Raw genomic sequence first — 144,179 nt, forward strand, 5'->3', positions numbered from 1 at the left:
AATGAAAATGTTAAATATTATTGTATGTGTGTTCATGATTTGTGATTGGTCGATAATATGAAATATAATATATGGTATGCTTTTAAAAAAGTGAGAAAAAAATTTGCAACAAAATTAGCTCTAAGTTAATCTAAACATGTGCATACAATTTTAATTGTAAATATATGTTTTTTTTGTGAAAAAATGCTTATCATAATAATTACGAAGTAAACATAACCTAGTGCTCGACAATTTTTAATAGTTCAACTATTTTGGTTATCAATGTGGTCCATAAGGACTCCACATTTTTATTAATATTTCTGTTCATATGGTGAATCTTGTTAGCTCCCGTGGGCAGCTCGACATTTATAATCGTTACGAAACCGCTAAATGTCATCTGCCGAAGGGGACTTGGGTGCTCTTGACGCACTTGAGGAAAAGGAGCAAAAAGAATTTCTCGCTTTTAGTCAAAACAATTTGTTCAATCCACCATCACCACCAGCGGCTGGAAAGGTGTTACCCCAGACACAACAATTGAAACAGCAACAACTTCAACAAAAACTGGCCAATGCCCAGCTATATCCTCATATATTGAAACTACCCACCATCAGTGAATGCAATCTAATAGCAGCCGCTCGACGACGTCAATTGTTATTTCAACAACAACAGCAACAGAATGCTGGTAGTAATACCGAAAATAGACGTTTAAAGTTTACGCGCGCTCTCTCCCTTTCAGCTCATTCATTGTCTGGACGCGGCAATGTGAATGGAAAGAAAGCTTTGAATCCCAAACCTAGAACCAGTTCATCTCATGTGAGTATTTCGGGTTCCCCGTCGTTCCCCTACAGCTCGTCTCCGGTCTATACACCACCACCTGTTAGGAGATGCGCCACACTGCATCACACTCAACCAGTACGTAAGGCTTTTAAAACTCTTCAGCAACTAGAAAAACAAAAGCATGATCGGAAAAAGGAAGGAGTCCCAACACTAAGGCGTATAAGTGGTACCAATAAAACCTATTGGAAATATGGTGTCAACTCTACTGCAGCCTCTATTATTGGACAACGAAAAAAACTAAATTCTTCAATTGCAGAAATTGAGTCCAACACTTCTGATGAGCTCGGTTCGGAGGCTACAAACGATATAAGTGGTAATGGTAGCCATAGTAACTCTGAGCAGTGGCCGAAATCATATGTTGACTGTGACGACAGTGTAACTGATCCAGGATCGTGTTCCGTGCCATTAGCTTCGGATTCGGTCGAAATCATGCGCCTTATGTTATCAGCAGCTACGGCTGCAGTCACTACCCATCCTCTTACTACACAAACAGAGGCTAGAGCAGCAAAATATGTACCGAAAGATGTTGATTATCTACTGAATGGGCGACCTTTTGACGTAGCGCGGCCAATAAATAAAGCAGCAACTAGTGGCGCTGCTTGCAAGCCCATCAAAGCAGTAAATACTCCGAAACCAACGTCAACAAATAAATTAAATGGTGAAAAGAGTATCTTGCAAAGTTGTTACGGCAGCACTTTCCTTGGATTACCATCACGTTATCATTTGAAATTATCCACTGCATCATTCTCTCCTGAAAAGGAAACTGTTGCGTTCAAAGCTTTTTCCGAGCAGTGGAGAAGAAAAAGCTTTTCAAACAATAGTGGCCGAGTTGTAGCGAAACTTCGTCGTGGGTGCAGTTTAACAGACAACAATACTGCACATAACAGTAGCTGTAATAGTAACAGCTACTGGCGCTCTCCAAAAAAATCAAGGATATTCGCCGGTAAAATAAATAACTGTAAAATGCTGAAGACTAGTTCTTTAGACATGAATATAGAATTTGATACACGATTGAATATTGAAGGCGATACTTCAACCTCAAAGCAATCTACTTTTAAAAACAATCATATTTCCGAAGGTAACGAAACGACGACTTCAGCTGCGACAAAGAAAATAAACACAAATTTCGTGAAGGAACTTAAAAACTATCATCAATTAAATTTACATGGTACCGTCGCGGAAGCCCATTTCCCACCATTAATAAGTAGTAAAATGGAATTACCGAATAGCCATAAAAACTGCAGTGGTCTTTCAAAGTCAACTGAAAATATCAAAGGATTAGTGATATCATTGCATCATCAGCACATCGATGATGAGCTTGAACAGCATATCAAACATTGCTCGTGCTCATGTAATCACATGGGTTATGGAAATTCAATGGACTATCAGGTGAGTGTTAACAACATGGTGAAAGTTAGTGGGATGCTACGGTTTGGAATTTAATCCGCTTTCGAACTTATTTATTAGATAAAAGGTGCCTAGTGATAAGATGTTTCGCTCTTAACTTTTTGTATACAGTTTTTGGTTCACAGTGTGTCTTCATTTATTCTGCGATGAACTTTTTGACATCGCCTTTTTTAATTTTTTCTATCGTTTCTAAAATTTCTGAAAAAAAAAGTTTCAACTTGAAAACAAATTATGTATATTCTTCACGTGGGCCAATTTTTTATTTGTTTTTTCATTAGGTTTGGAGCTTCGGCCTATAAATATTAAGTTTTTCCTCTTTCATCCTACGCGTGCCCCGCTGCACTCAATGGTTGAGTATATAAAAACATCTGCCTTTTGACCAGTATGAATGTAGGAGATTTCACATTCAAAACTCAGCTCCCGAAAAGCTAGCTGATGAAGAAGTGAAATTCAGAAATATGTCCTAGTAACCAACGCCTTATGCAAATTTTGTTATTTTTCTCTAATATCAATAACCAAAAAATTGTATAAAGCAATATGAGCTAATTAAATACATACAAATAAAACGAAAAACTTTGTTAGAAAATTTTCGAAACCTATTAAATGTTCGTGTTGGTACACTGTTAACCTATTGAGCTCAATTCTGATACTTTTTTGTACTACATATATGACCAAATTTGGGTTGAAATCAAGATTATACTAGGTTTGGTCAAAATTAGTGCATAAAACTTGAATTCATTTTTAAACCAGAGACGTCTGCGCTTGTATTCATTTGAAAAACACAACCCGGTTCAAACACGAAGTTATGCAACACTTTGCCAAATGATTTGTCTACCTCTCTCTCTATTTCTTCATTTTATATGTTTTTCATCTATTTTAATTACTCCGTATATTATTTTTCTTCAAATATACTCTGGTTATAAACTTCAGCTTAGTTGTCTATTTAACTGGTTAAGGATTATTTTGTTCTTGAGTATTTGTATGTGTTGTGGAAAATTATAACTTATTAACCAGGTAACCTGAATAAAAGCCTACATGAATATCTTTCAATATTATAAGTTTTTATTTAAAATATTAGTTTGTAAGATATCATGCACTGTAAATATAACCATTGGTTGTTGTGTGTGATTAAAGAATAAAGAATAAAAAAAGAAAAGTAAGAAAAGATAAATTGTGCTGGTCGTCGACACGTTTCGAGTTGAAGTGCTTTGGATGAGATTCGTGCTGTTGTTGTTGTTGTTGTAGCTATAAGGTTGCTCCCCGAAGGCTTTGGGGAGTGTTATCGATGTAATGCTCCTTTGCCGGATACAGATCCGGTACGCTCCGGTACCACAGCACCATTAAGGTGCTAGCCCGACCATCTCGGGAACGATTTATGTGACCACATTGAACCTTCAGGCCAACCCCTCCCTCCCCACCCTCAAGTTCCATGAGGAGCTTGGGGTCGCCAGAGCCTCGTGAATGAAACAGGATTCGCCGCGGATAGGTGAGGTTGACAATTGGGTTTGGAGAAGCTATATATTGCGCTGGCAACCTGAAGGGTTGCGCTACACAGCCTCTTGAATCTGGTATTGTAGTCGCCTCTTACGACATGCATACCTACCGCGCGTATATTCTGACCCCCTAACCCGCTGGGGGTGAGATTCGTGCTCTCCACCCACTGTAAACAAAACTGAGCTTAACATTTCATATGCTTTAAAACCAGAAGTGTCTCAAGTTACTCTTTTAAAGTGTTCAAAAATCGATGTATGTATAAACATAGCCATCATTTTAATAAAATGAAACAAAAAGTGTGTTTAAATATGTTTTATAGGCATTCAAAGTACTCAACCTTCACGTGATTTTTTCGAATATTTACAATTTTGGTCCTCATGCTCAAGCAATATAAATTTCACTTTGCTATACGGTTAGAACTATGAGCCTATATTTTGAACCATTTATCTGTTAGAGCAAGATCTGAAACTTTTTATACTGAAATGGAAAATTCTAAATTTACTACTGGGCTTTTTAATTTTATTCGATTGAAACTTTAAACTTATTTGAAGAAAAAATATAAAATCCCAAAATTTAAAAAAAAAAAAAGCCCAAAATATTTCGAAACCTAAAAACGAGTTTACACTTGTTGCTGAAAATTAAAAAAAAAATCGCATTTGTGGAAAGTGATACAAGTAGTAGATTCTTTTCCACAACATTTTGCTATATCTATTATCTTTCTTTTTTTCTATTTAACCTTTAAAACTCGGTGCATCTTGATTCTTAACGGCATTTGCACTGACATAAAACATTGCGAGAATAAACAAATATATCTAACATACGTCATTCTAAAAAAAATTGTATATAGTACAAAAGCGTTTATGTGTTAACATCGAACTGAATACATAAAACTAATCAATAATACCGTTAATCCACTTGGACTTAGACTAAACGTGTCCATAGTGTTTATGGATATTTATTCCAACTTAATTTTGAGTTAGTAAGGTTGAATATGGGGCTCCACCATTGCATGCTTTCAATTTTCATTGCGACAATAGGCGTAAACACATCAAAACTAACAAAATAACAAACATCAAACTTGTACAAAATATTGATTTTTGGACACAAATTGTACAGTTTACTGAAATCGCAAATCAATCGATAAAAATATCAAAAAAATCAAAATTTTAAATCCCATTTTTATTTTAGATTATTTATTAACTAAAAAGTAAAAATAAGTAAAAAAATAAGCAAAAAAAAAAAGCAAAACAAATAAGCAAATCTTTTGTAACTTGTAATTTTTTGAATTTCCCCTTTCATTGTTTTTCCCTGTGTTTCATGTTAGTTTGGTCGGCTATAACGATGCAGCGGTATAGTGGGCGCCTAAAAGGATGCAAGCGGCTCTAGGCAAGCATCCACCGATAGAGTTTGTTACACAATTATGATAGCTCAGTGCGTAGAGCACCCTTTTGTGTTCCGGAACACGTCTGTACGAAACCATCATTCACTAAACTTTTTTTTTTTTAACCGGAAGTGTAGAATTCTCTGATTTAAAATTGGAACCAAGCTCTGCCTGCGCACTCATTCTTTAAAAGACAGTTCTTTCTATATTGAAAATCCAATTTGGTTTGGCCATATAGAAAACTTTAATTTTCTCATTAACTCAATGTAGATAAGCTTTTTAAAAGTTGGACAACTGCCTTGTTATTGGTTTTATCGCATTCAAATTTTTACTGGGAATATATTTTAATGCATATATCCTACCAAAATCTGTAAAATACGCAGTTCTAATCTGTGGTCAATCAATACAAGGAAATGTGAATAAAGCTATTGATATGTACCTTATATGTCAACCGCCCCTACTAGAAAAAGTTATAAATATAGGGGAGTGGGTGTGAAAGTGAGTCAACGAGATAGAGGGAATGGGAGAACAATGGGAATAGGAATGAAAAACTGAGATGTAGTGGAAAGGGTGGGGTGGGTAGAAAAAGGATAGTATTTCAAATGCAGGCAAGCCATTTATCGAGAAGAAAAACGTATGCCGGGTATGTTAGTATATACAAATTTTTTTGATATAATAGTTAAGCTACCGGAGCACAGTCTTTGAAGCGAAACTGTCGTACCAATGTCAATTTATTTCATATTTTTAAGTACAACCAAAGTATCAACAATTACGTAATAAAACCAACAAAAATCACAAATATTTTTTAAAAATATTTTTTTTTAGCACTTTTGACTTCTTTGGTGGTTTACAGCTCAGAATAAATCTCGCTTGAATTCCTGAATACCGAACTCCATAGCGCCCGACTATGAGGCTGAGCTGTTTAGGTTGGTCAGTGATAGCAGATGTAGGAAGTGCGGGTTGGAGGAGGAAACGATCGAGCACGTTCTGTGCTCGTACCCTGCACTTGCCAGGCTAAGACTCCAGCTATTAGGAGTGATAGAGCTGTCAGATCTAGCAACAGCAAGTGGCTTAAGTCATAGGAAGCTTCTAGTATTTGCCAAGAGGACGGAGTTATTTTATAACATAGGTCCTGGTTTTTGATAGGGTTTTTAAGTTTTTTTAAATGAGCATGGCACCGCCCACTTGTGATAAAATCAGTTTTACAAATATTATTAATCATAAATCAAAAATCGTTAAACATATCGTAACAAAATTCGGTGGAGAGGTTGCCTTTGCCATAAGGAATTCTTTGAAGAAAAATTAACGAAATCGGTTAAGGACCACGCCCACTTTTATATAAAAGATTTTCAAAAGTGTCGTGGACGAATAAAATAAGCTATATTTTTGCAAAAAAAGAGCTTTATATCAATGCTATTCTATTTCCCAAGTGGATTTATAACAATAAATAGGAAAAATTTCAAATTTTACAAATGGGCGTGGCACCGTCCCTTTTACGACTAAGCAAATTTCTATGTTTCGGGAGCCATAACTCGAAGAAAACGGATCGTAACAAAATTGGGTACACATATTTTCCTTATAGCAGGAAATATTTCTAGTAAAAATTGATAAGATTGGTTAAGGACCACGCCCACTTTTATATAAATGACTTTAAAAAGGGTCGTAGGCAAAAATAATAAGTTAAATCTTAGCGAAAAATAGTTTTGTACGAATCGTATTATTATTGTTCTGTTATATCTTTATTTTAAAATAAACAGTAGGGAAATCCCCATATCTGAAGGAAAACTGCATTATTACCCGCTCAAAGTCATTGGTGTTAGCCTCTGTGTCCTTATTTGCTTATTTTAAACGAAAATTAGTTCAGAATAGAACCATAGGGATTTGTATTATTGCGCAGCCTTGTAACACTATTAAGCACACAAAACAAACAACAACAGCATTTAAAGTGTACAGCTGGGTATGTACTGTTCGGTTTCACCCGAACTTAGATTTCCTTACTTGTTTTTAATCAGTTTAATGTACATACATACATATATTCAACACTTGGTTCATTGATAGATTTTGGTATTTCATTTATTATATTCAATTCTTATGTTTTAGCTTTCTGTATACGGTTCAGTTATCTAACTTTGTTTACCGTACGTTGGAACTTTGAAAACTTTGAGTAGTTTTGAGTCTTAGGACACACTTTGGATCCATTCCGATATCTGCATGCAAACGACACCAAATATACATTCAAAACATTGCACAAGAATTATAATTTTATGAAGTCAGCTCTCTAGCGTTATGTCCAATTCAGCTTTCATTTCAACCATAGCACCTTTGTATGTACAATGCTATCTACATAAGTTGGTCAAGCCGCTATGGAATATTTTCAGTTCATCCATTGAGTTTTTGTTATTATTTTATATTATTGTTATAACTGATATTGCTTTCCCCTTTGGTCTGCAACAATATGACCAAGGATTAATGCCGCACTGGTACTTTTTGTAATAAATTTTGCATATATTTTACATTTGACTTAATTTACATTTGGCTTAAAACGGTGGCTTGAAACAATCCTTTCGCGTATGAATGTATGTATGCCAATCATGCGCTTACATTTTTAATCGTCTTAAAATAATGATTTTCAATTGAAATGCAGCTGAGTTGAATTTAAATTCAACGGCTATCATTCAATTTTGTTGCGGTTAATTTAAAATACAAGTTGTTTTCTTTAACTACATACTCACTCGTACGCATCACTTAAGCCCAATTAAAAATAACGTCCATATAAGTATGTATATAAGAACATGTATTTGTATGTTCGTATATAAAACATATAAATCTTATGTTGGAATTAAAAAAACTGTTGTATTATAGCAATCTCAATGAAGCATTCTCATGCTAGAATTTTTCGTTTACGAATTTTCAATAATTTTGAGGATGATGTTGATCTGATGCTGTTGTTCACTTCACGAATGGTTTGTCAAGCATTTAATAAAATCCGTCTGTGCATGACCACGATTTAACCATGCATTTCCTGTTCAATGAAATATGTCAGCGTGCGTTATTGCATGGGCAAAAATTGAGGATTCGAAGAACAGTAGTGATAGTAGCAGTAAATGCTCTGCTTGGTACTGAAGCAGTTCGAATAACATCAACCGGAAGTCATGCGCCAACTGTCAAATAAAAGCGAATAGCGGCATCAGGCACAGCAGTATGTTTTAAATTACGAGTTTTTATATGTACGAGTATCGCATCAACCGTAAGAGTTCACGCACAGAAGTGTGGAATTTTTCGTTCGTTTTCGATGCAGGTCCATTGGGGGCTCCCTTTTTAACCAAGTTGGCTTTTTTTACGAGTGTGGTTACGGATAATACTTCCGCTTGAAAAACGCTGCAGTAATCTGGCAGCTTGTAGGATCTGTTTATTTCCCGATTAGGACAGAGTCACTTAGATCCGACTCCTTCTACTACTCTGGAACTATCTGTGTACACATGTATCGCCTCGTCCGCCATTTGATCACGCTTGCTACAACCATCCACCTCTATTGTGGCTTTAAGAGCCCCTCGAAGCGCAGATAGGGAATCGGCTAGTATGTTCGTCCTTTAATTGATGACGCTATACTTCTATGGTCCTATGCTCTGCGCTCAAGCTGCCCCGAGGCACTGAGCCGCGTTTCAATTGTTAACGCTATGTTCTTTGCTACCAGCTCTACATGTGGAATGTGCAGAATGGTATACAGTGCAGCCGTCGGGGTTGTTTTCAGAGCTCCCGTAATAATAAGCATTGATAGCCTGCACACCCCCTATAATTTTTTGAAGAGGGTTTTTTTTGTGCAGCCGTCCACCAAACAAGGACACCATAGTAAATACCCAATGAGAGAGAGGGCCGTAAGCCCCACGTACACCCCAGAATTATTTTACATGCATAGAGTATCATCGGGGCCTTCTTTACTCTTCCCTCCACGCTGAGCTTCCACGACAACTTACTTTCTAGGATGATTCCCAGATATTTTGTGCAAGGTTTCTCCTGTAGAGTAACCTCTATTTACTTAGGCGTGGTCCAATTTTGGACCTATACCCCTTAGTATACAAGACCGTCTGATATCCGTTTTCTCTACATTGGCAGTCAACCGGACATTAGATGCACAGGTGTGAATATCCTGAAGCGCCCGATCCATCAAAGAGCTAATCGTTGGAAGGCATTTTTTACTTATCATCTGAGTAAGGCGTAAATTTTACGGGTCCCTCATCCAACCGCCTGAGCAGTTGGTTGATGCCCAGCGTCCACAGCAGAGGTGATAACACCCCACCCTGCGGCGTGCCCCTGTCAACTGATTTCGTGGCCTTATACAATACCCATTGTGAAGTAATCTTCCTGCAATTTAACATGCAGCCGATCCATCTGGTTATGGCCGGATGTACTTTTATGTAGTAAAGACCATGATCGCCTATTTAGAAGCATTGTTGAAAGCCGCGGTAATGCCTAAGAAGTAATCCCAGAGTATATTCCTTATATTCCATTATATTTCAGGGCTTTCTCTATGCGCATTACCACCCTATGCAATGCGGTGCATGTTGTGTTGTGGATAGCAGTATTTCATCCACGTTAGACTTTATGCACACATCTATCAGCCCCTCAAAGGTTTTAAGCGGAATTGATGTTAAGCTAATGGGCCTGTAGACTATACATCTGGCATGCTTCAATTTCCACGGTCTTTGCCAATTTAAACATTTACCTGTCTTCTAAGAAGACGTAGCTCATTACTCCACCATGGCGGCTATGCTTTTTCTCTGAATATTTTTAGAGGTCAAGCTCTGTTATACGCAGTCATAAGCGTCTTTGTTAGGAAATCATTGGACTCCTCCAGTTTCTCCACATGGGCAACATCTTTGGGTTGTCCCAGTTTTGTTTCTACATTTTTCTGGAGCTTCGTCCAGTCGTTGACCTAGTGAGATAGCTCAAAAATTTGAAATTTCGAACCTATAAGTACTCTGCACTTCCCAATTCAATACCTACCAAGTGTACCGAAAAATCGAATACTCCAGTTCATCGTAACTGTACTCTAAAATATAGAAATATGACACAGAATTTTGGCAATAAGTGTTAGTAAGTATCATAGTAAATGCCGCTGGACAGAAAATGCTTAAAAAACTTGATTATAAAACCTGTTTTAAAAAAGATTACCCATAAGTGGCTACTGTACCAATTTGGGTACACTTCTTTAAAATGCCAAAAAACATTTTTTGTTTCCACTACTTTTATTTTTATCAATTAAAATACATACATTCAAATTAATTTTTCTAGTTTTGCCTTAACCATTCATTAACCCATTGGTTAAAATAAAAGTTTGAAGCTATTTTTGTTGTCATAACATCTTTTAGTCTTAAAATAAAAAGCTGAAGCCCTAATATACATAGCTAAACATGATGAACAAATTAATACCAACTGAATTTGTGTGTATGTTGAGGCTAAGGTACAAGACAGATAAAAATAACTGCAAAGCTCACAACTGTGTAGTCATCTGACTAAAGTACAAGAAAGAAATTATAGTTTACCCAAAGCCAGCGAGCAATATGATTCTGCCTTCGGTTGTTTTCTCTGGATTTTATTTTGTTTTAAGGACATTGTCTGTTAAGGTTAAATGGTAACTCTTGGCAGAAGTATCAACAAGTTGGGCCAAGTAGTCAAAGGTTGATAAACCTTCAGCATAAAGTTTTCTTACTTTGCCACCTTTTGCACGAACGCTATGGAAACTATTACAGATTTCCCATTTGATTTCTTTGCTTTTATAACCGCACAAATGCTTAGATATATAAAATATGTATAATCATAGATATGTAGGTACATATACAACCTGTAAAGTCATATACATATGTATGTACATGTACATGTGGGTGGTATTGCGTAGTAAATTCCACCTGTAAAGTTATGTAGCAACATCAACGAACCACAAAGCTTTGGCACAGATCGTGTATTGTGTACATATTTCATGTATGCCCCTCTGGTTCGCATGTAGTTGTTACCCCTTTAATATGAAGGGAAATAAAAAGTTATTGCAAATATGATTTGAAATTCAATTGAAAATGGTTCAAGCTTCAGCAAAGAATACATGCAGTGAGTTTTGATACTACTAGGTATAGATATTGGTTTGGTTTAACCTAGAATGAAAATTGTCAAGGGCTTCATTTTGTAAGAAATTACGAAATAATTTGCCAGTATGAGCAACAACATCTGCGCAACGCTCCACTTTGAGTGGTTTCTGCGCTCCTTCTGGAGAAGCGAGTTGGCAAGTTATTAAGCAAATGTGCTGTTCCTTCGAAAGCGGAAAGGGAATTTCTCAAAACTAAGCAATTTTAATGATATTGAAGCGAACACCTTCCGTGAGCTATTCCTCTGTCCCGAAATGGCATTACCAAAAAGCGCATTAACGAAAGAATCGACATTGTAAGGTCCTCTAGCCACTGAGGCCAGCTGTAGGGAAGGAGTATGATCCTTTTTCTACTGGGAAAATGATAACATGTGCATTCCTACACACATAGCTACACCTACATACAACTGTATGAAACATATCGTTTTACAAAGGTCTAGCAAGCTTTTGCACAGTTATAGAAAGAGACCAAACGTTTATTTACCTTAACAAAATCCGCTATCTTATTATACTCAGTTGAGCAGAGCTCACAGAGTATATTAAGTTTGATTGGATAACGGTTGGTTGTACATATATAAAGGAATCGAGATAGATATACACTTCCATATATCAAAATAATCAGGATCGAAAAAAAATTTGATTGAGCCATGTCCGTCCGTCCGTCCGTTTTGAGGTATCTTGATGAAATTTGGTATGTAGGTTCCTGAGCACTCATCTCAGATCGCTATTTAAAATGAACGATATCGGACTATAACCACGCCCACTTTTTCGATATCGAAAATTTCGAAAAACCGAAAAAGTGCGGTAATTCATTACAAAAGACCGATGAAGCGACGAAACTTGGTAGATGAGTTGAACTTATGACGCAAAATAGAAAATTAGTAAAATTTTGGACAATGGGCGTGGCACCGCCCACTTTTAAAAGAAGGTAATTTAAAACTTTTGCAAGCTGTAATTTGGCAGTCGTTGAAGATATCATGATGAAATTTAGCAGGAACGTTACTCTTATTACTATATGTACGCTTAATAAAAATTAGCAAAATCGGAGAAGGACCACGCCCACTTTTAAAAAAAAATTTTTTTTAAAGTAAAATTTTAACAAAAAATTTAATATCTTTACAGTATATAAGTAAATTATGTGATATGGTGCAACAAAATACAAAAAAAAAAGAAAATTTAAAAATGGGCGTGGCTCCGCCCTTTTTCATTTAATTTGTCTAGGATACTTTTAACGCCATAAGTCGAACAAAAATTAACCAATCCTTTTGAAATTTGGTAGGGGCATAGATTTTATGGCGTTAACTGTTTTCTGTGAAAATGGGCGAAATCGGTTGATGCCACGCCCAGTTTTTATACACAGTCGTCCGTCTGTCCTTCCGCATGGCCGTTAACACGATAACTTGAGCAAAAATCGATATATCTTTACTAAACTCAGTTCACGTACTTATCTGAACCCACTTTATCTTGGTATGAAAAATGAACGAAATCCGACTATAACCACGCCCACTTTTTCGATATCGAAAATTGCGAAAAATGAAAAAAATGCCATAATTCTATACCAAATACGAAAAAAGGGATGAAACATGGTAAGGTAAGGATTGTTTTATTGACGCGAAATATAACTTTAGAAAAAACTTTATAAAATGGTTGTGACACCTACCATATTAAGTAGAAGAAAATGAAAAAATTCTGCAGGGCGAAATAAAAAACCCTTAAAATCTTGGCAGGTATTACATATATAAATAAATTAGCGGTATCCAACAGATGATGTTCTGGGTCACCCTGGTCCACATTTTGTTTGATATCTGGAAAACGCCTTCACATATACAACTACCACCACTCCCTTTTAAAACTCTCATTAATACCTTTAATTTGATACCCATATCGTACAAACTCATTCTAGAGTCACCCCTGGTCCACCTTTATGGCGATATTTCGAAAAGGCGAACACCTATAGAACGAAGGCCCACTCCCTTTTAAAAATACTCATTAACACCTTTCATTTGATACCCATATCGTACAAACAAAGTCTAGAGTCACCCCTGGTCCAGAAAGGCCCACTCCCTCTTACAATACTCATTAACTCCTTTCATTTGATACCCATATTGCACACACGAATTCTAGAGTCACCCCTGGCCCACCTTTATGGCGATATCTCGAAACGGCGTCCACCTATGGAACTAAGGATTACTCCCTTTTAAAATACTCATTAACACCTTTCATTTGATACCCATATCGTACAAACGCATTCTAGAGTCACACCTGGTCCATCTTTATGGCGATATCTCGAAAAGGCGTCCACCTATAGAACTAAGGACCACTCCCTCTTAAAATACTCATTAACTCCTTTCGTTTGATACCCATATTGCACAAACGAATTCTGGAGTCACCCCTGGTCCCCACGCCCTTTTAAAATAATCATTAACACCTTTCATTTGATATCCATATCATACAAACAAATTCTAAAGTCACCCCTGGTCCACCTTTATGGCGATATCTCGAAAAGGCGAACACCTATAAAACGAAGGCCCACTCCCTTTTAAAAATACTCATTAACACCTTTCATTTGATACCCATATCGTACAAAAAAAGTCTAGAGTCACTCCTGGTCCACCTTTATTGCGATACCTCGAAAATGCGTCCACCTATAGAACTAAGGCCCACTCCCTCTTAAAATACTCATTAACCCCTTTCGTTTGATACCCATAATGCACAAACGAATTCTAGAGTCACCCCTGGCCCACCTTTATGGCGATATCTCGAAACGGCGTCCACCTATAGAACTAAGGCCCACTCCCTTTTAAAATACTCATTAACACCTTTCGTTTGATGCCCATATTGTGCAAACAAATTCTAGGGTCACCCCTGGGCCACCTTTATGGCGATATCTCGAAACGGCGTCCACCTATCGAACTAAGGATTACTCCCTTTTAAAATGCTCATTAACACCTTTCATTTGATACCCATATCGTACAAACGCATTCTAGAGTCACCCCTGGTCCATCTTTACGGCGATATCTCGAAAAGGCGTCCACCTATAGAACTAAGGCCCACTCCCTTTTAAAATACTCATTAATACCTTCCATTTGATACCCATATCGTACAAACGCATTCTAGAGTCAACCCTGATCCACCTTTATGGCTATATACCTAAATGGCGTCCACCTATAGAACTATGGCCCACTCCCTCATAAAATACTCTTTAATGCCTTTCATTTGATACACATGTCATACAAACACATTCCAGGGTTTCCCTCGGTTCATTTTCCTACATGGTTATTTTCCCTTATGTTGTCACCTTAGCTCTCAACTGAGTATGTAATGTTCGGTTACACCCGAACTTAACCTTCCTTACTTGTTTATTTATTAAATTCCTAATTCAAATAACTGAATGCCTTGAAAAGTTGCACTTCAACACTAATTGCTTTTTTCCAAAATTGAAATTGGTTTAACGCGGTTTAGTACTTAAAATGAAAATTCCTCTCAACCGATAACATTATCAAGATTAATGGCGGAGCAACAATAACATTTTTCATATAGATGCGTTTAACGCAATCTTAGGCAAAATGAGAAGATTGCACGTATTTTTATGGATAACGGCAGATTGAGCGACACTGGCGCCATCTGACATGAAAAAGTAGCCAACTCCCAACTTTTATTGTAAGCAAAGCATAAGAAGAATTTTACATTTGCTTTTTCTAAGGGTGCTTTCACACTTTGCAAGTTAAATTATTTTCCCACTCATTGGAAGTTATACAGAAAAGTCTACACGTATATGTATATCTGTATGTATATAATATGAATGTAAGACTATCCAAAAGTATGGGAGAAAACTTACTAAAATTAATAACAGAAATAGATTGAGGCATAACATCTGTGCGCGTGATTATGACAGAACTTGTTTATAAAGCCTGGAAATAGTTTTTTGATTATATATATATATATATGTGTGTGTGTGTGTATATGTGCACTGCAGGTATGATATCATGTTTAGAACGTGCTTTCAGAACTTCCACTCGCTTACACTTCTTTCAGATACGTTGATGAAACCCATGCAAGTGTTTTATTCCCATTATGGCTTCAAGAGATAGAAAACCAAATATGAATTACTTACACAACTACGTACATATTTCTGTAGATATGTGATTGAATGTTAACACAGGTGCAAACAAATTTTGGAGACAAGTTATTGACAGTAAGATAACTGATTAAAAGTTTTCAAAATTTGTTTTAATTTTTTTGCGTTTTTAATCAATTTTCTCAGTTTTTCATATTTACTCTCCAATGATTATGTTAACGTTTATTATTTTAAAATCATTTGGTTTATGAGTCTTTCGAATGAGCAAGCCAAACTGCAACAATTATATGCGTAAATTTTGTGTGTGTTTGAAGCACATCCCTTTAGGGATTTCTGTTATAAAGTCCATAGCCTTTCTAAGGCAACCAGTTCTATGTACCACAGCGACTCGGGATTTTTCTTGACCAAGGGTTGTCATATCAGTGTGACCCCACTTAATTTGTTGCGTCCATCCCACAAATTGTCATCCTCCCAGCAGATCCTTGCAGCGGGACTGCTCCACATTCCCCTTCTACGGGAAGGTATTGAACCTAAACCGGCGTCAGAACCCTTTCTCTGTCCAGAGAAAAGGTTTTGCTGCGTATTCCGGAAACGAATATTTTTAGGAGCACATACTTAAAAAATACTGCTACAACAAAAAGTCCACAAATTGCGGTTAACTTTTAAATTATTTTGACGTTATTCAGCATACAAGGGAAACGTTTTTTAAGCTGCTAAAATTCAGAGAAAACCATTTAGATATCAAGAAAAATCAATTCCAAGTATTATAAGATCCATTTGTTGTTCATTGAAATTGAAAATTGTTTTGAATAGTTAAACTTTTCCTAGCTGTTGGCCGTTTAAAAGATTCGGTGTATGCGCTACATTTATCTTTCCAACATTATTTCCGATGCAAGCTATACGCTAGCTGTTTACCAGTCTTTCTAAGTAAAATTGTGCACTATGGCAGCCGGATCAAGGAAGTATAATTTGAACATCTCTTCCAGTATAGTAAGGGGGTTTTTTAATTTTGTGACGCCGCAATATTACCTTTACTGTGGCTGTGAATTATCAGAATGCAAAGTGCACAATGATAATAACTCTTTTCTTTGCTAACAATTATTTCACTAATAGTTTCAAATAAGCTCGATGATAATAATTTATGTATTTGAGGTGGCTTTAATCTGTATAATACCACTTGGTCTCGAAGTCATTTCGGACTGTTTTTTTAGACAACCTGTTAAGTTTAAAATTACTGCATATCAATAACTTCACAAACAGGTACGATCGAATTTTTTAATGCTTCTAAGTGCCATTTGCTTCGCCGGATACGCGCATACCACAGTTGTTAAACGTGAGTATTATGAGTTTGCTGAACCCACTATAAAAAGTTTAAGCTGTTTAAGGATCTGTTCTTTTAGAATAAGTTTCAGCACTTTTTATATTTTACAGAAACTATACTCTGAGCTTTGAGACCAAGATAAAGTCAATTCTAAAGCGTTTTTGAAATGTATTAAGTCAAAGAGATCATGGTCCAAGGTCCCGTGATATCAACTGTTCTCTAGATTTTGATACAATATCGATTTCAATTGATGATATCACCTAAAACCTTAATTAAAATATTATGTTTAGGAAGATATTAATGGCATCTCAATTGAGTTGTTTAAAGGTCTTCCTCCCAAGATAGTTTTTCATATGCCAATTGGCTGCCAGAGGTTTACTGATGACTGGGAACTTGCTCCTATAACTGCTATTTACAAATCTGGAAATAAGAGTTATGTCCGCAACTACAGGCCAATATCAAAACTCGCTATTGTCTCGAATGTATGTGAAATGCTCTGTAGAAGGCTGTCAACAGTCTAGTGGAGTTTAGTAACTATTGTAACTCGAATTTTTCATTTGTATGTTATGTGAATTCTATATTTACTGACTTCTCCACATCCTTCTAAAAATTATTTTTTATTACTCAATATTTTTCAGTGTCTAAAATGGTGCTACATTAAGAGGCAGTGCATCGCTGCATTGATAGGGTATAGTCCAAATACTACCTAGCAAATTTTTTTTCTCGCATATATTGGATAAATAAATAAATAGTTGGCTTAGTTCCCTACCGGGATTTTTTACACTATAATTAGTAGGATTGACAGGCTAGGATGCGCTGACTAAAAGTGCGATCTGAAATGCCGATAATTGTTTGATGATGAAAAAAAAAATGAAATTGTGGTATTTATAATAATAAATGACAATCGGTATTCACAAAAAACATATAAAGAATTTGGTTTAAGGAGCTCACTTATGCAAATTGTGTGCTAATTTATTAAAACTGAAACTTTTGCGTCATTTGATGCGTTTTTATGCAAATGGTACCGAGTGGTGCATTGTTTTAATAAAAAACCATAAGGGGATGATGGAAAGTTAAGTATGGTGTAGAACTGAAACCATTGTAGAATTGGGAACATTGTTCCTCACAGCTATGCTAACCATATCCCAGATCATCTTGTGAAAGAGGATTAGTGGATTAGTAAAATAAAAGAAAAATACAAGGCGCGATATAACTCCGAAGAGATCTAGGCCGAGCTTCTCTTCCAATTTGCTTCGTACTCCTTTTAAGTGGGGGGGGGGGGGGGGGGGGGGGGGGCAGGACCTACAAGGACCTACCACCAAAATAATTGCCGAGGGGCGACCGCGCTTCTGATTGAAAAACCTTTTTCTAAATTTTTGATGTTGCTTTGTCCGGTAGTTGAACCCATGATCTTCGGTGTGGTAGGCGGAGCATGCTACCATACCACCACAGCGGCCGTCCGTGAATTAGTAGATAGAAAAAATCAAAATTAGTTGAAATCAAGATTTTATTTAGAGAAAAGGTCATAAACATGATTATCTTCTTATTTGAGTTTCGAAAAGAAATATGAACCAGAATCACATTACAATGCCGTTACATAAAATTATTTAGTTATAATAAATGAAATTTTAGTACCTTAATTTTCTCTGATTTCACTTTTTACAATTAAGACACCAAAGATAGTCGTCTCGTTCAGCTATGTCCCATCCCTAGAATCTAGATTATTCGCTGTCAAATTTGTCGGTGGGTCATCCTGTTTATATTTTTTTAATTTGATATTTCGTATTTACAACTAGATATAACTTAAAGGTGAAAGGAACAAGAATCGGTTCTTTCTATAAGTTGCTCATAATTACCTATAGTCGCAGGGGAAACTTTATACGGAAAATCAGGTTATTTAATTACCGATTAGGAGTTAAATCCGAAATTTAAGATAATCTCGTTATATAAAAACTTGGTCTTATTGTCATTTTGTTAAGTGTGGAAGTATAGCACAATGATATTTTACATTAGAGTGGTTTAAACAGTGCAGATTTGAATGTACCTACTATGTTACAAAACTGAATAGTTACAACGAAGCAGTGCTTACGATTTACTAACTTAGCCTTCTCAAATTTCAGTTAATACGATTTATGTTTATGTACATATATACTTTAACGAGGACGTAAATGCCTATAATAGCATAATTGTAATAATGGTTTAAGCTGGCACAGCTCATTCAGGAAAATGAAACTTATAAGCATTAGCTCTTTGGCTATGTATCTATATATGAAACATACTAAAATAGTTACCATTTAGCTTTTCAGTCAGTGACAATTACTTAACTAGAACTACATACATATACACTAATACTACCGTTTAGATTATCATTAATTAGCATGTTGGTAACTGTAATTAAGTATGTACTGTTTAGTTAACAACTGGGTATTTCCATTTGTACTTTGATAATCCCAAAAACTAACAATAAACAATGAAACATACGAAAGCAAGTTTGTATATTTGTGCATATGTATACGAGTATGTGCGCGTGGTGACTGTGTATATTAAGAACACAATTATGCGTATCTTTCTAGTTCAGGGTTTGTACAACATAAATAGCTTTAATAAATTTGCACATGCGACTTAATAAATCAAGTACATTGTCATTGCATTCACGTTTTTGTGAGTGGTCATAGATGGAAACTGGCGGCTGCCGTAGTGTTGTGGTAGCGTGCTCCGCCTACCACATCCGAAGGTACTGAGTTTAAATCCCGGACGAAGCAACATCGAAAATTTAGAAAAAGTTTTTTCAATGAGAAGAAAGTTTTTCGAGCTGCGTCGCCGCTCGGTAGTAATTTAGCAAGCTCTCCGAGAGTATTTCTGCTATTAAAAGCTTGTCAATGAAAATTCATCTGCCTCGCAGATGCCGTTCGGAGTCGGCGTAAAACGAGTAGGTCTCATCCCGCCAGTTTGTAGGAAAAATTAAAAAAAGGAGCATGACGCAAATTGGAAGATAAGCTGATCCAATTTTTTTTTTTTTTTTTTTTTAATGGAGGTACCTAAGAGTATTCCATGGGGAATGGTGCGCATTGCTTTTATTGATTAAAGTTTAGTAGGATATATTTATTATGCATCTTAATATACAAAAAAAGACATTTGACTCTACACAATAAATAATAAAAAATAAGTAAGTATTATAAAGCGCCTTTATATATTTATTAGAAAAAAAAAGAAATAGGAACAGCTTGCTTAGTTCCTTCAAGGGCCTTTTCCCATATTTACATATACAGAAATACACATATGTATGTGTTTATCAGATCACACATTGTAGTTTCGTACATTCTACTTGGCTAATATGTCAAAAACATTCAAGATTTAAACTCAATTAGTAATGATCACACAAATATACCTACAATATTTAAATTCCACCCCAATTTAATGTTGTGTTTTGTTTCGGACGAATTTCTGTTTTGCTTGTTGATTTTCTATCCCAAACTGTGTTTCATTCTCGTTGTTTTGGCTACAATACAATAGGTTTTACAGAATATGTAAGTATTTGTTAAGAGATTACTGATTAACGATTTAAAAGCCCTAAGAAAACATTATTCCATTATCTTTGATTTTTTCGCAAAGGAAATGGTGTTAGATGTGGTTTAAGTAACATTTCGAAGTTTCTGTCATACACAGATAAAATATATTGTGTTGTTACCCTTAAAAGCTAATTATCAGAAAACTGATTTCTTAAAGATGGGTTACATAGCAAAAATAATGATTTTAACAGTATACTCTCTTTAGATAAAACAGGTTACCGGTTAAACAGGTACATATAAGGGCTTATCATTGGTCGTCATATTTTACGGTCTCGCAATAGTATTAGTAAGTGCAGAGCACGGACATGCAGGGATTGCCGGACAATGTTAAGGCGTAATACAAAGTTTACTGCATAAAATTGAAGATACTTTCATGTACCTTGGTAAACTATTTGTGTAATTTCGATTAAAAACGAAAAGTGGGTTCTACAGATTAACGAAAAAGTGTGACCGAAAAAAAAATAAAAAAATAAAAATTTGCGAAAAACTGTGACCGAAAATTAAAAAATTTAGACAGCTAGGTTACAATAATAATGAAAATAACAATAAGCCAACGGATTAGTACCTTCCAGAGTCCACCAGCCGACACGAGGGGCGCATCCGCATGACACACGGATTTTGTTTTTGTCGAGTTGTTGATTGGCGGAGGTTTGTTAAGCGTCGAGATCTAAAACTACATATACTACATTTTTAAATAAGTTAACAATTTTAGTACGTAAATATTTTAATCTAAATTTTTCGTTTTATTACGAGTTAAGAGAATTCAAAAAAACTTGTCTCTTAAATTTTGATGTTGCTTTGCCCGGGGCGTTAACCCAGGATCTTCGGTGTGATAGGCGGAGCAGTTGCCACCACACAACGTCGGCTGCGTTGCCAGATTACGGATTCGAAAATGTCTTTGACTGCAAAAAGTGTGAGGAAGAACACATGGTATAAATATATAAAGATTTAGATGTATGCTTATATGTCGATCCATACTAACATACAAACCCATACGGATATGTGCATCTTCAAACTAACTAAGCAAGCACGAATTGAGCAAACTGACCAATGGTGCAATATATCACTGGCAACATTTTCCACATATCAAAGGATCGTTTGAAAGCGAATGAACGCAGACATGGAGAAAAAAAGTGATGGTTGATCGCCTGTGGTCACAATGGGATAAAACGTAAATTGAAATGGAACAACCTGTAGCACGAAATTTGTCTTAAAAAATTGACTATATGCTCGATAGAGTTGTCTTTTTTTGCTACCCATCTGGCACAGCGGTTGCTAAAGTTGCAAGCGCTGCAAGCCAAGGCAATCAATAACCTGTGAAAGCCAAAACTAAGCCGCCAACAATGACATCAATGAAATAAAAAAATGTATGTTTATCTATACGAGTGCTGTATCAGCTTTGCCTCTTGTTAGAATAAGCTTTTGCCACAATCTCAAATTCTTTGGCGTAAGTTGCTATATTCATTCCTACATTACATCTGTTCATTCGTGGTTTTGTTTTCATTAAAGAAAATGCCCTAATACTTGAGAAAAAATAAACGCACATATTCAGGCCAAAGTATACTTTGATTAAAATGGGAACTAAAAAAGTTATTAATTTATGCATATATGGATAAGAATACGTGAAACGAATCACGTATTACATGCCATAAGGCAAAGAAGAAATAATTTCAAATACAAAAACATTTCATCCTAACCAATTGTAAAAGGTTATATGAGCTTTGTAAGACAACCTTAGTATATACAAAAAATGCATTATATTTTGATAGTTTTACCAACTCATTTCATGTGATATAAATATTAGCGTAAAGTATGTAGCTGTGACATGCAGGTCCAACCTTTGGTCAATATCTCGAAAAGGAGGTTAGGTTAGGTTGCACTGGCCGGTCAATAAAGACCTCACATAGGCTGATTGTGATTATAGTGTTACCAAAATTTGTTTGACAGCTAAACACCGCTCGAAAAGGAGTGCTAATATTAAAAAATTATTAGTATCACTGATTTCACTGAATTTAAAGTAGTTGTTATTGTTACGGGTCCTAGTTGATTAAACAAAAAATACCACTTTAAAAATAGTGCTAACTATAAAGGATAGTGCATAAAGTATACAGGTCACGATACATATAAAAAGTTAAAAAGAATTAAATGGTGTCATATTTATGATTGAACTTTTGATATTCTTAAATCTAGACGTATGTAATGATTTAAATTTGCTGAATTTCTAGTTTTCATGTAATTGAACTTTTTTCCCTTTTCCTGTAACGGTCGCAACACCATATCTTTTAAAGTTAGCAAGTAAAAAAGTTGGGATTATGTCACTGCAGTAGAAGGGACATAATGTCAAAAAAAAAAAAAAACTTGGGGCATCACTAACCGATATTATCATCACTAAGCCGATACTAAGCAACCACTTTTATGTACGTAAACAAATCAATCATCATTTACACACATGTATACAAGGCAGCGAAGTGATACTCACAAACGCATGTCATCATCAGCCGACGTAGTGCTCACATATACACACGCATATAGCTACAAACTACAAATATACATGTATATGGTTGGTAACCAAGCATGAAGTTCACGAAATTACTAGACCTTAGTAGAAATGGGTGAACGAGGAAACCGAGAGTATAAAAGCAGCGCAATCTGAGGCATGACTAATCAGTTTGATTTAAATACGCTATCAGTTGCGAAGTGAAGTATAATAGTACTACTCCCAGAGTAATCTAATTTAGCGATACGAACGTTTGCAGAAGGTGTAAAATGAACGGAGTTTCCCTAAAATTCGTTACAATATTGTTGTTTATCATAGTTTAAGCGACCAAAGTGGGAGGATTAAACTCTTATCAGCTTTAACTGAAGCTTAAAGATGCACTGAAATACCAGGCCAAAATAGGTCGTAATACTTACCTTGTTATAAGATTTATCTATCTGCAGAGTAACCAGCGCTTTCTTAGTATTTGTTATTGTTTACAATTATGTAAGGCATTACCTTCTGGGTATGTATAAATGTTGTTTTTTTTTTGTTAATGAAAAAATTATGTTTAATTATTAAGGTATAACTTTCTATGTGAATTTACTTTGATAGTGGATGACAATTTAAAAACACTTCCTCTCATCGCGTTTGGGTTTTTAAATATTGCACATTTGTTGCTACGTTCTAAAATGTTAAGTTTGTACCAGCTAATAAGTTGATCCTTTGTTTCTTTTCACACGAACTTGTGCAGAAAAAAATGTTAGAAAATGGAAGAAGATTACACTCGCATTAATTTTGAAATTTCATTTTATAAATTACTAAAAACTTTTAACGGGCATATTACCGAAAGTGTGCTTGCACCAGCTGATCGAAATGTTGCTTTGTGGATTATATAAAACTTAGGTATGTAATTTACGCGAAAAATTACCATTTTTAATAGTGACGGGTGGGACTACGAAATCATCTTAGCTTCCCAATTGCAGACAAACTACAAAACCCCCTTCAAAATTGGCTGCGCCATAAGTACATATGAGTATTAGATATCTCAATACCTAACTTATATACTTTATAAAGAAAAAATATATATACATATGACTAGCTTATGAAGAGTGGGACAAGTTACATTTCAAATATTGTGTGAATAATTACTATATTCCAACTTTTCGCTAGACAGTTTCTTCTATAATATTAGCTGTTTTTTCTCATGTATATACATATGCACATAAACTTTATATAGACTGCTTTTTTCACACTTATGAAATTGATGCGCATAAAATTAGTAGTAAAAACTGGGTGCCTTCACTATTCTTTACTTAAAATTTTGGTATGCGTTATACGCTATGACTGAACAGAACAGTTTTTCTGGTGGCAATACTATAAAGGAAAAATTTTAAGATTAAAAATATATATGTATACATTAAGATTAACAAGATCACTAAAGCCCATCTGCATTGTTTGCAGTATCTCCAAATTTAGTTTTTTCATTTTCATTTCCCTAAGCGCTCATAAAACGTTCAACAAAATCAACAACGTTCCACTTTATGTAAGCAACAGAAAAATGTTAAAGAGAAAGCAGATAAAAACACTCAAAGGGGCATGAAAAGTGGTCAACATTTGTTCAAGCCAACCAATGACCTTCCAGGTCGCGATGTTGGTTGTATAGTCATGATCTCTCTTTTGCAAATTATTTGTGCAGATGAATGTTTCGCAACGTTAGCAGGCCATTGCCCGTTCAACTTTCATCGTCCTGTCCAGTAGCTCATTGAATAGAGAATTGTTGAAGGATGAACAACTTCTTCCTTCTTCATAAATTTATATATTTTTTAAAAAAGCATTGGCTGTAAAGTAGAAAACTTTATAGACCCCTCACTTCGTTCACGTTGCTGGCAACTTGCATCGACCATTTACAACTGAATAAAGCGTCAACCGGGCGTACTTGAGTGTTTTACTAAAAATGTGCGAATGTAGTAAACGCAAGAGTTATCCATTTTGGTTATTGCAATATTTTTGTATACAGTTTTATCTCTATTTTTTTACATGTAGGTATTTCTGTATATATTTTTCAATTGTCATCGCTTCAAAGCAGTGATACCGGATAAATTCCGTTAAATAACCCACAAAAACTAAAAAAAAATCCCAATTTCCCACATGTTAAATAAAATATCGCATAAAATTCCCAAGGGGTTCAAAGTATTCAGTCTTTTTCTTTTATTTGCTTTTCTTGGACCTTGTGGCAGCGCACTGCCTTCAAGTGGCCCATTAACACCAGTTCAATTCGAGTTGTTGAAAGGCAGCGGTTTGACAGGGGTCGAGATCTACATATAATACATTGATTATTAAGAGAGGTGAGAACAGTCTTTTTATAGAATAGAGGGAAACCGAGCTACTAAATGTATTTGAGCCTCCTCTCACCTTCTTTGGAAACGCTTTTTCTTTGCAGCCGAAGAATGTGGTGAAATATTCCAAATTATGTCTTCTGAATAAATTCTTAATTTTAAATACACAATCAGCGTTCCAAGACACTAAAGAAAGTCGCATAATTTGTAGGGTACTACATAAAGGAATTGTGCAAAATACGAATGACAGGGCTAGCATTCCAATAATTACAATTGTTTCTTTCTCATTTTACAGCATTGTTAAGTAAGAGTACGGATTATTGTTAGTTATATTAGGATCAACTTATCATACATATGTGGGTAGTTTTGCTAAAAGAAAATCCCTTTTTTATATGGGGGACAAAAATATGCCCTTTTTTCCCTTTTACTTAATTTTGTAGTGAAATATCCCTTAAAAAGGGTAATTTCACACAATCTGGCATCACCGCTTCAAGAACACTCAACAAAATAATTATTATTGGAAATACAGGGCTAAATGTTTTTTATAAAAAAACTAACATGTATAATAGTTGGTGGTGTAATTATTAAGAGATACATTATAAAATTATTTGTGCTGATATACCTCAAAGAAAGTCAGTTAGTCTTCACTTCGGCTTTGCAATGTGTTGCTTTATATTTTTCAAAAAACGGAGGGCTTTCCAAAATTCCTTAGCAAAGTGTGTTAGGAGTGTGTTAGTTTTTCCTCTAGAAAAGTATAAGGTAATTTCTGGGTCCAAAATTGGTCGGCTTGTGGTATCTTCTCCAGCATTAAGCTAACGAAGTCGCAAGAAATTGAGTCGCCTTCTGTGAAGCCTAGGTTGGTTTCGAATGGCTTGTAGAGGTTTCACATGATTCTCTTATAGTGAGTCTTCACAGCATCTGCGGTATCGTGAACATTGCCCGATAGTCGTTTTATCAGGTTGTCCATCACAATCTCTTTCGCCCAATATACTTTTCTTCTGCCAAAGTTTGAGGTCAACGGCTTACAATAATTGCATTACTTATGTATATATTAATATGATACATTTGTATGTATATGAGCATTAGAGATATACGCCGCCGCCGCCGCTATTTTGGTCGTTTTTCGCACGCCGCCGTTGAATGTTGCAAATATCGTCGCGGCGGCGGCGTCCGGCGCGTTATTATATTTTATACTCGTTTAAGACTGCTTAGGTCATTTATGGTTCATGTAAAAAATTTGTCCGATATGGGCGAAAGGGGTATCAACGGATGCGCATCACTGCCAGTTATAAGAAACTAATTGCGAAATTTAACTCTTTCTAACTGTTTAAAAGTTATTTAAAAAACAGGCGTTTTCGATGTCAGCTTAACCCGGACTTTGCATAACCCAATTCACCAAGTTATTAAAACAAAACACTAAAAGAAAAGTTATATAATAAATTTATATGCTCACTTTGCATTTTTCAAAAAATTAATAATGAACAATGAATTCAAATAAAACGATCCAAGGCGAACATGTTTTCAAATTGTCCTCAAGTTGCTAAAAAACCAAATACCCAAAAAAGATGTCGATTTTTTTTTTAAATTTTATATTGCGATTGGGTGAAAGAATAAGCGAATTCAGTGATGCAAAATCCTTTAGTAGGTTCTAGGGGCATAAACACTCCTTTGAAATGATTCTTACCTCATACTTAAGTTGAGGATATATGTACGTGTGAGAAGGGTTTGAAAAATCACTTGGGCTTACATTCAAACATCTGTTGTTTATTTGCGAAACTATGCAATAGCGGCTGAAATGTTAATTTTGATTTTCACACTTCATCCTTCAACACCCAAGTCTCCCGGTTTGACATTTCCTAAAGTTGGCGGCCTTATCCAAAACTAGTCCCTTGGAGTGCATCACATTGATTATAACCTATGAACCAAGCAGGGACGGAAAATAATAATTTTTTTTTTTCGGAGTCGAAAAAGTCCTGGTCAAAAAATTGTCCTAGGTGAAAATGTTTGAGTTCCCAGGTATCATCAATATCATGTCGAATCATGCATCCTTTTTATTTTTCGAACTTTTTCCATAAAAGTCCACATATAAAAGTAAAATCTGTATTTTTATTTTTTGAGTCCGATAGAACTAGTTAAACTCGGACTTTTAAAAATAAAAGTCCGGAAATAAAAGTTAAATCCGGACTTTTATTTTTTAAGGCCAAAATAAAAGTCCCGCTTGATAACAAAGAAACGGCTTATCCGAATTAAAAAATTGTTTTATTTCGGATAAGCCGTTTCTTAGTTATTAAGCGGGAGTTTTATTTTGGCCTTAAAAAAATAAAAGTCCGGATTTAACTTTTATTTCCGGACTTTTATTTTTAAAAGTTCGAGTTTAGCTAGTTCTATCGGACTCAAAAAATAAAAATACAGATTTTACTTTTATATGTGGACTTTTATGGAAAAAGTTCGAAAAATAAAAAGGATGCATGATTCGACATGATATTGATGATACCTGGGAACTCAAACATTTTCACCTAGGACAATTTTTTGACCAGGACTTTTTCGACTCCGAAAAAAAAAAATTATTATTTTCCGTCCCTGCTTGGTTCATAGGCTATAATCAATGTGATTCACTCCAAGGGACTAGTTTTGGATAGGGCCGCCAACTTTAGGAAATGTCAAACCAGGAGACTTGGGTGTTGAAGGATGAAGTGTGAAAATCAAAATTAACATTTCAGCCGCTATTGCATAGTTTCGTAAATAAACAACAGATGTTTGAATGTAAGCCCAAGTGATTTTTCAAACCCTTCTCATACGTACATATATCCTCAACTTAAGTATAAGGTAAGAATCATTTCAAAGGAATGTTTATGCCCCTAGAACCTTCTAAAGGATTTTGCATCACTGAATTCGCTTATTCTTTCACCCAATCGCAATATAAAATTTAAAAAAAAATCGACATCTTGTTTGGGTATTTTGCTTTTTTTAACAAGTTGAGAACAATTTGAAAACATGTTCGCCTTGGATCGTTTTATTTGAATTCATTGTTCATTATTAATTTTTTGAAAAATGCAAAGTGAGCATATAAATTTATTATATAACTTTTCTTTTAGTGTTTTGTTTTAATAACTTGGTGAATTGGGTGATGCAAAGTCCGGGTTAAGCTGACATCGAAAACGCCTGTTTTTTAAATAACTTTTAAACAGTTAGAAAGAGTTAAATTTCGCAATTAGTTTCTTATAACTGACAGTGATGCGCATCCGTTGATACCACTTTCGACCATATCCGACAAATTTTTTACATGAACCATAAATGGCCTAAGCAGTCTTAAACGAGTATAAAATATAATAACGCGCCGGACGCCGCCGCCGCTACGATATTTGCGACATTCGGCGGCGGCGTGCGAAAAACGACCAAAATAGCGGCGGCGGCGTATATCTCTAATGCACATATACATACAAATGTATCATATTAATATATACATAAGTAATGCAATTATTGTAAGCCGTTGACCTCAAACTTTGGCAGAAGAAAAGTATATTGGGCGAAAGAGATTGTGATGGACAACCTGATAAAACGACTATCGGCCAATGTTCACGATACCGCAGATGCTGTGAAGACTCACTATAAGAGAATCATGTGAAACCTCTACAAGCCATTTGAAACCAACCTAGGCTTCACAGAAGGCGACTCAATTTCTTCCGACTTCGTTAACTTAATGCTGGAGAAGATACCACAAGCCGACCAATTTTGGACCCAGAAATTACCTTATACTTTTCTAGAGGAAAAACTAACACACTCCTAACACACTTTGCTAAGGAATTTTGGAAAGCCCTCCGATTTTTGAAAAATATAAAGCAACACATTGCAAAGCCGAAGTGAAGACTAACTGACTTTCTTTTAGGTATATCAGCACAAATAATTTTATAATGTATCTCTTAATAATTACACCACCAACTATTATACATGTTAGTTTTTTTATAAAAAACATTTAGCCCGGTAGTTCCAATAATAATTATTTTGTTGAGTGTTCTTGAAGCGGTGATGCCAGATTGTGTGAAATTACCCTTTTTAAGGGATATTTCACTACAAAATTAAGTAAAAGGGAAAAAAGGGCATATTTTTGTCCCCCATATAAAAAAGGGATTTTCTTTTAGCAAAACTACCCACATATGTATGATAAGTTGATCCTAATATAACTAACAATAATCCGTACTCTTACTTAACAATGCTGTAAAATGAGAAAGAAACAATTGTAATTATTGGAGTGCTAGCACTGTCATTCGTATGTTGCACAATTCACAACACAATTCCTTTATGTAGTACCCTACAAATTATGCGACTTTCTTTAGTGTCTTGGAACGCTGATTGTGTATTTAAAATTAAGAATTTATTCAGAAGACATAATTTGGAATATTTCACCACATTCTTCGGCTGCAAAGAAAACGCGTTTCCAAAGAAGGTGAGAGGAGGCTCAAATACATTTAGTAGCTCGGTTTCCCTCTATTCTATAAAAAGACTGTTCTCACCTCTCTTAATAATCAATGTATTATATGTAGATCTCGACCCCTGTCAAACCGCTGCCTTTCAACAACTCGAATTGAACTGGTGTTAATGGGCCACTTGAAGGCAGTGCGCTGCCACAAGGTCCAAGAAAAGAAAATAAAAGAAAAAGAATGAATACTTTGAACCCCGTGGGAATTTTATGCGATATTTTATTTAACATGTGGGAAATTGGGAATTTTTTTTAGTTTTTGTAGGTTATTTAACGGAATTTATCCGGTATCACTGCTTTGAAGCGATGACAATTGAAAAATATATACAGAAATACCTACATGTAAAAAAATAGAGATAAAACTGTATACAAAAATATTGCAATAACCAAAATGGATAACTCTTGCATTTACTGCATTCGCACATTTTTAGTAAAACACTCAAGTACGCCCGGTTGACGCTTTATTCAGTTGTAAATGGTCGATGCAAGTTGCCAGCAACGTGAACGAAGTGAGGGGTCTATAAAGTTTTATACTTTACAGCCAATGCGTTTTTAAAAAATATATAAATTTATGAAGAAGGAAGATGTTGTTCATCCTTCAACAATTCTCTATTCAATGAGCTACTGGACAGGACGATGAAAGTTGAACGGGCAATGGCCTGCTAACGTTGCGAAACATTCATCTGCACAAATAATTTGCAAAAGAGAGATCATGACTATACAACCAACATCGCGACCTGGAAGGTCATTGGTTGGCTTAAACAAATGTTGACCACTTTTCATGCCCCTTTTGAGGGTTTTTATCTGCTTTCTCTTTAACATTTTTTCTGTTGCTTACATAATGTGGAACGTTGTTGATTTTGTTGAACGTTTTATGAGCGCTTAGGGAAATGAAAATGAAAAAACTAAATTTTGAGATACTGCAAACAATGCAGATGGGCTTTAGTGATCTTGTTAATCTTAATGTATACATATATATTTTTATACCTTTCATGAAAATGAAATGGTATATTAATTTCGTCACGAAACCGAAAATTGTATTCCTTAAAGGAAAATAGATAGACCCACCATTAAGTATACCGAAATAATCAGGTTGAAGAGCTGAGTTGTTTTAGCCATGTCCGTCTGTCCGTCTGTCCGTCTGTCTGTTTGTATGCAAACTAGTCCCTCAATTTTTGAGATATCTTGATAAAATTTGGTGAGCAGGTGTATTTGGGTATCCGATTAGACATTTGTCGGAACCGACCGGATCGGACCACTATAGCATATATCCTCCATACAACCGATTTTTCATAAAAAGAGGATTTTTGTAATATCTTACCCAATTTAACAGATTGAAGCTTCAAACTTCACCATATACTTTCGTATATTGAACATATTGTTGCCTGAAAAAATTTATGAGATCGGTCGTATATATAGTATATATCCCCCACAACCGATTGTTCAGATAAGGAACTTTTCGTAATTACTGCCCTATTTTAAGAGCTAGAGGCTTCAAATTTCAGCGAATGCTTACGTATATAGCATATATTGTTGTCTGAAAAAATCATAAAGATCGGTGATATATATAGTATATATATGGTGGTATATATAGTATATATATATAGTATATATATATATATATTTTCGCAAATTTTAGCCCCATTTTAACAGCTATAAGCTTCAAATTTCACCGAATATTTACTTATATAGCATATATTGTTGTCTGAAAAAATCATAGAGATCGGTTGTATATATACTATATATCTCATACAACCGATTGTTCAGATAAGAAACTTTTCGCAATTTCTACCCTATTTTAACAGCTATAAGCTTCAAATTTCACCGATTGCTTACGTATATAGCATATATTGTTGTCTGAAAAAATCATAGAGATCGGTTGTATATATAGTATATATCTCATACAACCGATTGTTCAGATAAGAAACTTTTCGCAATTTCTACCCCATTTTAACAGCTATAAGCTTAAAATTTCACTGATTGCTTACGTATATAGCATATATTGTTGTCTGAAAAAATCATAGAGATCGGTTCTATATATAGTATATATCTCATACAACCGATTGTTCAGATAAGAAACTTTTCGCAATTTCTACCCCATTTTAACAGCTAGAAGCTTCAAATTTCACCAACTGCTTACGTGTATAGCATATATTGATGTCTGAAAAAATCATTGAGATCGGTGATATACATAGTATATATCTCATACAACCGATTGTTCAGATAAGAAACTTTGCGCAATTTCTGCCCCGTTTTAACAGTTAGAAGCTTCAAATTTCACAAAATGCTTTCGTATATAGCATATATTGTTGTCTGAAAAAATCATAGAGATCGGTGGTATATATATTATATACTTCATATAAACTGTTATATTGACCCCTTTTTTACGGCTAGAAGCTTCAAGATTCATCAAATTTCATCAAATAGTTACGTTTACGTCATATATTTTTGAAATACGTGATTCGTAGCCTTAGTTTTTACATGCAGACCACAAAAAACGTGAAGCTTTGCATCCTCACACAGATTACCTACCTGTTTTTTATTTTATATTTATCTTAAAAATCGTTTAGATATGTTCAAATTTCACCAAATGCTTATACTATGTTCAAACAGAAAAATAAATTGAGGAAATTTCGATTTGAATTGAGTACTGTTCATACAACTCGATTTAGCTTACACAATAGTAATTTGATAGCTGGTTGGCTCATCTCTACAGCAAGAACATACCTTTGTTCAGACTGTCAAAATGAACACGCACATTATTAGGCAAATGAAATGGAATGAAAACATAAAACTTTGAAATTTTTGTGTGTTGTAAGAAAATGTGTTCAATGTTTTTGTTTCATTTTGATTTTGCCATCTTCTTTTGACAATCCAACTCCAGTGAAATGACAGACATAAAATCAGCTGATTAGATGAGCCAACCATATAGTTCAGCCATGCGTAATTGACGTTTAAGTATACTCAATAAACACACTTTACAATGTTGCATTTGCAGTTTGAAACAATTTATTACGCAATTTTTTTTAAATTGGCAATTTATTATTACAATTTATTATATAACAAATTGCGTAATAAATTGCCCAAACAGTATAAATTGCCAATTTGGTGTGTGTTTGAACCTAGTATTACGTGTATAGCATATATTGTTGTCTGAGAAAATCATAGATACCGGTGGTATATATAGTATATATCCCATACAACCGATTGTTCAGATAAGAAACTTTGCGCAATTTCTTCCCCATTTTAACAGTTATAAGCTTCAAATTTCACCGATTGCTTACGTATATAGTATGTATTGTTGTGTCAAAAAATCATAGAGATCGGTGATATACATAATATATATATGATGGTATATATAGTATATATATATAGTATATATATATTTTTTTTACGATTTCGGCCCCATTTTAACAGCTAGAAGCTTCAAATTTCACCAACTGCTTACGTGTATAGCATATATTGATGTCTGAAAAAATCATTGAGATCGGTGGTACACATAGTATATATCTCATACAACCGATTGTTCAGATAAGAAACTTTGCGCAATTTCTGCCCCGTTTTAACAGTTAGAACCTTCAAATTTCACAAATTGCTTACGTATATAGTATATATTGTTGTCTGAAAAAATCATAGAGATCGGTCGTATATATATTATATACTTCATATAAACTGTCATTTCGACCCCTTTTTTACGGCTAGAATCTTCAAAATTCATCAAATTTCATCAAATAGTTACGTTTTCGTCATATATTTTTGAAATACGTGATTCGTAGTCATAGTTTTTACACGCAGACCACAAAAAACCTGAAACTTTGCATCCTCACACAAAGTACCAACCTGTTTTTTATTTTATATTTATCTTAAAAATCGTTAAGGTATGTAGATCTGTTCACTATATATTTCTTATCTTATACATCCGATTATTCGGAGATTACGAACGGGATAAGATTATTGTTCAGCCCCATTCATGAAAGGTATGAAGTCTTCGGCACAGCCGAAGACAGTCCCGTTCTTACTTGTTAATCTTAAAATTTTTCCGTTATAGTATTGCCACCAGAAAAACTGTTCTGTTCAGTCATAATGTACAACGCATACCAAAATTTTAAGTAAAGAATAGTGAAGGCACCCAGTTTTTACTACTAATTTTATGCGCATCAATTTCATAAGTGTGAAAAAAGCAGTCTATATAAAGTTTATGTGCATATTTATATACATGAGAAAAAACAGCTAATATTATAGAAGAAACTGTCTAGCGAAAAGTTGGAATATAGTAATTATTCACACAATATTTGAAATGTAACTTGTCCCACTCTTCATAAGCTAGTCATATGTATATATATTTTTTCTTTATAAAGTATATAAGTTAGGTATTGAGATCTCTAATACTCATATGTACTTATGGCGCAGCCAATTTTGAAGGGGGTTTTGTAGTTTGTCTGCAATTGGGAAGCTAAGATGATTTCGTAGTCCCACCCGTCACTATTAAAAATGACTCAACAAATAAAAATCCGAAAATAATTTTTATCTTGATCCAAATATATTTAAAGTCCAAAATTAATAGTTTTGCAAGGACTTATGTTATAAAAGGAATAACAGTTTCAGCCCCTGGAACCAAGTTTAAATATCACCTACACGTTACGGCTCCTTTTACAAATGAGAATACGTAGGCATATATATTTACCAGGTGAGGCTTTGTCCTTCGGAAGAACACTGAAAGTGGTGAAGCAAAAGCTTTCCCAAGAAACTGAAGCTACGCGGTCGTCCATAATGAGCTCCTATATCATAAGGTCGGAAAACAGTAGATAATATCTTTCAAATTAAAATCGGTTGACTTTTATTCTAAAATATCGTTTTGCTTTAACGAAGACTATTGAAATCAATGTTGTGAACACAAACATTTTAAAAATTTTATCCAGGGTCCTTGTAAAATTATAATAATGTAGATGCGCCGAGGATTATACGATTTTCACTCATTAAGCAATGACATCCGCTTAGACTGCTTATGATTTCGAGGGCGGCATCCTTGGCCGAATAGTCACTATTTAACTTTTCAGGGTGTTTCGCTGGTGTAGCTCGGCAGCATAGCGCATCCGTTGCAAAGTCTTCGGAGTTACACATAGAGCTTCTAGGAAAATGACGTCGACGAAGGTATGAGTTCGAAGTCGCAGTCCTATAGCTTCTGTACTGGCATATGGTGTGATGGTCAGGGGAAGTGGGGATCAGAATATACCCGCGGTAGGTATGCCTGTCGTAAGACGCCACTAAAATACCAGATTCAAGGGGCTGTGAAGCGCAACCTATCCTATCCCCGGCGAATCCTGTTTCATTAACAGACGAGGCTCTGGCGACCCCAAGCTCCTCATTGAACTTGGGGGTGGGGAGGGAGGGATGGCCTGAAGGTTTAATGTCGTTCCCGAGATGGTCGGGCTAGCACCTTAATGGTTCTGTGTTACCGGAGCGTACCGGATCTGTATCCGGCAAAGGACCATCATATCGATAACACTCCCCAAAGCCTTCGGAGAGCTACCTTATCGATACAACAACAACAACAACAACTGGTGGTCGGGATTACTACTGTTAGCACATCGGAAATTGTAGCTCTTAAAAACAGCCGAAAAAACTGGAGGCGCCAGGAGAGTCACGAGTATTAATATACCATTAATAGCAACCGTAAGTCGTCTTTGTGCGTGACCGCCAAGGAGCCACAAACGATTTAACGAAATTGTGTTCGCGACAATTATTAGGAGTTAATTCTAGGTGAAACTACGCTTTGCACGGATATACAGACAACAGTGTGACTATTTTATGTATCTCTATTTCTTTTCAGCAGACGCAGGAGTACCAATTCCAAAGACCGGGGTTAGGTTCGAAGCCCTTCTTGAGTAAGCGAACGAGGGACAATCCCTCCGCAAGGAGCTGAAAATTTTTGAATGCTCGACATCTTGAGGCAAAAACCCCGGATCTTTCCGAAATGGCCAACACGTTGATTTCCTTAAATACATACAAACAAAACCTTTCCTAAATATTATTTTTTTAAATAGAAAAATCAACCTTTTTAAAGTAAGAACACCGGCGTACGCCGGCGCGCCACCGCCGCCGCCGATAAAGTGATCGGCGTAAACCTCTAATGTGCATGTTGGTTATATACTTTGTGCTTTAGTTGTTTGTTAGCTGCATATGTATGTATGTATGCTAGGGTGGGTCAAATTTATTGTTTAAAAAGCACATCCAGTTTCTGAATCTATGGGTCATACTGAGTAATATTGTCCATGGAATCATAGGTCTGAAATGAATTTCGAGCCCCCCTAATTTGGTTAGAAAATTTTATATCCCAATCCGAATAGCGGCTCTCACAAATAAAATACATGAAAATAAATGTGACCCAGCCTATGGAAAGGTGGCTTATGACTCAAAAAAGAAACAGCTGTTAAAGTAAAAAAACTATCGAAACCAGAAAAAAGTGGAAACATTTTTTTTGAGTCATAAGCCACCTTTTCATAGGCCGGGTCACAAATGTCAAATTCGGACTCGGATTGGGATATAAAATTTTCTAACAAAAAAACTTCTCCAGTAATGTGCAAGAAAGAAGCTAAATACATACATACATCACCATATTTGAAAGTAGTCAGCGTCTCAAAATATTGTTTCAGCGTATAGATATAAATATGTACATATATAATATCATCACCATTATCATGCCACTTAACCACAACCATGCCAGTTAAGTAGACACGTTTGCTTTCTCATTTAAACAGCTGTTGTCAGAAATGGTCTTAAATGTTCTAATTGAGTTTACGTGCTTCTTGCCTGGCAAGCACTAAGCTCTCATTATGGGAGCCAACAATTGTTTTGATGTCCGTCATAATGCCGGCCCACCTGGCCGGCGTACTTTTATAACACAACATGTACAGTTTCATAACTATTAGAATTTATATATATATGTATATACAGTTAAGTACTTGCTACCTACATAATGCTATTAAACTACGTTTACTGCACATTTAATTTACTTTGTTTTCATTATATGTACATATGTTTGTATCGCGCTCTCGAGGAAACTTAAGGCTATTAGAGCTTAATGATTTCCAATTTAATGAATAATATTTTAATAAAGTATGCGAAACTCTATACTTAAAACCCTTTTCTACAAAAATTCATGCAAATCATTTCATTTTAACATAAAATTGAACCTTGGTTGTCAGAAGTATAAACAAATATGTTGATTATACATTTTACAAAGTAGTCCGGATACCTTTTTTCAGGGAAGCATTCTTACTTACTTAATTGGCGCTTAACCGTTTAACCGTTAATGGTCGTCCAACAAGGCGCACCAGTCGCTTCTTCTCTGTGTTAACTAGCACAAATTGGTCACACCAAAGGATTTTAAATCGTTTTCCATCTTGTCCTTCCAGTGTAGTGGGTCCCGTCCTCTTCCTGTGTTTCCGTAGGCGGGTTCCGATAAAAATACTCTCTTAGCCGGAGCACCATCTTTCATTCGCATAACATGGCCTAGTCATTGTAACCGCTGCGTTTTAATTTGTTGGACTATGTTGATGTCTGCGTAAAGCTCGTACGCTTCGGTACTAGCCGTCGCCATAAATCTTTCGAAGAACTTTTCTCTGGAACACTTCCAGAGCCGCTTCATCTGGTGTTATCGTGATGCATGCTTCTGCACCATATAGCAGGAAGCGCACGATTAATGACTTGTATATCATGGTTTTCGTTTGCCGAGAGAGGACTTTAGTTTTCAATTGTCTACCTAGTCCAAAGTAGAATTTATGGGCAATACTGATTCTTCGCTGGATTTCAGAGCTGATGTTGTTGTTTGTGTGCGGTACATCGCTGTCTCCCTCCATAATCCAAGTACTCTCTTCATCACATCAGTTACAAGATCGTCGTTTTCGTTCTAACAAGAGCTTGCCCTGGGCTTAAAAACCTTCAGTCTGTCGCCGAATTTTTTTGTAAAATTTGCGGCCGTTATTTTTGGTGGTTAGAAGCTCAAGCTCATCACACTCACACCTTTCTGCTTGTGCCTTTTCTTCCTGTAAATGCTTCTCACTTTCAGTTTCAATTCGCGTTAGCGTTCACTCCTTGCTGCGCTCGTTTTAACGCAGCCAGCGTTTTTCTTTCGGTTGCAACGCGGCAGTCTTTATCGCACCAGTTGTTTTTTTGCACTGACAGTTTAGGCGTTTGTACATTTCTGTATTAACTATTTTGTATATATGAATGTACAATCATATACTTATTCGGCTAAATTCAGCAAAAATAAAAGAATTCGCACAAACTAACGATCGAAAGTTAAAGGGGAAAAATGACATATGTGTGTATGTATGTATGTTATATTGTATATTTGTATTTCTTTATAAGGCACTTTGTCTTTTCTTTTGTTTAATCGTAAAAAAAAGAAAGTTAATGCAAATAAAATAAGGGAAAAACTTTGCATGTGGAAAAACTAGAGAGAAGTTTGGATTTTGACAAGAAAAAATTACGCTACGGTAAAAATGTTTGCCAGAACCAGCGAAAACTTTGCACACAACTTCAACCACCCACAGCAAATATTAATAAATGTGCTGCTCATTTTCCCTAATATTTTACCCGCATTTTGTATTTTATATTAAAATTATAACGCAATTGGTCAATGCAACAAAAGTGCATGAGCTAAAAACTTTTTTCCATCAGTCTTTATTTATTTTGTAAAATTGTGGACTATGAGTAATTTAAATTATGTAACATGCTTTTAGGTTTGATGAGTTATTGGTAAATTTAATGGCTTCTACTAAATTATATTTGTAATTCGCACATTCCATCTTAATGTGATTTCTAATAATTTCAAACTGTAATGTTGCTTCATAAAGATTCATGAGATTTGAAAATATGTTTACAAAATAAGTAAAAATTGCATTGCGGCAAACAGAACGATTTAATAAAAAAATCGTTCCCATGTTCTGTAAAATTTCCAAGAATATGTTGCTCTGATATTCACAGTAACTCAAATGCAAACAAGCGACGAAACTCAGCTAAAAATGAAATAAAAAAGTGTAGCATAAAATATATAAAGAAATGCTTGTTATGAATTTAACCAAAAATAAGGAAGCTCTTGGGAAAAATGAACAGATATACAGATGTAAGTGAGGTGCACACGGGGAGATTATGGCCATTTATGACAAGATGACAGAAATAGCAGTGTCAGCGACCATAAATGTCAAATAGGTAGCATGTGTTGAAACTGTTGTACCAACTCGATTCGCAATACGGGAGATAAAGTCATACACATAAATACATTCATACGTTTACATACTACATGTGCTTTAAAAGAAGTAGTTGTGTTCTGGTCTTGCAAATTTGAAGCTAAGTAATTTTTTTAAAAACCAATTTTAGCTTTTAATAAATTAATAATTTCATTCAATATTTGCTTAATTTAAGTTAGATTATTAGTATAAAAAAAATTATAATGCTGTTAGATTTACATACAAAACAAAAAACAAAAAAATGAAACCAGACATATAGCATACCTTTTTTTTAATTTTGGTTTGATTAATTAAGTAGAATTTTATCGTGCTGTGTTTTTATGTTAATTGAGATTTAAAATTTACAAAATTCAATGTACTTACCTACAACGATATTTGTTAGTCAGTATCCTCAGATACCATCCAATCAAGGGAAAATAAATAGAATCTGTGAATTCTCTCAATGTCTTGCACATTTTACTAGATGCTACAACGGTATTTACATAAACTGATATAGCTGCGAAATGGTTCAGTTTGTGCTTGTCATAAATTGAATATTTTATTGTTGTTATGCACAATAAAAAAATACGAAAACGACAATGAAATATGTCCCACTCTGCATTTAGGTGATTCAATTTTGAATTTCCCTACATATCAATAAAATTTGATTACTCTTTCTGACTAAATAATGAGCTATCATACAATTGAACAAAAGAAATAATCAAATATGAATACTTTTGATGATGAAAAACTAAAAAGCATTTTTGATCACTTTTTGGAATTATTTTTGAAGTCCTTTAATGACTAAATTTTAATATTTCATAAAAACCAACAAAAAGAATAATCAAATATGCTTACCTTTGATGATCAAAAACTGAATATAGTTTTTCAATCACATTTTGGAATCATATTTTAATCAAATGTGTTTACTTTAGGTGATCAAAAATTTATAATCATTTTTCATTCAGCTTTCTGAGTATTTTATGAATATATTTGTTGACTGAATAATAAATTTTATACTTGTTGAAATTTTACTTTTCATTAAAAATTTTATTTTTTTCACATACACATATTTTTTCAATCATGAAGCTAAGAAAAAATATATAAAAATTTTATTATTTATGCAAAAGATATTCTTCAAGACAGAAATAATGTAACGCTGCTCGTGAACGAAGAATTACCCAACCATTTCTCCCCTTCAGCTTCCCAGAAAATACATAATGATTGGACAATACATAGGTTGTGAGCTATTTGAACCCCAGGTAAGTGAAACTATCTTGACATACCTGGATACGGCTTCAACATCCCGTTTCGTATCCGTATTTTAAGATGCACCTGATAATGCTGATATTGGATGTTGTAGTCCCAGGTGTATATCGGTCAAGTTTGTTTGCGAGTTAGCTGTGTTCGAATAGTTCACTTTCGCATGCTTTGTTCCCCTGATGAAATAAGATTATTATGTGGTATCCTATTTTGTATGAGATATGAAGAATAAATGCATTATAATGGCATTCAAAAATGATTCAAAAATCTCAACCAAAACGATTGAAATATATTCACGAATATGATCAGAAAATGACTGTGAAAAGCAGTCAAATATTACTCTAAAACTATTAAAGCTCAATTTTACAATGATATCAAATATGAATAAAAAGCGTTTCGAAATAGGAATCATAAATGATTATTCAAGAATAATCACATTTATAGTACATTTTTCTCCCGACGATACGTTAGTTTTCGAACAGAAAATGCTTTTAAATTTGAAGGTTTTTAATCATCTTGGGGTATGATATTTAAATATTTTTTGATCAAAATTTTCAAAAAATGCTGGCTGGGGTAAATTTGCGCGGGCTATAATATTTCACTTGAATACATTTCCCTGCGACACTAACACCATGACATAAACACTATGAGCTTACATATAGATTGCAGTTGTATCCGGAGAACAATAACAATGTAGCGTTATGTCAATTGCCTGCACTTTTATTATTCCTTACTATAAATTTTCGTTCACAATACTTCTTCTTGATACATTCTTTCAACCAAATGATATATAAAATTGCCAAAACTTTTCCAGCAGTAAATATTTTGTTTCAACACATGCTCTGTTTTAACTATCTTATCAGAACACTTCGTAAACCGTGAACATTTTTTGTGGAATACGGATAGCCGAACTGGAACAACATCTCTCAATCCACTAAGTCTGTGCTTAATAGGGCAAACTATGAGGCTGCTTTAATTTACTTTTTAAGTCAAAAGAATGGAATAAGATTGCAATTATTCTTTTAGCATCTCTTCATCCTCATTTGTCTACTTTTACCATTACATTTAAAAAAATTAATAAATAAATACATGGCGCGGTAAGCTCCGAAGAGATTCAAGACCGAGCTTTTTTACCAAATTTACCTCGTGCTCCTTTGAATTTTTTCTACGAATCGGTGCGACGGGACCTACTCCGACTACAAACGGCATCTGCAAGACATATAAGTTTTCAATGAAAAGCTCTTCGTGGCAGAAATAAACTCGGAATGTCAAATCACTGCCAAAGGAGTGAACCCGCTTTGCAAATACTTTTTTTTAATTGAAAAAAATTGTTTCTAAATTTTTAATATTGCTTATCGCGGCAATCGAACCCTGGATCTTCGGTGTGGTAGGCGCAGCACGCTACCACCACACCACGGCGGACGCCATTTATATTCCCTAGTTAAAGCTGGTTAAGTTGAAGAACGAGTAAAGAGCTATTTCTTTACTTTAAAAAAATAAAAATAAAAACATTCAAACTTTATAACGAATAGCTCTCGAAAAACTCTCGACAGTCTTCTGCATATCTTGAACGAAGGGTTTTTAAGTAAACCTAACAAGGACTTACAAAGAAATTTCAATATACTTAGCATGAGGAGTTCCTTTTCCCTAACACCATTAGTGGATACTATAATCTTAATGTACTACATTGAAGTAGAATCAGTTGACGGCCTAAATGATTTAAGACCACTCTTATGAGTTGACGTTATTAAACACTTGCTTAGCCTTCATATGTGTTGTCAACTGAGCTTGTAATCTGATCAAATATTCAGATCGGCTTGTTTGATTGATAGTTGCTACTACAATTGTTCGAAGATAGGGTAAAATATATTAAACTTATTTATGGGTAGCACCACATATGAAGTTTATTCGAAAAACACAATTCGGATTACACCCCAGCCCTTCAATGTGTATGTATGTAAGGCATATCTCAACAGCATTAAAACTCATTACTATAAAATGATGGCAGCAGGTGGAAAGACGCTGTCATTGGCATTTGATCAGCAACGTCAAATCGAAAGTTGAAGCGGAAATTCGACGACAACGCGAACTTTACAGGAATACAAGGAGCCATCCTCAATCTGGATATTATTAAAAAAAAGCAATATGTCTAACAAAAAAGTAACAAACTACAATAGAAAAAACAGCACCATATACGCATAAAGCAAAAAAAAACATATAACTATAACGGTTTAAGTAGCAAAGAAGTACAAAAAAGAAGTAGCAGAAAATATCAGATGGCTGATGATGAGGCGGGAGCGTAATATATTTCTAATAGTGAACCTTGATGATGCCACAACCGAAGTATAATACATTATTTGATTTGAGTTTGGATTAAAATTTTTTTGGAAAATCATGGTCTTACTCCGACAGAAAAATATATCGCATAGATTTGGAAATATTATTACCAATTATCAACCATAAATTTTCCAAATGTCATTAACTTTGCTTTAACGGATTTTTACTGAAAGTAATTTAATGGGTCGACAAAATTTACCATTTTGCACTCATCAGTACTGCGACTAGTAGAGTCCCAAAACTATCGATAGTATCGATATCATATTTTTTAAGACTATCCAGGACCATCGATAGTTTTTTCCATGTACATTGTATTTATGTATTTATAATAATCATAATCATAGGATAAGTAACAAAATTAAAGAAAAAGGGAGAAAATGTGATTTGCTTTCTTTTTGAACGCTAACAAGATGAAATAAGGCACTGTCAAATACACTCGATGTAGCTCAAATAAGTTTATTATTTTTTCTTTTTTATCGTAATTTGAACGCTAAGTGGAGATAAATTGCAAGGGCTTAAAGCGGCATGGCAAACAGTATAAAAAATATTCACTTTAAAGCTCATCACTGACGTAGTTTACTTATCTTTTATTGATATCCTGCTGTCGCTGAGATTACGCTACACATGCATGTGTATAGTAAGGGAATTTGGGGTATTCTTGGTCATTTTATTTTTTGGTCGAAATCTCCAAAAAATAATTACATTTTAACTTATATCGTCAAAAAATGTAGCAAAAATAAAAAAAATATTAATTAAGTGTACAAGTGTGAGATGTTCACGGGAGAGTTTACTTAATATGAGTCGAGTTTACTGTAAACGCGTTAAGTTATTCAGCACTAAATAAGAAAAACCTATTCTCCTTTTACAAGAGCACCCCGAGTTCCTCTATATCTACTTAATTTATAACCCATAAAGGATTGGCTATGGCTAATGACCAAAACATAACAGTGCGCAAGCTTGTACATATACATACATATATTTATAAAGTACTTGTACGTAAGGATAGCAACGATAATTCATTTGATGAGATTAATCAATTATAATTTAATTCATCGACAATTAATCGAACTTTGCGAGTTTTCAAAAAAATGTCGTCCTTTAGCAGAGAACGCAATATCTTTTACTTTTCCAAATAAATCTCATACATAATAAGCGAGCATTCTTTAGATTTATTATTATTCTTTCTTGTGTTTTTTTCTAACAGAAATGAGCAAGTCGTTTTATTAAAAACCCGCCAATTATACCCAAACACATCCGTACCACGTGAAAAACGGCTGACGGTGCGTATAAACAAAAACAAATAGATACAAAGCGTAAACACTTCCGGAGAGATGCTAGGCCAAGCTAATCTTTTAATTTGCGTCGTTCTCCTTTTACTTGTTCGTACAAATTTACGGGACGGGACCTAAATGTTTTACGCCGACTCCGAACGGTATCTGCAAAGCAGATGAGGTTTCACTGAGAAGTTTTTGATAGCAAAAATACCTTCGTAGTGCTTGCCAAATCACTGCCGTGGGGCGACCTCGCTTAGAAGAACTTTCTTCCAATTGAAAAGAAACTTGTTTCAAAATTTTTGAAGCTGTTTGCCCGGTTCTCGAACGGTGTGACAGGCGAAGCACTCTACTACCTCACCACGTAGGGCGCCATTGCGTATACATAATATTTTTTATTTATTTAATGTTTAATTTTTGGGCCAAGAATTTTAACTTACTTTGATGCAGCTTCACGAATGTTTTTATTGAAAAAAAAAAAACACAATTCTAAGCAACACACAAATAAAATAAAGCGTAATGTTATTGAATTGCTTTCGTGTTTGTTGTTAATAATTGGAATTTTTGAAATAGAATTAACAGACTCCCTTATGAAGCAGCAGAAATTCTGGTGAAGGCGTACTTAAGCTGCGGTCGCGTCAATATATATACTGATAGGCAGGCGCCGATCGAGGTAATAATCTCACATAATTCTTCATCCAAAAGTTTCTTGGCATGGAAAGATGTATTGTAGAGACTTCGCTCAGGCCAGACCATACGTCTATACTGGGATGCGGGTCATAAGAGGTTACAAGTGAACGAAAAGGCCGATAAGTTGGCAAAGGAGGGTTTAGCACTCGAAGACCTTTTGGTAGATGGACATACCAACTGGATCCTGTATTCTAGCGGCACCTGCTTATAAGTTAGGCCTCGTCAGTAACAGCAGATGTAAAAAGCGCAAGTTGCAGGAAGAAACAGTTGAGAAGTTTCTGTTTTCGCGACCTGCGCTCGCGAGGTCAAGGCTCCAGCAATTTGGGGCGGCAGTGTTGCCACAGTGGGCAGTAACTAAGCTACGGCCTAGAAAACTTGTAGTATTTGTTAAGAGGACGGAGTTATACTAAAACATAGGTACCTAATTGGGGTGGTTCCATTTCGTTGTCAAATAAATTCTGGTAACACTATGGACACATTCAATCTATGCAAGGTCTATGATGACCATCTAGATCAACGTAATCTGAAAATTGTCAAAGCTAAAACTACTTGCTTAATTTATTTATGGCTTACTAAAAAGCAAACTATAAAAAAATTGTAAAATCAAGAGTCAAATTCCTCAGGTCCCTTTAAAACTCGGTTAACCTAAAACTTATCGTTATTTATAATTAAAAGCAAAAAACTTTTGCGTGTTAGCTTGCGAATAATCATTTGATTATTTAATCGATTTCTTTATAATTTTTGCCAACCCTACTTGTATGTAGATACATATATGTCAGTTCATGAAAGAATAAACATAATCGCTACTTGGCGGGCACTGCTTTAAATTATTCCAAATTAATCTTTGTCATAAAAATTGTTCGCTTGCAGCGTGCAGCAAAGGCACTGTTGACGTATTGTGTGCCGAGGATATGTATGTATGTTTATGGTAGTAATGAATAATTATAATTCATACTCTTAATACATGTAAATCTTTGAGATTCATTAACTTTCTGCTTTCGCATTAGCTACTGGCTTAAATTATTTACAAATGTTAAACTTATTCTATGGGGAAAAGTTATTGAAAAAATCTCTAAGGCTAAGAGTGTAGTGCCAAGTTAGTTATATTACATGACTAAAGGGCTATCTAAAAACTCATCGATGCATTTCATTAGAAAATACCTTAAATATGTTAAAAAAATTTAATATACTTTTCGTTGTACGACTACATATGGACGTGAAAGGCTCTAAGTTATGATAGCTGACAGTAGCAGGGTACGCCAAATATATTCATATTTGCGCTTCTTAATGTATTTGTGCGGCCACCGTGGTGTGATGGTAGCGTGCTCCGCCTATCACACCGTATGCCCTGGGTTCAACTCCCGGGCAAAGCAACATCAAAATTTTAGAAATAAGGTTTTTCAATTAGAAGAAAATTTTTCTAAGCGGGGTCGCCCCTCGGCAGTGTCTGGCAAGCGCTCCGAGTGTATTTCTGCCATGAAAAGCTCTCAGTGAAAACTCATCTGCCTTGCAGATGCCGTTCGGAGTCGGCATAAAACATGTAGGTCCCGTCCTGCCAATTTGTAGGGAAAAATCAAGAGGAGCACGACGCAAATTGGAAGATAAGCTCGGCCTTAGATCTCTTCGGAGGTTATCGCACCTTACATTTATTTTTTATTTTTTAATGTATTTGTGCATATGATCACATTTTCCGTGGTTTTTAATTATTCTAAGTAGCGTATTTCCCGTCTACCATATTTCTACGCGTTTTCACTAAAAATCATGTTCGCTATTTCTAAATTATAACAACACAGCTACCATTCATCTATATTTCTAGGACAAACTCAGCAATGAGCGCAGCTGAAAGCATATAAACGAACTGACATGACATGGCATCTTCTTGCATTAAAGTTAGGAAATTGTACATGAAAGCATTGTCGTGTAGTATGTGCATACACCAGTTCGCTGACCTTCTTGGTGCACCTTTTTGCACACCTCTCGCCTATAAATTTGCATTCGCACGTATGCTGTTGTTCAAAGTGCAGAGCCAAGATTAAAGCGTTCTAGAAAGCACGTAAATGCAAATTTGAAAAAAAGCCATAAAATGTTTTTTCCGTGGCATTTTTTTTATTTTTTAACGGGTTTTATTTCAACACAGATTTTCGAATATTCAAATTAACGGGTTAATAACGAGTTGTCTTAAAATACAACATTTTTTTCTAGTAATATGTGCGTTAGTACTTACGACACTTCAACAAATCAACATATGTGATATTGCACTTTCTACGAAAATATATTTACCGTGTAAAATATTTTACGTGTGCATCCGATTCCTCCGACTTGTTTACGTATTTACTAATGTATGTACATCTCATTGACAACACCAACTAACACAAAAAAATTAAATGAGCAAAAATATGTGAGACGAAAAAGCCGATTTTAATTAGGAACTGTGTTCAGCCACTATAGCGTGCAAATAAGTGAAAAGGAAAAGAATGTTAAGGGAAAGAAAAAACATGGGAGAGAGCGTCTGATAAAATATTCAATTTTATAATTTTACGCCCTTATAATGATAGTGTCATCAACTCATCACGAAAGCCTTTTAACCTTTTAAATTACCTTGTAGTTTGAGACCCCTGCTCTGAAAGAAAGATGTGGCATGAGCTGAAAATATTTAAGTTTAAATTTAATTCAAGTGTTAGTTGGCACACATGTAGCGACTTAGATTCGGCTTGTATTTTTATTTATTTACACAATCAAGTAACCAAATAATTCTCGGACGCTCACAATGGGTTTTGAGTGTAAACAATATTAAACATGAAATGTTCATTCTCAATTGCCATTACACATACTTTTTCTATCAAATTTTTACTTAGCCAGATGTTGTGAAGTTGAAATTAAAAATCAGTTATAATGGGTAAAACGGTTATAACAAAAAATCTGATATAAAAGTCATGTAGCGTAAAGGAAAACAATAAAAATTTTCGCATCATTAAAAATGTATGCCATTATGGTTGTGGTAAAATACAAACATAAATATGTACTTACATACATATGAAGTTTATTTGATATATGCATGTATAGCATGTATATTCCCAAACTTTCTTCATGCACTGTCATATTGTCTCTTTTCAACTCACTTTCTGGAAGAAAAGATAAGATTTGAGTAGTAAAATTAAGAAGGTAAGTAAATGACTGCCTTTCTGTTGGCTTCCATGTTGGTTTCCTTTATGCTTTCCGCTTTGCTGTTTCCAACGGACATGCATGCTTACATATCGACAGGTCCGTGCGTTTTTATTTCTTTCTTTCTAAAAGTTCTTGTCGAAAAGGCAGTTTTGCGTGTGCCTTGTTATTAAATTGTTTTTTCTATTTATTGATATGTTCATACTTGTAAGGAATTTTTTTATTGAATGTGACAAACCGTTATTCTTTTTAATCAATGGAAGAGCAATATCTTCCAATCCGTAAAAGATTGCGCCGCTTTCAATAAAGTTTATATGCATTTTTACCCATCACATACAATATTTATGTATATATGCGTGTAAAAGTGTGTCTAAAATTCAGATCCGAATAAACTTCTTGACAACATTTTACCATTATTGAAGATTTATTACTTTTTTTTATGCCACATTTACAATAAAGCTTAACTCGATATATGTTTTGTGTGTGGTATTCGCCTGACATACATATATATATACATACATAAGCATAATCACTTAATATTACTTGCACAGATACTCTCGATTGGCCATTGTTATCGCTATTACTGCTGTTATTGAGGTATTTCAAGTTTATTGTTAGATAATAAGCCAATTTGTAGATAGAAATTAGTTTGAATGTAACCACACAAATAGATTCTCATTATTATAGCTTAAAATTATTTTAGTCATGAGCATAAAAGGACCTTAAATTATTTGATGTTTATTAGGGTTTTAAAGATTTACTTTTACGTTGGCAGGATTAAAAAAATTTCATATTAGCATTTAAACGCATTTCAGGGGGATGTTATTTGTGGGCATATGAGCCAACTATTCGTCAAACTCCTTCCGCGGTTCTCACTAAAATTTGTATTTATAACACTCATAAACCCTAGAACTAGTTTTTTTTTTCAATACCTGTAATATCAAGGTATCAGTCTGTTAAAATGTTTATATATGGACGTATGACCGCAATTGGATGAAAAATATGATTTTTAAATATACTGGCACAGAAACATTACCCAATAACAATACGTCCGCTGATATCAAAGAGTGGGAGCGATTTAAATTAAGTAATACAAATAGAACAGTTGAAGCGTCACATGCATACATATTGCGACGAATATTACTGACCCTAAGTGATACTCACATCTCTAATCTGATACTAAGTAAATAAAGCCACAACAACAATAAAACAAGCTGTCACTTGTATCTACATATACGAATCAATCATTATTTCTACACATATGTACGTACACGCAGCAGGATGAAACGCACAAACACATGCATATATCTATATATGAGATACTCCCAAAAGTAGGTAATCATCTGTGGAAGTATCACTCACATATAGACGCGTATGGGCTATGCGAGAAACGACAATCATCGTGCATCTGTAGTTATAGCTGAGAAAATTATAGCTGGTAAACGAGTAGTAAATTCTAGAAATAGAAACGCCTAGAAGTATGCGAACGAGGAAATCACATAGTATAAGAGGAGGTAAAGCTGAGAATCAGAATGAGTTTGATTTAATCACGCTACCTGTCGAGAAGTAGAAGTGTTATTTTGAAGTACTGTAATAACGGCCATTTTGCATTATTGAATAGTGGAGTTATTTGCTCATCAGTTTAGTGATTCGAACGTTAGTAGAAGATTGCAAATAAGAGAAATTGCACTAAATTCGTTAAGTATGTATGCATTCTCCTTTCAAAAACAGTGTATTAAAACAAACAACTGGCAAGCAAAGACGATTTATGTGCATTGTTAATAAGACTACTAACATACATTCACACACACATACAAATACATATAAATAGAAAGGTACAACAGTTGGTTGCGAATAAAACTAGTGGAAAGGTTGCAATTCTCCAATACTTTGGTAGCGAGAAGAACTTTTGTCTACACATCTTTCGAGGAGGCTATATTTGCACAGAGCTAGAGGAGAATCCAAATAATTAACTAAAAACTAAATTATATCTCTGTAATGTACAAATAGAATATAATATAATTTTATAAGTTGTTAACCTTTCAATTACCAGAGCGTTTTACAATAATTGAAACCAAATAAAATTACAGTCTTATTTGATGCGCTTTTTTTTTCAAAGGATAACAGTCAGAGCAAATCATCGACAGACATTTTGATTGCAGAAAGTTCTCAGAGAAGAAAAATTAGCAATGCGCAGAATCTGCATTTCATATTCAACTGCTAAACATTAGCGAGAAATTTGTACTTTTAAAACAATATTTGGACGGTGATCCCTGGGTAGGAAGAACCAAAGGTTCAAAGGAAATGTAGGTAGGACTTTCGAATTTGTGGAAGCTGAAGAAAGTATCCTCTGGAATCTGTCAAAAGAATTTCCAAAAAATGCCAAGGCGAGAGCGCGAATTTTAAGTTGATAGCAGTTCAGTCATTATTCGGCTCTTCTTTGGTAAAGTTGCACCTCAATAAACTGTCGCGTCGCGAAATATAAACATTTCAATGAACGACCGGAAAGGGAAGTGTGAGCGGAAGACATTTGGGTGGGCGAAGAAAAATAAGTAGCAAAATGTGATGAATAAAGTGAATTTCCTTCAGTTACGTTCCGTGAAGCATACACGTAAATATACAAAATGTGTGTGCATAAGATACGAAAGCTTTAGCAGTTAATTTAAAAAGTATGAAATAAAAAAAAGTATATATATTTTTTGCAAACAAAACTTCGCTTGTTTTGGTTTTAAAATTAAATTACAAAATGGAATTGCGCCCATTGAGTTATGAAGAGATGTGTCAAATTGAATTGATGCAGCGTTCTGGCGGTGCTGGAGCTAATGTGGCTACAGTGGTTCCCATCGTGATGATACCGACTTCAATGGTATCACCAGGCAACGCAGTTTTGACAGCAGCAGCGGTAGCCCCACAAAAAACCGTCGACAACGAATTAGAAAACAGCGAGCACATCTGTCAGTTCCAACCTACACAAGTATTTTCTACCTCCGCTTCTAATTCGCATCAAATTGCCCAACACCAACACAGTCCTCTTGGCATCCTCAGTGGTGGCACAAAATTGTTACAAACACAAACACTTTTGATTCCAACTATCGAGCAGCAGCAGCAACAACAACAACCACAACAGCACCAGCAGAGTTCACACCTGCAACAGCATCCACAAACTCAGCAACAGATTCCACAAACACAGCTCCAGCAGTCATTGCCACCTACTCTAAATATAATTTATACGGGCGCAATTACCGCATCGTCCCGGACGCCAGACACAATTGAAAGCGCAACATTGCCGCGTAGCTTCGCTCCCGCCAATATTGATGTCAACGTTAATGGGGCAGGTGTCTTAGTTGGCGATGAAAGTGATTTCGAGGGTAGTGAGTATGGAGGTAGCGTATCTGGCACCACCTGTATACCAAATTTTCGTTTTGGTGGCTGCAGTATGATGCTTCAGCCTATGTTAACTGCTAACAACAATGTAGCTAGTGGACGTCACCATCAACTCCAACATCAACACCTACATCCTCATCAACAGCAACAACAACATCAAAGTCAAAATCAAGAGCCAGAAGCCGTCGGTTGCACTGCTTTTGCACAAATGATGGGCACATTTGCTTCAGCGGCAGGTGATGCAATGAACTCGGCACGCTTCTCTGGCACACTCGGCTCACTAACCGGAGTGAGTTCAGGACTATCAAATACATTGGGACGCGGCCGGCGGGCATCGAGCTATCACCGTGGATCTATGCGTCAAACAGCTAAACGTGTTTCATTTAAGGGAGATAATTTAGCACGAGAGGGCGTAAAAGACGAGCAGGAAATACATAGCCATAGCGATGGTGATAGCGTTGATGGCACGGATGCCCTCAGTAATTGCTCATATATGCACTTCAATAACTTTATGGACTACCAGGTGTGTATGTATACCAAACTGTCTGGTTCTTATTCATTTATTACACCCTAACACGTACACAAATATATTGTGCGTACCTGAATACTTAAACGCACATCAAAGATGACTTGCAAAACCGCTTTACAAAATAAAACAAAAATGTGCAGAAAAATATTTGACATCTGTTTTCTACATGCGGCCAAGAATGCTTTAGAGTATTTTTTCTTGGTTGTTAAACTCGCGTGCAAAACTAAAAAAATGATTTGTATTCAATAACTCACTTAACCGTTATTTGGCAATTTTATTTATTTTTATTTTCACACATTGTTTTTAAGATTTTAACAGGAGGCTGAAGATGCCAGAGCTCTGACCTTCCAGCGCTCATTTTCCTTAATATGAGCACTTGATTGATTCTGCGTATGGTCGCTTTTATAAAGTTACAGTTAATATTGATTAAGCTTTAGTCACCGATCTGGTGGATGATAGAAATGCACATGAAATCTTACGTTTCACGCTTTCAAGTTGTATTGTCCTCCTCTGGCTGCTCAACTTAATTTAAATAATAATCGGGAAAAAATTTTCGCAAATATTCCCCGGACTTCAGGCTTTGAAAGTACCTAGTACCTAATTTACCAAGTGGCTCATTGACTTCGATTGCACTATACGGCAACACTCTATTTATTTTTTCAAATGACCAATAAGAGAGGACAAAGCGCCTGATTTTACTTATTCAAATGAAGCTGAAAATATAATTTTTTTAAACTTTCGCATCTGAAAAATTGAATGTTCATCATACGCCCTGTACAACAAATTAAAATGCTGAACATCACATTTTTCAGATTCGAAAGTTTAAAAATTTAAGATTAATACAAATAAACAAATAACAGTTTAAAAAAAACACGCTTTTGTAGCTAACGGAACTAAAAAGTACAAAATAATTTTCAATTAAATAGAGTTTATATAAAAGTAGTAGAAGGTCAAACAATCATTTATAGTTAATCACCTCAAAATAAAATTATAATAAAATTTAAGTTATTAACAGAATAATTTAATTCAGATTAAAAGGCGTGGGGAGCATTTGACTACATTTCATATCTTTCCTCTCAGATAGTTGCCAATAGAATGATTGTAAAATTCAATATCAAGCACCGCACGCTTTTTACTGTGCATTTAATTATTCTGTTAATAACTTAAATTTTATTATAATTTTATTTTGAGGTGATTAACTATAAATGATTGTTTGACTTTCTACTACTTTTATATAAACTCTTTTTAATTGAAAATAATTTTCTACTTTTTAGTTCGGTTAGCTATAAAAGCGTGTTTTTTTTTAGTTTTTTTTAAACTATTATTTATTTTTAATTTTTTAGTTCAAGTAATTTTAAATATTTTGTCGAGAGTGATGAAACCTCGAAATGCCAGCGGTCCACGGATGAATCCAACCCCACGGCACCGAAAAGGGCCAAAACACAGGGAGGCTGGCTCGCCGAAATTGCCAAGGGTCGGCAGATCATTGGCATTATAGACGAGAGCAGCGAAGATGGCAGGATCCCGAAACAACAGTGGAAGTGGATCGAGGCCGCGCTCGCTACGGTGGGTGTTAAGGTTAAGAAAGACAACCCTTTTCCACCGCCATCTTACACCGATGCAGGGTGGTTCTAGGGTAATGCCAAGCTAATTGGCTGTGACGACGCCAGGTCGGTAAACTTCTATAGGGCCGCCGTCACGCTGATAAGGGTGGTATATCCGGCCCCGCGCCTCATGGTAGTGGAGGCGCGTGATATCCACTCACGACCAAGGGCTAGAGCCTGGGTTCCTGTAACGGACCCAGCTGACATCCTGGAGCTGCTCCAGGAGCACAACCCGCCACAGGTTTGGAAGTCAACCCGGATAAAACCGAGCTTGTCCTCTTCACGAGGAGGTACAAAGTACCAAATCTTAAACCGCCAAGAATTGGGGGTACGTTCTTAGCGTTTAGCGATCAAGTCAAGTATTTGGGAGTAATTCTGGATAGGAAGCTATTATGGAGTGACCATATAGTGGAGCGAGCAAGAAGGCAGCAGCAGAGCTGTTTACCTGCAAGAGGGCAATTGGAACCTCCTGGGGATTCTCCCCTAAGGTGACCTACTGGATTTACACAGCCATTGTGCGCCCGATTCTTCTTTATGGTGCCTTGGTCTGGTGGCCTGCACTAGCTAAAAGCACGTATCTTAAAATGCTTCAAAAGGTGTAACGGAGTTCGGAGCTCTGTATTACCGGGGCTCTCGGCTCCACTCCAGATTCCGTTACATACATACATGAATACATAGATAGATACAGGCCAAGCTAATAAAAGCGTAGTATGCTCTTTCGTAGATGTGCTATGCATCCACTTCTATCATTAATAGAGGAAGCGTTTTTCGCATTATGTGCAAGGTTTCAAATCTATGGCCATTTGGGGTGGTCATAAGTTCAATTGACCTTATCGCCGTTGACCTTATGTCACCACACCATCATATTAATGCATTGTCATCGAGCCTTGATACGTGTGCAAATTTTCAATCAAACTTATGGCCATTCAAAATGGTAATAAGGCCAATTGACCTTATGGCCGTTGACCTTATGTCACCACACCATCACACTATGCAAAGTTTCAAATTAACCAGACTTCTAGAAACCGGTGAAAATTAAGTTCAAAAATTCCGTTACATACAGGCCAAGCTAATAAAAGCGTGTTAAAAAATTGAAAATCTTACGATCCTTGCGAATAAAATATATGTTAGTCGCTTTGATAGGCGTTATCTCTCATAAAAAGTGCAAAAATAAGAAAACCGTTTAGTAGTTATTAACCCACGACTATTTATAATTTTAGTCCCGAAAAAAAATCTAATTTTAAATATGTTTTTACAAACTTATTGAACGGAATTTTAGAAGTACCTGATTCTACTGCCTTTATTATCGTTCGGATGACTGAACTGTCGAATAAAAAACTCAAGTATTCAGCATAGCAAAATATTCTTTATTTTCAACACTATTAGGGTAGCAGTACTACATAATTAAATTTTTTGCGTACTTCAATTACACCGTTTTCAAATCAACTGAATCGTTGTTCCTCAACTTACGCTGCTTTTATACTCTCAGTTGCCTCGTTCTGAAAATTCTGGAAAAGTATATCGTACGCCACGTACTACCAATTCATGGAGTTTTTTAGTACGACACGTCATGGCACTTTCAAAAGAAGTAACTAAATATCTCACATAATCCATATAAAAATAAATTTTTAGGGTGCGTTTGGTAAAAGTATTAATTATTCGTGTTATCAAAATCTTGATTCTATATAAGTGCATTTGTTTTAAGCTATTTTTCAAAGAAGTAAATGCTTATGAGTATCAAAATAATAAATATGCACAGGTATATGGTCAAATGAAATCCATCGAAATATTTAATCAATATTTACATTTGCGTTTCCAGTTAAATCACAAGATACAATAAATCAATGAAATTCTCGAAAATCGACAAAGCAAAAAAAAAAAAAACCCTGCCCAAATTATTCGCAGAGCAATCAACTGAATATTTGTTGGTGCTTTTTTTCCACTTTTGCCCTCATTCACAAAAAGACCTTTTATCACCGCCATAACTCACCTGCTGTCAACTTCTACTTTATAATCATATCCTCAAGCTCATGAACACAATCAGTATATACATATATATGTTTTCCAAGAGTAAATCTCATCATTTGATTTTTACCATTCTTTGTCATAGTCGAACAATAAATTTCCTTGGAGACAAGTAAACCATATACATATATGACTTTTTATGTAAATAAATACCATATTGTGTTAGAAAGAAGAGAATATGTAGCACCATGTGTAACTGTCTTTACTGCTCCCTTAATCTAAGTGTCCTTTTGTTCATTACTTACATACTTTTTCCCTCATACAGCTGGCAGTATGCGTATGTATCTACGTACATATGTTTGATTTCTTATCATGTGAAAGGAATCCGCAAACTCAGTACATTTTAGTCTCTTATCGCACAAAAATATTTTATTGATATTATTTTTCAACGATTGTGGCCTTATTTGTTGGTCTGTCTGGTCTTTATCTGCCTTAGTAATTTTTCACTTTCAATGGTTTTAGTTGTGGCAACTTCGCTGATTTCAATTGGCGTTTGCTTTAATTTGTTGTGCTTACCCGTAAAAGCAGTTTTGTTCAGTTGAGAATTTCTGATCGTCGTCAGTGCATTTATTCAAAGAGTTTTTAAATCGAGAATATCTACTGTTGCCTATGATTTCCCCTTATTAATTTTTCTTAATTTGGCTTTTTTGTTAGTATAAGAATTTACTTGTGCTTATCCATTGCAAAGCGACCTTTTTTAAAAAACCACTTTCAATTGAGTGAGCTTAAAAAAGAGCTATTGTGGTACTGAAATGACTTTCAATTTTTTTCTAATGAATATATTTGTTAAAAGTTTTTGGCTAACCGTCGCGAGAAATTTTGAAGAGCGATCGTCTCTCGGTAAAACCTTTAAATGAACTTCTTCATGCAAAGTCTTCTCAAAAAATCATTCATTAGTCAACATAAAATTCGTTTTCATTGAAAAATTTATAATAATTTATAAATCTGGGCTTGTGTTATATTGCTATCAATTATCATTTGATGCATATGAAGTAAACCGCATAATCAGTGTACTGGAATGTAAAGTCCTTTTCTCAGAAGTTGTATTGAATTTCGCCAACTTTTCGCTTTTATTGATTTAAATTTTATGCCCATAACGCACAATCTTTTGCCCTTATGCATTTGTTCAGTTTAAGGAATTTTTTCATATATATTGAACAGATTTTTTCACTTATTCATTGCTCAGTAGTGCATAATATTCGCTTGTCATAAATTTGTATAACTGTTTTTTACCACGCTTCACATAGCCACGTGCATACATATCGATGCTTAATATAAGTAAGAGACTGCTCATTCGTCTTGAAATTTGAATGCCGGCAACTCTCTATGATGTACTAAAGAATTTATGGCTAATTTCGTTACCATTGGCAATTCTGGTTATTAGAATTTTATTTAACACCCATGTACAAAACGTATTTAACTCCTACATCTTTCAATAAGTGAGCTCTTACACTTCTAGAAACAATGTTTGCCTACAACGGTATATGCAAATGATTTTAACGCCTTTTTTTTTGAATTCGCATCTTTTTTTCTATTCGGCATTACCATGATTTCATTGCAAAAAATTTCTACCAAATGTATATGTGTAGGTGTGTGTATTTGATTACATAAAGTAAAAACATGCCTTCATTCTTAAATCGTAAAAGTTTACGACTTCGCACCGCTGCGGGACTAATTTCCGCTGGGAAATGGAATCAGAATAGCTTACAGAAGATAAGATAGGCAGACCTTTGGGAAAGCGGCGGCATTATAAAGATAATTGAAAACCATTATGTACATGTCTGAACATGGTATATAGCGGTAAACAATGTGCGAAGATATGTAATGCGAATATGATTTATGTTAAGATGTGGCTTTCAAACTTTTTCAAGTCGAAGACGACCCAAAAATCTATCTAACCCACCACGACTGATGATGGTATATCACTAACACTGGGAAAAGGTAGTTTGCTTGCTTACCATGCCGAAAGTGCGGTAAAAAAACGACCGCATAATGCTTCGTCAGGCATTCATTGACTACGAGCAGAAAAACTTTTTGTTGCTACTTTTCCGAAGACATGAGCCTAGCCCTCTCACGGCAGGCGCCGTACAAATATCCATCCCATGTAAATATTTATTTTACCCTTATTAACTCTAGTGAGATAATTTACGTTCGAGCGACGTACGTCGTTTTAAATTTGCTCTCACTCTCCCATAATCGTAAAGAGCGAACATTCTCATTCTCAGTTTTCTCAGCTACCATTACCAGCTTGTCAGTGGGGGTGTTTTCAGAAGTAATTTTTTTGTTTGCTGAAATATATACGATTGTTTTTTAAAAATACGTCTAAGAGACGTATCGTTATCTTTTACGTGACTACAAATTTTATATGTAATTTTTACCTAAAATGGTAATTTTAGCTAATAAAATTTGTTAAGTATAGTTTAAAACAGTTAATTCATTCAATTGAAGTACAAAAAAATGTATTTTATTTTAATTTTTTTTGCTATAAATTGAGGTCCTTCGAAAAAGACTGATTTTTGTAAGGACAATTCCAAGAGAAGTCAAACTAAATTTTTAATATTAAAAAAAAAACAATATTTTTCTTAAAAAAAAAGTAAGTTTTTTTTATATCTTTAGGGTCCTTAAACTTGAACACGCCTCTCAGACGTACGTTATCTTTCTAGGGTAAAAAATAACGTTATCTTTCTAGGGTTAAAAAGTTGGAGGTTTTTTTATTTAGAAAAAAAGGCAGAAGAACATCATTCAATATTAGGTATCATTCTTAATTATTTGCTTTCCGTTGTGGCAAAAGCTAAGCTCACAATAAATTTTTTTGCTGAAATGTTACTACATTTCTTACTGAATTTTTAATATCTTATTTGTGCAAAGTAACACATACATGAAAATACATTTAATTCACTACAGCAACAATCCTTGCTTTGGCATTTTGTTCTCCACTTCAATGAATAGCACTTCAAGAAGACTCTAATTGGAAAATAAAAAATAATTTTGTTAATTTGGTTTTTTAAGTCTACATGTAAAACACGCTCGTGACTACAAAAACATTCTCATATGTCTGTCCACACAAGGCTAAATAGACGAAATAATTCGTTGAAATTAGTTTAGCATTAAAGAGCTGATGGCCAGAGGAGCCACTGCTGGTATTCAGTACCCAATTAATAGTAATGATAATAGTAACGTTTAAAACTTGAAAATAATCTCCAAAAATTTCATAAGCTTGCTTAAGTGGAGATGTTGTCTGTGTAACTTCATTAAAGTATAATTTTTCAGATTGAGAGTTCTTAAAAATTTTAACTTTAAGTTGAAAAAGTCTCAACAAACTGGACGAATTTGTGCGAAGTAGCTCATTCCATTTTTTTGTTCTTTTAAAGAGAGTAATATTTAACCATACCATCAAAAACTGAAATGTAAGTCATCATGTTTAAGATAACAAAATATTTCAAAAAAGGCAGCTAACAAAGAAAGATAAACGTGAAAGCTTTTCTCTATCAACAACCACTACAACCCCGTAAAGCTCAATTCAAGCAACATATGAATCCAGCCAGCCTTTTGAAAATTTTTCGGCGAGGTCAAATCGCGCTGCAGCGAATTACACTAGTTCTGAATTATCGCATAAAGAGACGATACCAATTCTAATTCTGTTCCTTGGCAGCGCTAATAACTAACATTTAAACACTAGAATGGCTACTGACAAGCGATAAGCACCAGTTCAAAGGTAGTCCATAAATCTGTAGTGCGAAACTGTTGCTTTACATGACTGTCTACCGCTTTCTGTGCTAAGTGCATAGTGTTTAAATAGCACATATGTAACTCTTTTAAAGAAATATATCCAACTCGTTTTTACACACCACCATTATGGTTATGAAAAGACCTACAGTGGCCATATCATTATTGCATTACATATCTATTGAGTAATGCCTTTTTACTAAAAGTCAAAACGCTGTAAAACCTTTCCGCTAAGACCTATTATACAGGAACTTACTCTTTCGGTTGCAGTCTCTCAAAATATGCAAAATTCCAACTGAAAATAAATAACCTTCGTATCAAGTTGAACGGATTCCACCAACAATCCCTAAAATGCCTGCCATGATTATTTTTCTAAGTAAAAGTATTCTACAGTTCTCTAGAATCTTTTCGTTTGCATTTTTGCGCTTTGGTATGGATCTCATCATATTCAGTCGGGATTTTGTGTCCGGAAAAACGAAATTTATTTCAAGCAAGGTTTGCAAAACCTTTACCCTAAGCATTTAATCACGTTAACTGTCAATTATTGGGTGTCCAAAAGTGAGCTGTTATTGATAAACTTGGAAGTAGCAGTATTCCAACCTACAATATTTCGATTCCTGGTGGAGTGTTCTCAATCGCAATTCCATAAAAAAGTTGTTTGAAGTAGTTGTTAATTCGTTTTTACCTAAAATACTGGATAAAACATTTAGAAAACAACTTATGGTTAGCTAGCAACGTCATCAGCTCTCATTCTATAGGATGTCGAAATATGTGTTCACTTATGTTTGGATAAAGTAAAAAATATGTGGTATTTTCAAACCAATAGACCAATAAATATAACAACAAATAAGAATTGGATCGTTAACAGCAACGTCTGCTGTGTTCAACCGCACAAAGCACAGCTTAAAAATAAACAGAGCCCAGCATCCATCAGCCGTCAAATAACGAAATGAAAATTGTTGTTATTGTTGTTATACAACGTAACTGGCATGACAACTTCTACCTCCAGCATATCTACCATATGAATTTTCCACTCAATGCGCACACCCTTATTTGACTTTTCTTGAAAACTTAAATTTGTCGTCATTTTAAGCTTCTTCTTCTGTCATATTCACTTCCTTTGACATAATCCCTACAGTGTTTTTCATGCATTTTTTATCTGTGCTATATATTTTGTGATACTTTTTGTGAGAATTTAACGAAATCCCAACTGCAAGTCTTACCAAAATGTGCACTGGCAGCTACGACAGCACCAACAAAGCCAACAATGCAATAAATGACACACAAACTATTGTTGCACGGTACGGATGCGGATGTGGTGGCTATGGCAAAAGCAACAGTGACGAGCCACAGCAATGTGACACGAACAACAATTGAAAACAATGCGAAGAAATCTATTTCATTGTAATTTGGAATTGACTTTTGCTGTTTCGTATCTCTGTTGGCTGATGTTGTCATTTTCGCTGTTGATGGTGCCATTTGCAAGAACGCTTGCTGTTAAAAAATTTTTGTTGTTGCTTTTGCGTCGTTCAAATGGATTTTTTTTTTACTTAATACCTTATAAACAGTTATCTGTATTCAGTTTATTTAGTTTGGAAGCTTTCGGGTGTCATTTCTTATATTGGTTTACGTTTTTCTTTTATTCCGAGAATGGGTGATTTACCAAATACGCTCACAAATCTATGGAGGGTGGGGCCGTGTGTAGAAGTCCACGAAAGTGGGGAAAGCTTCTGACCGCCATTCACCTGGGAATGGCCAGAGCGATTCTTTTGCATGCGGTTCAAGCAGCTCACTACTGCCGGTCGCTTGCGGCCAAGTATTCTCTGGGTAGCCGCTAAACACTCGTTTAGCGGTGAGCTAATGTGAGAAGGCGACAACCTGGCTAGGATATAGGATAGGTTAGGTGGTAGCTGCCCTGATAAGGATAGCTCACTTGGACGACACGAAGGTCCGTTGTGATACCACATACACCAAAAATAACGGTGACCTAGATCCAGCTACTTAGAGAATCGTTGGGTAGCAACGATAAAGCTCCGAATGATACCGATCTCAACTTTGGATATATCCTCGGGAGATCCAAGTGAGTCGCGACCGAAGTACTTTCGCCTAATTCTGGCAAAAGCTGGACAATCAAGCATAAAGTGATTTGGTGATTCCACCTCATCATCCTCCATACAGCTGCAGCAGGATGGAGTTTCCAGTATATTGAGACGTACCGCATGGATACCCATGGGACAGTGCCCTGTCAAAACCCCAATGACCATTGATAGGTGAGCCTTAGTGAACCCAATTATTTCAGCAGACCTCCTGCCATCCACTTTCGGCCAGAAAGATCTTGCTACCCTGCAAGACGTGGTATCCGCCCAACGTTTGCTGAGCTGATTCGAGGCCCAGCTATGGAGGAGCAATCCACAGGTGGCCAGCGGGATCCCGAAGTCCCTACAGCCATCTTCATCCGGTTCAGTTGTACCGATGCGGGCTAAGAGATCCGCTTGACAGTTACCCGGGATATCACTATGGCCCGGGACCCAGATAATCTTAATTGTAAAATAATTCGATGCAATCGCAAGCGAGGTCAGGCACTCCCAGACCACCCTCGATCGCACTGTAGTTGAGCTCAAGGCCTTGATAGCCGATTGGCTATCAGAGTAGATGTTAAATTCCCTAACCGTGGTAGCACTGGATAGCATTCCATCCACCGCATCCTTAATCGCAGCAATTTCCGCTTGGAATACACTGCAGTGATCAGCCAACTTAAACTTGCGGCTTAAATTTAGCTCTTGACAAAAGACCCCCCACCAACCTTTCCATCCAGCTTTGACCCATCCGGTCCCATGCCCCAGATAATTCCTCTTCCCCAATCCTCTCTCTCTGGAATAACTGGGGTGAAGGTTGTATAGGGAGCTGTTATCGGCATACAGTAGTCCGTTCTGTCCGGGATGAAGTCGAAACTGGTAAGAAGGCTAGAGTGTCCGCGGTCAGAAAGTCTATATCCCATATCACGAAGCCTGACCAACGACCTTGCCGCGGCCGCCTTTCCCGCAATATCTACTGGGTATATGTTCAGCATGACGTTCAGTGCCAAGGTAGGCGTTGTTCTGAGAGCGCCACTGATACCGATCAGCGCCGTCCGTTGCACTGACACTAACATTTTGGAGGTGCTCGCCGTGTCCAGTGCTTTCCACCAGACCAGTACCCCATATAGCAGAATCGGTTTGACCACCATCTCATAAAGCCAGTGTACTATTCTTGGCGAGAGTCCCCATCTCTTTCCGATAGCTCCTCTGCAGCAGTACAAGGCAATGGTGGCCTTCCTGGCCCCATCTTCCACATTGGGTCTCCAGGACAGTTTCTTGTCCAAAACAATCCCCAAATATTTAACCCTATCAGAAAGTACCAACGGTACCCCTCCAATCGAGGGAGTTCTGAAATCGGGCACCTTATATCTTCTTGTGAAAAGGACCAATTCCGTTTTTCCCGGGTTGACCGCCAATCCACATGAATCAGCCCACCTAGCCACAGTATCCAGGTAGCCCTGAAGAACATCGCGCAGGGCGCCCAGAAATTTGCCTCTGACTAGGATAGCGAGGTCATCTGCATAGGCAACCACCCGGCAACCATTGGCTTCCAGCTCCACAAGAAGCTCGTTGACTACCACAACCCAGAGGAGAGGAGATAGGACACCCCCCTGTGGCGTGCCCCTGCACACCTTCCTCTTAATTATGGCCCCTCCCCACTCCGCTGCGACAATTCTGCCGCATAGAAGTTTGCTAATAAATTCAACCAGAGCCGCCTCGACTCCTAAACCCACCAGAGCTCTTTCGATTGACCCCGGTAAGACATTGTTAAAAGCTCCCTCGATGTCTAGAAAGGCACCCAGAGCATACTCTTTGTGTTCTAGGGACCCCTCTATTTGCTTTACAATCGAATGGAGAGCCGTTTCCGTCGATCTGCCCTTGCAGTACGCATGTTGTGAAGCCGACAGTAACCCCCGAGGTATCCTTTCCCGTAGGTACAGGTCAATCAACCGCTCAAACGTCTTAAGAAGAAACGACGAGAGACTGATTGGCCTGAAATCCTTAGGTGATACATGAGAGCTTCTGCCGGCCTTCGGAATGAAAATAACCCTAACCGTGTGCCAAGACTTCGGGATATAGTTAAGCCTGAGGCAGTTAGTATATATGATGGCCAACCAGCGGCAGGAAATCCCCAAAGACCTTTGAAGCTGCGCAGGAATGATTCCATCCGGGCCCGGAGACTTATAGGGCTTGAACGACCCGCTAGGCCACTCTGACATAATCGGTTTAAGGGCTAGCCGGGGGAGATTTCATCGGCAGCGTCTGTACACCTCTAGGTGCGGCTGCAAGCGGGCGTCTGTCTTGGAGCAAGCGGCTCGCTATATAAACGTGCCAATTAATATTTTCACCCCCGCTGAGCGGGTTGTGCGCTGGGCTTGGGACCCGTCACGTAAAACCATACTCCAATGAAATATAACAACAAGCCTCGGATAAATACACTCTCTATTGATGACGACCATGGCAAACGTTTGAAGGACAATGAATTGAGGGCATGCGCCTGGAACGTCCGCTCCCTGAATGGGATTGGTGCAGATTCCCGGCTGGTTGATGTTCTCGTCAAAGCAAAATCTGACATCACCGCCATCCAAGAAATGCGTTGGACGAAGCAAGGAAGAAAGAAGATCAAAAATTGTGACATATATTGGAGTGGCCATGCGAATAAGCGCAGTTTCGGCGTCGGATTCGTGGTGGGAGAGAGACTTTGTCGCCAAGTGCTGGCGTTCACGCCTGTGGACGAGCGTCTCGCCGCTATTCGAATAAAAGCAAAATTTTTTAATATATCATTCATCTGCGCCCATGCGCCGACAGAGGAGAAAGACGATGAGGTGAAAGACACTTTTTATGAACGATTAGAACGCACATACGAGCGCTGCCCCCGTCATGATATAAAAGTCGTGCTTGGCGACTTTAACGCCAGGGTGGGCAAAGAAGGTGTTTTTGGCCCTACAGTCGGAAAGTTCAGCCTACACAATGAAACTTCTCCTAACGGACTGAGGCTGATTGACTTTGCCGGTGCTCGAAACATGGTCATATCAAGCACGAGGTTCATGCATAAAAAGATACATCAAGCTACATGGCTGTCTCCTGGTCGAAATACTCGCAATCAGATCGATCACGTTGTGATAGACGGACGGCATGCCTCCAGTGTTTTAGATGTGCGAACGATCCGAGGACCTAACATCGATTCGGACCATTATCTCGTTGCAGCCAAAATACGCACCCGCCTCAACGCGGCTAAAAACAAGGAACAAAAAACACAAGGAAAGCTAGACGTCGAAAAGCTTCAATCACAACAGACTGCCAATGATTTCGCAACTCGACTCTCACACCTGCTCTCTGAGGGCACAACTCATCCTGAAGGAATACAGGAGCAGTGGGAGCATATCTCCAAAGCACTTCATACTGCCGCCGAGGAAAAAATTGGTTACCGGCGGCCACGAAAAAACAACTGGTATGATGAAGAATGCCGCGTTGCAACCGAAAGAAAAGACGCTGCCTACAGGGCTACGTTAAAAGCGAGCGCGACAAGAGGAGTGTGTGAACGCTATCGTGAGTTGAAAAGGGAAGCGAGACGCCTTTTCAGGAAGAAAAAAGCAGAAGCAGAAAGGCGTGAGTGCGAGGAGCTTGAGCTGCTAGCCACCAGGAATAACGCCCGAAAATTCTACCAAAAAATACGGCGACAGACGGAAGGTTTTAAGACCGGGGCAAACTCCTGTAGGAATGAAAACGGCGACCTTGTAACTGATGTCCAGAGAGTGCTTAGATTATGGAGGGAACACTTCTCTGCTCTCCTAAATGGAGGCAGCAATTCACCGCGCAGAGATGAAGAACCCGATCCCGCAATCGATGATGATGGAATATATGTCCCCCCGCCCGATTATGACGAAGTTAGAATAGCAATAACCAGATTGAAAAACAACAAGGCCGTGGGCGCTGATGGATTGCCTGCGGAGCTATTCAAGTTCGGCGGCGAGGAGTTGGTAAGGCGCATGCAGCAGCTTCTTAGCAAAATATGGGCGGACGAAAGCATGCCCGACGGTTGGAATCTAAGTGTTCTTTGCCCAGTCCACAAGAAGGGGGATACTGCAAAATGCACCAACTATCGTGGAATCAGCCTTCTTAGTATCGCATATAAGGTCCTTTCAAGTGTATTGTGCGAAAGATTGAAGCCCACCGTGAACCGGCTGATTGGACCTTATCAGTGCGGCTTCAGACCTGGTAAATCTACCATCGACCAGATTTTCACAATGCGCCAAATCTTGGAAAAAACCCGTGAAAAGAGAATCGACACACATCACCTCTTCGTCGACTTTAAAGCCGCCTTCGACAGCACGAAAAGGAGCTGCCTATATGCCGCTATGTCTGAATTTGGTTTCCCCGCAAAACTTATACGGCTGTGCAAAATGACGTTGAGCAACACCATCAGCTCAGTCAGAATTGGGAAGGACCTCTCCGAGCCGTTCGAAACTAAACGAGGTTTCAGACAGGGTGACCCCCTATCGTGCGATTTCTTTAATTTGATGCTGGAGAAAATTATACTAGCTGCAGAACTTAACCGCACTGGAACAATATACTATAAAAGCGTGCAATTACTGGCATATGCTGATGACATTGATATCATCGGCCTAAACACCCGCGCTGTTAGTTCTGCTTACTCCAAGCTGGAAAAAGAAGCGGTAAAGATGGGTTTGATGGTGAATGAGGACAAAACGAAGTACCTGCTGTCATCGAGCAAAGAGTCAGCGCATATGCGCCTTGGCAACCACGCTACTGTTGGCAGCCATAATTTCGAAATAGTAAAAGACTTCGTTTATTTGGGAACCAGCATCAACATTAGCAACAACATCAGCACTGAAATCCAGCGAAGAATCAATCTTGCCAATAAATGCTACTTTGGACTAGGTAGGCAATTGAAAAGTAAAGTCCTCTCTCGGCGAACGAAAATCATACTCTACAAGTCACTTATCGTACCCGTCCTGCTATATGGGGCAGAAGCATGGACCATGACAACAGCAGATGAAGCGGCTTTGGGAGTGTTCGAGAGAAAAGTTCTTCGAAAGATTTATGGACCTCTACGCGTTGGCGATGGCGAGTACCGAAGAAGATTTAATGATGAGCTGTACGAGCTATACGCAGACATCAACATAGTCCAGCGAATTAAAACGCAGCGGCTGCGCTGGCTAGGCCATGTTATGCGAATGAAAGATGATGCTCTGGCCAAGAAAGTGTTTCTATCGGAACCCGCCTATGGAAGCAGAGGTAGAGGGCGGCCCCCACTCCGTTGGAAGGACCAGGTGGAAAACGATTTAAACTCCCTTGGTGTGACCAATTGGCGCCGGTTGGCGGAGCGAAGGAGCGACTGGCGTGCCTTGTTGGACGGCCATAACCGTTTAGACGGTTAAGCGCCAATTAAGTAAGTAAGTAAGCTCACAAATCTAAATATTTATAAGCATTCTGACCTTTAAATGTTTTAAAATTCATTCGTCGACCATTACCATAATTTGTTGATGTTCACGGTTACTTTCTTTATATAACGTTTTATTTACTTTTTGTTTATATTTTTAAAAAAAGTTGTGGATTTAGTTGTCTTTTCGCTCCCGCTCGCCCCTTCTATCTATTTAGCTCGTTACCATTACGAGTTTTTAAGAAAAAAAATTTACCTCGACACAATGACGCCAATTAGAATATGCCTTTATTTTAGATTGTAAGGTAACACAACACTTATTTATTCTTGAGATGGCCTAGCACTATGTACAATGCAAATATGTTTTCTTATATATATGCAAGGAGTATAAGTTAAAAGAAATATTTCGTCTTTGTCCTCTCCATGTCTCCGGCTTTTGTTCAGTGGATCCGTTGTTTAAAATTTCAGTGTTGCATAATTTTCAAATAATATTTGTTGTATATACAAAGGCATTTATTTTTCTTTGTTGGCCTTTAACGTCCATTCAAATTTTTAAGTTTTGTTTATTGTTTTTTGTTCGCTTTTTATTTTTGTAACAAATCTTTAATTTATATTATATTCAACTTATTCACTTACTGTTGTCGCTGAAAGCTTTAGTTATAAGAGCCTCAAGTTTCCCTCAGGAGTCATACAAAATGCACAAGCGCAGCCAATTCCATTTACACTTGTGCGTTATTTCCTTAACCCTGCACTGGCATTTTAAATACAAGCAGCTAACACATTTCCTTATATGCGAATTAAATTATTTTCAGTGTAGGTTTTTATGAAGGAAATTAAATCAAAGCATTGGAATGCTGTACCAGGTCTATATCTACGAAACCTATGGCATAGCTTCAAACACTGCTCAATGATAAGGGAACAAGTAAATTTAGGATAACCTTCTTTTAATATCAATCATCCTAAACTATTTAAAAAAGTCGCAAAAAATATATAAATGCAGGAGCACTCGCACTTGGTCGCTTCAAAGTACTATTACAACAGAAAAGCCGATCGTTTTTGAAATTGGGCGTGGTAGCGACCTTTTTGGACGAAGCATTCTTCTACGCTTCGGGAGCCATAACCCGAAAAGAAATTTAGCAATCGTGACAAAATTTGCTACACAACCTTTAAATATAACTGTGAATATTTAGTTTAAAAATGACCGCAATCGGTTAAAAACCAAGACTTTTTTAACGAATGACAGAAGAACATAATAGCCAATATCTATGCTAAAAATTATTTTATATCAAATCATCAGATATAATTCCATTAAATGTCAGAAAAAGAAGTAAATAAGCATGCCTTATTTTTATAATACTTAATATCAAATAACTAAAGTTAAATGAACCGTGCGAGGAAAGTTGACGGCTGAGTAAACGATGTTAGGTTCTACCCGAACTTGCACTTTCTTACTGGGTTTTTTACTATTTTTCGAAAACATAATTGCACCAAAATCCTTTTTTGTTGTATTTTGATATGTTTCAATCTGTTCTTGCTGCTAAAACTTACCGTTATGCGTAAAAAGTAACTGTACAACTAGTTTGGTGTTTTTAATTTTACTTACCTGCATTATTCCATTTTTCCATTAAAATATATATCGTTGTTTTAATCAAATTCACCAAAAATAAATAAACTCGTACATTTTCCATTCATTACAATGCATGAAGTTGGCCACACGAGGACTCTGCTCCTCTGCAGCTGAACTTTAATTTCAATTTATATTATTCTATCCACGGACGAAAAAGTTGAATTACCCATTATGATCCAAAGTAAATATACTTTACCAAAAAAATTTTAAATTCAATTTACATATTAATTTGGCACATTTGTATATACATTAGGGTGGACATAATAAATCAAGTAAACGTATTCTCAGATGGTAATACCTTGGTGAAAAAATATCAAATACAAATTTTCGTTTAGATTGGAAACGGTTAAAGAGTGTCGCACAAGGGTCAAAGTTAAAATTTCTCAATGGAGATTCCAAAATTAAAATTGATTTTTATACTCAGTTGAGCAGAGCTCACAGAGTATATTAAGTTTGATTGGATAACGGTTGGTTGTACATATATAAAGGAATCGAGATAGATATAGACTTCCATATATCAAAATAATCAGGATCCAAAAAAAATTTGATTGAGCCATGTCCGTCCGTCCGTCCGTCCGTCCGTTAACACGATAACTTGAGTAAATTTTGAGGTATCTTGATGAAATTTGGTATGTAGGTTCCTGAGCGCTCATCTCAGATCGCTATTTAAAATGAACGATATCGGACTATAACCACGCCCACTTTTTCGATATCGAAAATTTCGAAAAACCGAAAAAATGCGATAATTCATTGCCAAATGCGGTTAAAGCGATGAAACTTGGTAGATGGGTTGACGTTATGACGCAGAATAGAAAATTAGTAAGATTTTGGACAATGGGCGTGGCACCGCCCACTTTTACAAGAAGGTAATTTAAAAGTTTTGCAAGCTGTAATTTGGCAGTCGTTGAAGATATCATGATGAAATTTGGCAGGAACGTTACTGCTATTACTATATATGTGCTAAATAAAAATTAACAAAATTGGATGAAGAACACGCCCACTTTTTAAAAAAATTTTTTTTTAAATTCAAATTTTAACAAAAAATTTAATATCTTTACTGTATATAAGTAAATTAAGTCAAAATTCAACTCCAGTAATGATATGATGCAACAAAATACAAAAATAAAAGAAAATTTCAAAATGGGCGTGGCTCCGCCCATTTTCATTTAGTGTGTCTAGAATTTTTTAATGCCATAAGTCGAACAAAAATTTACCAATCCTTTTGAAATTTGGTAGGAGCATAGATTCTATGACGTTAACTGTTCTCTGTGAAAATGGTCGAAATCGGTGGAAGCCACGCCCAGTTTTTATACACAGTCCACCGTCTGTCCTTCCGCTCGGCCGTTAACACAATAACTTGAGCAAAAACCGATATATCTTTACTAAACTTAGCCCACGTACTTATCTGAACTCACTTTATCTTGGTATAAAAAATGACCGAAATCCGACCATAACCACGCCCACTTTATCGATATCGAAAATTACGAAAAATTAAAAAAATGCCATAATTCTATACCAAATACGAAAAAAGGGATGAAACATGGTAACTGGATTGGTTTATTGACGCAAAATATAACTTTGGAAAAAACTTTGTAAAATGGGTGTGACACCTACCATATTAAGTAGAAGAAAATGAAAAAGTTCTACAAGGCGAAATCAACAGGCCTTGGAATCTTGGCAGGAATACTGTTAGTGTTATTGAATATATAAATAAATTAGCAGTACCCGACAGATGATTTTCTGGATCACCTGATCCACATTTGGTCGATATCGCGAGAACGCCTTCACATATACATCTAAGGGCCACTCGCTTTTAAAACCCTCATTAATACCTTTAATTTGATATCCATATCGTACAAACACATTTTAGAGTCAACCCTGGCCCACCCTAATGGCGATATCTCGAAAAGGCGTGCACCTATAGACCTAATGCCCATTCCCTCTTAAAATGCTCAGTAACACCTTTCGTTTGATACCCATATCGTAAAAACATTCTAGAGTCACCCCTGGCCCACCCTATTGGCGATATCTCGAAAAGGCGTCCACCTATAGACCTAATGTCCACTCCCTCTTAAAATGCTCAGTAACACCTTTCCTTTGATACCCATATCGTACAAACATTCTAGAGTCACCCCTGGCCCACCCTAATGGCGATATCTCGAAAAGGCGTCCACCTATAGACCTAATGCCCACTCCCTCTTAAAATGCTCAGTAACACCTTTCGTTTGATACCCATATCGTACAAACATTCTAGAGTCACCCCTGGCCCACCCTAATGGCGATATATCGAAAAGGCGTCCACCTATAGACCTAATGCCCATTCCCTCTTAAAATGCTCAGTAACACCTTTCGTTTGATACCCATATCGTACAAACATTCTAGAGTCACCCTTGGTCAACCTTTATGGCGATATCTCGAAAAGGCGTCCACCTATAGAACTGAGGATTACTCCCTTTTAAAATACTCATTACCACCTTTCATTTGATACCCATATCGTACAAACACATTCTAGAGTCACCCTGGCCCACCCTAATGGCGATATCTCGAAAAGGCGCCCACCTATAGACCTAGTGGCCACTCCCTCTTAAAATGCTCAGTAACACCTTTCGTTTGATACCCATATCGTACAAACATTCTAGAGTCACCCTTGGTCCACCTTTATGGCGATATCTCGAAAAGGCGTCCACCTATAGAACTAAGGATTACTCCCTTTTAAAATACTCATTACCACCTTTCATTTGATACCCATATCGTACAAACACATTCCAGAGTCACCCCTGGCCCACCCTAATGGCGATATCTCGAAAAGGCGTCCACCTATGGACCTAATGCCCACTCCCTCTTAAAATGCTCAGTAACACCTTTCGTTTGATACCCATATCGTACAAACACATTCTAGAGCCACCCCTGGCCCACCCTAATGGCGACATTTCGAAAAGGCGTCCACCTATAGACCTAATGCCCACTCCCTCTTAAAACGCTCAGTAACACCTTTCATTTGATTCCCTTATCGTACAACTAGAGACACCCCTGGTGCACCTTTATGGCGATATCTCGAAACGGCGTCCACCTAGGGAACTAAGGATCACTCCTTTTCAAAATACTCATCAACAGCTTTCATTTGATACCCATATCGTACAAACATATTCTAGAGTCACCCCTGGTCCACCTTTATGGGGATTTCTCGAAAAGGCGTTCACCTATAGAACTAAAGCCCATTCCATTTTAAAATACTCATTATCACCTTTCATTTGATACCCATATCGTACAAACACATTCTAGAGTCAGCCCTGGTCCACCTTTATGGCGATATCCCTAAATGGCGTCCATCCATAGAACTATGGCCTACTCTCTCTTAAAATACTCTTTAATACCTTCCATTTGATACACATGTCATACAACCACATTCGAGGGTTACCCTAGGTTCATTTTCCTACATGGTGATTTTCCTTATTTTGTCTCCATAGCTCTCAACTGAGTATGTAATGTTCGGTTACACCCGAACTTAGCCTTCCTTACTTGTTAATACCTAAAGTTGATAATAGCCGGCTAAGAAAGTGTTTCCATCGGAACCCTCCTATGGAAGCAGAGGTAGAGGACGGCTCCCACTCCGTTGGAAGGACCAGGTGGAAAACGATTTAAACTCCCTTGGTCTGACCAATTGGCGCCGGTTTGTGGAGCGAAGGAGCGACTGGCGCGTCTTGTTGGACGGCCATAACCGTTTAGACGGTTAAGCGCCAATTAAGTAAAGTAAGTAAGTAAGATAATACTAAGAGATATCACATATAAAAACAAGTAAGGACGGGACTGCCGAAGACTTCATACCTTTCATGAATGGGGCTGAACAATAATATTATCCCCTTCGTAATCTCCGAATAATCGGATGTATAAGATAAGAAATATATAGTGATCAGATCTACATACCTAAACGATTTTCAAGATAAATATAAAATAAAAAATAGGTAGGTACTTTGTGTGGGGATGCAAAGTTTCGGTTTTTTTGTGGTCTGCGTGTAAAAACTATGACTACGAATCACGTATTTCAACAATATATGACGTAAACGTAACTATTTGATGAAATTTGATGAATTTTGAAGCTTCTAGCCGTAAAAAAGAGGCAAAAGTGACAGTTTATATGAAGTATATAATATATATACCACCGATCTCAACGATTTTTTCAGACATCAATATATGCTATACACGTAAGCGTTTATTGAAATTTGAAGCTTCTGGCTGTTAAAATGGAGCCGAAATCGCAAAAAATGTATATATATACTATATATATACTATATATACCATCATATATATATTATATATATCACCGATCTCTATGATTTTTGCACACAACAATATATACTACATACGTAAGCAATCGGTGAAATTTGAAGCTTATAGCTGTTAAAATGGGGTAGAAATTGCGAAAAGTTTCTTATCTGAACAAGCGGTTTTATGAGATATATACTATATATACAACCGATCTCTATGATTTTTTCAAACAACAATATATGCTATATACGTAAGCACTCGGTGAAATTTGAAGCTTCTAGCTGTTAAAATGGGGCTGAAATTGCGAAAATATATATATATATACTATATATACCACCATATATACTATATATACCACCGATCTCATCAATTTTTTCAGGCAACAATATGTGCCATATACGAAAGTATATGTTGAAGTTTGAAGCTTCAATCTGTTAAATTGAGTAAGATATGACAAAAATCCTCTTTTTCTAAAAAACCGGTTGTATGGAGGATATATGCTATAGTGATCCGATCCGGCCGGTTCCGACAAATGTCTAATCGGAGACCCAAATACACCCGCTCACCAAATTTTATCAAGATATCTCAAAAATTGAGGAACTAGTTTGCATACAAACAGACAGACGGACAGAGGCAAATGGCTAAATCAACTCAGCTCTTCATCCTGATTATTTCGGTATACTTAATGGTGGGTCTATCTATTTTCATTTAAGGACTTACAATTTTGGGTTTCGTGACGAAATTAATATACCATTTCATATTCATGAAAATTATAAATATATAAACCTTATCCAATCGGGACCAACATTTATCTGTGATATCGCCAACTCGATTTTGGATATTTAAAATCATTAAATTCAATTTTTGAGTCTCCATTGAACAAATTTTACTTCGACCTCTCTGCGACACTTCTTACCCGTCTCCTGTCAGGACCAAAGATATATGTGATGTTTTTGACCGACAAATTAACGTTTTAAGGAGTGAGCCGGGAAAAAATCGTTTATTTGATTTATATGGATCACCTTGATATACATTTGTATTTAAGTAGATTAAAATGCAAGTAGCAGGTATGTATTATATTACATTTAACTTTTTCGAAACATTGATAGCAAATTTACTGGATTTGCTACAAGCGATAGGAAAAAATCGTGCAGTTTCATAAGACAACACGACTAGTCGCTACAACACACAATCGCACCATAGGGAAATATTTCAATAACATGGCTGGATTAACTTGCGGCTTTTCATGATGTAATTAAAACTTTTTAATTTGCCAAAAAAATCCTGTAATTATTTTACTCTCGACATGAAGTAACAGTTGGACATTTTATGTAGTTATCGTTAGCTGGCTACCCCAAATATTAAGCTTTAAATGTTTTATGTCCAATAAATAATGTTTTTACCTTTTGCATTAATTTTTTCATCTCTTTTGTAGAAAAACGGTGAAATATTTTTCGAACGGTTGCGAGTTTGATTTCCATTAAAAACCCAAACGCAATAAACAATACATGTAATTGCAACAATTTTTTACACCTTCCAACTTTATTGTATTTTTACTTTGCATATTTTTTATGCGTGAATTTTCGATTAAAATAGCAAATAATAAAATAAATTTACTTTAATGTAAAAAAAAAAAATAAATAAAAATGTAAGGCGCGATAACCTCCGAAGAGATTTAAGGCCCAGCTTCTCTTCTTTACTTTAATAGTTGGTTTATATTGTGAAATTGACCTCAACATAAGGATGTGCTCTAGGGCAACGGGCTCTAAGAGACAAAGTCATGCGTGGGACGAGATTGAATTACAATATTGTATTATAATATTTATTCTCCGTATTCAGATTAATAAACATACAATTAAAAGGGCAATTGCTTACCAAAAGTAGATTTTATAGACCAAAAAACAAACAAAAAGTGTCAAAATTTCACTAAGCAATTTAATTTTCAACCCGCTTACCAAAAAAAACCAGAAAATTGAGCTTGGTTGTTATTGCTTGCTAACGCAGATATGCGCTAGATGAGTTAATGGAGCTGCGGAATTAAAAAGGGGAAGAACTAAATCTTTTAATAGAACTCATTTATCCAATGAACTGCAAAATACTTTTCTAAGCAAATTTCCAATTGGAAACTTCCTTCACTTTTAGTCTGATTCGAATATTAAAACTACTGAACGAATTTTGCACCAAACATCTCTATAACGTTATTTTAATATTTGAAAGGGAATAGTGTCGACGAATCGTTATTTTTTTCTTTTTAATTTTAAAACCCTGACTTTAAAAATGCAAAAAAAAAAGTTTTGATGCCCTAAATTTGAGTTTACCTTGTGAGGGTATAGATAAATAAAATGTAAGACGTGAAAACCTCCGAAAAGATTTTAGGCCGAGCTTCTCTTCCAATCTGTGTCATGCTCTTTTTCATTTTTCCTACAAATTTTCGAAACTGAACCTACATGTTTCACGCCGAACCCGAGCGGCAGCTACAAGGCAGATGAGTTTTCAAAGAGAAACTTTTCATGCCGGAAATATACTCAGAGTGCTTGCCAAATCACTACCGAGGGGCGACGCAGCTTCTCTTCTAATTAAAAAACCTTGTTTCTAAAATTTTTATGTTGCTTTGCCCAGGGCGTGAACCCATTATATTCGGTGTGGTAGGCTGAGCACGCTACCACCACACCACGGCGGCTTTCAGGGTCTAGGAATGAAATACATACATACATAGAAACTTATACATTTTTACATTGGACAGGACAGTTTCCTTTTTTTTTATTCTAATGTCCTTTCGTCTTCTAGCCGAAAGCAACTATAATTACTAATCTATGAAAAACTTACTAAAAAACCGAAAGCTAAACTGAAAAGGTCATTAGAGGGACTAATTTCTTAGAAAAAACAATTACAAACACAACATTATTAGTCACTTTTGATGTTTGCCGATAAAAGAAGTAATAAGAAATAGGAATGCAATAACCAATAAAAAAAAAAATATGAGTGCCATAAACCAAAAACGCGGTGTAGCGATATTAAGGTCAGTACATTGGTGGAGCACGCTTCCACCCCATCATTATATGTGACCCGGTCTATGAAAAGGTGGCTTATGATTCAAAAAGGAAATTGCGAGAAAGAGCTATTAGCAACTGTTTTTTTGCGAGAAACAGCTGAAAGCAGCTGTTGTGTTTTTTTTTTTTAGTCATAAGCCACCTTTACATAGACCGAGTCACATATACAGAATAATAATTAGTTATTGTCTTTTTACGTAACTTTCATCGCTCTGTCAAAATACCTGAAACTAAGTTTAGTGTCAACTACATTTTGATTATAATTACGCCCCTTACTTTTTAAAGTAGAATCATGATGATTTGAGAGTTGAACCGTTAAATTAGTTCAATTGGTTGAATGAGGTTTCAATGAGGTGATGGAAATAAGAGTTTGTTGAACTTGTTCGATGGACGAACAAGAAGTGCAATAAAAATTCATCTCCAATTATAAAGCCTTTCAATCAGTCAAAAAACTAGTAAAATCATACGAAATAAAGTTCATATGGGAGGCCCAGGGAATATTCCAAGCGATGCGATTATTCGATGATTTTAGAATTTTTATCGCCACGGAAAAGTTTTTTGTGCTATGTTTTTAACAAGAAAATGCTCCCTGTTGAATGTTGGGTTCCTCATTTATGTAGCATTTGCAGCTTAAATGAACGATTTTTCAAGAGACGAGATGTGCGTTTTTAGTATGTATATGAAAAACCGTCCGTTAATATTTTTTCCACATCGCCATGCACGAAGGTAACACCCTAGAAACACTTGGCCTATCAACTTAATAGTGGTTTTTGTCTATTGAATTTTGTTTGTGTAAAAGATTTAAATATATAAACACATAAGTATATAACCGGATAAGCACGCCTACATTAATGGCTCAACTGTGTTTTTTAAAGTGTACTATGGAAAATAACTGCCCCATTGAAGCGACTCCTTTAACCTTATAATCAATTGCCACGGTCTTCACAATCTATACAGTCATTTTACTTATTACGACTATTTTGTACATTCATTGTAAACTTTGATGACCGTCAATATTGATTGAGCCCAATTGAAAACCCCTATGCATCGAGAATAAATATTTGTGAAAAGTTGCAATGGGACTTTTAAGCATTGCTCTCGGTTGTTTTAAGATTTCTGACAACGTCGCTGCCAAATATGTAGGTATGTGCATATGTATGTTTATAAAATACTGAATATTACAATATAACGCACAACTTTTTCTTTAAGTTTTGGCAAGCGAACTTATTACCGGACTTTGTGAAACTATTTGAACTCCAAATTTATATTTACAGATGCAAGTAACCACTTATTCGTACATACATACTTACGTAGACTGCGCATTCAATGCGAGATTTGTGGTTTAGCACAAAGAAAACGATAAGCCTTTTATGATGTTTGGCAACAGTTTGCGTATCTTGGGCAGAATTTCGACTAAATTCTGAATTTATTGCCTATCGGCTTTCACACATAACGGAAATTTCCGCTTAGATTAGTGCGCGACCTAAATTTATGTGCAATCAAAATGCTATTCAAATAACAACTTTCACGACATAATGTTCTTGCTTCTTTTTTGTAGACGACCGGCTTTGGTGGACTACCTGATGTCACCGAGCACTCGAATGCACGTCGCACACTTTCCCACCAAAATTCTATTTCGAATAGTGATTCCGGTGGCGAAATTGCCAGTATTGAAAAGTCAAAAGGGAACTTTGGCGACATCCGACCGCCACCACTTGCCCACCCTGCAAATATCAAACGTAAATCGAAAGCAGCGCATCAAGCAGTCAATGACAGCTGTGCCAGAGTAAACCATTTCAAATTGCGACTTTGCTCTTGTGGCATTTTCTTAACTCTGGTCGCCGCATTATGCCTGCTTACCATAGCTGCGATGCTTGCATACCAACACTTTATGGCGCCAAGTCGCAATTCGCATGCCCAAAGACTGAGAATAGTAAGACGTATATTGAAAGAGGTGCCATTGGTAGATGGTCACAATAACTTTGCATGGAATGTCCGGAAGTATGCACAAAATAGTCTGGAGTTTGTACACACGAGACAAGATCCCAATGCAGCGACTCTATGGACACGACCAGCATGGGCGCAAACAGATATGGAGAGGCTGAAACAAGGACTTGTTGGCGCTCAAATGTGGTAAGTAAATACATATATTTTATGCATATCAAAGTCTTTATGTATACTGCGTGGGACATTTGAAGTTTAAACGAACCATTCACATAATTGGCTATTAAAGCTCAATTTATGAGTGAAAGTTAAAAGTTGAGTTCAGTTCAGCCTTATACATAAACTTTGCTTTTAATCTTGGTTGATGCGACCGAAGTCGCAATATTGAACTGCAGTTAGCAACAGTTTAAACTCGCTCTGCAAAACTGCACCAAGGTATGTTCATAAACCCGATTGCTTCGTCATCGCTGGCCGTCATCAAAAGTTTCAGTCTAAACTGCAGGATAGCCACAGCTGCAGGTGAAATCGTTTTCATATCGTTGACATGCAATCCATGCATAAATTAATACTAAAATAATTGGCAGTGCACCCGGCAAAGTGCCAGTTAAATGTTTTCAACTAATTTTCATTCTGAAATCATATTTCAATTTTATATATTTTTTCTAATAAAACATTCACAATTAGTGCGTACCGAAAGAGGACAAGAGAATTCGTGAATTTTTTCTGGTTTTTCTCTCTGTCTTTAGCACGTGCCACAAGCTTATCAGTTGGCTCATCCTAATTCGATCCATAGAAGGATTTTATTATCCCACTCACCAACCAAACAAAAACAAAATAGAAGCCCCAGAACACCATCTACATAATGAGGCGAGAATACCCCCCATCAGGGAGAGAAATGAGATGCTAACCAAACAGTTCCTGTTGAATACCCAGAAACCTGGGCATCCCAACAGACATCTGATTGATCAGCCAACACCGCCTAGGGGCTTAAGGAGTCATCTCCGTAAGCATTTTGAGGAAATACGGCACTTGAGAACTCAGCCGTATGAAGCAAAAAACACAAGCAGGTCCTCAGTGAACTCCACAAACAGGCGCCGGACCTTTATGCCAGGAATTGCCCGTTGAATCCAGTACTCAAAGAGCAGTACCCAAAACTTGCGGAAGAAGAACGCATACTCCCCAGGGACACGCGAGCCACTCTAGCTCAACTTCTTTCTGAATACTGTAACTGGCTGAGCTATCCAGAATCAACCCCGACATACAAATTGTATGCCCCGTTTGCAATGTGTCCCCACAAGACACCAGCCATCTCTTTAATTGTAATGTAGAAGCAACGCCTCTAACAACCCTTTCATTATGGTCCACCCCTGTTGAAACAGCAAGTTTCCTTGGTCCCCGTTAGATGATATTAATGACAATTTCCACAATCGGTACAGTAGTCCCACTCAGTGTAATTGAACGGCTGTCAAACATGAGTAATGCACGTACACTTCATGGTGTTACTTGCAACATGTGTCGATTGGGAGTGAAATTTAGTACGGCACAATGTTACATATTTATATACTCGTACAGGAATTTTCGATGAGTTGAAATTATATACAGTGTTTTCACCTTTTCTGGTTTTATGAGGTGCTAGTTTGTTTATGATGCGCTTAAACGGAGAATTTAGTGAAAACTTTTTTATATATGCTTGTGTAACAATTTGTGTCAAAATTTTTGATTTGAAAATCCTTTAGTGATGCAAACAAATGTACATATTGCCTTTGTAGATGGTAAACTACGGTCACATTATTCTTCCATCATATTTCATATTTGCAGGTCAGCATACGTGCCATGTGAGGCATTAGGTTTGGATGCCGTACAAATTGCAATTGAGCAAATTGATATTATACGTCGCCTAACTGATATGTTCAATCTTGATACAGTGTTGGTAAGCTCTGCAGCAGATATTTTAACAGCACGAAAGCATGATCAGATGGCTTCGTTGATTGCTATCAAAGGCGGTCATGCGATTGGGTCATCGTTGGCCGTTTTACGATCATTCTATTCAGTTGGTGCACGCGCTCTCAGCCTCACGCATAGATGTGATCTCTCATGGGCCAGTTCAAGTGCCTCAGATTCAGAGAACGGACTATCCGCCTTTGGGAAATCCGTTATTCGTGAAATGAACCGACTTGGAATGATGGTCGATTTATCCTATAGCTCCGATGCAACTGCGCGTGATGTCTTACACGTAACTCGTGCACCAGTTATTTTCTCTCACTCGGCTGCACGGCAATTATGCAATTCCACGCACAACATACCAGACGATATTCTTCGGTTGGTTGCAGATAATGGTGGTCTCATTATGGTTAGTTTTGACCCTGAAGATGTTGCATGTGGTCAGCAGGCATATATCAGCGATGTTGTTCAACATATTAAATATATTCGTGCAATCGCTGGTGTGCAGCATGTGGGACTAGGGGCTGGTTATGACGGCATTGAAATTCCACCTGTAGGTCTTGAAGATGTATCAAAATATCCCGAATTGCTGGCGACTTTATTGCAAGACCATAATTGGAGTGAACAAGATATAGCTATGTTAGCTGGTAAAAACTTTCTACGCATCCTAGAGACTGTAGAAAATGTACGCGACTATTGGAAACGAGCCGATATTCAACCACTCGAACAGACTGAACCACAACCAAAACCCCATTGCCAGCATAAATCGTCGTGACCACAGCTAGAAATCTTACGCAAAAAATATGCTGCCCAACGACAACAAATCACAAAACGAGGCGATCTCAAGCTGCTAGCATTTGGATTGAACAGAGCAAATAATCAAAGTATCCATATTCTAGTCATATATGATGTGGGCCTAGACTTAATAAAAATTAGTGTTATAGGTAATTCTTCTATCTATAGGCCATATTATTCAAGGATTATGTAAGTATAAAGCATAGTGTATCTATATAGTTACATGTATTATCATGTATGTATGTGTGTGTTTGTACAGTTAGAAATATTTGAAATAGTACAAGTACACGCATAAATAATATGATTTAAGCAAATATTTGTTGTGAAAATAAAGTCTGTTAAGAAACTACTCAATAAATGAATATTTATTTACTTGAGTAAAACTAAATAAAATGCATATATATAAATAAAACATTAAAATATATATACATATATGAATACATAGGTTCAAAATAAGCTAAGTATTGCGCAAGCAAATTTGAAAAGCATATCCGTTCAAATTATTAATACTTTTAACACAACTAAGTAATTTAAGTTTAATTGCTTTTTTTACTAGCAAAATAAGAAGCCAACAAAGCGCATACATCGACATTAATTGGCATGTATGAATGTAAATGCATATATATGTATGTATGTCTATATACATACATATGTGTGATTATGTACCTTTATGAGAAAACAACAATATGTAGATTCATTATGTATATGAATACATGTTTTATTTAAACTATTTCTAGTCAAAATATATAATTTAAATTTTCTAAAACAAACGTAAATAGAATGTGCCAAATAGATAAACATTGCAAATGTAAAATATATATAAAAAAATTAAATTAGATTTTATTTTCTATAGTGCCACACTGAAAAAATATTATAAAATTTGTTAAGCCTTCAAAGATTAAGTTTTAATTAATTAAAGTAGCTACTGAAAATATTTTTGTTCATACAATTTCCGACAGTAATTCTGTTTTTTTTTTTTACTATGGACGGCAGCATAGATGCTTGTTTGAGAAAAGAAAACAATAAACTAAACAAAATTTAATGTAAGTACTGGTCAAGAGATATGCCGCTATTTGCTAATGAGAAGTTTTATTACGCCAAAAGTATAGCGAGAGCGATAATCTTTCAACTAATGCCTGATTCGGGCCTACCTTTCGAAAAGAGACTAAACACAGCTTGAAAATGTTATATTTTGGATTTCGTTGACACATTTTTTTTATATTTGGTACAAAATCTTCGAGGCTGGACGCAGTTTTCTAACTCGTATTCAGCAACACATTTTAAAATTTTATCCCAAGGAAAGTGCTTGAAAAATCATTTCGGGAACGCGTCCCAAACCCATCGAATGAATTTATCTGATAACTTTAAACGAGGAAAATTATTGTTTGTTTGTATAGCCGAATGATCTCGGGAACCGATTTAAATGAAATTTGGCACAGGGATAATGTATCACCTTCTGAGACTTTCTACCTAGGTGTTGCCACTCAGAATGTTTCACAAGGTTGCCACCTATTCGAAATTTAAAAGCAATTGCATGAGATATGCCGATATGGGTATCAAACGAAAGGTATTTCACTGCGTATTACAATAGGGAAATTTTTGAGTAGGGTTGCCAGTTAGGGTTGCCGCCTTTTCTAAATTTAAAAAACATTGCATGAGATATGCCGTTATGGGTATCAGATGAAAGGTATTTCACTCCGCATTGCAATAGGGACAGTTTTGAGCAGGGTTGCCATTTAAGGTTGCCACCTATTCGAAATTAAAAAAAAATTGCATTAGATATGCCGATATGCGTATCAAATGAAAGGTATTTCACTCCGCATTACAATAGGGACAGTTTTGAGAAGGGTTGCCATTTAGGTTAGACGAAGTAGTACTCTACTTACTCATATTCTATTAAAGCTTTAAAGGAGAACATTAAAGTTAAAAATCTTCGTAAAAATTCTTCCACATGATTCGACTTAATTTTAAATAATTTTCTTTTAAATCAATAATTGCAATTTCTCACAGATTACTATTAGAAAGATTTCTCAGTACAATTAAACGTTGCCGAGCAAAGCTCGGTCACCCCGGTACTACTTAAAGGAACAAATAAATTGAAAGCCTTCTGGTATGGGTATGACTTAAAAATTGTCCAAGTATAAGTCCGTTATTTCGGGAACGCGGGAAACATGTGTTAAAGCTATTTTCACTAAAGGCGCAGATGCCATTAAGAAGCCTGTCTGAAAAGTACTTTAACAGATAAATCAGGCGTCATATTGAAACTAAATTGATTCGTATAGTAAAGGAAAATAAATCAGCTTAAGTGCTATAACTGGATGCCATAAACAATTAATGAGTCATTCCGGGAATGCTGATTTAGACGACATCAAGATCGGAATCATACATCATTCTTAGTATACAAAATGGACACTCATGGCAGGTATATCTTGTTAAAGAAAAAAATGATTTTATATCATACCGAGGACAAAATTTCGCATAAAGATGTCAAAATCGTCATTTCTCGAACGCTCCCGGAATGACGAGTTTCATAAAACTAAGATTGAAAGGATTTCAGCAACTCTTGATATTGATTAGTAAATATTTACTGATGACAGAAGCCGTGGTAAAAATTAAAAGTAAAATTATTAATAATTATTTTTGTTTTTATCGGCCTATTGATAAATGATTCAAGGTTCGATTCGAGCTGAAAGCCAAAACAATAATTTTTCTAATGACAATTATTGTTATATTAATTTGGGCCAATTTTAAGTTAAATTTGTGGTTTTTGGAGCTCTTCGGCCGATAATTTCAAGACAAATTATTGTTATTTTTTAATTTTTCTAAATTTGAAAAATTTTATTTTGTTTTTGGAATAGTAAGTAGAAAAGTTTTCAGACAACCTGCCATAGCTGTGCAGATAGATCCTTTTCGAAGGGTGCTAAGCATGACTCAATTATATGGTTGGCTCATCTCATCAGCTGATTTTATTTATTTAATTGCATGGCCAATGGGATTGTCAAAAGGAGATGGCAAACTCAAAATGAAACCAACACATTGGCAACATTTTCTTACACATACAAAAACTGTTAAGTTTTATGATTCCATTCCATATCATTCGCACCAACACCAATACACAGATTTTGACAATTTGAACAGACATATATTTTTATTGTACAGATGAGCCAACCATATAATTGAACCATGGTGCTAAGCCTTCATCATCATTACGCTTTAGGCTCGCCGCGCTAACCATTTAGCTATACAGCGGTGGTTTGTTTTCTTAGCACCCTTCGGAATGGATCTATCTGCGCAGCTATGGCAGGTTGTCTGAAAAATTTTCTACTTACTATTCCAAAAACAAAATACAACTTTTCAAATTTTGAAAAATTAAAAATAGATATAATTGTCATTAGAAAAAAATTATTGTTCTGGCCTTGAGCTCGAATCGAACCTTGAATCATAAAATTATTAATTTTTTTTTTAATATAATCGTCATTAGGGAACACAGGCCAAATCGACTAAAATTTAATAATCTATTTTACGTCACATTTTCGAAATAATCAGAATGCATTTTGAACGTTAACAGCATTATTTTTAGCAAATTTTTCAAAATAATTTTTGCATTACTTTTCACGATATATATATATTAAATGCCATTTTGTGCTCTGCACATTACAGACGCATTATGTGGTGACTAAAGCCATCTGTGAAAAACTAGTTCAATAATGAAGCCGATCTTTTCATTTCTACTGCTACCAAATTTTCTACCTCGATGATTTTGAGCCATTCATACTCTGACGAATACCAGCAACACTAAGGGGTACTATCATATCTAAGCCGATACTGAGCAGTGACTTGTATGAACATAACCAAATTAATCATTATGTCTACACATATCGCTCATTTGCAGCAAGGGCATCATAACTCAAAAAACATGACTTTTGAATTAATAACACATAAACGTACCCAATTTCATGATCTAAAATGATTAAAATGATATAAAAAAATCTTCGTGATCATTTAAAAATTTAGCACATGGTATAAAAATGAAAATATGCCTTTATATGCGCAACATATGGCAGTTAAAATCTTTGAATGGCTCTCCTGGAAAATTGTGTTTTTTGAGTTATGACGACGTTGCAGCAAATGAGCGATATCTCCATACAAGCAGAGGAGAGCAACGCACAAACACCTACATATAGCTGAGATACTCCCAAAAGTAGGCAATAATTTGTGCAAGTATCACTCACATATACACGCGCATATGAGAAGCTATAGGTAGCAGTAGTGTGAAATACTTGAATAAAGGCCATTTTGTATTATTGAATAGTGGAGTTATTTATTCAACAGTTTAGCGAAACGAACTTTAGTAGAAGGTGTCAAATAAGCGGAATTTCACTTAATTCGTTACAATACGTTCCTTAAGTCTTCTACTTATCTATTATTATTATTAATATAACTTATAACAAATATTTTTAGAAGCTACGTTTTTGTATGAAAATGTCCAATTATGAAGATACTTTAAAACTCAAAACGTTTGCGCGGGCGTCTTAAAACACAATGTTTTTTATTTCATATGTAAGTGGTTGGGGTATATGAGGCATTCTTTTATATATATACATGCATGCCCTTACTTAAAAAAAATAAAAAATGTTTATAAAACCCCTATAATTTGAAGTTCGTATAGAAGTTTTAAAAAGTTTTATAAACCTGAAGTATATTTTATGAATAAGCGCGATGGGCTTCGGATATAAAACATTTTATTCGAGTAATTTGTTTGAATGTTGCTTTGTATCGTTAACAAGACAATCTTCAACGCACCACGTGCTTTTCAATATTACGTTCATTGCATTTATTTTCCTTTGTGAAAAAATTTTATATTGGATAGGAGCCTTGAAATATTGCAGATATTTTTGACTTTATTCCTAAGTTAAACAGAGTAAAAGCAAAGCTTGTAAATAGTAGACAATTTTTAAAAAAGGCGTTACCCCCTTACCCTTAAATTTCTTGGATTAGAGTAAAATGTTGCTAGGAGCTTGAATTTGTTATGCCTAAATAAATATTTAGTTTTATAAGTCCACAAATTTTTACTGGGTTACTAAGTGATTCTATGATGGATAACTACTACGTGGGTCAAAACTCTTTTCAAAGCCTATACAATAATTGACGAACTGTCCTTACGTAGGGATGAAAAGATGTGAGTAAACGCAATTACATAAGCCATTCTGAGTAGATAACGCTACATTCATGGTATTGTTTTATCCCTAAAATTATGGCCTGCAAAAAATCAGCGCCATTTGTTAAAAAACTTGTTCGACAGAGGGAGCAAAAGGTGAAAAAATCGTCGGTAGTTGTCTAGATATTCCAACCATAAAGTTCATGAAACACTTTTCAGCTAGATAAATTTGAGGTTATGTCACTTATAGAATTTTTTGTTTTAAGATCATTATTTCTGCTGAAAGTACCACTCGTACTCTTCAAAACTAAGCTTTTAGAAAATGATGTATATTGGAACGATTTTCCGTCATCCATTGTTCAAATATATATCATTTATCCAGCCAGTCCGAAAATTAACAAAAGAAGATAAGTCTTTTAGAAAATCTTTTTTGGTTTCTAAGGAATTGTCATTTGAATTACCTCAGTTTGACCAATTCGTTAATGCGTTGGAATTTTATGTCAAAAACCATAAAGAAATTTATACAGTTTGAGTTTCGGGAAAATCGAGAGATATCGGGATTGATGTTTCTGATTTTGAAAATCTCGGAGGCAAAAAACTAAGAAAATTGTCATCCCTAGTTCATACCAATTGTCTCAAAGTATAGTTAAGCCTAATATCACTGATCACCTGATTGTGTTATTGAAAAATTTCGCAAATCGCAAAAATTTCTGATTCCGTTGCACAATGTAATGAAACACTCAATTATGTATATGCATGCCGCACTCATTCTGCTCAATTTCCGAATAAACATGTTGACGTTGCTGTGGTAAAGGCTGCAACACGACCTTCACCTTTCACATAGAAGTACTTTTTGACACTTGTACAAGTATTTAGTTTTACATATCGTTAAAAATTTCAAAAAAGCAGAAACTTCCGCTCTACTTTTTTTTCAAAAGTGGTTATTCATAAGGAAGCTTCTTTTTTGTTGTCGTTCATATTGAAGTACAATGACGAAAGACTAAAAAAAAAAACAACATTAAAAGGTGTTGCAAGGTTTCGTACGGAATTTTCCAGACAAATAGGGCCAGCTTTTTATATAACTATTTAACTGACATTTTTCGTTTTATTGTAAAATTTTCTTGATAGGAGTTAGCACATTTTACGTCCGTCAGCACGAACTTTTTTTTTGTTTCATCGGTATAGGCTTGGGAGAAAATTCTTGTTCTGTGAAATGATGCTGTGTAAAAATGTATTTACATGTAGTAAAATATTTATTTTTTTTTCAGTTTTTATTTTTGTTTCACAACTTTATAGAATAAGAAGTCCCGTCCTGCTTTTAACAAAAAAAAGATCTACATGACATGCAACAGCTCACTGTGAAGCATTTGTTTTCAAAAACTTCACAAAAAAGATCGTTAATTCTTTGTTTTTGTTAATATGTGTGAGCTAAGTGAAGCTAGGGCGTGGAAATATAATTTTATTCTATCACAAACATCGCAAGTTGAACCAAATGTTGTGGTCGCTCAAAAGTTGTTCAAGAAAATCCAAACAAAGTCGTATCGAAATAAGATGCAAAAAAAAAAAAAAATAACAACGTCGCCTTATGACGTTTTCACAATACCAAAAAAAATTCTACAATTTAAGTTACGCACACTCGTATCTGATCAAATGTGAGCCACGTATTGATGTAAATTTGTGTTGGTTTTAGAAAAAAATCATTCGCATGAAAATGTCATTGTTTATTTCTCCATAGCAACATTGAAAAAATGCTAACTTAATATATATATTATATTAGCCAATAAAGATTATCTGTAGATAATACTGTGTTAAATAAAAAAAAAAACACATACATATATACATACATTAAAATAACTAATTACACCGAAAGGTTTTAAATACACATAAACGAGTGAACATTGAATGAGGATATTGTAGTTAATCATAATTTAAGTGACGCACAGCAGAATGCACACACACGCACACATGAATATATACAAATAAAAGCACCAACACTACATCCATAGGGATCATTAAATCGCTGCGGGGATTAAAAATTTAAGCTGCGGAAAATACTTATTAAGCATTCAAATTCAATTACACACATACATGTATACTCGTACATTTCTACATACATACATACAAACTGATATTAGTACGTACTCGTACATATGCGAACGCATACTGTAAATCTTGTAACATAGATATGTTTATAGTATTTTATTTACGATGTAGTTTATTCATGGAAAAATCACATTCATCGAAACAAAAGCAACTACAGTGAAATGCATTTAATTGAAACCCAAAGCTCCCTGCGTATCATCCACACCACATCAACACACTCAAACAATTGCATCCAAACAATTTAAATTGCAATAAAATAATAAAAAAAAAACGAGATTAATAAAAAAAAAATATATATATATATATATAATATAGTCACTGGCTTTTCGTTTCATTATTCGAAAATTCTCTTGTTGGTTTGATAAATTAGCGACACTAATTGACATTTCATGTACGTAAGTATGCAAGTAAGTTGGATGTGTTTGTGTAAAAAAAATGAAAGCCAATTGCAATGCGAATTTCATATTTAAAGAATTCTATAATTGAAGTTTGAAATTTAAAAACAGCGATCTTGAATATGATTTTCGGCATTAGGAGTGCTCAGTGCATCTTAATTATAGTGCAAAATAATGCCCAACTCTGATAAATATATATTACAAAGAACTAAATTTCAAAATTCGAAAGCTCATTGCTATGTTTTCCCCGCTAACTTCAAAAAACGAAGAAAGAACTTGTTTGCTTATGGATCAGTATTTAAAAAGAATTGGTCTCTGGCAAAATTTATACCATGATCGGATTTGCATTTTTTTGGACCCACCCAGTTTGAGCTTTCTAAATATAAATGAAGTCTTCCGTTTCGAAGTTTATCAAAATTTGGAAAATAAATATGTGCCCAAATGGGAGTATATACACATTAAGCTGGGTTGATTTGCATGGCGAAAGTTAACCCATATCGCGCCATTGATTTTTCGATAGGTTTTGGGCTCAGGAAAAAAAGTACCGCTAAGCATACCCAAAAATAATAATTTTCGAGCCTGTAAAATTTGATTTTTTTGAGTTTTTTCTTTGATTTTTAAGGTTTTTTTCATGACCTACTTAAAAAATTTTTATTTGATTTTAAGATTTTCATGTTTACCCTGTCCGACTCAAATAGTCCGCTAAAAACTTTGGCGATAACAGTTTTTTGGAAAAAAAAAAATATTTTTTGGGTTTTGAGGAGTGTTTCGGTGAAAAAATTTATTTTTCGCCACTTTTTTAAGGGTTTCTTCAGAAACGTGCAAAAGTATTGCCGATGAAAACGAATTTGTCTGATAGTCCCTTTCCCACTTAAAATAATGCGACAAAAACGTTGGCATTAATAGTTAAAAAAAAAAATTTTTTTGTTTGGTTTTTGGGACATATTTAGTTTGCGTGCAAACAAACGGACAGGCGACGGGGTAAATCAACTCAGCTCATCCCCGGATCATTTTGGTATACTTATTGGTGGGTCTAACGGAACATATACATAAAAAATGATTTGCAGCCTTGAAAATGAAAAAAATCGATTTCGACCAAAACAAGTCCCGAACACCAAAAAAAAATTGTTTTTTTTTAAACTGTTAATGCCAACGTTTTTATCGCATAATTTTAAGTGGGATAGGAACTATGAGACAAATTTGTTTTCATCGGCAACACTTTTGCACGTTTTTGAAGAAACCCAAAAAAAATGGCGAAAAAATAAATTTTTTCACCAAAACACTCCTCAAAACCCGAAAAATATTTTTTTTTTTCAAAAAACTGTTATCGCCTAAGTTTTTAGCGGACAATTTTGAGTCGGACAGGGTATATGTACGTGAAAATTTTAAAATCAAATGAAAATTTTTTAAGTAGGTCATGAAAAAACCTTAAAAATCAAAGAAAAAAGTCAAAAAACTCAAATTTGGCGGGCTCAAAAATTATTTTTTTTGGGTATGCTTAGTGGAACTATTTTTCCTGAGCCCAAAACCTGTTTAAAAATCGATGGCGCGATATAGGTTAATAAATCGACCCAGCTTAATACACATATAACTATCGACATTTTTTTATCTTTACAGGCTGCAATTAAGCGAAAATAGGTACAAGACTTCACTACTACTAAGTTAGAAAATAGTAGAAAATTCATATTGTTAACTGCTTACATAGAAAAGTTATCCCTCTTGAATCTCTTAAACCTTGATATCTAAATAAATATCATAAGGAAGTTACATACATTTTAATTGCATCAATCGTATGTGTAAGTATATATATATGTGTAAGTATATAGCACATTGTGAATATCATCTTTTTTAATGACTTGTTGAAACTTTTATCTCATTTTGAATGCTTATTTATTTATATTTAGTAATTTGTTGCTTAAGAGTTCAAGCAAATGCCACGTACATATATATAATTAATTTGATCTTCTAAGTGTTGAAAATAATTTTCATCCAATTTGCTTTTAGCTATTAATGTAGTTCTTATTGGCATACGATAACTTAAATATGAATATTTAAATCCATAATAATTTTAAATAGAATATAATAAATACATACGTGCGTATTAGAGTGTTCGTATGACTGGTCACTAAATATTTGCCAAATAGGCTGGTTCTAGCAAGAGTCGTTAATATTTCATACTCGATGCTTTTTGCCAACACAGAATGCAATACCGATTATTTTCAAGTTATCTATGAAAAGGAGATTCTAATTCAATTAAAGCTCAACACAGACCACGGACTTATTATTTGACTTTTGACAATTTGTGGCAAATACTCCAGTAGGCTGTAAAATGCCTATCAAGTGACGTGGCACGAAAAGGAAGCTGGCTTCTTGGCTTGACAAAAGTGGAATACCGGAAAGCTGTATCCCTTTCAAAATGTCATCGATTTTCTGCCAATGCACTGTTTTAAGTTAAATTAAGTCAAGTGCTTAGTTTTCTGCGGAACTTAGAGTTCGCCCTTTATTAAAATATGACTTCAGATACTTAATCAGGTAACTTAAAATACTGAACAGCACATGAATACTCCAATTTTTTTTTGAAGTCTTGACGATTTATTATATCTTTGAATAAAAATCATAAACACCACAGTATTTTTTAAAAATCAATCCGCATTGAAACATACAAAAGTTAAAATGTATTATAGAGGGCAGCATTCGATGGTCCAGAACACCCCGTTGACTCACAAAGGCACACGCTATTGAAACCGTAAGACCACACTGTATTGAATGATTAGGGCAAAGACAGGCTAAATCGTTTATACTCCCAGCAACGGTAGTATCAGATAAACGGAATAATCTAAGGACACTTGAGTCTGCGATAGCAGCAAGTTAAATCTATCTGATACACATATCTGCCGCAATTGTGAGCTGGAGAATGAAACTCAAGTTAATATTCTTTGCGAATGCGCCACTTTGGTAAGGCAAAGACTTACCCATCTAGATGGCATAACTCCTAACATCTGTATGATATGGAGTAAAAACATGAAGATGAAGGAAATCAAGGCACAAACAATTTTTTTATAAAACAAAAATTTACAAAAAACGTAGAAAATATATCATAAATCGATTGACAAATTCGATATGTCTTAGTTGTCAAAGAACCAAGCTGTTTACTGAGCCAAAAATTTTTTGGTGTTAAGAAACTATGTCCACACTAATAAATGCGACTTTTAATGGGAAATGTTCATGCAGTTCAGTAAAAAAAATGAACAACTAATGGCTTGAACTAAGAATAAAGATATAAACAGGAATAATCAATTTAAAAGTCATTTCTGCTAGGAAAGTTTAAAAGCACTATTGTGTAGATAATTTGTTAGTATTTTCATATGTGTACATTAGGGTGGGTAAATTTTTTTGTTGAAAAGGCACATCCGGTTTCTGAATCTACGGGTCATACTGAGTAATATTGCTCATGGGACCATAGGTCTGAAATGAATTTCGAGCCTCCCTAATTTTGAAGAAAATCGACGAATTTGTTGCAAAAATCGACGAATATTTTACCTTTCCATATTGTAAATCCAATTTTTAAATAGCCCAAAATATTTTCTAACAAAAATAATAATGAAAATTTCTAAAACAAAAATATTTTCTAACAAAATTAGGGAGGCTCGAAATTCACTTCAGACCTATGGTCCCATGGACAATAATGCTCAGTATGACCCATAGATTCAGAAACTGGATGTGCACCTGAAGTTTTTTCCCCATACAATTTAACCCGCCCTAATGTACATATAAATATACTTGTGTTCATGTTTTTCCTGGCATCCACAAACTTAGTAGCTTATATGTAGCTAATCTGAACTTTCAATTTAATTTTAATTTAATTTATTCCTGCTTCACTGCCCGATGTTAATTCGGGGAACGTTTAGCATTTGCTTCGCAATTGACCCTACCTTATAATTGTGCTTAATCGTTCGTAAAGAATGAGTGAATGTATGTATATGTATTGTATTGTATAAAATCTTTACAGTGCTCAAGAATAGGTTGCCCTGAACCCTTTGTTAGAAAAAACGTTCTAAATATACGCTTTTATAATGGCGGAACGATACAAGGTGGCAGCATGGGACAGCTGATTATAAACTTTTTTCATTTGATTTGATACATCAGCTTCCGGCGCAGTACGATTTTGACATTTGTCCATCGAATTTACAAAAACAAAGTACATGGAATTTTTATTTATGTTTGTAGGTATGTTACCATGCTGCCACCTTGTATCGTTGCGCCATGCGCTTTTGTAGTAAATTTCATGAGAAAAAAAAAATGATTAATTACTTTTGGTTTTATTCCAGACAAAAATGAAAATTTAAATAATTTAAAAGAGGCAAAACTACATTTTCACACAATCGAAATCTCTAGGAAAAAAAGGATAAGAACTATTTAGGTATCTTTGCATATACATAAATATCTATGCACGTACGTACGATTGTGCAAAGAAAAATGAGCTAAAAATTCAATCGGAGTGACAATGAGAATACCCATCTGGGTTGCCAAGTCCACCGTTATTGCATCTTCTTAAAGCGTTTATATAAATCTGGCATTTAGCTCTTAGAAAACGATGTCAACAGAGGCATTTTTTATGCTCACTGAACGATTCACATCATTCACTTGTATGGAAGTAAAATCTCGTGCCATCACACAAATATTTACGCAGAATTGTATGAGATTTAAGCGCATATAAATCCTGCGGTTCAGCAATCCGTTAGTTCGTCATTTATAATGAACTTAAAGCCAGAAATGTCGAAATGTCTTTCTAAGGTGCTTATCGTTCAGCTGGCGCTGGTTCAGCGCCCAACAGGAAATGATTCTAAAGCGATGTTGAAGTTGGTGGTCAAAAAGCCAACGAGCTTTCTTATTCCATAAGCATAGGTGGTTCCCCTGCATGACTTGACATCTAAACATAGTGAGCGTTGGTTATAGTTGTGTTACGCTCCAACTAATTATACCTTGCCAACAAGTTGCAGGTCTAGTCGAGCATAATTAAACTACATGTTTAGAATTTCGAATACACCCTCAAAATCTTGATTTATTGTCAAAAAACTTCTTTTTAATAGGAGGAGACTCATTTGGCCTATAACTCCCTCAAACTCGAAGTGCTCATAATTATGAATCCAAAAGGAGTCCTAAATATGTATATAAGAATTACGAACCCCTGAAAAAATTAAACATTTATTTATAAAAGACTATATATGATAGAAATTATGAGCCGTGTGTTAAAAACTTATAGGTGTATTCCCTTTGTCTAGAAACCATAAAAGAAGTAAAGAGTTTTCCATTTTCCTGCGAAAAGTTGTTTACATAATTATATAAATAAATACAAGGAGCGAGAACCTTTGAAGATATGGCGGGACGGTATCTACAAGTTTTATACAGACTACGAACGGCATCTGTCAGACAGATACAATTGCACTGGCAAGCTTCTCAATCGGAGTGTTTGAGAAATTACTGCCGCTTAGGAGAACATTATTTGAGTTGAAAAAACTTGTTTCTAAATTTTTAATGTTGCTTGGCCCAGGATGCTGTGTGTGTGAACCCAGGCTGCTTGGTGTGGTAGGCGGTGCACGCTACCACCACACAACAACAGCCGCCATTTATATTTAAATCTTGGTGCTAAATGCAGGAGGTGATCGGAAGGACATTACTTGTGGAAGGGGTGCTGAACTCGTTAGTTTGGGACTACTTAATACCTTTCGCTGCAGGGTGTATATCTATGTACGTATATTTTCCCCTTTATCAAACATTATAACGCATCTGACGCACAAAAAGACTAAGTTGCAGTGCTAACATTGTCACGTTTGCGCATTGGCTTTAATAATGGTTTTGTATGCTATTTATATTTGTGTTGGTGTGTACGCAATGGAACGCGAATGCAATGTACGGTGCACATACAGGTGAAGGATGCCACATAAAAGTAGAAATTGTAGAAAAATATATATGTATGTATATGCTGGAAATTATGCAATAACCTGCGTTTCAACGGATAAATATATATAAAGTTGAAAAGGAAAATAACCTTAACCACATACGCATTTATGTATATGAACATACATACATACATATGTACATATATTAGCAACGTTGTACAGTTTCAGAGATATGAGCATGGGAATGTATGTGGGAAGAAATTTTTAGAAATATTTTAGTATAGAGCGATATTTTCTTTTGCTTTTACTTAACTACTAAACTGTCTACCTGCCTTTTTTCGAAATTTTTTTATTAGATGTTTAGATGCAATGCAATATTAAGTAAATAATGCGACACGGTTTGAGATTTTAAGAATTAGCTTTATACTTTCGCATGGCCCTTGCAACTGCTTCCATTTGCTGGTGCCGACAAGAGCCCTTTCACCTTTCATTCGCATAACGTGGTCTAATCAGCATAGCTGTGTTGGTTACCCAAATGAAACCCAATAACTCTTCGTGATTGCATTAGGTATTTCTTAGGAGTTAAGGAAGTTTGCACTTTATAACCAGTTTGGATAATACCAGATATTTTTTAAACTCTAATTGATACTAAACATTTTGACTAACAAGGAAAATGGAAGCAACTCTCTAAACAATAATTCCTAAAAATTTGTGAGCCGGATTCTTCAATTTCATTTAAAATAAGTTCGAAAGTTTCGGTATTGCGAATAGCACTGTGTATGCATCTCTAATATGTTTGAATACAACTCTTTAGAATTTTTAATGTTCATTAGTATTCAAATGCAGAAAATGGTAGTGAAATGCATTCAGTACCTTTTTTCGTTGCACAAAAAGATGCAATTATAATTCTTAATATTGGCAAAGCCCTAACATTGTCAATATGTGAACGTTTTGTATGTATGATTTTCAGGAAAGTGTGTTAATGGACTGGCATTTAGGAAATTAGATTTAGAGAAAAGGTCGCACGGCAGCGCAAAAGCAAGGGAATGTTAAAGCAATAAAGCATTCTTCCGAAATTGAATTTATCACCTGCGGGTAATAAAAATACTTACGAGACATGGAACGTTTTATATTACTAGGCAAACATTTGGATTTGCTTGTGTTGAAGACAAATATTTATGATTGCTGAAATATTAATTAATTGGTTTTGGGATTCAGCCACACTTTTGCTTTAATTCTTGCATAGCTATGAAACACACGTTCCAGTAACAGAATTTTACGTACTCATTATTGTTTCACTAACAAAAAAAGAAAATATTCCATCAACTTTTATATTTACGAGTTATTTATGTAAATACTTACGAGGTCAATTTGTCTAGCATAATTATTATGAATAAATTTATTTTGACTTCTTTGCAGTTTTTTTGCTGGTACTAAATTATTAAGCATTTAATGCACCATTGAATGAATTGGGAAAAAAGTAATTTGCTAAATGCTGAGTACAAAACCCAAATCACGCATTTCAAATCTATTTGTCCTTCGTTTTTGTGCTGTCAGTATTTTGTTTTTATTCTGATCCTTTTTGCCAAGTTGCTACGCTTTTACAGCAATTATTTACACATTGCCAAAATGAATTTGATATGGACGCAGCTGTGATAAAGAATTATGTGTTGAATTTACGGATATAATGAAAGTAAATGGCACAAAAAGCGTTGAGGGATGCAAAGGGTATAAATAAAGTTGGCAAATTATTATATACAATAAATACAAACATTGAGTGTAATATCTCATTCTTCAATTGATTTAGAGCCGCAAGTATTCGAATAGCCAATAAAATGGCACCTTTTTCCAAAACTTTTGTTTTATGTCCTTTCTGAGCGACTCTATTTTATATGATAATGCAGACGTTATGTAATAAATGCCGACAGATGTACAATTTACAAAAAGGATTTGACAAAAAAATTAAACGCTGGGGTTTTTTCTATATTAAACCTGGGAATGCCTACATCAATTCTGTCAACTCTGCGCATCATTTTTCAAGTCAGATAAATTAATTCTGGGAACCTTTTACTCGGATAGATGGATTGGCAAACCTGCTACGGCAATCAAAACAGCACCCAATTAAATAGATCTGTGATACACTCAAGAGCTTGGTGGAGCATCGGAAATTTGTTCGGCGTTTATCTACTTCAAGCAGTAAACATCTCATGATTGTGAAGTTCGCATTACGATCTGAATTTTCTATGAACTTGAATCTAAGACCTGCTGATTTGTAATGTTGCTGGCATAACAACGTTCCTCTTATTGACTTATTTTTTCAACCGTAATTTCTATATTTTAAAACGCTATGTACACAATTGTTCCTCCTCAACTGTTGTTTGCGTTCATTTAAATAATCTTAGCAATTAATCTTCATGCTGTTGTTGTTATGTTCGTTCGTGGTACGATTGGGCATGCCAGCGGTTACCGCACAATCAACAAGTTAAAATTGAAATTAATCTCTCAGCAGCGAGGCAACAAATTTAGATCATTTGATTTTGTATATTTTAGCTTTGGCTTAAACAAACAATCCTTTTAGTTTCTTCCAACTTCGTACAAATCTAGGTGCAGATGTGTGTGCTTGGCTCCACCTTGGCAATGCGCGTTGGTGTTTTTTTTTTGTTTGGTTAGATAGCGAAAATTTGAATTTCAATATAGAAAGCAGGTTTGCGAATTTATGTATGTACATATGTATGTAGCTGTGTATATACTCTCATAAATATCAGCGAAATGAAGTTGAGTTTTGTTGCTTGAATATAATTAATGGGGTGTTTCATCGTTTAATTTGATATCTAAACAAGTTTATTCATATATATTTTTTTTTAATTTTGACATAATTTGACATCATGTTTTGAAAATTTTTGCTTGATGTGTACCATGGCGGTTGCCGTGGTGTGGTCGTAGCGTGCTCCGCCTACCAAACCGAAGATTCTGGTTTCAAGCTAAGCATAGCAACAACAAAAATTTAGAATTTTTTTTTAAAATTAGAAGCAAGTTGTTTTAAGCGGGTTCGCCCCTCGGCAGAGAGTGTACTTCTGCCATGAAATCTTCTCAGTAAAAACTCATATGGAGTCGGCGTAAAACATGTAGGTCCCGTACCGATAATTTATAGGAAAATTAAGAAGGAGCACGACGCAAATTGGAAGAGAAACTCGGCCTAAAATCTTTTCGGAAGTATCGCACCTTGAATTTATTTATTTTTTAATTTTTTTTCGTTGCTATTATTTTTATTTAGGTGCCGAAATCAGCTATATGTACATTTTAAAAGGCATTTGAGCCTACTTATAAGATACGTCTGAGCTTATGGTCATTTTGCCCATCGACCCAAGTACCACCCATAGCGATCCCTTCAATATTTTTATTACTTTCATTACATTGATTTGTTCATTTATTTTAATTTTAGTTAATAACCTAACAGTCGGAATTCACATTCGATGGTTAATCCAATCGAAAAATTAAAATTCACACTAAAACTTAAATTTAATGCAGTCAGTCATTTTGAGAATGTCTGTGGCTGGCTACAATTTCCAGAATAAACAAATGGGTGGAGCTTTCTGCGTTACCTCCCGTACAGCGACGATAAATTTAATGACCAGCCTTTGAAGTTTTTGTTTTATAAAGTTGATGGTATTGTGGTTGTTTATTTAAATATGCAATCTAACTTTTTGACATACGACCGCACTGCGTTGTTAGCTGATTATAGTGACTATTACATAGTGACAATTTAGTATTCAATTAACCAACAAACATTTGTTTTGATTTTACAAAATTCACAAATTTAATATATTTTGCTTTTTGTACAAATAGGTCATGCTAATGAACTCCACTTTCGTTTTGTAAAATATTCGCTGTAGGCATATTGGCTCTAATTTAATACAAAATTAATTTTGAAACTGGCAACAAAGTTTGATCAGAAACAACCAATACAAAACAGGACATGTAGCAGGACATGTACATATGTATGTTGTATGTATATACAAGCAAATGCATAATTGAATTTTAATTACCTCGAAAAAAGTCAATGTACTAAGAGCAACCGCGAACGCCAGTTTGATTCAAACGTTAAAAACAAGAGGCTAATAATGAACTTATAGTTTTTGTTTTTTTTAGACATTCTATACATATACATACACACATACACATGCATGTTTATTTCTAAAATAAATATATTTATACATGTACAAATTTTATTACCTGATCAAAGAAAAATAAATTTAAAAGTAAATATTTTTCTCGATCGAGATAAAAAATAGTGAAATTAATTATACGGTTCAACAAAATTACAACTTCTCCATGCTAGAGAGTAACCATGGCATATTTAAGAAAATTGACTTCGTACTATTCGAGCAAATCTGAATTATTCTTTATTTGGGTTGAAAGATTAGTGGTGCCAAGGTGTCTTTGGTCAAGTTGTAATAAATCAGCATACATCTTTGAAGTCTGAGAAAAAACCGCTTCCTATACAAATCTTTATGTTTCATATCAACAGTTAAACTTCCAACGATTAGTCCTTCTAACGGTTTTTTACTCCAAAGTAAAAGTCTCGGGTTTTTTTTTTTTTTTTTTTTTTTTTTACTCCAAAGTAAAAGTCTCGAGTGGGGGCTAAGATACTTGGCTTGGATATCATAAGTGGTTTCAGGCTCTGGATCAGGGACTGATATCAGTCTTAGACCGGCCATAGTGACGAATGTCACGCGTGATTAGTTATCACGTCCTGCACGAGGTGCCCCTGCTTCTACTGATAATGGCGGATCTAGAGAGGACAACTCGATAAAACCCGCACCCCTTGAGTCATTGTGCCGAGCTCAGGGGAGGGAGAGTCAAGATCGGTACACAACGGTGACGAACTGGACTGTTTTAGGACTTTGATTTCACATTACATTTTGACTTGATGACATTGGGCTGGTAGGTGCGGTATTCTGCCACTTTAGTAGGTCGGGGTGAAACCCTACCAAAATGGCTGGTAGGCTAATGCTGCACCTGCCCACGTCCCATTAAAACCGTGGCGGGCCTCAAGGTACGTTCCGGCTCCGTCGCCGTTAAGTTGGTGGTGTAGGTGCGGTTGAAGATTTTCCCGCTTCGCGTCCGGTCTGGCTCTGAACGCATTACTCATAAGGTAATGCGTCAACCCTCGCGTGGCCTCCCTGCGTAGCATAGATAACCACGAGATCGTTAAAGGGCGACTACACAATCGGCTCCGGATAGCGGCCTTGAAGGGGGACTTTTTTAGAATGGACAATACTAATACGAATCCGCCAAGGATGGGGTGCGCAAGAAGAGCGCTTTTGATGGAAATCCGTCAAATCAATCTTCAGCACTCTAAGGCGGCTTCCGCAAATTTGTTGCTCTGCCTTGAAAAAGGCGGAGTGGATATAGTCCTTGTCCAGGAGCCGTGGCTGAGTAGTAACGGCAGTAAGATTTCTGGATTAAGGACTGGAAAATTCAACACCTTGGTGCATGGGGAGGCAAGTAGGCCTAGATCCTGTGTGCTTGTTAAAAAAGAGATTAAAGCTTTTATTCTCTCTAATTTCAGCAATGCTGACGTAACCACGGTCTGCCTCGAGCGAGGAAGTAATGAAATGTGGGTGGTCTCAGCGTACATGCCCCACGGGGACGTAGTGGGACCACCACCTGCGATACTGGGTGAAATCACCGCTGAAGCAAGGCGGAGAGGTGTTGGCGTGATCATCGGTGCCGATGCAAATGCCCATCATAGCATTTGGGGAAGCTCGGATACCAACACTAGAGGTGAGTCTTTATTTACTTTTATTGTAGATGAGGGACTTTGTATATGTAATAGGGGGAATGACCCGACTTTTATTACTGCGTTAAGGGAAGAGGTCCTGGACCTCACCCTGGTTAGTAGAGAACTGGAAGGTCGGATATCTGGATGGAGGGTTCTCAACGAGCACTCTACTCTGATCACCGATATATTCAGTTCTCAGTGAACGAAGAACGTCCCGGTAAAATATCTTTTAGGAACCCTAAAAGTACTAACTGGGACTTGTATTGTAGGAAGCTGGCAGAGCTACTGCCTACGGTGCCTATCATTAGTTCGGGCCTGTCCGAATCTGAGATAGACGTTCTGGTGGAAAACTTCACCTCGGCAAGCAATAGCGCCTTTCAGCTGTCCTGCCCATTGAAATTTACAGGGGGAAGGGCAAGCCGCCCTGGTGGTCGGATTCTCTTGACGACCTAAGAGCGTCCAGTCGGCGGCTCTTCAACAGAGCCAGGAGGAGTAAATTACCCTCGGACTGGGAGCTCTATAAGGTGAGTCTGGGGATTTATAAATATGAAATAAGGATAGCCAAGCGAGATGCATGGCGAAGCTTCTGCGAAAACGTAGAAGGCTGCAATGAATCCGCGAGATTTAGAAAAATACTCTCTAGGAAACCCGCTCCTCTGGGGTATCTGAGAGATGATGGTGGGGACTGGTCGATGAGTAGCGAGGAGTCCCTAAGGCTTTTACTGGACAATCATTTTCCCGATGTCCCAGTTGCGCAGGGATCTTCGCCTGCATGGTCGGCGGTCGTTGGCCATGCAGAAGTGCCTGCCATTCCAATACGGGAAAGTCAGATAACCTGGGCTATAGGGTCGTTCAAGCCCTATAAGTCTCCGGGCCCGGATGGAATCATTCCTGCCGCTGGTTGGCCATCATATATACTAACTGCCTCAGGCTTAACTATATCCCGAAGTCTTGGCACACGGTTAGGGTTATTTTCATTCCGAAGGCCGGCAGAAGCTCTCATGTATCACCTAAGGATTTCAGGCCAATCAGTCTCTCGTCGTTTCTTCTTAAGACGTTTGAGCGGTTGATTGACCTGTACCTACGGGAAAGGATACCTCGGGGGTTACTGTCGGCTTCACAACATGCGTACTGCAAGGGCAGATCGACGGAAACGGCTCTCCATTCGATTTTAAAGCAAATAGAGGGGTCCCTAGAACACAAAGAGTATGCTCTGGGTGCCTTTCTAGACATCGAGGGAGCTTTTAACAATGTCTTACCGGGGTCAATCGAAAGAGCTCTGGTGGGTTTAGGAGTCGAGGCGGCTCTGGTTGAATTTATTAGCAAACTTCTATGCGGCAGAATTGTCGCAGCGGAGTGGGGAGGGGCCATAATTAAGAGGAAGGTGTGCAGGGGCACGCCACAGGGGGGTGTCCTATCTCCTCTCCTCTGGGTTGTGGTAGTCAACGAGCTTCTTGTGGAGCTGGAAGCCAATGGTTGTCGGGTGGTTGCCTATGCAGATGACCTCGCTATCCTAGTCAGAGGCAAATTTCTGGGCGCCCTGCGCGATGTTCTTCAGGGCTACCTGGATACTGTGGCTAGGTGGGCTGAATCATGTGGGTTGGCGGTCAACCAGGGAAAAACGGAATTGGTCCTTTTCACAAGAAGATATAAGGTGCCCGATTTCAGAACTCCCTCGATTGGAGGGGTACCGTTGGTACTTTCTGATAGGGTTAAATATTTGGGGATTGTTTTGGACAAGAAACTGTCCTGGAGACCCAATGTGGAAGATCGGGCCAGGAAGGCCGCCATTGCCTTGTACTGCTGCAGAGGAGCTATCGGAAAGAGATGGGGACTCTCGCCAAGAATAGTACACTGGCTTTATGAGATGGCGGTCAAACCGATTCTGCTATATGGGGTGCTGGTCTGGTGGAAAGCACTGGACACGGCGAGCACCTCCAAAATGTTAGTGTCAGTGCAACGGACGGCGCTGATCGGTATCAGTGGCGCTCTCAGAACAACGCCTACCTTGGCACTGAACGTCATTCTGAACATATATCCAGTAGATATTGCGGGAAAAGCGGCCGCGGCCCGGTCTTCGGTCAGGCTTCGTGATATGGGATATAGACTTTCTGACCGCGGACACTCTAGCCTTCTTACCAGTTTCGACTTCATCCCGGACAGAACGGACTACTGTATGCCGATAACAGCTCCCTATACAACCTTCACCCCAGTTATTCCAGAGAGAGAGGATTGGGGAAGAGGAATTATCTAGGGCATGGGACCGGTTAACTTGTTCACGGATGGGTCAAAGCTAGATGGAAAGGTTGGTGGGGGGGGGGGGGGGGGGGTCTTTTGTCAAGAGCTAAATTTAAGCCGCAAGTTTAAGTTGGCTGATCACTGCAGTGTATTCCAAGCGGAAATTGCTGCGATTAAGGATGCGGTGGATGGAATGCTATCCAGTGCTACCACGGTTAGGGAATTTAACATCTACTCTGATAGCCAATCGGCTATCAAGGCCTTGAGCTCAACTACAGTGCGATCGAGGGTGGTCTGGGAGTGCCTGACCTCGCTTGCGATTGCATCGAATTATTTTACAATTAAGATTATCTGGGTCCCGGGCCATAGTGATATCCCGGGTAACTGTCAAGCGGATCTCTTAGCCCGCATCGGTACAACTGAACCGGATGAAGATGGCTGTAGGGACTTCGGGATCCCGCTGGCCACCTGTGGATTGCTCCTCCATAGCTGGGCCTCGAATCAGCTCAGCAAACGTTGGGCGGATACCACGTCTTGCAGGGTAGCAAGATCTTTCTGGCCGAAAGTGGATGGCAGGAGGTCTGCTGAAATAATTGGGTTCACTAAGGCTCACCTATCAATGGTCATTGGGGTTTTGACAGGGCACTGTCCCATGGGTATCCATGCGGTACGTCTCAATATACTGGAAACTCCATCCTGCTGCAGCTGTATGGAGGATGATGAGGTGGAATCACCAAATCACTTTATGCTTGATTGTCCAGCTTTTGCCAGAATTAGGCGAAAGTACTTCGGTCGCGACTCACTTGGATCTCCCGAGGATATATCCAAAGTTGAGATCGGTATCATTCGGAGCTTTATCGTTGCTACCCAACGATTCTCTAAGTAGCTGGATCTAGGTCACCGTTATTTTTGGTTTATGTGGTATCACAACGGACCTTCGTGTTGTCCAAGTGAGCTATCCTTATCAGGGCAGCTACGACCTAACCTATCCTATCCTATCCTAAAAGTCTCGAGTAAATTTTTAAGTAACATGCTGCGTGCACACGTAGCAACTTGCGGATGCCTACGGAAACAATATGGAAAAGTATATAGAAGAAATGGTGGAATTTCCAAATGTTAGTATAAAATGTTACATGTTCTATAAGGCCTAATATTCTTGAGGGACAAAAGCATTTTAACAAACAGTTTAACTTAAAATGCAAATTAAAAGTAAACTAGAATATCTGCACGATGCCAGATTTCAGAAAAATACCACACAGTGTTATTAGCAAGCGGTATTTATAATAAAACTTTTAGCTGCTACGATCCCTGATGCAAAACAATAAATTGCCTGATATGCGATGAGTAAATGAAAAATTGTATATTCAATTTATGTTCGCATCCTAAAAATGGCGGTATATTCATATTTACTGATAGGAGAGATTTATAATTATTATCTTTTTTTTCAATTTCCCAGTTAAAGTTTTAGTTCACCTCAGCATAGTTTAAAACAATTTACATAAAATCTTTGGTGCTCTGCATATGTATGTATGTGTGTACATACACTGACATCTGGCATATTATTAGTTTTTCAACAATGTAGGTAAGACTTTCTATAAAATGACATTTTTCACAAACGAATTCCATTTTAACACATGTTCCGCATGAATTGGCAAAATTATCATAAGCTCACGGAACTTTCATGACACTGAAACACTTTTGACATAATATTAAAACATACTAACACACCTACATAAATTCACTTTGATAGGTCGACATGCTGCTTTCGTGTACATTCTTCTACACCTAGTTTGTATATTTATGATTCATAACAATACTCAATAGCAAGTCAAAAAAAAAAGACCAAAAGTACTACATACAAAACTGGTCGAAAGGAAAATAATATGCATAGTACCATATGAAGTGCAGCATTTAAAATACCCAGCAAATAAGCCCAATGAGGCTGCTTGTATCACTGTATGTATTTTTGGGTGCCCATACATAGGAAAGCGTGACGGCTCCACTTTATAATAATCAAATTATTCGCGATATAGCCACGATAAGACTTCATCATAGTCTTTCCTCCTACTTCCGTCGAGGCGTTTTAAAATTATTTTTAAACTAATTTTTATATGCATATTTTTAATGCTAATTGCAAGGCAGATGCATTTTTTCTGAAAATCTTTTGATGGTAGGAATATATTGGGAGGGTTTGTCAAACCGCTGCCTAGAGGAAACCCTGTTTTGAATTCTTCGTTTCTAAAGCACATTCATACTTATTCCCACTTTCTGCGGATAATATGAGGATAAAAACAAATTAAAAAAAAAACAAGTTCTAATGGACCTAAAATCAAAAATTGCTAATAAATAATTTTCCGCAGCACATAGAAATTTTCCTCAATTTTAAAGAAGTTATGAGCTTAACACCGCTTGTCATTTCCAAAACACGTTCACAAAATATCAACGAATCATACTAGAGAGTAATATATCGTGGAAGTTTAACTTGGAGGACAGGATGAAAAAGGCCTAGTTGGCTTAGTACAGTAGTATAGCATCACCAGTTATAAGACGAACAGATTGATGATTCCCTATCTGCGCTTCGAGGGGGGCTCTTAAAGCCACAATATAATTTTTTCGGAGCTAATTTTATTTTTAGAATTATTAAAAATAAATTAGTTTTGACTGTCAGTTGTTTCATTGAAAATAAAATCCGACCCTCGAGGCAAAACATACTAAATTTTGGACTCTATTAGGCATTCAATTAAACAATAGTGAGATAATTAGGAAGTTCTATTTTGTTTGGAATATTGAGGTTATTAAAGGGCTTTAATTTAGAAAACTTGACTACTAATCCGAAAGAAAAATTAAAAAGGAGCGTAATTTGGAAGAAAATCTGAGAGAATAAGAATGAAACACTACTTCAAGTGAACTTTATTACTAAAAAAGTCAGGTTGAAGTAAGTTTCATTTTCAAAACAAGAACTAAGTTGTGTAAATAGGCACAGTTAGCTTTTAGGATATAACATATATCATTTGTTCAAACGAATTTACACAATCTACGTCAGTTTTCGCTACGAAAGTATTTTTGAAGCTCAAATAAGGCTGGTCCTTATAACTAATTTAATGAGTTTTCCAGTTCCCAGGTTAAGGGGTGTTGCGCAGGCTTCTCAGTTCAGTATACGCTATGAAGTCTCAATATATTAAAATATGAACCTCATCCACTATGCGACACCCCTTAACCAGTTCCAGCTAGGACCAACATTTATATACGATATCACCGACTACAATATTATCCCCAATAAGGAAACCAAATATTTTATTTTAATTTGTGGAGTCTCTGTACTTACTTACTTAATTGGCGCTAAACCGTTTAAACGATTATGGCCGAGGCTTGTTGTGACTTTGGAGTATGGTTTGACGTGGCGGGTCCCAAGCCCAGCTCACAACCCGCTCAGCGGGGGTGAAAATATTACTTGCACGTTTATATAGCGAGCCGCTTACTCCAAGACAGACGCCCGCTTGCAGCCGCATCTAGTGGTGAACAGATGCTGCCGATGGGAGACCCCCCGGCTAGCCCTTAAACCGATTATGTCAGAGTGGCCTAACCAGGTTATTAGCTCACCACTAAACGGATGTTTAGTGGCTACCCAGAGGATACTTGGCCGCAAGCGACCGGAAGTAGTGAGCTGCTTTAACCGCATGCAAAAGAATCGCTCTGGCCATTCCCAGGTGAATGGCGGTCAGAAGATTTCCCCACTTTCGCGGACTTCTACATACGGCTCCACCCTCCAGCATGTGTGTCATGCTCTCTGTACAGAAATCTTAATTTAACCCCTATGCCACAACCCTTAATCATCTACAATTATGACAAAAATTAAGGTGTGATATTTTTTTGCTTGGAATTACCATTTCAATGGGTGAGATGGGAAAAAATTGTAATTTGATTGATAAGAACCACCCTAATGTGTATTCAGGTAGGAAAATATTTCATTTCTATAGACTTTTTAACCAACAATCTAAATTAAAATTCTCAAACATGCTTTGACCTTAATATATGAACATAGGAGTACATATTTCTAGCCAACAACAAGTAGGTTTATATTCTATTGTCTTCAAATATTCTGTTATTGTGCAGCATTAACACAACTAACTATTCACGTGAGTTGTTGGTGTACTGGATTTATTCAAAAGCCAGTGCAAGTATAATCAATTTGCATAAAACTAGCAGACATGCACAATATTATCTACATACATATATATTTATACATATACTAATGTTTATATGTATTATATATGTATATAAGCTGTTACATACATATATATTTAGTAGTCAAATGGCACTAAAAATAAATAAATAAAGCTTAAAACACAACACGTAGAGATAAATTAAAAAATTTGTTTTGGTTTCAAACTCATCATTTCCATCTATCTGCATTTTTAATTTACAATCAGACTTAAATTTCAATAATTACTGTGAAATTATTTATATAAACGTTATTTTTTGCCTGTTAAAGCTTTGAGGTTGATGTAAATACGAAATATTTGTGCACATTCTTTGAAATCCTTCTCCGGTTAAATTTTCTGACAAACATTGTTATTTAATACGTACGTATGTAAAAGTAAAAAAAAAAAAAATACTAGCACACACACTCTCACATAGTTATTTTATAGAAGTTTTTGGTACGTAAGCTAAATTACTAAAAAAGGAAATACTGACACATAGTTCAAAACGTAAGTTGTAACATTTATGCAGGTGAGTTGATATATCCTATGTATATAAGTATGTGTGCATTTACATTTGTACGTATATATGTATATCAAAACCAGAGTGTTTGCTGTCGTACTGCACTTGTATTTGTTGTTGATATAAATATTTGCTGCTTATGAATTGTTTATATATACAGTAGGAAGTAATCAAATTTATCAATATCTTTTGCTGCTACACTAAATTTGTCTTAAACTAAAAATTAATCTTTCTTATCGACCTAACTTAAAAAAGAGAAGTAAGAGCACCTACCGATTTCGTTGTAGGCGGTTAATTAGATTTTATTTTTATTTTTCTTAGTTAAATAGTCCTTTTTAAAGTCTTGAAACAATTTTTAATTTAATAAAAAAATTAACATAACCCTGTAGGTGTGGTCTGCCACTAGGCACATTATATGCGCTTTTAACTTTGAAAGTGGCGTCCTGCCACACCTAGGAAACGCAACGCCTTGAGAAATATTCACCGAAATTGTGGATAAGACAAGTGTGATAACTTCTGCATTGACGTCAAAATTACATGTAGAACCGATTACATGATTTTTAATTTACTAGCGTGGTCTCATTCTGTATCTCTTTCCATCACCCGCTGAAGATAGCCGAACGTGTGCGCGCCGTCATATTGAACATCCTGTCAGAACGCTGCCAAACCGTTAAAAACATCTTGTCAGGCAATTGACGAATAAGACATCACACTTGTTTTATACACAAAGATATCCGATTTGATATATAAAAACATCTTGAAACATTTTAAGCAATTTATTTAATTTTGCTTTTTTTGTGGGTATCTACACTTTCAATGAGTATATTTTCTAATACCTTCAAACTGTTCTGCGTCAATTTCGAAAACTAACATTTCCAAGCTTTTTTGTTCTGCTTTGTCAAGCAATTAAATAATGCATTTGTTTTACTTATTGAACCATCAACCTTAACGGCACATACATACATACAAACATATAATTTAAGAATGTAATATTTCAATTAGCAAAGTTATAAATCACGAATTGTTTATTATAAAAAGATTATTGCGCAAATGACATAAAAAGAAAATTAGTAAACAAGCAACAGATAAAATAAAATAAGAAATGCAACAACATCGACTATTAGTCATCGCAATGGCAATAAATGAATTTGTAAAATATCAGCACTAAATATGTTTCAGAATGCACCTTTGGTCACCTCTACTTTCATCTTCAATACCTTCGCCCAGACGCACTGTGTATTTTATGAGGTTCAACGCTATATTTGTTAGTGTGTTGCTCCGAAAAAGAGTGGCTTCAATTTTGAAAAGTTTCAATTACAAACTTTCTCTTTGCAGCGCCTTCAACTTCTTTACGCTGCTTCAAAGGAGCAAAGTATGCTATGTGAAAAAAAATTTGAGCTAAAAAAACAAGCAGAGTGAATAGATCCGCTTAATGTTTCGTAAGAGAAAAACACAATAAAAAGTGATTCTGGAAATCTTTCACACAATTACAGGAAAAGGTATGACGTGGAAAAAAAAAGAACAAAAAAAGAATAAAAACAAATGGAAAACTTTTAAGTATCTGCAATATTCTGCTAGAAAACAACAAAAATGTGAAAACGTTAAAATAACTCTGACAAAAAGCAGGTAGGATAGTTGAGAGGGCAGCATGAGCAACAACAAAAATCAAAATAATAAACTGCAGCAAAAGTACAAAGCAACAAAACTAAGAATATTGATGAACTTAGTTATGAAAAGTTAAGAAATATGAATTTGTACATAGCATATGGAGACCGGTATACACAAACAAAAATTTGTATGTATGTACTTATTTACTATTGCTGAAGTCTCGGTTAAATTAGCAAACTTTTAGAGAGAAAGGAAAAAGCACGTAAAATAAGTTCAAGCCATAGTTTTTATCCAAAAAGTCGACAAAGATTCAAGTTTTAAGTATCTGTTGGACTTTTCTTCAAGTCAAACGGTATTTCTACATTATTTCATTATATATAATCACATGTCAAGATCAATAGGGAGTTAAGTCAAAAATCTAAAATTTGAAGCTTAGCTTCCCATTGGAGTCATCAAGGATTTCCACAAATTGATCCCGAAATGATGTAGTCTTCAAATCATTCCGAATCCTGAAAGATTATCAGGAAATTACCACAAATTGTCCAAGAAATAAGAACAAGAAAGAATAGCTCTTATTTTAAGCATCGTTTTTTTGTATTTATTGTAAAATTTATTTTATTTACTAAAACACATTTGATCAATCCCTTTCCACAAATTTATAAGTCGAAAATTTACCTGATGCTACACTTGCACTACTGCATTTCCACAATCATCTTTAAGTAAGGCTTACATACGTTTCAATCTAACCTAAGGCTTAAATCAGTTATTATCTTAATACATTAAAAGTATGCTTGTCCTCCTTATCGATAATTCCTTACCCCTGACCTGGTGGAAGTAAGTTAAATGCCATTGATATGTTTTTTTTTTAATACGCGACCGACTCTGGTCAGCGGATTCGGAAACCCTCATAATATATTTTCACCATGAAAAACTTCTAGGCAAAATGTAAAAGTAGCACACGGAAAATGAATTAAACGATCGGCCCTTATGCTGTCGGGACATTTTTTTTGCTGGGTAATTTTTTTACCTCTCCGCTTAAAAAATCGCGTTAGCCCCACTTGCAGAACGGCAAGTTATCTTTTTATCTCAGAGTTAAACTGGCATCATATCTATATATTTGACAATTTTTTTCAATTAACTCTGAGCTAAAAAATAACTTGACGGCCTGCAAGTGGGCCTTGGTATTACAATTTTCGGATTAAATTTTAAATTTTATCTACAGTTATGATTTCGCCAAAGAGGCTTGTCAATAATACTTCGACAGGCTATATTTCCACAATAATGCCAAAACATGCTGTAACGAATTTACCGAAATTCCGCTTAATTGCAACCTTCTACTAACGTTCGTATCGCTAAATTTTTGAATACATAACTCCAATATTCAATAATGCAAAATGATCTTTATTAGAGTACTTCACAATAACACTTATACTTCGCAACCAATAGCGTGCTTAAATCAAACTGATTGCCCATGCCTCAGTGGGTGCTGCTTTTATACTCTTCGGTTTCCGTGTCGGCATACTTCTAGGAGTTTCTCCTTCTATAATTTACTACTTGTTTACCAGCTATAAACTACAGATGCACGTTTATAGCTACTCATATGCGCGTGTATATGTGAGTGATACTTCGACCGATGATTGCATACTTTTGTGAGCATCTCAGATATATGCATGTGTTTGTGCATATCTGTCCGCTCCTTGTGTGTACATATGTGTAGACATAATGATTGATTTGTTTATGTAGATACAAGTGACTGCTTAGTGTCGGCTTAGATATGATAGTATGCCTTAGTGTTGCTAATATTCGTCACAATATTTTTATGAAGGAGCTTTCGAGCACACAATCAACCATTCCAGTCTCACGCTACTTAAAACTTACGTGGAATATTTAAATTCTTGAGGAAATTAAGCAGCCATCATCTCTTCATTCAATCGTTATATTTCGTGTGACAACAATCTGGACAGGATTGAAGCAAAACGTGTTGACTGCATTCATGTCGTCTCAGACAGACGTTCATGCACAGAACAACTTCCACAATCGCGCACTAAAGGCGAGTAAACATATTAAATCACTCATACGCCACGTCGACCACTGACTAGAGCAAAGTGGCAAAAACACCCAGTGGAACAAACAATTCACACTGAGGCTTTAGTAGCATAATTTAGAATGAAGAATTCACTGACTTGTGTTGAGTAAAAGTCGTGAATCGAAATTTTAAACTTAATATGATAGTTCTCAAAATTTAACGAAGTGATTCAAGTCAGCATATTCACAGGACTAAATTCATATTATTATGAGGATAAACATTTGTGTATTGTATTTATCGCTGGGTATTCGCAAGCATATTGCTCCATGCACATAATCATCCATTGCTTATCGGTGTAGTTTGCATCAAAAATAATTTCCTCATTGATTACCCACATAAAATGACCAGCTTGACGGAATTACATACATGACAGCGGTTAACGGTTATTCAAATGTAGCTATAACTATCATTAGTGTTAAGTGCCGGCTACTAAGTAGATGGTGAGAAATCAGCAGAGCAAACAAAAATAAACTTTTCATGCTTAAATGCGAAAGAAATAGCAAAAAGTCAGATTTTGTTCGAAATAATTTGGTTTGGATAATGGTTTGATAAAATTTAATAATGAAAACGTCAATTAATAGCAAAAATAATTTTATTTACATTCAAGCTTTAATCAATTAATTTTCTTAAGATTATCTGAGCTTTGAGATTGGAAGTTTCGACTTCGAAATACGAATAGCTTAACAATTACAAAATACAATCGCTTAAAGTTTAATTGGTGGTTGTTTGTGCAAGAGTGATTTAATACAAACAACTTTTGAAAGTTACATAAACAAAATTCCAAACTTAAGTTCAACTTAGAAATAACAAAGCGCTTCAATCCAGCCTGGTACCGACATTCTTATTTCCTGTAACGAAGACAACCAGCACCTTCAGTATCCTTATAGACTTCTGCCTACAAACGTGTACGGATAATATTGCTGCAAAATTTGAGAAGCTAAGTATATTTCCTTGTAAAATGAAAATTGCTCAAATTATGCTATTCGTACTTGCAAATGAACGTATTAGCACTATTTTCTACAAACTTTCATTAAAATTTCCAATTTTTTTCTTTTCCGATTACGCAAGAATTGCGTTAAAAAACAGTTAATTTTCGGTCAGATAATTTGCGATTTACAGTTGAAATAGGTTTTTTTTTATTTAAAATTATATTTCTTACATAAATAACACAGGAACAATACTTGTATAGCCAATTTTGGATTTTTTGATATTAAAGTCGGACATTTTGGAAAAATACTTGTACCGCATCTTTAAGATGACATAATCACAGATAATCAGAAAAGGACTACAAAACTTAAGCAGACAAAAGAAGTCAATATAGACCGTTTTACTGCGTCTACAATTTTACACTTATCCACTATTTTGATCGCCTTCGAGTGAAGGCCGCACCACTAGCTTTTTCGCATATTTTTCGCTTTTTTGGACAGGAGTTCCTTGAAAGTACATTTAGACATTTAAAAAAATACTTTTCTACAAAACTTTCTTCCTGTGTACAACAAAATCATCAACATTACAACTATCACATGAAAACATCAAACGTTTCCGAACAGCTCTTTGCAGAATTTTTTCCGCCTTCGAACTTCAGTTGCTGAGGTCAAGACCCATCGATTAAAACCCCTCCATATACTTTTAGATGCGTGTTAGCTGTCGGCCACTGTTTTAGACTTACCACTCACTTCTTTGTATGGAAATTACCGACAAATAGTCAGAGGTTATTGTTTCTGCATTACTTGTCAACTAACTACCTGTCAACTTATTTCAAACTCCAAATTAGTTAGTTCTTTGTTATTTTTTATAAATACGTAGGTAGGTTTTATAATAAACAAATAAGTAGTTCCGATCAGCTATGCGTTACATGAAATCAGATGTGGACAAGGAAAAACAACATCTATTTGAGTATTTTTCGCAATTTTTGGTGACAGTTAAAGTTCAAAAAATTTTGTGAAGTTAGGCGTGAAAACAGTAAAGAAATTTCATATTTTATAGTGGTTGCCAGGTCAACCGTTTCTACTTAGCTATAAGTTAGTTTGTTTCCGACATTCCGTTAAATAGTCCGGATAGTTGATTTAGCTCTTTCTGAATTGACATTTAACTTAAGGCTTCTGGAAGTTTCCAGCTTTTTTCCTCCAATTCCTTTTTTTGACTCAAATAACTGATGTCTAGCGCAAAAGCAAGCTAAAATCATATCGAAATATTTTTTAAATTTAAACAAACGTTTTTTGCATTCGACAGTATTAAAAGAGCAGCTATTTTTTACCAGAGTTTTTGTAAAAAGTATCTTGGTTTCATAAAAATAATTTATTCATTTAGCTCATTAAAATTATAATGGATATTTTTATTGATCAATTCGCACCGATAATGGCACTTTTACTCAATGTTGCTTATGATTATCGTGAAAATTATCATTGGTTGTTGTTAGTGGAAAATTGCAGTTGTATTTGATCCAATGACGATGAGCTGAATTTTCTTTTTACTTTTTAAAAACACCTCAACATTTTTACATACATACATATATATACCCATATGCGCAGGTGCTCATATGTATATGTATGTCGCAATAGCATTTGTGCCTGCACATTTTCTGTTGTTGCATTTGTTGATGTGAAATGGTTATGTCCATGGCAACTATACCTTTACAACCTCATTTCTGCCATTATCGTAGTCGTTATAATAGTTTGATGGCAATTTGTGTTGCAGTCCATACTTTCATGCTATTCAAAGCTATTATCCCTCCTCTTACATTTCTTTTGCAACGCTGATGCTGATAACAATGCAATCATGGTGAAAATATAAAAATATTTCGAATTCCATTTTCCAACATCCCCATCGGCGTTGCGCTCTTAAAGGCCTCGATCACAAGTGCAATTTTCCGGCGTAGACATGGTCATTATGCACAAATGCGCTCACTTCTTTTACACACCCACAACAACGTTGGAAATTACGCCCACAGCCACTTGCATTGTATTCTTATCGACCCAACTCATTTAGTGTAACCACAATGTAGGTGTGTATGAATAGTGCTATGGCTGTGTATGTTTGTTAAATTATTGACTAGTTAACCTAAAACTCAATGCTGCAACATGAATAACTTATTTTGTTAGTGTACTTTGTTGTGTCGCCAGCCGTCAACAGGCATTTTTGTTTGTAGAGAAATATCGCAAAAACATAAAAGTTGTCAAAAAGAGATTTCTTCAAAGGACTTGTTGGTTTGTCAATTTTTTATTTACTCGTATATACTTACACAGGTATATACCCTGAATTTTCAAGAATATTTCATAAAATATATGTACTTGACTTTTTAAAACTCGCTCCAATTATTGCTTTTGTGTGAAATTTACATTTTACACATGGATGACTATACGGTAGAATTGTTGCTACTTTGTTGTTGCTTTATATGCAACTCCAATAAAATTTTAACTTAATTAACTAACTTGTCCTGCAAGCAGATATGCGTTAAGTTGGGTCGGTTACCATATGATTTAAAGTTCCAAATAACTTGGCTTACAATTGATACTTATAGTTATTGAGAGGGTCGCGAAATTTTCTTTTTACCTTTGTAAATACTGAAATCGTTTGTTACACATCTGATTTTTAAAATTCATACGTCTTTGTTTTAGGTCTTTAACAGGTCTGTTATCCTTTCTTATTCCCTTCTGAGCTCCCAGTGGTTTTAATATAGTCCGTTTTTATTAGTTTAATGAAGCAAGAAGCCTAATTAAAGGGACTGCTATTTCAATAGGCTGCTCGAAACTATTGTAAGCGCCATTCGTAATTTTTCAGATAATCACAGGAAGGTCTTTATTTGAAATAGATTCGAGCTTTCCTTTTAAATTTTTTGCAGTTTATAACCATCTGTAAATCGTGGAAAATTCTATATGAGTAGGTTTGATATTTTACCAACGAAAAAAGCAACCCTAACGGGACTCTGCAACAAATAAGTTATTTGGAAATTGCCGTTTATAACATTTTTCGATCCTCTCATACATTAGCCGACAAAACTGTGTGAAAATGACTTCAGTACTTAAAATGACATCCGAAGGAAATAAGACCACAGTAATGACAAGGCAATTTGAAAAATTTTTAGTGACTAATTGGTTACAAAAATAGCAAATTCTGGTGCTCATAAACGTATAAAAAATAAAATGAGCCCCATGACCCTACCGACAAGCTCGGGTTCAGCGTGACTTTTTAAAAATATTTTTTTCTGAACCAGTCTAATGTGCGTATATTTTGAGAATGTGTCTGTGTATTTCATTGTGGATGCGTAAATTCGAGGTTTTGCTCAATTAATAAAAATATGGTTTTGCGCCGTTAATGACAGATAGTGACGTGATGCAGTTGCGGCGGCAACAAATATCCTCGATATTAAAATTATCTTTTACGAGAAAACTGAAAATGCTATTGGCATGGTAAATCAAAAAATATGTGGGGCGGAAGCTTACGTCAATGAAGTGCATATATGTACATACATAAAAAGTTTAATTGGTCACTTTCACAGACATTAAAATTTTCCCCCTCTACAAATACGGGTTTGTTACGAAAGCAATAGTTAATGAGCTCAAGACTAGACAGCAGGAAGTCGAAATTGCATGATGGCAATTTTTATTTGCACTGGCTTATCAATGGGCCATTAACACTGCCTTAGAATCAACAACTGTTACTAAGCTTTCAAAGCGCGCCTAAAACATTCAACACAATTAGGATTAAATAACATACAGAATTAGTATGTACCTACAAGGTGAATAAAAGGAATATCAACCAAAAGGCAATATTTAGAGACCAATAGCGATCAGCGAGGCATTCATATGGCTGAGTGGTTATAGGCATCTGCCTCTACACCAGTACGAAGTGTGAATATTGGAGATTCGAGTTCAATACTCAGCTCCTGAGAAGCTAGCTGATGAAGAAGTGAAATTCAGAAAAATGTCCTAGTAACCATCGCCGTTTGTAAAATTCGCAATTTTTCTCTAAAATCAATAACAAAAACCATTGTTATTAAGCAATATGAGCATGACTCGCTTATTAAATACATATGATAACTGTACCAGCAGCTTTTGCTGAAATTTTAATTTTTTAATAAAATTTTTTGGATTCGATTTCAAAACCTGACCGGTTTCAATAAAACGGGAAAATCTTTCCTTCAAATGCAAAAATCCTTGATGAAGTTACTTAACCTTCCTATACTCGCGCCAATTATTGTAACATCTGTACTCGCGCACGGTGTCACAGACCGATAGTTCATACCCCCTACGATATATTTTTTTACATACTTTTTTTTTAAATATTATAATTATTTTAAAACTGAGGGCATAATGAAACAAAATAGTGTGCATAGTACTTCATTTATTAATTATTTTACAGACTTTCAGTCTATCACAAATCAGTCTTCAAATTTGAGATATTTTTCTTAAGTAATGGGAAAACAAAAATAAAATCTGAACTTCATCTTAAAAACAAAATAAACTTCTTAATGATATTAAAATACATATCAAAGTATATATTGATCTATGTTTGGCTCAGTTTTGAGCCCCACAATAACGATCAGGGCATACTCGCGTCGGTCTCGCGGACCGATTGGCACCAAATGTTACAACACGTATGCTTCGCACGTACGCATAGCGTGCACTAAAACAAAGTAAGCCACAAATCCGACGCTATCATAGAGCTCGGCTTTTTCAGATTTTCGTGCATAAAAATAATTACGAAAATGTGTTTCGTCGGTTTCAGAGACCAATGCGCGAGTATAGGAAGGTTAAAAGCAAACAGCAAGTCATACGAAGTTGATTAGAAATCCATTCGATTTTTTCCAGTATTGCAATATGAATAAAGTTTCCTTTCGTATTGCAACAAAAAGTAAGCCCTGAAGACCAACTCTTTTTCAACGTTAAAGCTAGATTCAAACATAAGAAATATTTATTTGTTAAACAATTTTTTTCTTTTTTTGTAAGACTTTTAAAAATACATACCACAAATAACAAAAAAGTAATAGCAGATATAAATTGCTCGTTGTTGCATAGAATGACTCCATCTCACTGAATAATTAAAAACTTTGCCGAACTGAAATTCTTCGAGATGTAGGGGCAAGGCAATCAACAGGCTGCTGGATGTTCAGGGTAATTTACACATTCATTTCTTAAATTTTTTATGCAACCGCAGTATTTTCACATATTTTTTTTATTACTAATTCAGCGCAATCTGCATTTCCTTAACTTATTGTTACTAATCTAACATTTACAAGAAAAGGAAATCTCCTATTCCTTTCCAGTACTCCTTCCAAATGTCTTGCGCAGCTACATTTTAACTTCATTTCCCTTCTGTATAATTTAGATCTCGTCTTAAAACAAAAATATTTTCACACGCATTCAGTAAATCGAATCAGAAACTCAAGAAAAGTTCGTATGCGGAATTAACACCTTAATATAAATTGATAGAAGTAATAGTTATTCTACATGAAAATGCGAAAAGAATAAACTGCAATCAATGGGGAGGAAAATTTTAAAGCAAAAAGTGCAAAAAGCAATGGGAAGGTCCACACCAAAATGAAACAATTATATTATCATTGTTGATTTTTTATACAAGTGTACCAAAATATGCATGAAACGGAACAACTGCTTGTATTTAAAATTAAAATGTCCCTTTAGCCATTCGAAGCTATTAATAAATCTAAATGTTACATTTTGGTGCGACCAGTGTGTGAATGTGTCATTTGGTATAAATTGTCAAAGAGGCAAAAATAGAATTTTTGTAAAAGCTTTTTAACAGCTAGATTAGCGACAATGGATTACTTACTACCTTCATGCAAAAATAAAATTAATAAAGTTTCTTTTTCGTTGCGAATGAGAAGCTTGTAAATTCGGACTCAGTTTTACATATTTATTTTTGTTTGTTTTAATGGTGTGTTCAATGTATACTTATTATTAAGAATTCATGAGCTTAACACCGGCTTATAATAATTGAATATTAATTCGTTGATAAAATTTTGATAAAATTACGAAATTGCCTGATGATGATTACGTGGCGGTTTTCGAAATGGTACCATCGCAATATGACAGTAAATGTTTCTTTCTTTCTTTTCAGTTTATATTAGGAAAACATAATAATTGAATATTCAATTATTATAAGCCGGCGTTAAGCCCATGCATCCTTAATAATAAGTATAAAATTAATAAAATTAATACTTTTTGTTGAAATTAGTGAGCAATGGTACTACCTGATGGTTTCTGGTCAACGTAATGAAGACTTGCATTAAAAGTTGAATTTTCTCAAAATATGTAGGTAAATGCTGCATTCTGGTGTGGACCTCCACAAATTTTTCAATTGCTATTGCTATTTCAGTCACTGCACTTGCCTTGTTTCCATAAAATTGACCCGAACTCCTTTTAAACTCTACTTTTCTACACTTGGCAGCCATAGTTCAAGTTATTTTCTTTTATTGTCTTTTTCATTGCAGTCAATCTGTTCATTCTAGATATTTTCCGATTGTTTCTATTCAATTTTATTTTCTTAATTTACTTTTTATTGGTGTTGTATGTATGTATGCATACATAATTTAAATTTGTTTTTTGTATTCCAAACAACCAAGCACCAGACGATATTATTATTTATTTAGAAAGCATTTCATCATTTATTCGTCATTGTTGCAGTTGTACACATGCACACACCCATACAGACACATTTTTATTTGAGTTTGTATTTGTGGTTTTGTTGGTTATTTGCATTGCTCTTGCACAATTGCAACAAAGAAAATCTAACAATCTCACATAAACACAACAATAAACAAAAACTTTAAATGCAAAACAACAAAAAAGTAAACACCTGAAGCGATTGCTTGAAACGCAAATACTGTGAATTATTTACGCCCTTGGATGGGCATGGAAACCCCGTAAAGGTACACATTAATTTGCCAGAATAGTATGTGTATTTTCTGTGAACAAGTCACATAACAAATGACTACAATAAATATAAAAGCAATGCATTTTAGTATGAGTAGTACAAATGTGAATTGCACCCAGATTTGAAAGGAGTTAACTAAAGACTTTAAATATTTAAAGATGATGAATGTTTAGTTAGAAATGGTGTTTACAATATGTTCAAAAATAATATATGATATATGTTTAGCACAAATACGACATAAAGTAAACAGGGTGGACCTTGAAATACCAATTTGAAAAGCTATTTTTTGTTCAGAGAAAGTACCAAGAAATCTGGTAAAATTAGCATCAAACTATTTAAAAGAAGTTTCATTGAAAATTTCAATGGCTTTGAATTGTTGGATGTAAGAAATTACGTAAACATTTTACTGTATTTTGTTACTACTGTGTTTCCCAATCCCCGCCCCAATACATCACCAAATACTGTATATCTGCTTCAAAAATTGCTGAGATATAGCGAGTTCAATATTTTCTTAAAAGGAGGCGTAACGTCGACTATACGTGTTTCAGGCTAACTGAACCCAATTGGGAGCAAAAGAGTTCTCCCCTTCCCCTGCTCATTGCACAATCTTCATATCTGCACAAAGCTTACATAGCTCATCATTCTACCTCTTTCGATACTCGTTTCCAACATCACAAGCATAAGATCATAAATCTTCTGAAGAACTTTCTTCTCGATCATTCCAAGCGACAAGATAAGATTCTCTATTAACAATTTATGATTGCGAGATATAAATCAGGACAGGTATGATGAGCGACTTGTAGAGCGTAATTTTTTTGAAGAGCCGTTTACAACTTTCTACGCCCATAAAACAAACACGCGCACATAACACATTCATTTTTTTATGTATAAATTCGAAAGATTGCTTAGCGAAATTCATGGTAAGTGGTGAACGATGTGAAGGCTACAATATTTTGCTTATAAACAAGAATCAACACAATGATAGGGGATATGTTAGATGCTGAGCAACCACTACATTTTAGTAGTAACCAAAAAACAATGAAAAACAACCATTTATAATGACGTAATAAATACAAACCTCGAATGGACCTTTCCGTTAGAAACCAATGTGTCCCTTTTAATGTTAATTGCATGTTTCCTTCAAATATTATGCCATAAATAATGAACTAAATAAAAATAACTAAATACATATGTACATTATTCGGCACATAACGAAAGGGTCCCATATAGATAAATAAATATAGATATATATTTACACAAATATATTTACTTGTGTATAATGGCTTGTAAAATAATATGTATTTAAATGTCCAAGGATTTCCGAAATAACATCCGCAGGACAATATTCACAAATTATGTGTTATATGAAATAATTTGAATTTAAGTTTCGTTTTCTTGTAACCAAGAGGATGCAATTCACATAAAAGAGAAAATTAAGAAGGCAAAAGAAACATTAACTAAATCTTCATTAGATAACAAAAAGGAAATAACTAAAAATGTATTGAATCACTTTTGTGTATCTTACAGCTTTTCAGTTCCTCAATTGAGTCTAGTGAAATATATATAAGAATATAGTTGTTTTCGGAACATTCAAAATATGCATACATACATACATATATACATGCATATGTATGTTCGAATAGTCTAAATAAACAAAATTTACTTACAAATTTATCCAAATAGCATCCAATAACAACCGAAACCGATATTCATATCTATATATACATAAATACACGTATATATATGTTGTTCCTTTTTTCAAACTAATAAATTTGCAAATAAATACAAGTGTAAGTACATGTCCCAGTGGGAAAGTCTGCTATGCATTAAATTTTCCTTATAAGAGAAAACTTATGAAAACTGTTGTAAGAAAATATCAAACGGACGGTTACGAGCAATTACTCTTTTATAAATTCCCATTTAGGAGTCTGTCGTATACTTCTTATTATTTATAAAAGTTAATACAACTTGTAAGATTTACTACGCCACAATTTATATTAAGTTCGTATGACATTGCTCTAGATGAATCCAGTATCAGTTGATGGCATACGAACGACTGATTACTTATTCTTGGGATTTTGTCTAGAATATTGTAGTAGCAAAGAACATCAGAAAACGAAATAACGCAGATTTCATTTTGAGTTAACGTTTTAAAGTGTTTCGAAAAGAGTTTAGGTCTCACCTTGTATCGGTTAGCTTTGGCAACGCTGTCTAAAAATTTCTGTGGCTTTTCGTGCACAGCATATTTTGCCGCACACTACCCCCTGATCGATAATAGCAATGTCACGTCAAAGTAATGTTCAAAAGGCTTAGAAAATCTTTAAACTCGTATTAACATTTACTTGTTTAGTTAAGTGGCGGTTATACGTCGCTTCTTCGCAACCTAACCGACTCTATTTAGTAAAAACAGGAAAACTTAAATCGTTTCCATCTGGTTCTTACAGCGGATTGAAGGCAATCCTCTCCTAGATGGGCCCTAATGTGCGGATTACCGTGGTGTTTCAACTCGCTGAAGGTTGATGTCTGTATAAATTTCGTACATCTCATCATTAATTCTTCTTCGGTAATCGAAAAAGCTTTTCTCCCATCAATAATCCGGCATTATAAAGCAGAACGTGTGCCATAAGTGGTAGGTCAAATGAAAATTATGTATTTTCATGCATTCTTTACTCAGAGAAACAATTTTCTTTCCTCAGGGGTATATCGATATGTATTTATGTCTGTGGTTGACTAAGATTGTTTGATCCTAACTTCCGTTTCTCACATTTTAACACACACACACTAACAGCATGCTATTTATTTAAACGACAAAATGTTTATTCAGCAAAAGTTTTTACCCCTTTCGCCGTTCGATTTTAGCCATATTCCAATACTCATTTACGATTTGGTAAGTAGTTCGAAATGTTGCTTATTTATTGATGATCATTTGAGGAAGTTTCTTGATTATTGTACGCTTTTGACTTCATTTAATGTTTTGTGGCAAGTAATTGAAGATTAATTCGGTATCGATTCCCAACTGCTTGCGCAACTTTTAACTATAACATTAATGCCCGGTTTCTCAGTGCGAGTTTAAACTACAGTTAAAGCTGACTAGAGTTTAACCCTGCCTCCATGTTCGATAACATAAAATTTTGCTGCTCATATCAGCTTAAGCGGCCGAAGTGGCAGGGTTAAACTCTAGTCAATTTTAACTGTAGTTTAAACGCGCACTGAGAAACCGGGCATAAGAGAAACATTTGAGTTTGCATTTAAACAATACTTATTAACGGATTTGACCACATTTCCCATGAATGTATGTGCATACATATTATACGCTTAAATATAAATAGCTATGGTAAAATGTTACTAAAAAGTATGCGCATATATATGAAATGCATAACTATAACCAAAAGCGAATTATTTGGATTTCAAAGCATTCCATAGCGAACGGAAGATATGCCAACAAAACGGCAATCAGTAGTACAATAGTTGAAATACTTGGTGGATGGTAGATGTAAGTGCGCCACATCAAAGTATATTTTTTGCTACTTGTTGTATGTGTAAATGCATGTACGAAACTAGCACAAATGAATTATCGGACAAGCAAAGTGTAAAATTAACAACAAAAGCGAATACGAAATAATTTAATAAACAAACAACAATAATGTTCACCACTGCCCAAAATACCGTAAATTGCTAGTGCTCAAATTCGGAGCGTGAAAACTATTTTTTATTTGTCTATTATAATAATTGTTTCTTTTAAATGTGGTTACAGTCATTTATGAATTAGGTTTACACATTTTACTCAGCTGCACTTCGTTACGGCTTAAATGTGTAGATATCCAATACGGTTCAACTAACTACATATGTGTATGTGTGTTTAAAGACTACCTCACAATTAGTACGAATCACAATCCAACTAATCAAACCACTTTTATCCATATAAGTAAGCCACTTCGCAGCCAGTAGCCTCTATCAGTTTAAATTCACCGAAAAAATATTTTTTATTAGCCGTGCTCGTCAGTTCGTCCGCCTTTCGGTCCAAAGGTCCGTTGTCACATATTGTTTTACATAAACTTTTAACTCAACAATAGCATATTTTTTATTGAATTTTGTTGTTATATTTCTTCTGTTCCCGAGCAAGATTTCTCCTTAAAATGGATGTCATAGTTATGTAACCATACCCACTTTTTAAACACCAAATATTTTCCATAAATGAAATTCTTCGTTACTCCAATACCTTATTGGGCTTTTATCTTCAAATTTGGCAATTCTGTGTGAAAATTTTTAATTATGGGCGTGGGAACGCCTACTTATTAGCAGAGCTTTTTATTAAATATGAATTTTGGTATGCCTGTTTTCTATTCGAAAAGGAATCACTTTGGGAAGAAGTACCAAAATTGGTTAAAAACCGCGCCCAAATTCTATAAAAAACAAAAAATAAGAAAAATAAAACGTATTAAAGACGCATTTAGATGTACATATATGACGATATCAATGAAATTTATAAAAATTACATGAGGACGAATACACAGGCACTCAACAATTTAAAAATACGGGCGCGGTAACGCCTACTTAGTTAATTAAAAATTATTCTAGAAAGCGATTGATAAGGAAGTTTACTTATTAACTTTTGTAATTTTAGATCCGAAATATATAGGGAGGGTAAAAGGGTAGCACACAACTTATGAGTAAAAAGCTCGGTCTAAATTTCCTCGGATGTGTATTGCTCCAAATTATTATCATAATTATACAATGTTGTCTGTCGATTTCTTGTCGACTGTTCTAGTCTCTGATCGTTTTTAGTTGAACGTCAAAAATAGCTTAATGTAAAGTATATATCGCACTTCTAGATCAGAACAGCGATCAACTCAAAAATAATCACAATCCAGGAAAGGCCAAATCCCGGCCAGATCGCTGGGTATAGAATTGAGGAATCCCGAAGTGCGCATAACCTCAAAAGTCAGACTTTCGACTTAGCTCTTTATCTAGGGGTGTTATATATAAGGAACGTGAATCACAAATAGACCCTCAGGCACTTAGTTTTACTGTCACTCGCTGAGGTGATTGAATGATCTTATATCATTTGGTTCGACTCGCCGAAACTCGAGACTCGAGAATAAAGTCCTACCTCGAAGTATTTTTCAAAAACGACCTATTGCATATTTTTTTTCCAAAAACGTCCCATTTCTGAATTGGGGTGAAGAACGCTCTATCTTAGAACTCTCAAAATTGCGAATGAAATGGTACATTTCACCGACTGCTCAGACCTTCAGGGCTCAAAGCCTTATTGGTCGGTGCTTAAGTGTGAAAATAGGTCGATCGGATATTAAGAAACTGTTCACAAAAAAGATGTTTAAAGTCCTCAAAAAACTGTTTGAAATATAAGTTAATGTAATAAAATTCCAAGCATTAAGAAACCCCCTTAATTTAGGTTATGTGACTCGCTTCGATTGGCTTAATATTTATATTAAAATAAACTCTATAGCATCTTTTTAAAACAAACATCTTACCTTAAGCCTACTGAAGCATCTTAAAATAAAAAAAAAAATAAAAAAAAAGAAAAACGCTCGTCAGAATCAGATAACTAAATATTTAATTTTCGTTATACAAAGAAGCGCAATTCCAACGGCGTTTTATGAGTAATAATATACAAATAACATATGCGTAAATACTTAAGTAGGTATCTCTAAATCAGTATATATATGTACTTATAAATATACACTTCCTACAGTTAAGTTCTCCGACTTGGTATGTCATTGTCAATTTGCATCACTTTTATATCATTAAAGCTCATGCGCTACAAAAATCTAACACCATCGAATTATTATTGTGCTTTTGTTCTATCACATTTAAGATGCACGTGGGGTACGCGGGGTACGTGTGGCACGTTCGGAATACTGATTGTCATACATCTGCTATCATGTTATTCGCTACCAATTCATGATTTGAAGTCCCACAAGTGGTTGCACTTAGGATCTCCGTAAAATTCCTTCCAACTGTGCTTTAGTGTGGAATGTTATATATGTACGTTTATACGTACGTACCTATGTACACATGTAAATATGTCGGCGTCGTGTACGTTGCTGCAAATACAACAACGGAAGTCAAAAGTGCGTTTATATACATAAATATATATTCGTATGTATGTAACGTGCGCAAATTTCTGAATATTTTATAAGTAGATAGTCAAAACCACTAAAAAAATTGACTGCAGGAAAACATTAGATGTTCTATGTTCCTGTTGCTTCTGCTTGTTACAATACCAGAAAAATCATTTCGTGCGTGAAGCAGATTTGAAGTTTTTCCGCTTTACCAATTCGCATGTGGGTTTTCCACAGCACAACTCGTTGTTTTCATTTTCATGTGCCAGTCTAACGATTACCAGCGCTTTCGAAACCAGAATTTGACTTTAGCATGATTCTTATTCAAAATAAATATTACTATGTCATATGGGTAAGTCCTGCGTAACGGTCGCAACATTCGCACGAATTTAAACCTGGACAAAAAGGAGAATAAGCAGCAAACTTAGTGTACATATATTATAATATTTGCAAATCAGTACAGAAATTTTGGGGACCTTTAACTTTAAAGTACTTATACATATTCATGTATGATGCGGTTCGGACGCTACAAGACATGGAAGAAAAGATATATTCCTTGCGAGTCCTAAAGTTGTGGGTCTAGTTAAGTATACCAAAATGTAAACAAGCAATTATTGGCCAAAATCCCCTAAATCATAAAATAAGGAAAAGCATTGCCTAAAAAAATTTCTTTAAATTGAGGAAAATTGCAGTAGGGGTATTCTCTCTGTTTAAAATCCATAGAAAACGTAGAAATCTTTTCGACAACAACAAATTACATTCGCGAAAAATGTTCTACAGTTTCTACATTTTCTATACTCAAACCCATGTATATTTGAATATAAAATTTATAAATGTAAAAGGAATGTTAAAACTAATTTTTTCATTAAAAAACAACAATTTTCTGTGCGCAGCAGTTTTTGTAAAGAAATATTTTCTACGTTGACTGCGCTTCCTAGAATGAGGCAGGTGCCCAAATGTAATGAACAATAATTTCTTATTTTTTTTTTTTATTCATAGGGAGCTGTAATTTTTGTAATTTTTTCCTCAAATAAATTTCACAGTCCCGCCCCAGAAGGTGCTAAGAAAATCTTAGCGAAACATTGGGCTGCAAGGTGGAAAAAACTTTGTTTTATTCGCACCCCACATAAACTAGATCAGACCAGCTTCTTATGAATAAACAAATTATATGAATTAAACTGATCGGCAACAAATAATTAAATAATTTCTTATTTTTGAATAAAACTTTTCATTAAGTAATTTGAGGACACATCTTCCTTAATTCTTTTCAATCAAGAATACTCAATCTCACAACATTTATATGTACGAGTTAGCTCAATGAATAAAAGTACTCGACTGTAAATTTTTATATTTTCTTTGTACAATTTTTTACATTAAAAAAAAGTGTTCTTTAACTAAGAAATACAGAAAGAAAAACATTTAAGTTTTTGGAAAACTATTTGCCTACATAGATGAAGGGAAGCGTTTCTATGAAGCAAAACCAATCCTATTTTTTCTTCGTTTCCAGGAACTTTCATACATTTTTTGAACACTTATATTTAGGCTGATTTTTTTCTATATTCATTTAAAGGAAAAGTTGGTTTAAAATGCAAATGAACAATTCGTGGAAATTCAATTTATTAACCGCGGGCAAGCAAACAAATATTTTCTAAAATTCTCTCCCTATTCGGGACAGCCATTCTCACTGTGACTTATTTGGCAGGTACATATGGCAATGGAGGAATGAAAATGTTCTTCACTTGTAGGAACTTGCATTTCTTGTCGACAAATATTTGTACAGCAACGAACGATTCAAAAGCTGATGAAATGCAAAAGAAGATGGCAAGGTGGTTTGTACTGTATATTCATACTAAAATGTTACAACAAAGACCAAACCTTAGGTAATCTTGTAAGTGCATACGTCGATAAGGAAAAACAGTAAAATATTTTAAATCAATATGATAAAGATATTTAACATTCTAAGCGAAGTGATAGAAATACCTTCTGTCCACTTTTAATTTTCTGTTCGCGGTGGACTTTATTTTGGACTTGCCCATATATGCAGGTTTGAGTATATACATTGCCACGTATTTTACTGTACCACTTTGCATATTCGCATTGTCTTTTTACTTCTTTTTCTGCCATTATGGTTTCGTGTAGTTTATAGTTATTTTTGCATCCACAGTCAAGTTAACCATTTGCACAACATTGGCTTATTGTTATTGCTAACAATATACATATTTGTCTAATTTCCAGTTTTGTTTACACAGCTTCCTTGACTCTGTACTTCAGAGTCGTATGCTGTTTGTTATCAAGAAACGCTACCAAATTCAGCGAGTACCTGCAGCAAAGAAGGAGTGAAGATTTATTTGAAAACTTTCATTTAAAATTTGCGCTATGGACCAACTTGGCTGAAATAATGGTTAAGTATTTTGGAGATGTTCGCTGCACGTTTTTGCGGTAGAGGTAATGAATAGTTATTCATAATTTTTGGGGGCAACTAAATGCGATTGCAAAATATATATTCAGACGAATATCCCAAGACGCCAACTGCAACAAAGCTTTGAATCTGTGATAAAACATTCGTGCTAAATGTGTAAATATGCTGGTGTGATTTTTATTTCATACATATAAATATAAGAAATAAGTAAAGAGGGGAACACGTATTACTTTAACGGAATACGAATTCTTTCAAAATTTAATTCAAATGGCATTCAAGCATAGAGCGCATTTCCCCGTTATTTCTCCGAATGATATTTATCAATATTGGTACAAGCAATGAATAACAATTTTCAATATTTATTTCAACATATCTTCAGGCTGTGTTAACAGCAATTTTTACACTCTCGATTTAGGTCTTCGCAATGGCTTTTATTTCTTGATATTTTATTGTTTAATATTTTCGTTTTGTACTGCAAGCAATTGTTATATAAATACACTCATACACACATATCTATATATGTATATGTACACCTCTATGTCATGCAAGTATTTTGCTCACCCGCAGATGCTAGCGTAGATTATCGAAATACTCAATATGAATGTCTTCCACGAAAGGACAATGGCATGCCTTATTGACAATTCAACAACCGCCACCCACTTGCAACTCAGCTTGCATCAAATCAATTCAGAAACGAACAAGAAAGCTACTAAGCAGTTAACACCTTTATGCACGCGCTTTTGTTAGGAATGAATGAGTTCCCACGAAATGCATTCCAATAAGCAGCGAAATTGCTTACATCAACATCTATTTGCAAATATATCGGCTTGTATGCTTATGGAGCAACATCCCAGGGCTGCCGGAGATTACTTATTTTTTTATACTCAGTTGAGCAGAGCTCACAGAGTATATTAACTTTGATTGGTTGGTTGTACAGGTATAAAGGAATCGAGACAGATATAGACTTCCATATATCAAAATCATCAGTATCGAAAAAAAATTTGATTCAGCCATGTCCGTCCGTCCGTCTGTCCGTTAACACGATAACTTGATTAAATTTTGAGGTGTCTTGATGAAATTTGGTTTGTAGGTTTCTCGGCACTCATCTCACATCGCTATTTAAAATGAACGAAATCGGAATATAACCACGCCCACTTTTTCGTTATCGAAATTTTCGAAAAACCGAAAAAATGCGATAATTCATTGCCAAAGGCGTATAAAGCGATGAAACTTGGTAGGGAGTTGACCATATGACGCAGAATAGAAAGTTAGTAAAATTTTGGAGAATGGGCGTGGCACCGCCCACTTTTAAAAGAGGGTAATTTAGAAGTTTTGCAAGCTGTAATTTGGCAGTCATTGAAGATATCATGATGAAATTTGGCAGGAACGTTACTCTTATTACTATATGTCTGCTTAATAAAAATTAGCAAAATCGGAGGACGACCACACCCACTTTTTAAAAAAAATTTTTTTTGAATTCAAATTTTAAAAGAAAAGTTAATATCTTTACAGTATATAAGTAAATTATGTTAACATTCAACTCCAGTAATGATATGTTGCAACAAAATACAAAAATAAAAGAAAATTTCAAAATGGGCGTGGCTCCGCCCTTTTTCATTTAATTTGTCTAAGATACTTTTATTGCCAATCCTTGTGAAATTTGATAGAGGCTTAGACTCTAGGACGATAACTGTTTTCTGTGAAAAAGGGCGAAATCGGTTGAAGCCAAGCCCAGTTTTTATACACAGTCGACCGTCTGTCCTCCGCTCGACCGTTAACACAATAAATTGAGCAAAAATCGATATATCTTTACTAAACTCAGTTCACGTACTTATCTGAACTCACTTTGTATTGGTATAAAAATGCCGAAATCCGACTATGATCACGCCCACTTTTTCGACATCGAAAATTACGAAAAATTAAAAAAATGTCATAATTCTATACCAAATACGAAAAAAGGGATGAAACATGGTAATTGTATTGGTCTATTGACGCAAAATATAACTTTAGAAAAAAAACTTTGTAAAATGGGTATGACACCTACCGGGAACGTGTCATTAATCTGTATTACAAAATTCTGGGTGAGAAAATTCTGTAAATTGCAAAAAAATTCAGCTTTCTAAAATTCTGCTTGTTTAATTCTGGAAGCCAAAATTCCGGAATCATGGCATGGCGTAGCCCGTGTTGGATCGGCTAAGGGTTATTTTTTTAAAGTGCGGCCAAAGGCCGCCTACGCACAAGGGTATACTACGCAGAATTACTGTGCATGGCGCACTTTTTCAAAATATATATATATTTTAATACAGAATTTTGTAATACAGATTTTTTAAAGCAGAATTTTAAAAAGCAGAATTTTGTTTTTAGAATTTTGTACATACAGAATTTCGACACCAACCCACACCTACCATATTAAGTAGAATAAAATGAAGAAGTTCTGCAGGGCAAAATAAAAAACACTTGAAATATTGGCAGGAATACTGTTCGTGGTATTACATATTTAAATAAATTAGCGGTATCCAACAAATGATGTCCTGGGTCACCCTGGTCCACATTTTGGTCGATATCTGGAAAACGCCTTCACATATACAACTATCACCACTCCCTTTTAAAACCCTCATTAATACCTTTAATTTGATACCCATATCGTAAACACATTTTAGAGTCACCCCTGGTGCACCTTTATGGCGATATCTCAAAAAGGCGTCCACCTATAGAACTACGGCCCACTCCCTTTTAAAACGACTCATTAACACCTTTCATTTGATACCCATATTGTACAAACAAAGTCTAGAGTCACCCCTGGTCCACCTTTATGGCGATATGGCCGACATGGCCGTCCACCTATGGAACTATGGCCCACTCCCTCATAAAATACTCTTTAATACCTTCCATTTGATACCCTTGTCACACGAACACATTCCGGGTTTACCCTAGGTTCATTTTCCTACATTGTGATTTTCCCTTATTTTGTCTCCAAAGCTCTCAACTGAGTATGTAATGTTCGGTTACACCCGAACTTAACCTTCCTTACTTGTTTTTTTTTTAATTTGTATATGTAAGTACAAACAGACATAAATATGTGCATATTTTTGGCGAACGTTGCTAACAATGCTTATCCTAATAAATGCGAGGATTACGTTCATGAACCCATGCACACAATTGGTATATCACATATGTATGTACGTTTAAGCGTATCTATGTGAGTATGTCCATATTACTTGAATGAGCATTATTATGGTAAATTCGTGCCTCATGTCACATGCCAGTCCACAATGCAAGTGAATTGTGTACGTGTGTGTTCGAACAAATGGCGACATGTCAGCATGGCGACGTAGCGCGTCAATGCTGTCAAAAGGCCTCGAGATGATGGGTGTGACAACAAAGCAAATTCTTATTGTTCGCGTGATTTTTTTTATTTGCTTTTTCGGCAATTCGTCCTTAGCTTGCTTTTTCGTTTTTGCCTTTCAATTCATTCAACATATTTACTGTTAGTTCATCTCTTTTTAAACATTTATTTATAGTTGTCTAAGCGAGGCATACATACAGGCGCACATTTTTATGGAAGAGTGTAACTGTATGTATGTACATACGTATGCGTGTGTAAATATGTTATGTTGCATTCTAAATGGTTCTCATTTGCGCAACCTTAGTCATATTGTGGTGGGATGCAATCATAATCTAACATCATTCGAAAAGCACCTCCATTATCATACACATGTGCTTTTGTATATTTATTTACTTGGTTACTTACATACATATTCATTCAAAACTTGCTTCCGTTTGCTTCTTCCTTTCGTTTTGCAATTTCTACCTCAATGGTGGCTACATTTTCTCTCCACCAGTTATTGGTGTTGATGATGCTGTTGGTACGTTGATTCTTTTATGTCTATTGTTAACGTGTTTTCTTACGGTGCGATTTGGCGTGAGCGATTTGCACACTAAATAAGCAGGAAATGTATTCCTCATCCGCTATTGACAACATCTACGATTGTGACGCAAAAGGACTTCCTCGAGCTGAGCATAAATTCCAAGGCTCATGGCTTAGAAACAGCGCGACGAACCTAAAAGCATCAATGGAACATGTGAACGGATATTGAAGCTGATGCTGTTATGCAAATGAGATTTCACTGGCTTTGACGCGCTGCTCGTCACATCTGTCATATATGACCGTGTGTTTCATTGAAGTTATTCTCTCAAACAGATACGGGCCCCAGTAAGCATATAAGCTCACATATATACTTATTTGTGTGTATATACAGCTGTTTATAAATACCCTGCAAACATGTTAACTGAACCCGTGCTGAAAGGCCGCCAATAAAAAATAGATTAAGGTTAACAGTGAGTAAAAGAAAAACTTATAAACGTAGCTGCAAAAATGAATTTAAAAAAAGTACAGTAAAAATGGGACAACCCATTGCAACCTTATACGTAACGGATATAAGAATATGTTGTTTTTCTTTATTCACTCTTGAGATAAATACATTTATTATTTCCGGCCTTTGAATTAGTTTTCTATAGAGACAAGTCACCATTACTGGGTCGGAACTATACAAGGTGGCAGCACGGGACAGCTGATTATAAGCTTTTTTATTTGATTTGATACATCAACATCTGCCGCAGTGCGATTTAGACAGTAGTCCAACGAATTTACAAAAACAAAGTTCATGGCCTTATATTTATATTTGCAGGTATGGAGGCATGTTCAAAGGCCGATTGGTGCCAGTCCTATATGTGACAAAGTAAGTATTTTAACATCGCTTTAAGTCTTCAAATTCTTTGTATATTGAATTTGACTTGGAGCTTCAAAGAGAAGATTCCTATAACCTTGTAACAATGAAGTACATAAGCATTGTTTTTATACTAAAAATTGCAGTGATAAATGTGTTTAAGTTATTATGAGTGAAATTTGAATAAAATATAGACCCAGTAAAAGAAAATCGATATTCAATGTCAAAGTCACTAAAAGCTGCCTTACTTTGTATTCCACTTAAAAAGCGTTACTTCCACTAATTTTTAAGAAATGTTTAAATCTTTCGATGTCAAATCTGTTGGTCGGCCTTTGCTTAACTTTTTTTTCGTTTTCCTGTTTTATTTCATATTTCTAGCTGGAGACTAATTCGAAGACCATCTCTAGGTCTGGGCATACGTATCTGTTTTCTCCAGAATTTGCTTGTAACGAAAAATAAATTTATATCGTTAGCTGGCGAAATGTAGTAACAATATCGAAACAAAAATTGTCCATGGACTTAATTTAGATTGGATCAACATCCGTCTTCGTTTCGAAATTTTTTAAGGTTATGCGTATTTCTTACAGGCTACATAAGTACAAGCGTGCCTGTAGGTGTCGTTCATATGGGTGGACGAGTATGACTGCGATACAACTCGCGTGGACGTGTTAGTGTAGGAGGATATTCTTGAGTAAGTGGAGCATTTAATTTAAGGTAGGTTGGTACGAGTAGCAAATTAAATACCCACCTACTTATAAACATAGCTGACAGCGAATGCAAAGTGAAAGCTAATATTTAGAAACAGACTAGTCATTGAAGAAAAGGGAGATTTAATAGTTAGCCTAAACCTCTTTAAGGAACGAAAAAACTTCTTGATAAGTGGAAATATGTCTTAACTTAAGACGTTTGAAAGATCACTTGAGCTGAATAGCTCATTTTACTTAATTATTAGAATTTATGTAATTTTAGCTTTAAATAACAAAAGTAAAGTTCTTTCTGGGCAAACAAAAATTCGAGCGGCCCACTCTCCACTGGAAGAACCAGGTGAAAAACAATTAATATCCCTTTGGTGTTGCCAATTGGCTCAACGAAGAATGGATTCAAGGGGGTGTGTAACGCAACCCTTTTAGACTGCCAGCGCAATAGATAGCTTCTTCAAACCCTATTGTCAACCTCGCCTATCCGTGGCGAATTCTGTTTCATTAACAGCCGAGGCTCTGGCGAACTCTTCGTGGATCTAGGAGGCGGGAGGGCGTTATGGCCCAGAAGGTCACATGTGGTCATAACAAATAATTCCCGAGATGGTCGGTCTTGGTACCGGAACGTACCAGATCTGCATCCGGCAAAGGCCCATCAACATCGATAACACTCTCCAAGACCTTCGGGGAATGTCCTTATCGCAACAACAACAACGACGAAGAAAAGGCTGGCGGGACTTTTTGGATGGCGAAAAATGTTAAATTATCTGAGCAACAATTAAGTAAGTATGTTTAACTAACAATACAGATATAGTACATACATATAGGCAATTCAAAAGGTCTCCTATTCGCAGTATGTGGTATGTTTTAATCAAATTTGGTAAAAGTCTAGTTGAGGAGTCGACAGCTAATACGCTACCAAATATATCGAGAAAGGGTTTCAAAAGAAGTGTATTGACCTCGACAACAATAACCCGAAGGCGGAAAAGACACCTCTCTCTATACTTTTGATAGCGTATTAGCAGTCGACCCCTCAGCTAGACTTTTAGCAAATTTTACATGAGTACAAATTGTACTCTTGTGAATTGCCCAATGATAATAATCAATGTTAACATATACTAGAATAATTTCTTCGATAAAAAATGCACATCTCAAATAATTCCATTTTTACAATCAAGCAATCAATTCAGTTTGAAGCGTCAAAGTCAACGAAATTTTATTTTTTATTGTTTATTTCAATTTTACATTTGGTCGGTTTGTTTCTTCCATTTATATTTGTTAATTCGAAAATTTTTGTTAAATATTTCCATGTTAACCATCGGCTCATTGATAAGCTGCTTTAAATTTTTTGGTTCCGTTACACATTTATGTATATTTTTTTTGTAAATTTGCATTAAATTTAATTATAAGCAACAATGATTTCCGATAAAATGCGCACTCAAATGTATCGCGATCATCGGCAACGCTTGCGGCACATTCAATGTCGTGTTAATTGTGGAACCTATCGCACATTTAATCGCACCAAGGGCAACAACTGCACCTACTCTGAGTCCAGTGGTTCAGTTAAAAGCAAATTTAAGCCACAATCAAATCCAAATATTCGTTTCACTCAGCTCCAACCTCAATTTGAGAAAAGAAATGTCCAGCTATGCGAGCGTGGTTTAGTTACTAAATCAATGCAAGACACCCGTCAGATAATGAGATCAAAAGGCTCAAGCGATAGTGAACCTCCACAGGTATATAAAGGACAAACAGTTCAAATGCCATATCCATCGATAGCATTGAGCAAATATCCAACGCTTAATATACCAGAAACTGGTCTACAACTTCAACGTTTGCTGCGTCCTGTCATATTTATGGACTTGGAACTGAGATCATTGCGACCAGTAGGCCGCGTACTCATTCAATTGTATACAGAAGCATCTCCACAGGTTGTATTGGAGTTCATGCGTATAGCAAAGAACTGCATTGCGGACAATTTACTTATAACGCGAGTTTTCCCTTCATTGTGGCTGGAAGGTGAATTATGCCTAGCTCCAGACTCTCATACGCACAGGGAACACGAATTCGATACAAGAAGTTTGAATCACACAAACCATGGTGGTATTGTTTCTTATTCGCGTGAAAGTGTAAATGGCATTGATGGCAATCGTCTCAGTTTCTCGATTTCGTTTCGACCACTACCGGCAGCAAACAGTAAACGTGTGGCATTCGGACGCATTGTGGGCGGTCTAAAATTTCTTTACGAACTACAAGACTACGGCACAAAAAATGGTAAGCCGACACGAAAAATTGTCGTTAGCAAGTGCGGACTGTTTTCAAAGAATTTGCCTTCCCGGAGATATTGATTTTGCTTACGGAACAAAGGCGATTGCAGTACACATTTAGCTAACTAAGTATAAGTAAATTAATCTCGGTTTAAGAATATTATGTAAACATTTGAAATGTATATATATTTAGTGCAAAAGAGTAGCAGTTTGCAGCTTCTCAGCACATTTTGAATAAAAGTTGTTGTTTTGGATTCTAGAGCTAACTAACTAGCTTAAAAAAATGGAGACATTTCTTAATTACTTCTGGCTCAATCCCTTCAGGAAAAAAACTTTAAAATCCAAAAAAATTGATTTAGTAAAATTGTAAACACCAATTTTCTGCATATTCTTTTTCTCATGAAAAATATTTCAAAACGAAATCAGGATAAGACAAATGGTCCCAACCATAACACACTAAATACAGTTCCACGCACAGATGTCATTACATCAAAGAATCCTTGAGTAGATAAATCTCGTCCTTGCGTGGATAAATCTGGCATATCATACATATGTATGCCTATATGTACATGTATACAAGTATTCATTTCCATGTATTTTGCAATTTTATGTAAAATAACACACACTTGTTAGCAGCAGCAATCACGGAAGTGACTGTTTTGTAATAAACACCTGTGCTGTGTGTGATTATTAAAGTTTAGAAGCACCCGACCAAACATCAAGCACACCATTAATTACGTTCTTCCATTCTGAGAGCACCACAATCATTTGCTATAACAACACAAGCAGCTGCACTGAATCAAAGTGAATATACGCAATGTAAATATGTGCATAGACATTAAGGCTATTCAGACGGTCAAATAGTCAAATAGCTAATACTCGTAAACAATACACAGAAGTGGAGGTCATAAAGGTCTGTTGGCAATAAAGTCGTCGCTAATGTATGTTTTTTTTAATGCATTTTACGTGCGTGCATTACGCCATTGATAGCAAATCGAAGGCACTTTCCCACAAAGTGGAGATGGGCGCAGTGATAGATATAATATTCACATATCTGACCAATCCCGATGTAACGTAATTATCTTAGTATATAAAAAACACGTGTCACAAAATTTTTGGCCGCGATGGACTCCTATACTACTGAACCGATTTTGAATTTGTTTTGCACCCCATGTGTAGCTTGATCTAACTTGAAAGATAGGGTAGGTTATATCTCAGATTATAGTCGCAATATTATTTTATAGCAATTTTTTTTATTTGTTTATACGTAATAATAAAATGTTACGAATTCGCAGTGGCACTCATATTTTCAATTGGTGCGGATATACTTCCGTGTAATTGCTTGGTGTTTCATTAGACAACCTGCTTATCAATAAAAAATATTATAGCGAATGATATCAAGTGTAGCACATCAACAGGCCCGCCGAGAGGGTGGGGGGAGGGGTTTCTGAGAGGGCCCGCGATTTAGAGGTATTATGACATTTTTTTCTTAATTCAGGAGAGTCGTTAGTTGTTCTGTTTACAATTTTTAAGCCGAAATTCCAAAGTAACGAAAATCTGCATTTCGGTTTAATATTATAGTGAAGTGTGAAAAATAAAAATCTATATATGTATATAAAAAGAAAGGCTAAAATGTGTCTTAGTTGGTCGCCGGTGTTTGAAGAGATGCGATGGTCGATTTTGTTCAAGCTTTCACACAAATTGCGTAAACCTCACGCGGTGGTTATTACATAGGTTTGGTTGCGATCGACGTACAGGGTCTCGAGATATAGGCCAAAACGTGGGCCAGTGAATGCCTAGATAGTGTTTATACAGTATGGATATCAAATGAAAGCTGTTGAGAGTGCAGAGTCAGACGTAAAAAGCTTATTAAAATATATGCAGATAGGGCAAATTTAGGGCAGGAAAACGTCTGCCGGGTCTTCTAGTTATATGTATATACTAAAAATGTTATTAAATTTAATGTTCTTAAGTCTTTGTTCACTCTGTTACTGGAACTCATTACTTTCGGAAGGGGGGATGACGAGGAAAGCGCACGAGTGGCGAGTGGCTTGCGTCCGGAAACTTGCTTGTATTGTTGTTCTTTAGTTGTCATTTTTTCTTTTCGTTTGAATATCATTTTCATATATGAAAGGCCCGCGATAAACAAAAAGTATTTTAAGAGTGAATAAAAGCGAAACTTTAAAAAAATATATGCGTGAATGTGCGGTAATAAACTAAAACGGCAGTAAGAGCTGGACTTATCACATTTTCCCTTAAAACACAGTCAAATCTATTTATACACTAAAACATGGACCTATCGTTTTTTTTTATAAGAAGCAGACAAACTAGATCATTTATTCCGCACCAATTTCAGGACCACAGCGGAAATATTTTAGGTATCATTTCTTCAAATCTTCAAAACCTCTTCGGGTCAGTTTTGGGGGTAGTTGAATTATCTCATCTGGTACCATTTCGATACTGTTCTTAGAATTATTTCAAAATAGTCTTGAAATTATCCTGAAGTAGTCCTGAAATTGCTCCAAAATTAATGATTATGTATGTCTGCTTCTTATGGAAAAAACGATAAGTCCATGTTTTATGGTATAAATCGATGTGTCCTTGTTTTGAGGAAAACAATTTATTAGTTCAGCTTTTCCTGTCATTCTATTTTTTTACCGCAATTTTACGGAAATGTTTTTATTCAGTCTTAAAATAAATACACTTTTTATATCCGGCTTTTAGTTTGAGCTTTTTTTTCATATTTGTACCCCAAAATAGGCTGGCGGGATTTTAATCACATTTATATAATACTTAAAGGTACAAAAAAGACCGTTACAGTTGTCTTTCAATCTAATTTCTATAATGAAACTGTTTAATAAAAGAGAAGTTTGTGTGCAAAGACAGTCTTGCTCTTTGCTTTAAAAAATGCTGCGAGTTGTCTAAATCTCTCTAGCTGGGAAAACAATTTGTCCTGTTGACTTCGTGAGTGCTGGTATACAACGCACATCTCTTATATAGTCATACGTATTCTCCAGGGTTGTTCTTAAGAATTCAAATTCAGTTCTGGCCTAAAGAGTAAAATGTGGTCATGTTAAATAGTTAAGGCTTGATCCTTATTGTTGCTTGTTACCGGGGCGTACCAGATCTATATTCTGCAAGGGATTATCAACATCGACAACAAAGGTTTTGGGGAGTGTCTTTTCATAACGACAACGATAAGAACAACAAAAACACATGTGTGATATTTTTGTTCAGTTTGGAGGGTTAAGCCTGGAAAAAATTGATAAGGCACATCCTAATGTGTATGCAGAGATTTGCCACGCGCAATGAATTGATTGTAATACGTTTACATAAACATATGCTAAGCTTAAAGAAGTATGCTTATTTGCACGTGAAGTTTAACAGTCCAGCTTAAATACAAAAATATGTGTGTATAAAACACATACATACATACATTGAGGCGCATTGTAACTCTACAAAAGCGAACTCGATATAGCCGGCCTTAGCAATTAACTTGCAGAACATTCAAGTTTGTATACAGTTGACTGGAACAAGGGACCTGTGCCTGCATCAACCCTCTCGTACAAATCTAAAAAAAACGACACTACTGCTATTTACAATGTACATATGTACATTAGGGTGAGTGATACCCTATGGATTTTTTTTGTAATGTCCTAGCAATGAAAAGGTGTCTTTATAAGAGTTAACCAAAACCACCAAATAACATTTTCGTTAGAATGCGTTTTGAGGTGCCCCCACCCCAAGAAGTTGAGCAAAATAATCGCGATTTTAGAAAGCTCATTATTTACATATTTATTTTATTTCTTTTTTAATATACATAACTTTAGTAAAATTACATATTATAACTAAAAAGGACAAATTTTAAATGGGTTTTGACAGTTTTTTGTTGATAATAATATGTTTCTATTCAAGTGTATAAGTAAGAGTTTTACAGGCACATAGTAGGCCATGAAAATCAGTCAGTAACTCAAAGAAAAAAAAAAAATACCTACCGTCTTTTTCAAATATTAGTTGCGTTAGGGCACCTCTAACCATACGGTGATTGAAATAAAAATTTTCAACCTTATTTCTGGTCTAGAAAAAAAATTCACTCCACCCTAATGTACATGCAAGCAAGCTGGTTTAGGGGAGTTTTGTGTAAATATGCCTTTGAGAGTTGAATCTATGCTTTAGTACTCGTTTTAGGCTCGACTTTGTGGTAACATTTCGGAAACTGAAATATAAATTTATATTATAAGTAGAATTAATCGAGTGGAGTTCGATAAATAATAGAAAATTTGTTAAAATAAATTGTGAAATGAAAGGAAAGAAAACATCAAAGTCGATGGTTGGAAGTTAAAATATATACCACAAAATTGGCTCAAGTAAAGCCATTATAGCAAGAATTGTAGCTTTCAAACACATCGAGTTTTTGTTCTCGAAAATAACGCCAAATTTGAGCATCTTTATAGTTGGATGTTCATTTGTCAACTTTTGAGTTTTCATTGCAACACTTACCCACTTTATATTTTAGCGGCAAATGAATAATAAATTTTCGCTTACAGCACTGAGATAAATCTTGATTATTAAGGCCAAGTGGTAACGCTTAAAAAGATAAATGGCAACTTTTGTTGTAAAATAAGAACCGCATGACTTGAATTTGTTTGGTTTTTGTTTTTTTATTAGTACGGAAACAACGACTATTAAAAATTGTGGGCGGAGTGATACAAGGACAATGCTCGCAAAAAATGTAGTAATTTAATTGTATGCTGATTTACTGGATTTTTAAACCATCACGAAATATTCATTCATTCGCATTGCGATGTAAAATCGCGTATACGCCATGTCTTACAACCCACGAATCGACCGACCAACACTTTGTTGTTCTGCGAGTAAAAATAAGCGTGCACACAAGTAATAGATTACCCTTCATAAGCATGCAACACACAAGTTATACACTGCAAGAAATGCTACTGCGTTAAACATATTTATTTATTTATGTGGTGCTGGTGGTTTGCTTTCTTGACTTCCAAGCCAAACGCGATTTAAATATTTAATGCAATCTTTGCAATTCAATACTTCTCCATTTTTTCAGTGCAATATTTCTCTGCAGTTCTTGCTTTATATATTTTAATTTGACCAAGTAGAGTTTTTTGTTTATTTATGAGTGGAATTAATAAAAACTTTTTGTTTGCGTGAATTTTAATTGCAGACTTCACAAACGCTCCCCGTCATCCGTGGCTTGGCCACACAATTGCTTTCGAACATCACTTTCGGACAAACCATACAATTTTTGGTACTTTGAAAAAGAGTTGTTGGCTACTTTTTCGCATTGTTGACCATAATCATCGCCAGTTGTAATTTTTCGTGAAATTAATGCTTTGAAAATAGCAATTGTGCCAATGTTGGAAGCGGTAGATGTAGCTCCTTCACACACACAAACACATATACACAGACAATTTTGACATCAAGGAGACAAATAAAACATTCGGTTTTTATTACCGTCGTTAATTAAAGTGTGGGGTGAAACTAACAAAGTTTAAAGAATTATACAAACTCAGAATTTGAAAGGACATCAATTTTAGGTACCAAATTGATATCAATTGCTCTTAACTAACCAATCTGAATGACGAGAGAAGTTGACTTCGAAATGTGCCAAGCTATTATTATTGTACCATTTTAAGTACATTTTATTCTGTTTGCTGTTTAAATTTTATTAGATTAATTTCTCATTAATAATGGGATTAGAAGTTTTCCTACTCCATCGTTATTGATATGCGAACTCAGAATTTTTTGTATTAAAGCGCGTGGGCAACCAGCTGAGCTCACGAAGTGTTCATTTAAGATGAAGGTACTTAATTTCATAAATCAAACCAGGTGCGCTCATCTTTCTAATGTAATTAGTTCAAAAGTTTGGAAAGCTTTCACGACTAAACTAATTGACAGATATTCCTCAAATTTTGTGTACTAATTTCTAAGGGCCGATTTCATTTTGTGAGATAAAGAATGTACCAATATACCCAGATAGACCCTGTATCAAATAATAAGAGATATTGATATTTGATTTTTAATGTGAACATATCTGGATATGTATGTATCTACTTCCTTTCAGCTAATTTATAATTTGCAATGGTATAATTCTTAATCGAAGTAAATCAGTTGAAAGCCCGTTTGTTAATCTTACCAAATATGAAAAATGTCCGGCAACACGGCTACTGCTGCACACTTTTTCAGGAAACTATTGGGTGCATTTATTTACAGCATATTTTTTCTAGTCACGGTACTTACATGCATTCTACTCACTTTTGATTGACAAAACCCATTGAATCAGATGATTGATTAGATTGAGCAAATTTTGGCAAGCGGCATAAACTACAGGCACAGGAAGTTGAAATTGAATTGTTTGAATAAATTGTATGTACATATGAAGGTATGTAGGAGGAAATTCGCCGAAATTAACTCTCAATTCTATGAACATACGCGCATATATATGCGCCGTTTAAACTGAAAGCCACATCAACCACAATCATCTTTTGCAAATGTGCAACTGAAATATGGAGAGGTAAAATCCAAATAAGCATGAAAGTAGACACATGAAAATGCGATAAGTCGAAATGCTGGTGACATGTAAGCTGAATTGGATGCCGAATATGTTCACATACATACATAAATATATATGAATTTGTATTTGTGTGACTCTATGGACGATGGAGGAATTTATCATCTATTTACGAAGCAATGTCATCGCACATGAATATGGATTAATTTGAAGCGATTTCGATTTGCCGTTGAATGTAGAATCGGTCCCCAAAAGAAACAAATTTTACTCGTCTGTACATATGTACATATATATGTGCAATGAATTAAATTATAAACAAACACATCAACAATTCCAATCTTGGCTCATTTCGGTGCGATCCATTCGATCAACTTTTTTGAAAACACAATAGCTGTGATGTGAACTGGTGACTGCGCCTACTCAATAGGGACATAACTTACTATCATATTAAAGAATGATTTGATGAATTCTTAATTATCGTTTGAGTGAAACTATTTTCCAAAACGTTATCGTAAAACACGATAAATGCTCTGCTTGAAAACTTTTAAACTCGATCCCGAACGTTGTTTGAAATGGAAAGATCCTCGCACGAATTCATACTTTTTCATTTTGATTAATCTACATTATGACTTCCTTTCCAGTTGGGAATTCGGGGTTCAAAGTGATGAATCACCCTCTTTCTTCAGATTGGCTTAAGTGTGCATATTTAGGTGGAAAGAGACGACTAGATATGCTACAAAAAAAGTACTGGGCGCGGTATACCTCCGAGGCTTCCTCCTACTTTTTAATTTTACGGGACTTACACGTACAGATGAATTTTCGCTAAGAAGCTTTTCATGGCACAAATACAGCAGAAAAATCACCTCTAATTTAAAAATCGCTTTCTAAAGATTTTGATGTTGCTTTTTCCGGACTTTGAACTCAGCATCTTCAGAGTGGCAGGCAAACATCCTACCAGCACAGTACGGCGGCCGCCGTTGGATTTGCTTAACAGAGCGCAAGAAACTCGCTTTTCAAATGATTTTTCCTAGCAGAAATTCAAAAAAAAAAAAAACAGATCGACTCAGCAACAGACGACTTGCGCCTTTACATCGGTGTGCATGTAGTGAAAAACAACAAATACTGCTTAAGGCAAAAGAGCGCGTATGGCAATTTGAAATAAAAGCAGTCAGTGTTTTATAATTTTAATGTCAATGCTCTTTATCTCGGAATAGATTATTTGTTTTAAGCTCTTTTAAGATTTTAATTTGCACACAAATCTTCACCTACGCCTTAGTAACGCTGACGTTTAATGGATATTATGTCAGTCTTCCGGCGTGTTTTAACGTCCCCACTCTGCATATCAGCCGCGATACAAATATTTGCTTATTATAATCCGATTGCGGTTAACCACCGTATTATATACAATTCAATAGCAGCCCACAAATGGTTATTAGCGATCTCGTATTGAATATTGCATTTAACGCCATTTGCATTTGTTTAAAACTTGAAAAATTTTTTCCATACTACGTACATGCATACGTACTTAAAAGCCTTTAAACAGGCACACACAGATTTATGTGATTTATGTCTTAAATATACTACATTTAAAGGGATTGTAATTGGAAAGGCATTCTTTCTAACCGCCCAATGAAATAATTACTAGCGGAACACTTAAACCTTGTTTTTATGAACTTTGACTTTCGTTAAATCAGAAATTTTCACCTCAACCAATATAATTAATGCCAAATTGCAAGAAAGACTCCCAGTAAGCTTATTTTAATTTACCAATCTTTTAAAACAACCGCCGAGGAACTCCAAAGCTGTGCGTAACGCAGTTGAGATCTTCTTGGGGCCATCAGAAATTCCTCCAAATAGATTAAAGAAAGCCCATAGCTTCGACTGCACTTTTTAGAAGCGATATTTCCAACGGAAAACTTATAAACTCACAAAATATTCATACACGGAACTCCATTTTACTGATAGATAGATAGATAGAACAGTGATTAGCTCTAGTAGGAGTCAATCTCACCAACTCGTGTTTCCTCCATGGCCAGAATTGCCCTGTTTCGTATGAATATTGAATTTTCCTCATATTTATTCAAACTAGTCTTTGTTGGAAATTATCTAGATTTAATTACAGTTTTCGGTATACAAATATTTGTAGGTAAAGGGCAACCATGCTAACGATCAACTTATGGATTAAATATATATGTATGTCTAGGTGTATGTCTTTTCATGTGCATGTGTTTTCTTGTTAACCACAATTACCCACCGTAAGCTCAGTGGTTATAATCGCCGATGAGTTTAGACTTTGTATATTGTTTTATTTTTATTTTTTTCTTTTATCTCGCATACATTTAAGCACATTAGGCCCTACTAAGTTGTGAGGGGAAGAACAATTTTAAAACGTTTTAGGCACCCTAAAAACAATCGTTTCTTTTACCTATTACTTTTTTTTATTTAAAACGGGATTTTTTGTATTATAGATTAATTATATAGTATTTAGTGACCAAATTTCTTTTTGTTTATAAATAATTTCAGAGAAAATTTGTTCAGTTTAACTTTTTCTTGGTGTCACTTGTTTATTATATTGTGGCCCTAACAAAGCCGTGCGATTAAGAGATTACTAAAGATTTTGGTAAACTCTAACTTAGAGTACTAAATGAATCGACTATATTTATTTTTTATTTAATTAAAGCAAATACTTTCTCGACAAACCAAAAGTCAAAAGTCAAAAAGCAATTTAATTGAATATTCGCTGTTTTGATTAATCACAGTTAAAATTAAGTGATTATTTATATTTGAGCACTTTCTATATTTGCTATTATTATACTCAGTTGAGCAGAGCTCACAGAGTATATTATCTTTGATTGGATAACGGTTGGTTGTACAGGTATAAAGGAATCGAGATAGATATAGACTTCCATATATCAAAATCATCAGTATCGAAAAAAAATTTGATTGAGCCATGTCCGTCCGTCCGTCCGTCCGTCTGTCCGTTAACACGATAACTTGAGTAAATTTTGAGGTATCTTGATGAAATTTGGTATGTAGATTTCTGGGCTCTCATCTCAGATCACTATTTAAAATGAACGATATCGGACTATAAACACGCCCACTTTTTCGATATCGAAAATTTCGAAAAACCGAAAAAATGCGATAATTCATTGCCAAAGGCGGTTAATGCGATGAAACTTGGTAGATGGGTTGAAGTTATGACGCAGAATAGAAAATTAGTAAGATTTTGGACAATGGGCGTGGCACCGCCCACTTTTACAAGAAGGTAATTTAAAAGTTTTGCAAGCTGTAATTTGGCAGTCGTTGAAGATATCACGATAAAAGTTGGCAGGGACATTACTACTATTACTATATATGTGCTAAATAAAAACTAGCAAAATTGGATGAAGAACACGCCCACTTTTAACAAAAAATTTTTTTTTAATTCAAATTTTAACAAAAAATTTAATATCTTTACTGTATATAAGTAAATTAAGTCAAAATTTAACTCCAGTAATGATATGAATGCAAAAAAATACAAAAATAAAAGAAAATTTCAAAATGGGCGTGGCTCCGCCCATTTTCATTTAGTTTGTCTAGAATACTTTTAATGCCATAAGTCGAACAAAAATTTACCAATCCTTCTCAAATTTAGTAGGGGCATAGATTCTATAACGGTAACAGTTCTCTATGAAAATGGGCGAAATCGGTTGAAGCCATGCCCAGTTTTTATACACAGTCCACCGTCTGTCCTTCC

At 35.6% G+C, this 144,179-nt stretch overlaps 2 protein-coding genes across 3 annotated transcripts; both read left to right on the forward strand.

The window, feature by feature from the left end:
* The first annotated feature begins 346 nt into the window (after nt 1-346).
* On the forward strand, nt 347-87,303 carry LOC137254048 (uncharacterized). Of its 2 annotated transcripts, none has more exons than XM_067791730.1 (3): nt 347-2,205; nt 76,699-77,273; nt 78,903-87,303. In XM_067791730.1, the coding sequence occupies exons 1-3, from the start codon at nt 370-372 to the stop codon at nt 79,798-79,800; spliced, it is 3,309 nt and encodes a 1,102-aa protein (XP_067647831.1). In that variant the 5' UTR covers nt 347-369; the 3' UTR covers nt 79,801-87,303. The 2 variants fall into 2 exon arrangements, with proteins under 2 accessions (XP_067647831.1, XP_067647832.1); XM_067791731.1 differs by lacking the exon at nt 347-2,205 and adding an exon at nt 49,896-51,354.
* Nucleotides 87,304-133,050: 45,747 nt separating this feature from the next.
* LOC137233978 (peptidyl-prolyl cis-trans isomerase A-like 4E) lies at nt 133,051-134,099 on the forward strand. Its single transcript, XM_067757563.1, has 2 exons — nt 133,051-133,420; nt 133,502-134,099. Exons 1-2 carry the CDS (start codon nt 133,051-133,053, stop codon nt 133,981-133,983), a joined length of 852 nt encoding a protein of 283 aa, XP_067613664.1. The 3' UTR covers nt 133,984-134,099.
* The last annotated feature ends 10,080 nt before the right edge of the window (nt 134,100-144,179 follow it).

Source organism: Eurosta solidaginis, chromosome 5 (assembly GCF_040869045.1).
Source record: "Eurosta solidaginis isolate ZX-2024a chromosome 5, ASM4086904v1, whole genome shotgun sequence".
Classification (NCBI taxonomy): domain Eukaryota; kingdom Metazoa; phylum Arthropoda; class Insecta; order Diptera; family Tephritidae; genus Eurosta; species Eurosta solidaginis.

Bases quoted from the DNA above. Each gene is read 5' to 3' on its own strand.
- LOC137254048 (XM_067791730.1), top strand. From the start codon at position 370: ATGTCATCTGCCGAAGGGGACTTGGGTGCTCTTGACGCACTTGAGGAA. The intron at 2,206-76,698 runs GTGAGTGTTAAC...TCTTTTTTGTAG, and splicing joins GAAATTCAATGGACTATCAG to ACGACCGGCTTTGGTGGACT. The intron at 77,274-78,902 runs GTAAGTAAATAC...TCATATTTGCAG, and splicing joins CTTGTTGGCGCTCAAATGTG to GTCAGCATACGTGCCATGTG.
- LOC137233978 (XM_067757563.1), top strand. From the start codon at position 133,051: ATGATTTCCGATAAAATGCGCACTCAAATGTATCGCGATCATCGGCAA. The intron at 133,421-133,501 runs GCAAATATCCAA...TTATGGACTTGG, and splicing joins ATATCCATCGATAGCATTGA to AACTGAGATCATTGCGACCA.